This window comes from the organism of the source record quoted next, unplaced genomic scaffold (assembly GCF_019419815.1).
Source record: "Pyrus x bretschneideri cultivar Hongxiangsu unplaced genomic scaffold, Pyrus_bretschneideri_v1 Contig8, whole genome shotgun sequence".
NCBI lineage: Eukaryota > Viridiplantae > Streptophyta > Magnoliopsida > Rosales > Rosaceae > Pyrus > Pyrus x bretschneideri.
This window is the reverse complement of record NW_025999820.1, coordinates 3,188,991-3,333,169: the sequence shown is the minus strand read 5'-3', so window position 1 is coordinate 3,333,169 and position 144,179 is coordinate 3,188,991. Positions and strand designations below refer to the sequence as shown.

Genomic DNA, 144,179 nt, shown 5'->3' with positions numbered 1-144,179 from the left:
CAAACATGTGACCATCTTGTCGATGCAACAACCAACATCATAAAGTATCTAAATGGTCTGCAAGTTTGTTGGATAGGTCCACAAATGTCCTATTGAATCCTCTGAAGAAACTTAAGGGGGTCGTGAATAATCTTTGTATATGAGGGTTGAGTATTCAACTTCCTTAAAGAACATGTTTTGCATGGCGGGAGTCCAACATAGGGATCAACTCATGCCCGTGTGAAGATTTAAGGATACGGCACATCATGTCACGTCCAGGATGTTTGAAACAGTCATGCCAAAGCAACAAAGTGTCCTAGAACTCAGGCATAGGGTCAGCCACATTGTGGGCTTCTATGCTGCGAATGGTTGTGATGTACAACCCACCTCGACAGACGTTCCAACTTCTTGTGAATACGCTTCTGGCCATATTCGTATAAAGTGATACAAAGAAATTCAAAACCATAATCTTCAGTGGTTTCAGTATGATATTGATTATCTCGAATATCTCTAAAACTCAGCCATGTTCTTCCAGAATGTGGAGAATATAGTGGCTCTTTAATGGTCAAGATTGTACCATTAGACAACATGATACGTGCCTTCTCGTATCCTTCAATCAGGTTGGATGAGCTTGAGAGAGTTTTCAAATGAGCTTTCTTATTAAGTTAGTAAAATAATGTCGTTCACGCAAGATGGTGTGCGTGGTTACACTATCTGCCAGACAACTAACTTCCCCACTAGACATACTTAGAAATAAATTGATTGAATTGGTCACATGTATAAATATAATTCCATTCATTTAATTAAGCAATTCAAGCAAATAATATCCATTCAAATAACAATCCATAATTCAAAACAAACCAAAACCAAACAAATTATTCCAAATACTTAGAAAAATTGTGCAAAAGTAAACCATAAACCTAGAAAAATAGGGGGTTAAGGCTGGCCACTCCTAGTGGGTAAACACCCTAAAAACATGTCTAATTTATTCATCCATAGGAGATGACGCCTCCTAAAAATCTGATATCTCCATTAATGTAGTTGCATCTTCCGGATGATCCACATATGCAAAGTTAGACTCACGACGGGAATGATACTTAGCAATAGCCTCAGGGGAAGCTCGGCATACGCGTGACCAATGATCCCTTGATCCACAGTGATAACACATGTCCAGTTTAGTAGAAGCAGGCTGAACGGGAGCTTTACCCTTGTTCTTGAAGTTTAGGGCGTTAGGGGCGAGTGGTGGACGCTACCGGGTCACATTGCTTCCCTTAGGTGTGGCACTCTATTGACCTTAGGCCCATGATGGGGCTTGCCACCCATTGCCACGGCTACGACGATTATTTCGTCGTTTATGGCTGCTAGAATTAATCGCATGTGCTTCAAGTGCAGCGTTCGAGCTAATTGGTCAAGCTTGAAGATTCTTCATCAAAAGTTGGTTCTCTTTTTAGCGAGAAGTAAAACAGATATCAAATCCAAAAACTTGGTGAATTTCTATGCCCTATATTGTTGTTGCATGACAATATTGGTGGCATGGAAGGTCAAATAGGTATTCTCTAGGAAATCTGATTCTGTTACTTCCATTTTGCATAATTTCAACAGTGAATAAATTCTACAAACTTCAGAGTTGTATTCATTCACGGACTTAAAGTCCTGAAAGCGAAGATGCTGTCAATCGTGTCTTATTTCAGACAAGTATATGCCATTCTGGTGATCGAAACAGTTGGCCAGAGCAAGCCAGAAGGTGCGTGGGTCCTCCTCAACGAGATACTCAGTCTGAAGTACATCATGGATGTGTCTTCGAATGAAGATCATTGCAGTAGCCTTCTGACCTTCGTCAATAGGTTTGTTGGCGATAGGTGTCTCGATGGTGGTTCTAATACCTTTTGCAGTCAGATGAAGTTTCACGTCTTGAACCCACTTCAGATAGTTTCTTTCCAGAGACTTCTAGAGCAGAGAAATCGAGCTTGTTCAAGTTCAACATGTCCCTAAAATAGAGGGAAAAATGTGATTAGTCATATGGTAAGCCATAGACATATATTGTAGAACATGCATGTTTTATAGACATGTATCGGTTTAATTTATGCATGTAAACTACAAGTTTCTTGTGGTATGTTTTGAATGAAAACTTTAGGTTTCAAAGACACTAAATTTTAAAAACTACAAGTTCAATTTAGTTTTTATGAACATTTAGTTCATAATGAGAGGTTCCCGTAAGAAACACAGAATACAATATACTAATTTAAATATAGTGTATTTGAGGTTCTTTGGGAACTCAAGTGTGAGAGTTTCGTTACTACGAAAGTATGTCATGGTTCAAAATATAAAAATAAATTATTGAATCGTTAATGTCCAAATGTGATCTTTATGTCAATAATTTTGGATTCATTATCAGATTAATGGATTGCATGTCACTTTTAATTAATTCAATAATTCGGGTCATATGGGGTCAATTGTAGAAGCTAAATAATATTAAAATAATATTATTGGATAAAAAATATAGCCCCAAAAATATTTGGGCTCGGGTTGGGTGCCTTGAGTAAAAGGCAAGGCCCAAAAGGACCACGAGAGTAGGCTGTAGGCCACAAGGGGGGGCAGCGGGAGAAACCCTAGCAGCAGCAGCAGTAGCTGGGTGTCAATTTTGGCCTAGGGGAGGGCACGGCACAAGGCCCAACGAAAGCTGGCCAGTGGGTTTGGCGCGGGAAGCCCAGCTATATGGGCTGGTTGCAGGTGATGCGCGGAGTGGACTGCAAGGACCAAGCCCAACCTTGTGGGCTGGCGTGGAGGACACGGTCCTGACGTGGGCCAGGGTGCAGGCTGCAGGCCTGGGCAACATAAAACCCAGCAACCATAAATGTTGCTGCGTGCAGGGGGAAAAACCCAGCCAATTTGGGCTGGTTGAATGGTGCGGCCATGGTGTAAATGGGCAAAGGGCTTCAGGCCCATCTGCGTGCACAATGATGGTGTGGTGGGTGTGCCGCACCATGTCTAATTTCCCTTTTTTTTCGAAATTCCTTAGGGTTGAGGAAGCCCTAAACATGATTCTAATTTAATTTTATACATTGACTCACATATTCCACATAATAATTTAATTGTACGATGCATGAAACAAATATATATATATATATATATATATTGACAAATATATGAACATATACTATATATATATATATATATCAAAAGGAAAATATAAACATAGAGGGGTTCATGCATCATAGGGAATGTTTTCATGCTTCGTGGACGTTTCAAATATGATTCACCCCATTATGCCTTTATTTATAGTAGTAAGATAGGTAGAAACATTTCCGTTTAGGATTATAACATTTAATAGGTAATCAACTCCTAATATGAATATAAGATACATTCTCATATCTACTAGGATTTACACAATCACATTCGTATTCTAAATATAACTACAACAAAACTAACTTAAAATCCATGAACCATTAGAGAACTCAATTTCTTGTTTTTCTTTATTAATTTGTCAAATTTTTTAAACCTTTAAATATAAACAATTATAATCTTGTGGCCAATATGCATTTGATCCTCATAGTTTCTCAAAGACATAGAAACAGCAGGACTCAATTGATTTGTAATTTTTATCTGAAAATAGTTCCTTCCCTCAATGGGCATGGCAGGATCTTGTTTTATAAGGTTATTTTATCTTTTAAAAAAGTGTGGCGTCATCCCTGTTTTTATAAGGAAAAATGTTAGATGCTTATCTACTTCATCGGTAATTATGTTTGTATATCACTTCGTTACATGGTGACTAATCATTTTTAGGGGTGTCTTTTTTTTTTTTTTCCTTTTTCTTTTCTGGTTTAGTTTTTCACGGAGGACGTCACCTGGATAAGTTGTGGTTATATTGTGAATGAGTCATATATATATATATATATATATATATATATGTATGTATATCATCCAAGCTCCGAATCGTTGAACTTAAACTTAACGCACACTTGTATGCTCTCCAGTATAAATTACCCTTATTAATCAAGTTGAAAGACGAATCAGCACGTAAGAATATATCCAATGCCAGTAAGATGCCACCACCGTCCAAAGTGATGGGATTTTTTGTTCAGATTACGTTATCTCAAGGAGATAATATATCCTATTAAATCGGGGATTCTTATGGCCTCTCAAGTCCAACATTTACGACTAAATGTTAGATGTGAATTTAAAAAAAGTCTCATATTAGTGAAAGGAAAACATTACAAGGGTTTATAAGAAATGGTACTATTCTTCATAGTCAATTGGTTTTATGGTGAAATCTTAATTTCTTCATGTTATCAGAGTAGATTGGCTCATGTGTGAAACCCGACGGCCACACGTGCTCCACGTCTTCCAATTCGTGTTGCCCATGTGTTTAACTTTAAAATTCACTACACGTGAAGGGGCATGTGAAATATGAAGGTAAAAGAGTGAAAGGAGAAGCCTTGCAATGATTTATAAAGTTAGATTATTCCCTATAAACGATTGGTTTATGATGGAACCTCAACTTCTTCACTAAAAAATGTTTACCTTGCTCACAAGAAAAGGGGTTTCTGAATAATGCTTCCATTCTCCTTTTGGAGATGAGCTTGTTCCTCCATTTCCAAATAACATATCTTGCATGTAAAAATTTCATATCAGAACTGTTCAATTTCTTAATCTTCATTTAAAGATCACTCTTACAAAAATTCATATTGAATTGGATATCGTTTAGCCATCCAAATGTATCAAATAAATATTTCATCATTAATAAATTACTTGGTACATACACCTTTGATTTATTGATACATTTAAATGAATAAATGATCTCCGATTCGAATGATTTTTTGCAAGGATGATCTTCAAATGAAAGTTTAAGCAATTGTGTTGTTTCGATTATGAAATTTCTACGGTGAATATACGTTATTTGCAGCTGGAAAAATGAGCTTATCCCAAAAAAAGAAAATGCAACTATTTTCACAATATTATTATTATAAGCTACATTAAATGATAGAAATATAATTTATAAATAAAACGTAATTAGTTGAAAATAAAGGAACTAACCACCTGGCAATTCACCAACCTGCATCCAAACTTTGCTCCACCACATTGGAAGTGCAACGCGTGATTGAATGATGTAGCAATTAGCAATACCTTGATTGGGACCATACGTATCGCGCGTGCGTATACTGCATCACCTTCGTTAGTGGCTTCAACACTACCTGTTATTGTATATTTTCCTTTCTAACTTTATGCTAAAATCCAACAGAAACTAGACTGTATTTAATAAATTTATTTAGAGGGTTTCAAAAAATAAATTTATTTAGAAACCAAATAACTCTGAAGTTAATGGTATTAATTTATTATTTATTTTGACTTCTCACTGTGGTCACTCACTTTTGAATTTTTTTTTAAAAAAAAAAAAACAGAAACCCACAATAAAATGTTACGGCGCCAAGTGACCTCTACTATATTAGCAATTAGGAAGCGTCGACAAGATGAAGGAACTTGCTTAAAAATACTAGACTCAAATTGCAAGATAAACTCCCAGCAACAAAACTCTTTTTTCAGTATATACACATGTCAAATTTCATAAGATCACCAAAATTTTAAATTTTAATATCTATTTATTCACCATTTGTGCCACCAAAATTTAAAATTTTAATATCTATTTATTCACCATTTGTGCATTCCTTGATCTTGATCAAGTGACCAATAAAACATTAATTTAATCTCTTCATTTCAACTTTTATTAAAAAAACAAAGATAAATTTTCTTTGGAAATAAGTAAAGACCAACGAAAATAATTGATAACTAAAGAATTGTTAGAACTATCATGCATTTGGTTTTGCAGTCCTCTTCTCATGGATCCAAATGATGAACACATTGACGGTTCCGATACCGATGATGTGACATCCCACATCGTCCAGGGGTGTAATCCTTAAATATATATTCTCATCCCTACCTAGCACGAGGCCTTTTGGGAGCTCACTGGCTTCAGGTTCCGTAGGAACTCCGAAGTTAAGTGAAAAGGGGGCTAGAGCAATCCCATGATGAGACAATTTGGTATCAGAGCCTAACCCTGGCCGTGGTATGCCAACGAGGACGTCAGGCCCCTAAGGGGGGTGGATTGTGACATCCCACATCGCCTAGGGGTGTGATCCTTAAATGTATATTCCCATCCCTACCTAGCACGAGGCCTTTTGGGAGCTCACTGGCTTCAGGTTTCGTAGGAACTTCGAAGTTAAGCGAGAAAGGGGCTAGAGCAATCCCATGATGGGTGACCCACTGGGAAGTTGCTCGTGAGTTCTCAAAAACAAAACCGTGAGGGAATGGTAAGCCCAAAGCAGACAATATTGTGCTATGGTGGTGGAGCGGGCCCGGGAAGTGATCTGTCCCGGGCCGGGATATGAAAGATGAACACATTACGTACCCAATAATATACATCTCTCATTTCACACAGTGTTTTACATAGAAATACTGGTTCAAATCTGCATAACTAAAATCTTATATAACAACCCCCATTCGACAATCAACTAGCTAAAACACTTGAAATTAAAAAGGATATTAAGATCAATATGATACATTTGACTTTGATATAACTTAATAATGCAAGATAATTATAGAAGCCACCCCTTCTAATTTGTTCTCCTAGAAACAGCATAGCTCCTACTTCTCGGATACACATCTCTCTTGACCTGGACTTCTTCTTCAAATTCACACGCCTTGTCTTCGTCAATCCTTCCGATTCCAACACTTCGACTGCGAGGCATGGCGTTGGGCACTCCAGCCACCGGAGGCTGCCTAGGAAGCTGCGCTTTTCGAGCAAGATCGAGTTCAATTTTATTCCTTAAGCTCCTAGCACAAGCGGCCCTCGTAAGCTCTCTGTTATCTTCGTTATCGGCAGTGCTTGAATTGGTAGAGCTTGTGCTGAAGCTTCTAGGCAAAGAACTTGGGACCTGGGCACCGGGGCATCCCATGGCCGTGCCGTAATCGAATTGACCGGAGCACTCGGTCATGCTCATGATGTAGAAATCCCTGGCCTTGATTAAAACCCTTAGGGGGGTCTTCATGAACTTTGTTAGTCTGCTTTCCTTGCTAGGTTTCTTCATGTTTGCCATGATCGAGCATGGAACTGTAGCTAGTCTTGGAAATTTGTATACCGAATAGTTTTGGCTTTTGTGATCTCTCCCCTACGCAAGAAACAAGTGCGTACGAAAATATCAAGGAAAAGTGGGAAAGTGAGCAATAATATATATAGAATTGAATAGATTACATATTAGCTGTTATTGGTACAGCAGTGTCTTAAATCCCAACCACTTTAAGATGAAAATGTGATTTACAAATTTATCCTTATGCAGAATGACTTATAAAGACTTGACCATTAGTACTACGATTTAGTGATATTCCTGAAAATCCTTAAGTTCGATTCTCGACATGTTATTATTGCTGGTCCAGTGTGAGGCTTAGCTCCATTCCCCACTCCCACTCCCACCCCACCCCCTCAGCTAGATTCTATCCTTTGTTTAAAAAAAAAGTCTTAAATCCCAACCACTTTAAGATGAAAATGTGATTTACAAATTTATCCTTATGCAGAATGACTTCTAAAGACCTGACCATTAGTACTACGTTTTAGTGATATTCCTAAAAATCCTTAAGTTCTATTATGCAAAATGACTTCTAAAGACCTGACCATTAGTACTACGTTTTAGTGATATTCTTGAAAATCCTTAAGTTCGATTCTCGACACGTTATTATTGCTAGCCCAGTGTGAGGCTTAGCCCCCTTCCCTACTCCCACCCCACCCCCTCAGCTAGATTCTATCCTTTGTTAAAAAAAAAAAAGTCTTAAATCCCAACCACTTTAAGATGAAAATGTGATTTACAAATTTATCCTTATGCAGAATGACTTCTTAAGTCTTGACTATTAGTACTACGGTTTAGTAAAATTCCTGAAAATCCTTAAGTTCGATTCTCGACGCGTTATTATTGCTGACCCAGTGTGAGGCTTAGCCTCCTTCCCCACTCCCACCCCACCCCCTCAGCTAGATTCTATCCTTTGTTTAAAAAAAAGTCTTAAATCTCAACCACTTTAAGATGAAAATGTGATTTACAAATTTATCCTTATGCATAATGACTTCTAAAGACCTGACCATTAGTACTACAGTTTAATGATATTCCTGAAAATTCTTAAGTTCGATTCTCGACACATTATTATTGCTAGCCCAATTGTGAGACTTAGCCCCCTTTCCCACTCCCACCCCACCCCCTATAGATTCTATCCTTTGTTTAAAATAAAACCCACTCCCACCCCACCCCCTCAGCTAGATTCTATCCTTTGTTTAAAATAAAAAAATATAAAAAAATCATCCAATCAAGTTTCACCACGTAATATTTGTTATGGTTGACCAACAAAAAATAGAACATTTAGAATCGCAACCCAGCCTTGGTCGTAAAGTGCTATATAGTATTGATCCTCAATTCCTCATGACTTTGGGTTCGAAGGCTTGTAAAGAACAATCAGAATGCCCTCCCCCATGTAAACCCCACCAAGTCCATACCCACCGCACGTTCTCGGTCCTCCCCCACAGCGGTGTCGATGTCAGCTCGCTATGGGTTGCCAATCGCCATGTCCGCCAACGTCTACTCTCTTTCTCGTGGTGGTGCATTTTGGGGGACGGTTTTGAGGCTAGGTTTCTACCGTTTGGGGGGATGTTGGTCCCCAAGAACAAATAATTTGTTAATTGTTTTTACTTATTTATATATTTTATTTTTATATAAGAAGGGAAAGTAAAAAGAATTAAAAAATGTGGAGGTCATTTTGGGAAAAATAGTCGGTAGAAAAATAGTGTTTTCACTTTTTAAATTTTATCAGTGAGTAGAAAAACAAGATAGGTGGGAAAATAAGAAATGCGAGTCAGTCTAGTAGGCCCGTCTTTATATTCTTGGGGTACTTTTTCATTGGAAGGGGTTTATAATGGATATAGTTGTAGCGCAACATATATCGATAGCGATGCTGGAAAAATTATTGTATCATCACATTTAATTATACAAGGCATCGTTTGATACGTAGAATTGATTTGACTTGGACTGGATACAGGTATTGGTTTGGCTTGGCTGGGATTGATTCTACTTAGGCCCCTCACTATAAATGGTGTAAACCTAGTAGGAAAGGTATAATCTCAACTTAATTATCCAGTGCCCTGATACCGCATATGATCTTTATTGTTATTGTTCCTTGGTAGCTTTTGCCCTGATACATGCCCAAGGAAAAAGCCTAGAGAAGCTGTTTGTCAAGTTGGTGCGGGAGGGACCAAGAGAGAATGGTGGTCGATGGGGGTGGGGTTGGGTTTGTAAGGTGGGTTTTTTTCCTATCTTTATCCTTTTTAGTTTTTGTGGAGGGTGTTGTGTTAGTAATTAGGGTAAAATTAGAACTTAAGGTGTTAAAAAAAATTTTGGGGTAAACTTGAAAGGGTGTGGAAGTTGAACAAAAAAAAAAAAAAAAAACTCAATTATAAACCGGGACAACTAACATAATAAGGTGGATTGAGATTTTTGATGTCGGGTGTAGTTTCAGCTTGTGCAGTCAAGGATCGTTTGAAGTCGCCATTAGGCTCGTGCGAGCCAGAAGCGTTTGATGTCGTCTGTAGTTTCAGCTTATGCAGGCAAGGAGCACTTGGTGCCTTGTGTAATTTCAGCTCGTGCATGTAGCAAATGTTTGACGTCGCCTTTTAGGCTTGTGCAAGCAGAGAGCATTTGGTGTCGAGAACACTTGGCATGAATCTGCTTTTGAACCACATTATTACTAGCCCTTAAGTCCATCCCATCCTTCTTAGTGAAGATAATATTGTTTTAAAAAAAATAATTAATCAAGCAAATTATCTTTAATATATTTGATTTTACTCAAAGTAATCAAAGAAAAAAACTCCTTAATTATGTTTTCAACCACAATTTAATTTGGTGATTATTTTGCTTCTACCAGATATCGAGACGTGTCGTTCTCAATGACTCGTCAGTGACTCGTCCAACTTTGATGAACCACATACTATGCCGTGTGTACAATTTGAAAGACCCACTATGCGCGCCACATAAGCCTTAGCAAGTCATAATTGGTGAACATTTGTTTCACTAAAATTTTGATGTCTATAGGTCGAACTATGTTCATTATAAAGACACTCATCTCCTTTGAGTACCTTTTTCGCTGCTACCTGATACAGATTCGTGTACTTATACACTTACGAATATAGCTGAAGCGGCCCAAAACCTGTGCACAAGATCCTGAACTTTGCAGTGAATTAAGCAACATTGTCTTCAGGTTGTAGAACCCTAAGCTAAGAGGTGTTCCTTCCTCGACTGTAGTCGTTTAAGTACAAAAGTTAGCAGCTCATTCAACATCACCACCACCCCATCTATTCTACTCGCCCAACATAATTCGATCGTGAGTTGGCACACCTGTATTCACAAGAAGGATATAGGTAGCTTAATTGTTACTTGACCTGCACGTCCATGTAAGTTTTTTAATTTTTAGAATCAACAAATTCACACACAAATCATGTAAGAAATATATAAATATAGGGTGATGCTATTCACACATATTAACATTTTTTCAAGAGAGTAAGTGACGGCAGGGCGGCAGGACTGAACAAATTGGAGGGATCGTGGACTTTCTCAAATTGAAGCCATACACGAAATAGTACTTGATTTGATTAATAGATACCTTAAATAAAATTAAAAACAGAACATTACGAAAAAATAATAATAACTTGAAGCATACCTGGGGAATAAGGTTCGTTGAGTTTTCTATGCCTACAACGACATACCCGCAACAAACTGCGTTACCAATGTTAAAATTCCATTGGGTATTCATAAATAAAAACCCTTATGATTATACTTGCACAATCTATAAAATAAACAATTTGGTATCTCAATTTTTATTAATTGATTTATCAGTCTGTACAAACACTACAAATTTTGAACGGCATGCCACCCCATTTTCTAATCACAAATCTCAAAATTTAAACAACAAAATTTAAATTTGAGATTTGTACAATGAATAAGCACAAACTTCAAAATTTAAATTTATTCAACGATGATTAAGTATTGTGGTAAGCAATACCACCACTTGAGGGTGGTGAGAAAACATGCACTCATTTTACACTTATACCTTCTGAAACTCAATCTTTGTCTCACTTTGCTTTATGAAATTTTAAATATCTCACTTAACCCCCTAAGTGTCTATAGCATATGTCTCACTTAACCCCTAAACCCGGTACTCCACATGTCATACCACAAGTGGAGGAAATGATATATTTATTGTATCCCTACACTGATTTTATAACACATAGAGTAAATATTTAAATACAAAACACTTTGAAAAATTTCTCTATTACTTGATGTTATTTCTTTTAATATCGATGTTGAATTTTGGACGTTTGATTTATGGCATGAATATATTGTTATGTTAATTAATTCATTCAGTAGTGCTAGGTAGACTAATTTTTTTAGATTGCATTTGCAAACAATATAACATTTCACTAATAGGGAAATAAGCAAGTTAGTCAACACTTAAATAATAATCCAAACATCAACAACTACGCCTTTGTTGTAAATTTCTAGTTTAAGTGAGATTGTGTAAATTCTAGATTAGATTTTATTCTAGTTATTCTTTCCTATATGGACTTGTATTCCTTGGAGAAGAAGGATTTCATATCCCTCTATAAAGTCATTGTGTAGGAGGAATAACACACATTTCTCTACACAACCCTACAAATACATCTCTCTCTATATTCTCTCTATGCCGCCGATCCCATTCCCCTGTCAGTTAAATATAGGCGACAAGGAATGTTGCATTCTCCAAGGAACGTTGGTCACACATGTGCTTGTTGTCCACAAGGAACATTGCATTTTCAAAATTGTTGGCCCAACTTATCAAGCTTAAGGCTCACCTCCCTGATTATTCAATCAAATCTATTCAATTGGATAATGTTGGAGAATTCACATCTAAAACTTTTGATGACTATTACATATCGGTTGGGGTTGATGTTGAACATCATGTACCCCATGTTCACACCCAGAACGGCCTGGTAGAGGCATTCATTAAGCATTTTCAAATGATTGCTCGATCATTAGTCATACATACCAAGTTCTTGATCGCTGCTTAGGGCCATGCAATATTGCACTTAGCCATATTGGTTCACTTGAGACCTGTTGCGACCCAACCATATAGCGCCCTTCAGTTGATTACCGGATACGAACTCGACATATCACATCTGCGCATTTTTGGTTGTGTGGTCTATGTGCCGATTTCGCCGCCCTTACGTTAAAAAATGAGGCCTCAGCAAAGGATGAGAATCTATGTCGGATTTGATTCTCTTTCAATTATTCGTTGCTTAGAACCTTTGGCATGTGATTTGTTTACCACTTGTTTCGCGAATTGTCACTTCTATGAGATAGTCATCCCGTCGTTAGGGGAGATAAGAACGTCAATGTTCCTGAAGAACGATGCGAATTATTGTGGATAACCCCAACTTTGTCTCATTTAGATCCTCGCACCGTTCAATTTGAAACTGAAGTGTAGCGCATATTAGATCTTCAGAGCATAGCTTAGAGGATGCCAGATGCTTTCATCGATCTAGCACGAGTGACAAGATCACATATTCCAGTTGTGAATGTTCGTGCAAAGATGGATGTACCAAATATACGATGGACTTTCCTCCTGGAGGCCTGGGATGCCACTTTGGGCAATCAAGGTGCATTAACAGCTAGCCAATCATCTGCCCCTGCACATAAGCATGGCAGACCACTTGGTTCAAAGGATTCACACTTCGAGAAGAGGAAGCCCACGGCATAGGCACTTAAAGAGCTTACCGTGAATTCAACTGTCACCTACTCATTTTATCCAACTCATGAGGAAATTCTAGATTACAGAAGCATCCTTAAAGAGACGAATCCACCTCTCGAGAATTGTGAAATTTCATTCTATGATGCTAGCTTAGATGATGTTTGGTGTAGAAATAAGATGATCGTCGACGATGCATTAATATATGCATTAGCTACTGAGATCATGTTGAGCGATGACATTGACCCTTGTTCCATTGATGAATGTTGACGTAGAACTGATTGGTTAAACTAGAAACAAGCAATCCAAGTTGAACTCAATTCACTTGCAAAACATAAGGTGTTTGGACCTGTAGCTCATACTTCTCCACATGTGAAGCATGTTGGCTATAAGTGGGTTTTCATTTGGAAGCGGGATGAGAAGAACGAAATTGTGCGTTACAAAGCTCGTCTTGTTACAAAAGGCTTCTCACAACGCCCCGGGATTGACTATGATGAAACTTATTCACCCATTATGGATATGATTACTTTTCGTTACCTTATTAGTTTGGTAGTTTTCAAAAAACTAAGTATAAAGCTGTGGACGTAGTAACTACGTATCTCTGTGGGGATCTTGATACGGAAATTTACATGAAAGTTCTCGAAAACTTACATTGACTGGATCAATAATATCCAAACCCCGAAACACTTTCTCAATTCAGCTGAGGTGTTCACTCTACAGTTTAAAGCAATCCAAAAGAATGTGGTATAACCATCTGAGTAAGTATTTGACTAGTCAGGAATATACGAACAACGAACTATGCCCTTATGTGTTCATTAAGAAGTCACATTCTGGTTTTACGATTGTTGCAATATATGTAGATGACATAAACCTCATTAGAACTCTTGAAGAGCTCACGAGAACTATCGCACACCTGAAGTCGGAATTTGAGATGAAAGATCTAGGAAAGACTCGATATTATCTCAGTCTCAAGATAGAGCACTGTTTGGATGGAATCTTAGTACATCAAACAAACTACACCTAGAAGGTGTTACGCCACTTTAACGAGGATAAAGCGAAGCCTTCAAGTACTCCTATGGTCGTTCGATAGCTAGATGCAAAATGAGATCCCTTCCGTCCAAATGAGGATGATGAAGAGATTTTGGAGCTCGAAGTTCCTTATCTAAGTGCGATAGACGCTTTATTGTACTTAGCTCAATACACTAGACCCGACATTTCCTTTGCTATTAATCTTTTGGCTAGATACAGTAATGCACCAACACTCAGACACTGAACTGGTGTTAAGGAAATCTTCTGCTACCTTAAGGGTACTATGGATCTAGGCTTGTTCTATCCCTACGGATCCTCAAGTGATGCCGCACCCTCTTAGCTCGAGTCGATTCTCACCTTGTTGGTTATGTCGACGCAACATACTTATTTAACCCGTTGGAGGCACCGCAATCTCTTGGAGTTCAACTAAACAGACCTTAGTTGCCACTTTGTCTAACCATGAAATTCTCACCTTACTTGAAGCAATTCGGGAATGCTTTTGGTTGAGAGCAGTTGTGGGCCATTTTCGAAGCTCATGCAATCTTTACCTAGTCCTTGATGTCCCGATGATGATTTATGAAGACAACGCAACATGCGTTGAACAACTCAAGAAGGGTTACATCAAAGTAAACAACACCAAGCACATTGCGCCAAAGTTCTTCTTCTCACATCAACAACAAGAGCATTAGAAGATTGAAGTCACGCAAATCTGTTCACAAGACAATCTGGCCAACCTCTTCACCAAATCACTACCGAAGACAACATTTCAGAAGCTTGTTCAAGGAATTGGTATGCGTAAACTTTTTGAGTTGTAACATTACTAAGTTCTCTTTGGAATTGTGTCAAACTCAAGGGAAACATCCTGAAGTATACTTGATTGATCTTAATGTACTCTTTTGCCTACGATTAGGAGCATTTTTCCCACTGGGTTTTTCTACCTAACTAGGTTTTGACGAGGCACCCACCTTGTGTTGATCATATCCCTGATGACGTCTCGTGGACGTTTCATTTGACTTTGCATTACTCATGTATTTTTCCTTAGACTATGAGTTTTGTCCCTTCTTGGGTTTTTATGAAAGCCATAGGGGTTTTTTGTGAGACTTACTTTCTTATGCAAGTTCCTACCTTATTGAGAATAGCGTGTTCCTATAATCAATGCCGACGAGTCGACTTCCTCAACCTCTACATGATGCCGAATCTACTTGAGTATTTACACACTCAAAGGGGAGTGTTGTAAACTTCTAGTTTAAATGTGATTGTGTAAATCTTAGATTTATATTTGATTCTAGTTTTTCTTTCCTATATGGAGTTGTATTCCTTGGAGTAGAAGGATTTCTTCTCCCTCTTATTCCTATAAATAAAGGCATTGCACAGAGGGAATAACACACATTCCTTTACACAATCCTACAAACATATCTCTCTCTATGTTCTTTATGTGCCGCCAGGCCCCCATCCCCAGTCATTTAAATATAGGCCACAACAACCTTATAATTTATAAAATATTATTTAAATCATGGTCTCTCTAACGTTAGGGAAATCATCTTAAAGACCTCAACTTAGTTTTGATACAACCCTCAAAATCTCAGCCGACAGTGACACTACTTAAATGGATATGATATGTGGCATACCTTAGATTTATATTTCTTGGGATGGCTCGGCCGAGGCCGGGAGGATATGATTCAAAAGAGTAGTGTGTTTTTTAAATCAATTGGTTTGAATAAAAGTCTGCAATTGCAAAGATAGACAATTGTTATAAAATCTTAACCAAAACCCGAAAAAAATAAAATAAAATTAGAAAAAAAAAAAACGCAAGAAAGAAGCCTGAGTCGCTATGTATCCATCTCTAACAAATGGATCAGCATGGATCAGCAGGTCATGATAGTGCATGCCAAGTTTGTTTTCAACTTTAAAAATGGAAAATTGACAAAAAGTTGTTTCTATTAAGAATTTTTTATCATGAATGATCGATGAAATTGATCAATTCGTTATTTTAATCCATTTAAAATTTGAATCAATTTATGTCGTCTTTAAAATTGACTATTGTACATTAATTTAATCTTCCGTTAGATCTAGATCATTTTAAGCGCCCCCTTTTATACGACGTGAATTATAACACCTGAATCTAGTATTAGCTCTACAAAGACGCCCCCATCTTATGTCTTTAACTCACACAACAAACGAACAAAATGGTTTAGGCACTTCTAAGTGCACCCTACACTTTGATCACTGCACTGATCAGCATTCAAACAATTTTCACAACTTTCCACTGTTACCCAGTATGTACTGACTAAAAATTTGAAAAACTTAAAAACTAGCTATCGGGGACAACCCTTACTCGTGAAGATCTCATGTAACCAATTCATTACGTTGTAATTGTTTCTTCAGTAGTGGACCTATAGTTAGGCTAAGGTGGGCTGGTCTAGGCCGAAGTTTGAAATATTAAGAAAGTAATACTAATTTCGAGACCTTCCAAACAATTTTACATAAATTAGCTCAGCCTACTAAGAAGAAATTAGTCACCCCACTACTCAAGATTCTCCCCAAATTGAAGTCACTCCGCCACCCCTCCATGACTAACGCATTTGAAGCTTTTAGTTAATAAGGAAATAAGGAAATTTTCTTAGAGCTTTGTAGGTAATAATGAAATAGTAGCCCACCTGTATAAATATTTATAGTTTCGTCCTTGCGTTTATTGCACGAGTGCTGTTGGCCTTTTCGAACATTTGAAAAACATTTTTTGGACAATAACGTCATTGTTGATGAGGATTTTTTTTGTTGGAAAAATATGACGATGTGGATATTACTTCTCCTACAAGAATTTATACATGATAAATATTAGTAAATGGCAATTTCCATTGACATGGTAAATCATATAAAATACTAAAACAACAACAAAATATTTATATTTTGTAGGGTAGAAACAGTTCTTCATTGATGCTCGATTAGAGCGAGGTTTTAGGTTGAGGCATGTAATTAAGTTCATTGACGTCAAGAGTATATTTCACCTCTTGTAGACAATGTCTCAGGGTAGTAGATTATGGCACCCTACCCTTCAAGATACCACCTATAATCCTTGTAAGCTCACACTCGCAATACTTGGATTGGATAAACAACCTCATTCTTTCCCTTGATATGAAATATGTGAACAATATAATATAACTTTCAAGAATGATGATTTTATAGGAGATAGAAAAGAGCAGAAAGCATTGTCATCTTTTCACTAGAGAGATTACCAAGTTTATAATAGAACTATTACAAAGAGATGTTGGCCAATAATGAGATTTATTCAAAAAGCATGTATTATTATACAATAAAAGTCTAACATTATTACCTCCAACGTTAGGATATAATGAAAATATCAGTTTTTGCTTTAGAAAGAAAACTGATATCATGACATGTTAAGCTGCACAAGATCAATTGGCTAATTAACAATATGAGTCATTTAGTATTACGGTTTAGTGATATTTTTTTTCACGTGTAAGTGAGAGGTCTTAAATTTGGTTCTCGCCAAAGGCGAATTTGAGTCACGTTATTGCTAGTTTATTGTGAGGCTAAACATACCCCTTCCCCTTAGTGTAGAATACCAATGTTATAAACTAGTTTTTTTATTTTTTTAACAAACAATATTATCTACATTAATTAGTGGAAAATAAGTTAAACCTCACAATAAGCTAGCATAATGTGGTTATAAACTAATTAATGCATCAGTTTTGATTTCAAAGAAAAATTGAAATTAGGATTAAGGTGACCAATAAAGAGTTGTATTTTGAAATCCCCCACATATTCACATATTTCAAAACACAAGTCAATTCACAAGAAGATAATTCGAGAAATATAAGGATAGTGAGAACAGAGGAACTGCCGAGGGAAAGTGAGAAACCAATGCATTAGAATTGGTGTCTTCCAAAACTATAAACTAGTCATATGAGTTAGCCGTAACTCACAGAAATTTGGTAAAAAATAATTTTTTTTATGAACTAAGATTTTTTATGTGAATCATAAGACTAACCCTTACATTGAATCCTCAAAATCAAAGCATATTCCAGCGGGTTGACGTGAATATATAGGTCATGTGCCCACCTAGATATCTATGAATGCTTTAGAGAACTTGCCTAAGCTCTCATTAGAAACAGCCCCACTTCCATACTCATAGGTGAATCCATTAATACACTACAGTCAGTCACATCATCCATATATGAGGGCTATGGAATTAATCATTAAAAAAAAATAAGTTCAGCCTTGCATGCTGCAGCAGTAATATCAAGCACAATAGTACTTTGTTTTTATTTGTGAACTATACGACACACGAAAAACGATAGACGTTGTTACTAAAATAAAAAGATACTCTTATTGTATAATTTCTCTCTTATGTTAGGGCACTTCAGTATTTTACGTATTAAGATTTTTCAGAATGACAAGAATTAAGATTTTTTATGTGATCTTTCCTATAATCTTCTGGGCTGTAAGATTACTTCCTGTTTGTTTATTGCTGTCCTATTTGCTTCATATGTAGGTCTTTACAAATATATCAATCCACGTTCCTTATTTAGTACGAACATAAACTTAAGCTGAAACAATAAACTTTGACTATCAATAACAAAGATAAATTAACCATGCATGTGTAGTGTAGTGGAGATGGAATGAACCAACCCTATATGAATTCAACCAACCGTCGTAAGTTCTCTCTTGCTTGTATTACGTCAACACGAGTTTCCATCTTTAACCGTTTTCTGCCCCTACTTCTTAAATCGAACCTTCTTTTTTTAGCTTTTCTTCCTAACAAAATACCTCCTTAACTTCTTGTCCTTAGTTATATAACTTGTAAAGATAGAATGGAAGAAGAAAAAATTAAAATGTGATTTTAGTAATTGAAACTTAATTTCTTTGTATAAAATTCGATATAACTTTTGACTTGAATAAAACTCAGTGACTAGACACCACATAAGTAAATTCATTAATTATGTTTGACTTTACACATTATACATCTTTTGGATGCCTAAAATACCCCTATTTGAATGTTTGATGTACATAATTAATTTCATGTGGATTGTAGGATTAATGATTTTACAAAATAATAATAATAAAAATAATTAATATTATAAATTTAGGGGTGTGATATCCACACACCCTATTTTACTTCTCATACACATTTTTAATTTTTGGCTGGATCGGATGAATGGAAGAAGATCAACGGACAGAAAATATCAATGGATGTGTGAGAAGTAAAATGGGGTGTGTGGATAATATATCCCATAAATTTATCGCCTAATACATATAAAATAAAGGGTGCTTTAGATTTTGGCCCTTACAATTCATTGTTCCTAGATAAAAACTCATCTATGTATAAAGGTACGATAAAAGCCCAAATTTAAAATATGCAACCACATAGGAACACTATTGACCTACTAATACAATTTATTTACACCCATGCCACTTTTCCAAATCCCTAAATTTATTCCAAATTAAAAGTTGTAGAAAAAGTGAAATAAAATATGTAAACTGTTCTATTGCCTTAATTGTATCCATATCATACCAAAAATTTACCCTTTTTGTGATATATATATATATATATATATATTGCATTAATTGGGAAGTAAATTAATTTGTTTCAATTATTAAAAAAAAAATAATACTAAATCCGGATTATATATTTTGAATCAAATAACATTTCTCTAACGTGTAGGTAAATTATTTTTCATGTATTGTTACATATATTAGGCACATTTTATTGTTGTATAAATATAGGTATGACATAATAATTCTCAATATAATACATGAAATTATATTTCTTCTTGTTATGGGTAAATTATTCTCCATGTATTAGTGAAAAAAATTATATTACACACGGGGTATAATTTTTTGTAGGTAAATTATTGGAAATTAATTTGTAGGTAGGTAAATTAATTTGTTCCAATTATATAAATATATATATACACACACACACTACACCTAGATTATATATATATATATATATATATATATATTTTTTTTTTTTTTTTTTGAGAAAACCTAGATTATATATTTTTAATCAAATAACATTTTTGTATACATGGTTGGTAAATTATTTTTCATGTATTATTACATATATTAGCCTATTATGGACCTTTTTTGTTAAAAATAGATAAAGTAACATGTATATGATTGTTTCTAGGTTAAAGATAAAATCAAAAGCATGATCCAATTCCTAAGTTTATGCAATATTTTGATGTTGGTATACAATATTTTGCATAATTGGAAATGAACATTTCAAACAGTAGGTAGGTAAATTGACACACCCCGACCGAGATCAGAGTGTGTTGGCCGTCATGTGGAAGTGACGTAGCCATGTGCACAGTGCGGAAGCTAGAAAGATAGTAATATAAAAGTACGAATAATTAAAAAAACTAGCATACAAAAGTCAAAGTAATAAGTGCTAGTGTGAAACGACACAAGTTCAGAGCATAACGCCTAAGCAGTCCAAATTAACATAATACAATAACAGTGCACCCGAAGTGACCCTACATTGGTGCGTGTCTGTTAAAAGCGCCGGAAAGCCCTCTGGGAAACCACCGAACCTGCTAGCTAGCTAAAACCTGGAGGGGCGCAAAACAAAAGCGTGAGTGGGCAAAAATAAAGGTCTTTGAAAACCATTTAGTAAAATACATTCTAACCCCTCACCGTAAAACTTGTATACTTCCCAGAAAATAAACATATATACGTATGTATAAATATGCCAGTCATGCTCAAGGGTATGCCATGTCAAATGCTCATAATGATATGCAAGTGCTTAGGTATAAACCGTATCAATAACCCATCACTGGCAGCCGGAGTCCCCTAAGTGACCTGTACGGCTGAATCTAGAGCTCAAATCTCAAACTCAACACTAAACCTGCCCACGAGTCGGAACCACCTATAGTGGTCTGTACGACAGGCCTGGGGGTAATACATATAACGCTCTAGTGCTACGATCACGTGAAGGCTGTGCGAGTAATTGCGGGTCACCTACGAGTCGGAACCACATATAGTGGTCTGTACGACAAGACTGTGCACCTAACTTGGATCCAAGTTGAGCGTGTGGTGCGGGAGGTGAACATCACGTGAAGGACTGTGCCCTACTCTGGGCGGGAGCACTAACACCGGGGGTGCAGGTTATGAGCTCTCTAAACACCTCTAACCACTATTTAATGCGAATATTAAATAACGCTTACCTGGCGCTTACCTGTGCCTCCACAGCACCAACATATATATATAACCGTATAAATGAATATATATAATAACCATATATGTAACTAACCATGCATAATAACCAATAATAATAAAGGAATGGCATAAACTAATAAACATATACATAAATTTCTGGGAATTATAAGTATATAGGTATATACGGAAAACAAAAGCCCACTCACTGGTACGTGGAAGGGTCGTAGCCCCCCTACCTCGCGTGAGCACGCTCGTCCTTGGGATACGTGTCACATATATGCGAAAATACTATAAAAACGTTAATTTTAAAGCACATAACCCTCCGTTCAAAATAACTTCTCATACATTGCTCAAAATGGACAATTGAATATACCAACGTGCTCTACACAACCTCAGGATCACAACCATATTTTTAGAAAAAATTTCCACCGCCGCACGCGCCGGCCACGCGCAGGCACGTGCCTGGCACGCTGACGGCGTCAACTGACGCTGTTAGGAATATTCCGTCAAAACTGACAGATTCCGTTAACGGCGTCAGGAATATTCCGTCACCTTCTCCGTTCAATCTCCGGCGACGTCGCCGACGCCGAAAACTGGGAAAACCTGCAACTTGGGTTTTCTCGCTCATTTTTCCACCGTTTTTCACGTTTCTTGCACCAAATTAAACCTTAGAACTAGTAGAACACGTCCAAACAAGTTTTAAAGTCTAAAACTACAAGATTATACCTGTCCAAAAACTCCATAACCGGCCAAGCTCGAACCAGGCTATTCTGACGTCCACTTCTGTCCAACGATACACTCCGAAGTTCCTTGGGACCTCACAAACACAACTACAAGCTTCAAAATCCCAAAAACGTGGTGAAATAAGTTTACATGAATAGTGCTCAAATCGGAGCTTGTGAAAACGACTGGTTTCTCACCTGAAAATGATATGATCGTGCTCCCCTCGACCTCACGATCACGACTGTGCCCTTGGTTTCCTCGATCTGTGATGATTTAGTGTAGTTGTGTGTGTGTCCGTACGAGTTTGAAGGAAGAAGAAGAAGGATAGAGGACTCGGGAGAGAGAGAGAGAGACAGGGAAAGGGACAGTGAGAGGTGGAGTGTGTGGCTGTGTGTGTGTGATTCCAAACATGCCAACAAGGCACACAAACAACCAATAACGTAAACGAACTAGCTAGGGGGCAAAGTGGTCATTTCACATGTACGTTTCGGGACGGGATATCACATAAATTAATATGGTCTAATTATATAAATACACACACACACACACACACATATATTTATACACATTTTGAATCAAAAAACATTTGTGTACATGATAGGTAAATTACTTTTTCTTTTATTTTTTTATGTATTATTACTTATATTAGGTTTTATTTTTTTTTATTTTTTTGTAAATATATATATGAACTTATAATGCTAGATACATAGAATTAAGCCAACAATTCTCATATTTGATATTAATATGCAATGAATTTTTTAACATTAATGTCTTATTTTTCTTTTTGCAAAGTCATTAACTCTCTCCTTATAATCTGCATAGAATTAATTGTGCACATCAAATATGCAATAGGGGTATTTTGGGCATCTAAAAATGTAAAATGTGTAAAATAATATGTAATTAGTGAATTCACTTTGGTGGATCCCAGTCATTGGGGTTTTTTTTAGTAAAAAAATTATGTCGGGTTTTATATGGAAAAAATTGAATTTAAGGGGTTAAAGTCATATTTTCAGTAAAATAAATTATGCCCAATATATGTAATAATCCATGCAAAATTAGTTTACCTACAAAATAAACTAATGTTAAAAAAATGCTTACCCTATAAAATAATACATGCATAGTTAATTTTACAAAAATTATATGTTACATATAAATGTGGGTAAATTATGCTAAACACATACACGTATGTTAAGAAAAATATAAAAGATGCCTAATGGATGTAAAAATTCATGAAAAAATAATTTACCTACAAAATAAAGAAATTTTATTTGATTTAAATTTAATTTACCTATTGCTCGCCCATTGTGAGGCTTAGTCCATTACCACCAGTGGCGAAACTAGAAATTGTCAATGTGAGGGAAAACTTAAAGGAGTGCAAGGTTAAAAATAGTAAACCAACAAGTGATAAAACATCGATTGTCTCTAACTTCCTTGGCATCGTGTGGGATTTAGGTTGGCAAGGTTCATTTTGGAGCTAGTGTGTATGAATTGCTTCAGGATAATTGGATGGATAATCAAGCATTCGACGTCTATTTACAGGGTCTTAGACTCTTAATCCTAGAGTAGATATACTAATATTAATAATATATAACTAATCAAACTAACAATTCAATTAATCAATACCAAAAATCATACAAATTATTCAATAAACAAAAATTCAATTCTACTAATCAATATGAATGATCATATACATTATTTAATAATTCAATTAGTCAATCAATAATCAAGAATTCAATTTTCACTCTAAACAACAATTATATTCATCAATCATTATAGAATTCATATCAATTATCAATTATCAATAACCATATTAGTGTATTATCCTATAACTCTATATCAATTAAATAAAAATAATCAATCACGTTTGGCATAATAAAAATTCAAAAGATAAAAAATTTACCTCAAAATTGGAAAGGGGTTGCCGGCATGGCTGCTGGAATGGAAGGCCAACGGAATGGGGTTGGGTAGCTACCATGGCCTTTTGGTGCTTCGCTGGGGTTGGGGCACACTTTTGAAAAGTGAAAGGGATTTGTCATTTGGGAAGAGAAAGAGGGGATGAATGGAAACTGAATGGGTTGGATACGAATGGCGACCAGTGGTCCCCCCCCCCCCTTTTTTTTTTTCGAAGAACAAATAAAACGTTGCCATTTAACTTTACAAATTAATTTCTTTTTACAACCCATGCGCGCAGCGCAGCACAATAGTATGGACGAACAGAAACAACATGTGACATCCCACATCGTCCAGGAAAGTGATTCTTAAATGTATATTCCCATCTCTACCTAGCACGAGGCTTTTTGGGAGCTCGCTGGCTTCGGGTTCTATGGGAACTCCGAAGTTAAGCGAGTAGCGTACGAGAGCACTCCCAGGATGGGTGACCCATCGGGAAGTTCTCGTGTGAGTTCCCAGAAACAAAACCGTGAGGGTGTGGTCGGGGCCCAAAGCGGACAATATCGTGCTACGGTGGTGGAGCGGGCCCGGAAAGTGGTCCCACCCGGACCGGGATGTGACACCAAAAGGGGTTGTTGGCTTTATATAAAAAAATGATATGCGCATAATTTACCTATATTTTTATGTGAAGTTTAGGTAAATCAGTTTTGAATCAAATAACATATCTATATTTTTGTACCAATTAAGTTACCTATATATTATGATTAGCACATTATTTATTGGGTAAAGTACAAAAAACTACCTCAACTATTGGTGTCACAACACTTTCATACCTCATCTTTTAAAATTGACAATGTCATACCTTATCTTACGAATTTGTGCCAATATTATACCTTCCGTTAGTTTGGCGTGAAATTTCAATTAAATGCTTACGTGGGTTGATTTGGGACCCACTTTTTATTAAAAAATTAATAAAATATTATTAAAAACTAAAAAAAATAATTATTTAATAATTTTTAAATATTAAAATAATAAAAAAAATTAAAAATTTTAAAAAAAATTAAAAAAACCCCTCAATTCATCCCTTTTCTCCCTTCTCTCTCTTCTTCCCCATCTTCATCTTCTTTCCCCTTCTCCCCACCACCCCCCTAATACCCCCTCTTCTTCCCCACTTGAGCCCAACCAGCAACCCAGAAAAACAAAAAATAAATTTAAAAAATGGTGTTGTGATTTCCCCGAGCGCCCTTCCTTTCTTCCCCTTTCCCGTCTTCCCTAAACCCGCACCCACTACCTGCAACCCAAAAAAATAAAATAAAAAAATAAAAAAATAAAAAAAAACAAGGAAAAAACCCATCAGGAAACCTTTGTGACAGGGTGAGAGTGGTGAATTTGGGGTTGGCAAGGGGGGAGGAACTGGGTTTGGTTTTTTTTTTTTTTTTTTTTTCTGGGTTGCGGGTTGAGGGATGGATTTTTTGGGGGGTAGAACTGGTTTGTTTTTTTTTTTTATTTATTTATTTTTCTACTTCTTCTTCTTCTAGGTTGAGGGGACGAACGACGAACTGGACTGGTTTTTTTTTTTAATTTTTTTTTGACCGCTTCTTCTTCTTTTTCCTTTTTCTTATTCCTTCTTCTTCTTCTTCTGGGTTGTGGGGATGAACTGGATAGTTTTTTTTTTTTTCTTTTCTGTTTCTTCTTTTACTTCTTCTTCTTCTAGGTTGCAGTTTTTTTTTTTTTTTTTTTTGTTGAAGATTAAGAAGGGAAGAAGATGAAGATGGGGGAAAAGACAGACAGAGAGAGAGAAAGAGAGAGAGAGAGAGAGAGAGGGAAGGGACAAACTTAGGAGTTTTTTTTGTTTTTTTTGTTTTTTTTTTAACTTTTCTTTTAATATTTAAATAATTATTTTTTTTTACTTTTTAATAATTTTTTAATAGAAAGTGGGCCCTGAATCAAGCCACGTCAACATTTAATTGAAAAATTCACGGCCAAGTAACGGAAAGTATGACATTGAACCAAATTCTAAAGATTAGGTATGACATTGTCAATTTTAAAAGATGAGGTATGAAAGTGTCATGACACCAATTGACACACCCCGACAGAGATAGGAGCGTGCTGGCCGTCACACAAAGGCGACGTAGCCATGTGCACGTGCGGAAGCTAATAGAGTAGTAATATAAAAGTACGAATAATTAAAAACTAGCATTCTAGTACTAGAATAAGTGCTAGTTAGTGCGATACAAATTCAGAGCAGGTCTATAGCAGTCCCAATTAAAACAACAACAGTAGTACGCCCGAAGGCGACCCTACAATGTGGAGTGTCTGTCAGAACGCCGAAAAGCTCGCAAGGGAAACCACCGCAACGGCTAAGCAACTAGAACCTGGAGGGGCGCAAAACAAAAGCGTGAGTGGGCAAAAACAAAGCTCTTTGAAAACCATTTAGCAAAACACAAACTAACCCCTCGCCGTAAAACCTGTATACTTCCCAGAAAAATAACATATGTACGTATGTATAGATATGCCCAAACATGCTCAAGGGTATGCCAATCATGCTCAATATATGCTATGTCAAAATCTCCTAATGATATACAAGTGCTCAGGTGTGAGTCGTATCAATCACCCAATCCTCTGGCAGCCGGAGTCACCTAACGTGACCTGTACGGTTGTATATAGAGCTCAAATATCAATCTCACAAATAAACCTACCCACGAGCCGGAACCACCTAAAGGGGTCTGTACGGCAGGCCTGGGTGTAACATGTATATACGCTCTAGTGCTACGATCACGTGAAGGCTGTACGAATAATCGCGGGTCACCTACGAGTCGGAACCACCTACTGTGGTCTGTACGACAGGCCTATGCACCTAACTTGGATCCAAGCTGAGCGTATGGTGCGGGAGGTGAACAACACGTGAAGGACTGTGCCCTACTCTGGGCGGGAGCACTAACACCGGGGGTGCAGGTTATGAGCTCTCTAAGCATCTCTAAACACTATGTAATGCAATCGTTAATTAACGCTTACCTGGCACTTACCTATGCTTCCACAGCACCCACACATAAATATATATGACATATGCATATGTATATGTATGCCACAAATAATGCATGGAACGATGCATAAACGATAAATAATAAAGTACATGGCATAAGGCAAATAACCCTTTTTAAATCAATTTCTGGGAACATAAATGTATATAGGTATATACGGAAAACAAAAGCCCACTCACTGGTATGTAGAAGGGTCGTAGCCCCCCTGTCTCGCATGTGCACGCTCGTCCTCTGGGTACGTGTCACCTAGATGCGAAACAACTATAAAAACGTTAACTTTAAAGCACATAATCCGTTTCTCGTAATAACTTCTCATACATTGCTCAAAATGGACAAATGAATATACCAACATGCTCTACACAACCTCAGGATCACAACCATATTTTTAAAATAATTTTTGGACACTTCACGCGCCCCCACGCGCCAGCACAGGCACGGGTCCACGCGCCCCCACGCGCGGCCACGTGACCTGCACACTGACGGCGTCAGGTGACGCCGTCAGGAATATTCCCTGGAATATTCCATTAACCTTGACTGACGCCGTTAGCTTCTGTTAGGAATATTCCGTTAAACCCTAACGGAATATTCCCCTATCTTCTCCGATCAACCCTCGCCGGACTCCGGCCACCGGAAAACTGGGAAAAATTAAAACTTACTATTCTCCGTCATTTCTCAACCATTTTTCACGCATTTTACACCAAAATGAAGCCCTAAACCTCATCTACCACGATGGACTAGTTTTAGGGCCTAAAAACAAAGAAATTCAAACTTTCTAAAATACGAAAATCCGGCCAATCTTACCGTTCGTGATTCCGGCGTCCAAAACCGTCCAACGAAGTACTCCGAGGTTCCTCGTGACACCACCAAGCTGCCTACGAGCTTAGAAATCCCAAAAACTCAATGAATAACCTTTGCATGAATAGTACTCAATTCGGCCAATTTCAAAACCACGTGAAAACCAAGGACTTCTCACCTGCAAAGGGTATGGCTGTGCTCGCCTCGACCTCACGAGTTCAATGGTGCAGCTGGTTTCCACGATCTGTGAGGGTTTGGTGGGTTGTGGGTTTGTCCGTACATTTTCAAAGGGAAGGAGGAGGAATGGAGCTCGGGGGAGAGAGAGACAGTGAGGAGACAGAGGGAGAGAGTGTGACAGTGTCTCAGAGTGTATGTGTGTGTGTGTGTGTGTGTGTGGCCCAGCACATGCCACACCACTCAAACAATCCACAACATGACAAAAAAACGAACTAGGGGTAAAGTCGTAATTTCACATGTGCGGTTCGATATTCCCGGGACGGGACGTCACAACCTACCCACCTAAAAAAAATTTCGTCCCGAAATTCAAAACGACCAAATAATGCCCCTAGTAGCCAAAGAACAATCTAGGATACAAATCCCTCATCCGATCTTCTGTCTCCCACGTCGCTTCCTCAACGGAATGGTTCCTCCACAAAACCTTCACTAACTTCACCGTCTTGTTCCGCAGAACCTTCTCTTTCCAATCGATGATCGTCACCGGTTCCTCGTCATACGTCAAGTCCGGGTTAATTTCTAACGGTTGAGGAGGTATCACGTGGGATGGATCAGCAACATAATGTCGGAGCATAGACACGTGGAAAACGTTATGCACTCTGGCTAGCTCCGGAGGTAACTCCAACCTGTAAGCTACCTCACCAACTCGCTCCACGACCATGTATGGTCCGATGTACCGTGGACTTAATTTGCCCTTCTTCCCAAATCTCACTACACCTCTCCACGGCGAAAGCTTCAAAAATACCCAATCTCCGACCTCGTACACCCTGTCTGTAGCATGCCGATCCGCTAAACTCTTTTGTCTGTCCTGTGCCGCTTTCAAATTAGTCTTGATTACCTGGACGTTCTGGGTAGTCTCCTCGACAATCTCTGGACCTACTAAGACCCTTTCTCCGACTTCTGACCAACACAACGGCGTGCGACAAGCTCTACCATACAAAGCCTCAAATGGTGCCATGCCAATACTTGAATGAAAACTATTATTATAGGCAAATTCCATCAAATCCAACCGCTGGTGCCAAGCATCACCAAATTGCAACACCGAAGCTCGCAACATATCCTCCAAAGTCTGTATAGTCCTCTCAGACTGCCCGTCTGTCTGCGGATGATACGCCGTACTGTAGAGTAGTCTCGTACCCAAAGCTTCTTGGAAAGCCACCCAAAACTTAGATGTGAACCGTGGATCACGATCTGAGACAATACTCACCGGAACTCCATGGTACTTCACTACTTTCGAGATGAACAACTCCGCTAATCGACTCAAAGAATACTTCTCTCTCACTGGAATGAAATGTGCGGACTTAGTGAGTCGATCAACGATCACCCAAATGCCGTCAAAACCGTTATGTGTACGCGGAAGCTTGTACACAAAGTCCATGGTGATATTTTCCCATTTCCACTCGGGAACGAGAAGCGGCTGCAACAATCCAAACGGCTTTTTCCTTTCCGCCTTAACCTGCTGACAAATGGCACACCTACTCACATACTCGGCTATCTCCCTCTTCATACCCGGCCAATAATAAAATGGTCGAATGGTATGATACATTTTAGTAGCTCCTGGATGCATGGCGTAAGCCGAGATATGTGCTTCATCCAGAATTTCTTTCTTTAAATCCACAACATTCGGCACGAACATTCTTCCTTCTTGCATCAACATGCCATCCGATTCACGTACCCTGAGGTCTCTCCTCCTACCTTGTTCTCGAGCTTGGATTAATTCTTGAGTCTGCTCATCAGTTACTTGAGCCGCGAGCACCTGATCAACTAAGATGGGCCTAACCTGAAAATTAGCAAGTAAAGCCACATCTCGATCTTCAGCTTCTAACCTCACTCCTGTAGCACGCAAGTCCGCCAAAAGAGGAATACGGCTTGCATACAACGCATTAATGCGGCCTTGAGACTTCCGACTAAGTGCATCAGCAACTACATTCGCACGACCAGGGTGATAATCAATCGTGCAGTCGTAATCGCTGAGCAACTCCACCCACCTCCGCTGACGAAGATTAAGTTCTTTCTGGGTAAAAAGGTACTGGAGACTCTTATGATCAGTAAAGATCCTACACTTTTCACCATAAAGATAGTGTCTCCACAACTTCAACGCAAAAATGATAGCGGCCAACTCCAAATCATGAGTGGGGTAATTCAGCTCATGGGGTTTTAACTGACGTGAAGCATAAGCAATCACCCTACCATGCTGCATCAACACACATCCCAGACCATTCAAGGACGCATCACTATAAACCTCGAAGTCACCACTATCGTCCGGGAGTGCCAGAACAGGTGCTTGAGTGAGACAACGCTTCAACTGTTGGAAACTCTGTTCACACCTATCGTCCCACTCGAATTTAACATCTTTCCTCGTTAGTCTCGTCAATGGTAAGGCAATCACCGAGAAATCTTTAACAAACCTCCGATAATACCCCGCCAATCCAAGGAAACTTCTCACCTCGGTGACGGTTCGCGGTTGTTCCCAATTCTCCACCGCCGCAACCTTCTGAGGGTCAACCAGAATACCCTGAGCAGAAATAACATGCCCCAAAAACGCTACTTGATTTAGCCAAAACTGGCACTTGCTAAACTTAGCATATAATTGATGTTCCCTCAACCTTTTCAACACCAAGGTAAGATGTCGAACATGCTCCGCCTTCGACTTAGAATACACCAGAATATCATCGATAAAAACAATCACAAACCTATCCAAGTAAGGCTGGAAAACCCGGTTCATTAAATCCATAAAAGCTGCCGGTGCATTCGTCAACCCAAACGGCATAACCAGAAACTCGTAATGACCATAACGAGTCCTGAACGCCGTCTTAGGAATGTCATCCCTATTAATCTTCAGCTGATAGTACCCAGACCTCAAGTCAATCTTAGAGAACACACAAGCACCTCTAAGCTGATCGAATAAATCATCGATACGAGGCAACGGATAACGGTTTTTAATCGTCACCCGGTTCAATTGCCTGTAATCGATACACAGCCTTAAAGTTCCGTCTTTCTTCCTCACAAACAATACTGGAGCGCCCCAAGGTGAAGTACTAGGCTGAATAAAACCCTTATCCACTAATTCCTGCAGCTGCACCTTTAATTCCCTTAATTCCGCAGGTGCCATACGGTAAGGAGTCAACGAAATAGGATTAGTACCTGGAAGTAACTCGATAGTGAACTCCAAATCTCGATCTGGTGGTAATCCAGGCAAATCCTCGGGGAAAACATCTGGAAAGTGTCGGACGACCCTCACGTCCTCAACATTACAAGGAGGAGCCTCATCCAACACTACATGGGCTAAGTACCCCTGACAACCTTTAGTCAACAACTTTTTCGCTCGTAGCGCCGAAATAACACCATGTCTCACCCCACTCTGCTCACCAACAAAGGTAACCACGGGTAGTCCAGGACGACGGAATGTAACTATCTTCCCGTAACAATCAATGTTGGCACGATTGGGGTGCAACCAATCCGCGCCCAAAATCACATCAAAATCAACAATATCTAACGGAATAAGATCAGCGGGCATAACCACGCCTTCAACTATCACTGGACAACCTGGATACACACGATCCACAATACATCTCTCCCCTCTAGGCATAGCGAACTCTAAATCATACCCTAGGGGTGTGGGGCGAGGTTGCGTCACTTGAGCAAATGTATGAGAAATCACAGAATGTGTAGCTCCACAATCAATTAAGACTCTAGCAAAATAACCAAGAATATTTAACGTACCCATAATCAGATCCGGGTTGTTCTGAGCATCTTGCAGAGAAATGTTGTGTATACGCCCCTGACCCTGCTGCCGTCCACCACGACCTCGGTTCGCCTGAGCACCACGACTCTGCGTACCACGCCCCTGACTGGGCTGTCCGGTCTGTCTCGAAGACCCTGCACTACTGGTAGCAATCTCTCCTGTCTGAAACTGTCCTCCTTGATACCATTGAGAACCGCCGGCTGAAGCTGGAGGATACGGCATATAGCCGCCCGAATACTGGGGATAGCCACCCTGGGAATAGGGATCCTGGGGATACTGATACTGCCCCGGAGCATAAGGGACAGCATCGCCCTGATAGTGGTAAGCACCACCTCGACCCGTCTGGCCGTAGCTACTAGGACCCTGGATCTGCTGGAGTGGTGCAGGTGGTGGCATAAAGGTCTGCTGTGGTTTCTGCTGCTGCTGGCCCTGGGGACAATGTGCCGCTCTATGTCCCACCTGTCCACATGTGAAGCAACCGTTGCTACCACGTCTACACTCACCGAAATGCCGGTTGTTACACCTACGACAAACTGGGGCTCTGCCTCGCCCACCATCGCCCTGCCTCTGGCCTCTAGCGCCACCAGAAAATCTACCTCCACGACCCTGCCCAGTGGCACTGAAGCCACCACTCGAAGAACTAGAACTAGCTCCACCTCTCTTGAAGTTCTGAGTCTGACGGGGGCCGAGCGATACCTGACCTTTACCTTTGTCATCTTTCTTCTGGTTGCTGTCCTTCTCTTCATCAGTATCGCTTGACATATTCTCCGAATCCTCGATCCTCAGCAGTATCTCATAGAAGTCCCGGTAAGTCTCGCTGTGGACTGTAGACGCCATAGAATGCCACTTCTTCCTAGTGCCCAAACGGAAAAGACGGAGCATCTCCGCCGGATTACCAGCGACATCAGGGTGATAACGGGACAAGTCCGTAAACTTACGGTAGTACTCATTTGCTGACATCTTCCGCTGTTTCAGTTCGGAAAACTCCTGTTTCTTACGGTCAATATACTCAGGGGGCACATACCTTCTCCTAAACAACCTCGTAAAAACACTCCAATCGATCCTCTGATCCGGGGTCAACCTACGAAGCTCCTGCTCCCACCAAGCTGCCGACTCCGTATCAAGAAACCAAGCGGTCGTCTCAACCCATCTCTCCATAGGCAAGTTCCCCTGATTATGTAGCACCCGAAAAGTCTTCTCTATGTGTTCTAGCCAGCGCTCTGCGTTCTCGGGTCCCTCACTGCCCTTAAACTTATCCAACTTCAGATTGTACATAGTTTCCAGAGGAGTCCTCTGGGGAGGGCGCATCACTGCCTGAAGGGCTGTAGCAAAAGCTTCCCCCAACTGAGTAATATCGGGGAACGTAGGCTCAGAAGAGCGACGGGGTTCCCGACGAGGCGGCATAGTTCTGACAGAAGACACCAAAATTATTAGAATACTCACAAGGACACAGGACTGCCAAACCTAGGCTCTGATACCAAACTGACACACCCCGACAGAGATAGGAGCGTGCTGGCCGTCACACAAAGGCGACGTAGCCATGTGCACGTGCGGAAGCTAATAGAGTAGTAATATAAAAGTACGAATAATTAAAAACTAGCATTCTAGTACTAGAATAAGTGCTAGTTAGTGCGATACAAATTCAGAGCAGGTCTATAGCAGTCCCAATTAAAACAACAACAGTAGTACGCCCGAAGGCGACCCTACAATGTGGAGTGTCTGTCAGAACGCCGAAAAGCTCGCAAGGGAAACCACCGCAACGGCTAAGCAACTAGAACCTGGAGGGGCGCAAAACAAAAGCGTGAGTGGGCAAAAACAAAGCTCTTTGAAAACCATTTAGCAAAACACAAACTAACCCCTCGCCGTAAAACCTGTATACTTCCCAGAAAAATAACATATGTACGTATGTATAGATATGCCCAAACATGCTCAAGGGTATGCCAATCATGCTCAATATATGCTATGTCAAAATCTCCTAATGATATACAAGTGCTCAGGTGTGAGTCGTATCAATCACCCAATCCTCTGGCAGCCGGAGTCACCTAACGTGACCTGTACGGCTGTATATAGAGCTCAAATATCAATCTCACAAATAAACCTACCCACGAGCCGGAACCACCTAAATGGGTCTGTACGGCAGGCCTGGGTGTAACATGTATATACGCTCTAGTGCTACGATCACGTGAAGGCTGTGCGAATAATCGCGGGTCACCTACGAGTCGGAACCACCTACTGTGGTCTGTACGACAGGCCTATGCACCTAACTTGGATCCAAGCTGAGCGTATGGTGCGGGAGGTGAACAACACGTGAAGGACTGTGCCCTACTCTGGGCGGGAGCACTAACACCGGGGGTGCAGGTTATGAGCTCTCTAAGCATCTCTAAACACTATGTAATGCAATCGTTAATTAACGCTTACCTGGCACTTACCTATGCTTCCACAGCACCCACACATAAATATATATGACATATGCATATGTATATGTATGCCACAAATAATGCATGGAACGATGCATAAACGATAAATAATAAAGTACATGGCATAAGGCAAATAACCCTTTTTAAATCAATTTCTGGGAACATAAATGTATATAGGTATATACGGAAAACAAAAGCCCACTCACTGGTATGTAGAAGGGTCGTAGCCCCCCTGTCTCGCATGTGCACGCTCGTCCTCTGGGTACGTGTCACCTAGATGCGAAACAACTATAAAAACGTTAACTTTAAAGCACATAATCCGTTTCTCGTAATAACTTCTCATACATTGCTCAAAATGGACAAATGAATATACCAACGTGCTCTACACAACCTCAGGATCACAACCATATTTTTAAAATAATTTTTGGACACTTCACGCGCCCCCACGAGCCAGCACAGGCACGGGTCCACGCGCCCCCACGCGCGGCCACGTGACCTGCACACTGACAGCGTCAGGTGACGCCGTCAGGAATATTCCCTGGAATATTCCGTTAACCTTGACTGACGCCGTTAGCTTCTGTTAGGAATATTCCGTTAAACCCTAACGGAATATTCCCCTATCTTCTCCGATCAACCCTCGCCGGACTCCGGCCACCGGAAAACTGGGAAAAATTAAAACTTACTATTCTCCGTCATTTCTCAACCATTTTTCACGCATTTTACACCAAAATGAAGCCCTAAACCTCATCTACCACGATGGACTAGTTTTAGGGCCTAAAAACAAAGAAATTCAAACTTTCTAAAATACGAAAATCCGGCCAATCTTACCGTTCGTGATTCCGGCGTCCAAAACCGTCCAACGAAGTACTCCGAGGTTCCTCGTGACACCACCAAGCTGCCTACGAGCTTAGAAATCCCAAAAACTCAATGAATAACCTTTGCATGAATAGTACTCAATTCGGCCAATTTCAAAACCACGTGAAAACCAAGGACTTCTCACCTGCAAAGGGTATGGCTGTGCTCGCCTCGACCTCACGAGTTCAATGGTGCAGCTGGTTTCCACGATCTGTGAGGGTTTGGTGGGTTGTGGGTTTGTCCGTACATTTTCAAAGGGAAGGAGGAGGAATGGAGCTCGGGGGAGAGAGAGACAGTGAGGAGACAGAGGGAGAGAGTGTGACAGTGTCTCAGAGTGTATGTGTGTGTGTGTGTGTGTGTGGCCCAGCACATGCCACACCACTCAAACAATCCACAACATGACAAAAAAACGAACTAGGGGTAAAGTCGTAATTTCACATGTGCGGTTCGATATTCCCGGGACGGGACGTCACACCAATAGTTGAGGTAGTTTTTTGTACTTTACCCTTATTTACTTTTGGGATTTTTAGCCAAAATGGTCCATGAGATTTACATAACTCCTTACTTTGGTCCCTGAGATTTGAAATCGATAGAATTGGTCCCTTAGTTTGTTCACAATCAATCATTTTGGTCATTCTGTGAAAAATCTCCATAAAAAAAGGGTAAAATGACAAAATACCCTCAATTTTTGTCAAATCATTTTGGCCTATTGTTTATTATATTGAGGGTAGTTTTGTTATTTGGATCCTTATTTACCATAATTTTTTACTGAATGACCAAAATGATTGATGGTGGACAATTTTAGGGACCACTTAAAGTGAGGAGTTATACAAATCTCAAGGACCATTTTGGCTAAAAAGCCTTTATTTTTGTAAGTAAATTATTTTGCATGTGTTTTATTATTTTATGTGCAAATAGTTAAGCTATATTTTTATGTAAAATATAGGTAAATTAAATTTATTTTGAGCAAACGATAGTATCTCTACTAAGACTTTCTCCAATCCTTGGAGTAAAACTCAAATTTTAGGTTCTAAACCTACCCCAACTTGCTTCAACCCTTGGGCCAAATATGAGTTTTAACCCAAAACTCATTTCTGGGACAAATATTTATGAATTCATTGAATCCAACGGTTAAGATCTTATATGATAAAATACGACGGTTAAAAAAAAGAGTGTTTCATACTTTTTTTTATAGTGTTCCACGAGTTTCATGGTGTCAGTTTAGTGATTTTTCAATTTTTATTGGAATCTAATTATTTTTAGGTTAAAATGTTCATAAAATTAAATTAGGATAGTCTACATAATTTTTTTTTCTTCAAAAAAGTTACTTTAAGAAAAAAATCATCTTGAATTCATTCTTTAATAATTTTAGGCTAAAAATTTAACCCAGAAGGGTTGGAGTGGAAAAATTGTTTATGGGTTAAAACCTAAATTTTCTAGATTAAAAATTTTAAATTTAAACCCAATGGTTAGAGATAGTCTTAAGCCACTCTGGTTCGGCTGGAAACTGGAAAACACACTGGTTGTGTGACATCCCACATCGCCTAGGGAAGTGATCCTTAAATGTATATTTTCATCCCTACCTAGCACGAGGCCTTTTGGGAGCTCACTGGCTTTGGGTTCTATGGGAACTCTGAAGTTAAGCGAGTAGCGCACGAGAGCACTCCCAGGATGGGTGACCCATCAGGAAGTTCTCGTGTGAGTTCCCCAAAACAAAACCGTGAGGGCGTGGTCGGGGCCCAAAGCGGACAATATCGTGCTACGGTGGTGGAGCGGGCCCGGGAAGTGGTCCCACCCGGGCCGGGATGTGACATTTGGGGTCACAAGTTTCACCAAAAAATTTTGAACAAAAATGCCTCCAAAAAAAGAAAAATTCAAAAGCAACCCAAAATAATGCACCATATAATGTAGGGGTATTTTCGTCATTTTAATAGTGTTTTTTAATAATTAATTTTTTGTACACTTTTTTTTATTTTTTTTAATTAGTACCTCACAATAGGCTAGTAATAATGTGATTCAATCAGTTGTTCATTAAATATTATTTTCTATATTTTAAACATGTTCAAAACATCTTAAGAGGCATGTAATGTCGGTTATAAAAAGGTCTTTCGCACGCGCATAATAATGTCATTAAATTAGTTGTCAAATGATTGTTTTTTTTTTTTTTGAACAAATGATATTATCTACACTAAGGAGGAGGGGGTGGGCTTAGCCTCACAATGTGCTAGCAATAATGTGATTCAATCAGTTGTTTATTAAATATTATTCTCTATTCTTAATGTAAATTCAATAGAATGTAGATGGAAATTGAAAGACCGATTTTATTATGTGAATTTAGCTGCTTTGATTGGTTTCTAGCATGACCTAAAATTATTCATTTACTTCAAATATTTAACGTTCTTTTTGTCAATTCACACATATAAATGCATTTAAAACGTGTAAGTCGTGTAGTACGTCGTGATTCAAACAATGTGCATGAAGGCTAGTAAGTTTATAATTATCTTAGTCAACTTTTGAATGAAGCTACAGTCTTATTATTATTATTTTTTTTAACAAACAATATTTTTACACTAAGAGGGTGTGAGTGTGGGTGTGGTTCAAATTCACCTTTGGTAAGAATCGAACTCAAGACCTCTCACTTACAAGTGAAGAAGAATCCCACTAAACCATGGTATTAAGTGGCACAAAGCCAATCTTTCATTCTCATAAACAGTGCACCTACTATTTGAATTTCAAAATGTTAGATTGCTTAAACAAAAGCTAGATGGAAATAAGGATTTCACGGGAGAATAAAAAAAAAACCTTGAAATCATGCCTATTAAAACTCAACGAAATTCATCATTATTGTATGTAATAATATGATTCATTAGCATAATAATTAGGGTATTGTAGTTGTAAATAAGGTGTAACAATAGTTTACTTCCTTGCCGATATGTCAATAAATTTGAATTTTGGGTTTTGTTTGGATGTTTAAAATAGGGGTGGGCACTTAGAAAGAAAATCAAAATTGAAACACGAACCAAACCAAACCGCATCAAATGGTTCAATTTTTGTAGTTTTGATATGGTTCGATTTGAAACTGAACCGCAATGTGGAAAAATGGTTTAGTTTCAATTTTGAACATCTAAAACTACACCGAAACCAAACCGCATTGCAAAAGTTAAACAAAAAAAATTTATGCAATACCAATATATTAGGTAATTTATAATGTAGGCTTTCTTTGTTTTGTTTTTCAATGTGTTTTGTTACTTTTGTAGGCTTTTTAAAGTTTATAACAACTAATGTAATATATATTGTTCAGTGGCTTCTCATCCATCGATTTCACTTTCACAATAGGTCAAGGTCTTTCCAAGTATCGCCTTCTCAAGTCCGTTCACAAACTCAAGGGCCTCATCAACCTTCGAAGAGTAAGTGTCCAAAAGAAAACGGAAAGAGAAAGGGTTGAACAATGCAAAGTAGTGGCTTGAAAGTTAAAACACCAAAACCTTTTTGTTGAATTGCATGAACAAGTTATTTTTTCAGGTTGGGCATTTTGATGTTCAAGTTTTTTTGAACTTTAGTTTTAGTATGGTAAACTTAACTTTTTCGTTTGAATGTACTAAAGTAATGTCATAAGGCATTTTAATGTTGAATTTTAGTGTGGTGACCATGAATTTGTTTTATTATTTTTTTTCAATTGGGTTGTACTAATGGCATAAAGCATTTATTTTGCAAATGGTTTGAAATCAAAAGCAAAACCGTTTGAAACTGAACCTAACCACAATCAAATGGTTTAGTTCTATTTTAGTTCAAGCTTCAAAACCACACTGAATGGCATTGCAAAAAAAATTCGGTTTTGATTTTGACTTCACCCAAAACCACACCAAATCAAACCGTACCAACTCCTAATTTAAAGATAGACGGATTTAGGTTTAAAAAATAAAAGTTACAAGAGTATTTCTAGAGAACTAAAGTCAAAGTATGGGTTGGATATCCACCATTGCATTTTGCGCGCGCACGTGTGTGTATATACATATGTGGGAGAAGTTAATTTTATATATAGAAGATGCGATTGCAAATTTGGCATGAGATTTAAGATAATAGAACTTAATTGATAGAACGTACTGTTTTTCGTTCTTTAACAACCATTCTAGATCCCTGTGTCGGATATGGCAGGTTCCAGGTTGTGTCCCGTGAGTTGGCTTACTCGTTTCTTCACATATTTTAGTTATAGAATATAAAAACGAGATACATGAGTTTGTAACGTGAGAGAAGCAAGGGGGTCAACTTCTTTCAAAAATATAACATGAATTTTAGTAATGCATTGTAGCTGGACTTTATATCGATTCTAATGAATTATCCTTTTTACGAAAGTAAATATTTGCCTGCTAGGTAAGAGAATAACAAGTTACAAGCTCTGTCTCAATAGAACATGTATTTTTATTACTATGAAATTCATAAATGAAGTAATTAACGGTAAGGTTACCACTATCCTTTTTGTAGTGACTAATCTTGTATATGCTCCTAAGAAAAGGAAGTCGTCCATTTTTTAAGATCGCTAGTACATTATGCTTGGGTTTTGAATGAATCACATGTTTTTTTTAGACATTTCATTATTCCAACTGTTGCACAAAATTGACAGAGTCAACTTCATTTCCTTATTCATTGAAGGATATAAAATAATGCTCCCTTCATTTTGGAGTACTCGATACAGCACGATTATGACCAAAGAAAATGCAGAAAAGCAAGAGTATATGACAAGAAATTACCAATTATTTAAGATTAATTATTACAATGTTACTCCTATCGTCAGTGCTTACAGAAACTAAATAACTTTATTTTAGGAAATTATTATTAGAACTCCTAAAATCACATTTGGCACTTCAAACTTTCTTTAATTAAAAAGAAAAATACACTTGTGAAGAGTGTAAAATGAGATTTTTGGAATGTTAATAACAATTCCCTTTATTTTATAATAAGATCCATAAAAGATTTTCTAAAATCCATAGAAAATTTGGGTGGTTGCAATTGGGTGGATGGGACCTGTTTGATGCATAAATAATGAGTTGGAAGCTTTTTCTAGCTTTGCGTACATGAAAAAGTTAGTAGTGGTGGTGATGTCCACCATTGAGCAGCCTCAAAATAATTGATAATCAAGTAACAATGTTCCATAGTACTATGATATAGTAATATTCATACTATTACATCTTAACACCAATACACAAGATAGATAGACGGGAGTTTGAATTAGAGTTATCGAAAATGTAATTGAGATTGTTTCGCAGGCAACTTGGAGGCACATAATTATGTCAAAAATAAGAGTACTACCCTTTACTAACGTTTATTTGACGGAATTGATGAAAATAGAGTAAACTGAGACTTGATGAAACAAAAATGACCGTTTAATTGGGAAAGTGAGACAAAACCAGCTTTAGAGAGAAACATGAGACTAAATGAAACTTTCAGGAGGCAAATCAATTATTGAGCCTGTTTAAAAGGTGTTTTTATGCATTTCCAAATTCCATTTGCAGTTCTACAGTAAAACTCAAACAGTCTGCGTAAAAAAAATCCAACGCAGCCATCTGCTCGATTCATTCCATCTCTTGCATTTCTCTTTGGCCCCGTTCTCATTGTCTCTAACTAGACTAGATTTAGAGACTGAGATGAACTACCTTCACATGAATTAAGCAGGATAAAATAATAAAGTATTTGGGGCAATGATAGGCGTTGACTAAAATATTTTTGGAACCCAGATTATTTTTGCCCTTTTTAAATTCAGTTTTTCCATTTTATAATCTCCTAAACTTCAAATATTTACTTGCCTATTGTAAAAAAACTTTTGAAATTATCTCCACTGTATTTATCTATTTAATTATTGAATAACTTCAATATGGAACAGAATCTAACTTTTATTTTTTGAAAAACTTGTTACAACTTGTTGGAAAGTTTGGAATGAACAGAATAAAATATATAAAAAAATAGGTTTTTTTTATATGAATCTCCTAATTTGATTGAAGCCATCATTCATATTAAATAGTTTTGAAAAATTTTTAGCAAGACTAATTAAATCTTATGGATTGAGTCCTCAAAAAATTATTATGTTAATTTTGATGGATTGGTCTATTCCAATGGTGACACACCTATTGATTTGTAATTAGGCAATCTAATTGTTCGGAATGAAGAGATCTTGCATGAGCTTATAAGTAAATTGGGCTAATCTCTATATTGCTATTTGGTTTTATGGTTAAATCTCAACTTCCTTCATGGTATCAAAGGTTGTCCCACATGTGAAGTCCAAAGGAGACCATGTCACCCGATTTGTATTCTCCATGTTTTAGGCTTGAAAATTCGCCACATATGAGTGAACATGCTGAGAATGAACCCTACATTATAGGAGGAGGAACCTTGAATGGTCTTATAAGTAAATTGTGCTACTTTGCATATTACCAATTGGTTTTATAATGAAGCCTCAACTTTCTTGACTTATTTCCTATAAATTTTCATCATCACTCTCAATCTGACATATCTTTCGGGAAGGAAATATATATGGTTTTTGATGGCTTACCTTCCCTAGCGCTTTTATATGATGTATTTGATTTTGGGTTAATGATTTTCCTTCTGTAATATGGTATAGGTTAAAATTTGACCTTTATGAAAATAGTAACGTAATTAGTTTTTGGGTTAATGATACCTCGAGAATACTCATAATTAGTATCAATGTTAAAAAAATAGTAGCATAATTACATGATTATGTTCTAATATATGACGTACATCAAAACAATGAATAGTTAAATGTTTAATTAATGATCTACTAAATAGAAAGTCAACAGCTAAAAATTCTGATATACAATAAAAAATAAAGTAAAACAAAAACTTACGCATGATATGCATAGAAGCAATATTTCTCCTATTGAAAAAGGACGAGATGATATGTTTTTAGGTAGAACTAATAAAAAGTCCCTAACAGAATATTTTTAATTGAAAAATACTTAAACAACCAAAAAGTAGTCACACTTATGAATTTTAAAAAAAAAAAAAAGCATGTCCTTAATAATACAGAAAGTGTCCTTAATAATAAAAAAAATTGCAATTAATAATATAAAAAAATATGCCCTTAATAATAAAGAATGTTGTCTCAGAGTTTTCTAATAAAAAAAAAATTTGTGAGGGACTTTCCCTTAATTTTCTAATCTTTTTTTTCAGAGTAATGTTAGGTAGACTAATTTGTTAAATGACATTTGCAAATCATGTAATGTATTACTAATAGGAAATAAGTTCATTAATCAACATTTAATTAATAATCCAATCATCAACAACCATGTTATATGATTTACAAAATATGATTTAAATTAATAATCTTCCTACATAATTTTTTTTATGAACATTATGTTAGATTGTATTATCACAATAATAGTAATCCCCCCCTGCTCCCTTAATAATAGTAATTTTTATTTTAAAAAAAGGTTACGTTAGATTGTTTATCTATTATACACAAATGAAAATCATAATAAATGCAATATTAAGACCACTGTTCTAAAAATTCCCGTCTAGCACCGCTGGTCACTACTTTGATTAACTCTTAGGCATTTGAAAATTAAGAAAGACCGCCTAAACCTGCTTTGCCCACGTAGCCTATCTAGGAGCCCACCTAGTTCACCTAGGCACCTTCTTAGATCGTGACTCTCACTTAGATAGAAAATACATAACTTTCATTTACATTTTTTCTAATAAATTGAACTATACTTGTTAAATATTTGGATGAACACTCATTATATTATGATTTTCCATATTTTCAATATGTTCTAACACGTTTTAATTTGTATGTCACTCTATTTTTCATTTTTTGTATTTTAATACAATTATGTATTTTTTAAGTATAAACATGTACTTATTTATAAAATATTAATAAGTTTACTTATATCCTTCTAGTCCGCCAAAGCCTTGTCCAGCTGTTTTGCGTTTAACGTCTTTTAGAACCTTAATTAAAACTAAGTCAAATCGAATGTTTTGCGATCGCAATCATGGATGCATAATTGTCCATTACTTTTAGGGTTTCCCATTGGTCAAAGGTAGAACAAACTTATATCTGCACGTGTATTAAATAAAGGGGCCCTTATGTATAGTATATTGGCGGCTTGGCCCACATATCACCACCGTCACCTGCAGATTACCATCCCAAAAAATTTATTAAAACCCTGAAAGAGATCGAAGAGACAATAATGGAGGAGCACAATTAAAATTGCTTATATATATATATTGGTCAAACATATTGGTTTGACCACATTTCAATTTTGTACATTATGAATGCATACAATCGTCACCGCCGACGGTTCAAGACAAGCAGCGTTGAAATTCTTTGCTTCTTCTTTCTTCATCTTCCGTTCCCCAATAGCTGCACTTCCAGGTCGTTGCCTTTCTTTGCTTATTTCCAATCTATATATAATGCTTCTAATATTTTCATCACACACAATAACCAAATCCGAAAAATAATCTCACTCTTTTAAGTCCTCAAGAACCCTAGAAGTTCAAAGTTTCACTCGCAATGGAATCTCACGCCTCTTCCTCTTCAGCCTCCTCCACCACCACATACTTGTCCCAAACCAAACAACCAAAAAAGGGTTCAATTTCAACCTCAAAGCAGCTTCCCAATCACCAGTCAGCACTCCACTCGGCTCGAAAATCTTCGTCGAAGCCATGGAAGAAACCTGCTGTTGCACCACTTCCACCAACCCCACCAAGAATCTACAAAGTTGACCCCATTAACTTCAGGGAGCTTGTCCAGAGCCTAACCAGCGAGCCAGAGTTTATGGAGACTCGGTCTCTCCAGAGCGTAGCTCCTCCACCGATCGATATCCGTGTGTCTTCTGTACCAAACCATGCCCCTTCTTCTTCACCAAAAATTAGCTCACCATTTTCGGTTATGTACAAGGAATTGTCGGATACATTGGAGCTGAGTCCGATGCCTCGCCAACAGAAGGTGCATGATAGCACGGTGGACTCGAGTTACCTGAGACTGAATTTGCAGTCCCCGTCTTCCCATCATTGGTTTTCTTTCCCTATGCACAGCCCAGGGACTTTGTCCAGTATCGAACGACCCGAAGTTCTTTAGGACTACTTCAATCACAAATGCTATATTTATGTGAGCCCAATTTCTTAAAATTGTGGTTTTTTTTTTTTTTTTTTTTTTATAACTTATAAATCCTAATTTTGTTTTAAATTTTAGCATTCTAGTTTATTAAGAACACATCTATAGGTTGTATGTAATAATGTAAGCAGCAATGCATAGAATCATGTACACAAGTTTGACTGCAATGCTAGCTAGCTAGCTAGTTCAGAAGTCTTTTAATGTGAACGTGTAGTTATGAATCAATGGAATAATGGCAGATAAAGTGATATTTTAATAACTCTAAATATTACAATATTGGCTGATCGGGTCCTCACCGAATTTTACCACTGCAGATTGATAATAACAATGGCCAGAGATTTACCATCAAAATCAGGTGGCTGAAAACGAGATTGACGTCGGTATAAGTAATTATGTACAAAAATTGGGCGTATCATTCTCGACTGGCATTTTTGCGATGAGGATTAGAAAGTTTCAGAGAGGGGGCGGCCGAATAATGGGTCTAAGCACCGATACTATCATAACTTAACCACATACAAGCTCAACAGAAGATGTGACGTTAAGGTCTGGATGCTTATTTGGAAATTGAATGTGATATTTCGCCTTAACTTTGTCTTACCATGATAAAATGGGGAAGAAAAATTTTAGGTGTGTTCATACCTTGCAAGCTTTTTACCCATGATAGATTTCACTTGTTCTTGTCAAGATTTGTTGTTTTGCAGGATCCATTCCTTTGTTCATCTCTTGAGTATTGGTAAGTAAAATTTGGTTTTAGGCTTGGGGTATTTTGTTAAGGAAAGCCAAAGGGAGAGATTGTGAAGTCTAGAGTTTTAGGTTTGGGTTTCCTTGTCAATAATGTAATATGTACCCCACATGCTCAAGTTAGTATTAGAACATGCTCTGCACTAAGGGCCGCCATTGTTGGAAATATTCATTCAAGGGTTTGACTTCTCACATCAAAGATTTATTCATGCATATGCATTCCATGCTTATATTTCCAGTTCTGTCTTATCAAAACTTCTCGCTGCTTTCCAGTTTACTGGGCACACACTTTAAGATAACCCACATAGGCTGATTGACATCTTTTTCTCGAGTGTGGTTTTCTCACCCTTGATCTAAACACAATTGCTTTGGCTTTGACACATGTCTCCTTGCTCCCTTTATCTGAAATATCCATGCCTCTCTTTAAAAGGGCAACTAGGGTTCGTTTGGTTTTTGGGGGCTAAGATTGGAAAAGTTTTTTAGAGCTTTATTTTTCATCTCCATCTCAGATCTCCTAGGAGCATCAAACATATTTTATGGTTAATGTTCTTCATCGAATATTTCTAAATCTATCTTTGAAATTGCTTACTTAGATTTGTTTTATATGCTCATTTGTTTTGGCTAGGAGTTTTACATTTTTAGAAAAGAGTTGTTTTAGTTTTGAGTTGCCTCTTTGAGTTCCTCATCAGAAACACGAGCCACAAAATCACACTCATGCACTAAACACCTAAATCGTTGCATATTAGGGTAGCATTGTCATTATGATTTTGTTTTAAGTTTGTGGTCAAGTTTTTCAAGTTTTAAACTGACCTCTTTTTGGATTTGCGTCAGTTACATCTTTCAAGTGTTCGACTGGTGAAACTGACTAGACATTTGAATCCAGATCTGCATAACATTTTCATATCATCATATGCATAATTTGTGTGTTGGTCTCGATGCCACAAGGTGAAAAGTTCAGGAGGAGTTGCCATCTTGTGAAGACTGGAGATGACATCATTTCGGTGCCACAAAGTGAAGAGCTCAGGAGAAGCTATCACTTCATGAAGACCGAAATCTGTCTCATGTAAGGCAAGGTTGCACAAAGGTAAAGCTACTCAGTAGACTAGGTCTAGCAGTTGAGCTATGTTGGTACTTTGTAAGAATCTTGTTTACATTAGTGAATTGGACTCAGTGGAGAGTCCCCAGTTTTTAACCCAGATGTGGATTTTTTCGGCCAAAAACTTCTTGCATTCTTTGTCCCTTAAGTAACTTCACATGTCTTATTTACTTTCATATGTTTCATGCATTCTATGAATTGTTATTTGATATGTGTTAGAGATTAAGTTTACACTGCATAGTATGAGCAATGAACTGAATTGTTGTTGACTAGGATAACTTGTAGTGAACTAGGCTTAATTCGTAGATTTGCGTTGATTAACTGACGAATATGTACTTAGTTGACTGGTGAGCTTGACTAGTTAATCCAGCATACTTTAATTCATAATTGCTTTGTCATTGCTGTTTGCATAATGCATTGGTATGTAAATGTGTTCAAGCTTAGGAAGTATTGTTGTGAAACTAATCTGGCAACTCTGATTAGTTAAACGTATTGGTCAATTAGGTTTTGTTCTTACAACTGCACTTTATATCATTAACCAACTTGTAATTAGTTGATTAGCTCATTTGACTAGTTTACCATGCAAAGTTAATTTTTCTTTACAGGATATTCCACCTAGTACCCAATTTCACATCTTTTACACTTAAATTAGTATAACTTGAATTAGGACCACGAATGGAAAACCCCAAAGTCAAATCATGAGTTAAGGACAACCGCAACCCCAAAGTTCGAAGTCCTAAGTTGTGTCCCCGAAATATTTAAAGGTTACATGATATGGTGTTGCCTTCGTATGTGGCTCACTAATTAAAAAGTGATCTCAGGTAAGGGGCGCATTGAAGCATATGTTACATGTAGAAAACCTCATGAAGTTAAATCCCCCTTATATTGAATGATTCCCCTACTGAGGCCACTAAGGCCTTTATATAAAACCTCACACTATAGTAAAGTTTGGGGCATTATCGATATTGATTAATAATGGTTCATTCAACCATCTTTGAAACTTCAAAGAATTGCTACTTTAATTATTTATGTTTGTGATATGGTGGTTACATGGGGTCATCACGGTCACGAGATATTAAAAGGTTTTCAATAATACCTTACAACTAAGTTTGATATGAAAGAGTTGGGAAGTATTTTCTTGGAATATAAGGGTTCGTTTGGATATGCTTTTAAAATGACTGAAAGCGCTTTTAGAGAAAATATTTTTGGGTTTCAAAAGCACTTAAAGTGCCTTCTGCAAGAAGCAGTAGTTATGTGCTTCTTTCAAGAAGCACTTTAAGTGCTTTTCCAAGATTTACTTGCATCTTTACTAATGATTGGTTCTAAAAACATTTTCACCAAAAATGCGTTCAGTCATTTTAAAAGCAGATCCAAACAAGGTCTAAGTTGCTAGATTAAAGCATGCCTTCTTTCTATCTCAAAAAGGGAAAAAAAAAAAAAATTGGGTATCATGACTGAATAATATATGCTATGTACGTTGGATTGTATTCTATTGAGTATTGACACTCTCATATGGCAAGTTCCACTTGTATCCAAATCGAGTCTGCCAATACGGAGAGATCCTAGGCTTGTGGAATGATTGATGTATTTGTCTCATATGCAACACCACAGTTTATGGAGTTAATGCAGTGCGTCGGTTTATGCATGCTTTGAATGTGTTGAGGTAGTTGAAGGTCTGGTCCTGGTAAAAGATTGATGTTTTCTAATCATTTATATGGGAACGGATACACGTGATGCAATATGAATTATTGACATAGTTTGTATTGTCATATATCGGATTTGAAGCTTAAAAAGCCAGTTTGTATGGTGACAATAAGGTTATAATTGATAGTGCAATGAATCTGATTTAACATGATTGCAAGCTGAATTGGCTTTTCTTTTTTGAAGACTTGAGAGCAAATGGATGATGTGCTTACTAACACAGCCTCAAGTAGAGTGTTTTACATCTCGCTTGATAAGTTGGATATGCGTGATAATTTTACACCAAGTAGAAGATGATTGTTGGTCGTGCAAGTTTCCTTCATATTTAAAATTGTACTTATATCCTAAAGTTTGATTAAGATTAAAGTATATATAATTACCTCTCTCAATGTAAGATTGTATATATACCACTACTTTAGGGACATATCATATTAGATCTATTGAGCATTGCCTTTACCATTCTCTTCAGTTCTTTTCATTGTTATGTTAATCTCTTAATAGTCTTTCCCACCCATTATCATCAATTAAATAGAAACAATAGCAGAAATAGAATTTCGAGAGAGAGAGAGAGAGAGAAGACAAACAAATTTACTCGAACCCAAAGCTATGGAGATCGGTCTCATAAAGCCGGACTAGAAGGGTGCAGTGGTGGTTGGGGGGATCGAATCCGAGTTTCAAGAGGGAGAGATCTTCTGGGTTTTAGAGGGATATGGAGAGAATGGGGCAGGAGGAGAAAAAGAGAGATGAAGATGTTTCTAAACAAAGTAAAAAAGAAAATTAATAATAAAATGATGTTGTTTTTTTTTTATTCTTTATTCATTTATCTAGAAAAAAATTAATACCAATTGATCGGGCAATTTATTTAACAGGATACACTCAGACAATTACTATTGACTAAGCTAGTAATTGTCTATTGCCCAATTGTTTGGGCAATTATTATCCGAATGAGTAGAACTGCTCTTATGTGCAGTGTTTAAAATTTCGTCGACATGGTCGATATTTTTTATGGAAATATCCAAAAAAACCAGATAAAGATATGAAACTAAGGGTGAAGTCTAAACTTATACTTCACCTCATATCGGAGAAACAAGTTTAGGGTAAAATCGACATAGACACATATGCTAAATATCAGAGAAGCTCTTATATTTCATTCAAATCAATGTTGGATAATCCCTAAAGCTTCATTTTAAATTTTCATCATTTCTAGAGCCAACCTTGGCCCAGTGTAGGTTGGGCCACCATCCAGGCAAAAAATTGGGTGCATCAAAATTATGAGAGTGATATATTTACATATGTTTTCATAAGAGTATAAATTTATAAAATTTGGCTAAATGATTAAAATGTTTAACTAGACGGGTTCTGATTGTTTCCATTGAAAGTACCCTAACTTCAAACTCAATAATTACAAACACGGAAATCTCAAAAATCTCAAAACGGGTTCTGATCATTTCCATTGAAAGCGGTCAATATCAATATTTGATATATTCGTCATTATTTTTACAAATTTATATATCGATATTTTCATTGATTTCGATTTCTTAAACACAGTTCATGGGTAAGCATCCAACCTAATATGTTGGAAAACAAGCCAACAGAAGGCTAAGGCCAATGTTCAGGCGATGACCCCCAGCAATGCAGCGCATATGGCTTGGTGATGACCAGCAGCAATGCGGCGCATATGGCTTGGTGATTGGACCACCCAACCATCATATTTTATTTATTAATTCACACCACTCACCATCTTACATACATACAATGGAAAGAAATCATCTATAGATTCCTTCTTCCTAATCCACCAAATCAGGGTCATTGAAATTTGATTCAACGGTTAAAATTATTATGATTTTAAAGTGACCCCTATTTATAACAATTTGATCAAATTTTAATGACACAGATTTCCTAATTTGATGGATTAGGAGAAAGGGATCCACAGCGTATATCGCTTGGTGATTGGACCACCCAACCATCATATTTTATTTATTAATTCACACCACTCACCATCTTACATACATACAATGGAAAGGAATCCTCTACAGATTCCTTCCTTCTAATCCACCATATCAGAGAATCCATGTCATTAAAATTTGATCCAACGGTTGAAATTATTATAACGTTAAAGTGACCCCTATTTATAACCATTTGATTAAATTTTAATGGCATAGATTTCCTGATTTGATGGATTAGGAAACAGAGATGGGAGAGGATCCCTTTCCACATACATTTACCAAAACATATATAAAAAGAATCACAGAACAGAGACAAACACCAATAATGGAGAATAATAAAATATAGTACACTTACATATCATTTGAATTGTTACTCTAGTTCAAATTGATTCTTAACTTCTTTTTTAGTAAATTAATACTTTGAATTATTTGAAATTGGTTAATTAACCCATCATTGTAAGATTCAATAAAATTTCATCTATTTGACATCAAATATTGACACGTGATCAGCACATAATTCAATTTTAAGGATAAACTCGTGTCATTATTTAATGGTACGTAAAATGGATAAAATTTCATCAAATCAGACGATGAAAGGTTAACTAGCTGATTTCAAATAGTTCATGCGAGTTAATTTACTAGAAACATAATTTAGAGGGTTAATTTCAACTGAGTAGTTATTCATGGGGGCAGTTTAATAATTGTAACATAATTTTTTTGACCACGATAGTTTACTAAAAACATAATTTAAAAAAATATAATTTAAGGGGTCAATTTCATTCGATCGTCACGGCCGACGGCTCAAAGACAAATAATTCTTCTTCTTCTTCTCAAACGGCTTCACTTCTAGGTCGTTTCCCTTTTTTACTCACTTCGCAATCCTAAATATAACCAAACCACCACTTCCATTCCATTCACTTTCCAAATCCCACATAACAATCCCATTCTCCAGTTCCTCCAAACCTCACACTTCCAATTCCAAGTCCCATGGAATCCTATTCCTCTTCCTCCACAACCTCCTCCACCACCACATACTTGTCCCAAACCACGCAACGCACAAAGGATCCACTCCACTCTGTCCGAAAATCTTCATCGAAGCCATGGAAGAAGCCTGCAGTTGCACCACTTCCACCAACCCTACCAAGTGTCTACAAAGTCGACCCCATTAACTTCAGGGAGCTTGTCCACAGCCTCACCACCGCGCCAGAGTTTTTAGAGCCTCGGTCTCTCCAAAGCGTTGCGCCTCCACCTATCGATACCAACGTGTCCTCTCTACCAAATAACGTCCCTTCTTCGCAGATCGAAAACGTGTCCACTGCACCAAACCATGTTTCTTCTTCTTCTTGTTCTTCAGCTGCACCTGAAATCAGTTCATCATTTTCCGTGATATACAAGGAACTATCGGATACATTGGAGCTGAGTCCGATGCCTCGTCATGAGAAGGTGCAAGATAGCACGGTGGACTCGAGTTGTCTGAGACTGAATTTGCGGTCGCCGTCTTCCAATCATTGGGTTTCTTGGGAATCGTCCAGTCTGGAAGATAGCACTGTGCTCTAAGACTAGTTTAAAATCCCAAACTGTATTATTATACGAGCCCAATTTCTCAAAATTGTAGCATTTTTAATTAATTTTTGTTTTGGTTTTTAGCATCCTAGCCTCCTATTATAATAAGAACATAGCTATAGGCTGTATGTGATAATGTGAGTGGCTTTGCATTATTGCAGACAAGCTTGGCCAAATTCCTGTTATTGTTAATGTAAAATTAATTATGAAATCAAGGAAATTATTAATTGAGCGTACATTTCTGAATTCTTTATGCAGAATTTGATGAACTTCCACGCAAATGCTTAACTCACATTTCACTTAAACAAGATCTGTTCATGTGTTAAGTGTGTTAAGAGTGCATCACATGATACCATTTTAGTTGAGAAATTAATATGTGTAAATTCTTATGTTGTCCTAACTTTTATACAATATTTAGATGACGAACTTTAGATCCAACTGTTGAAAATGCACTATACGATCACTGCTGATGAATTACTCAAGCATTTATTTATTTATTTATTATTATTTTTTTTTTGGTAACAAAAGTTTAGGAGAGGATTGGTTATTCTTACCACTAGCGCCAAGGCATACGGACAATCTCGAGCTGAAAGGGTTTCACGTGTCACCTAAGGTACCGTTTGGTACGCAGAAGGGACGGGACGGGACAGGATGGGACGGAATAGAGGTTTTGTGTTATGTTTGGTACAAGCAGGACGTAATAGGACAGTTGTTCCATTTTGTGTTTAGTACGCGTTGGACGAAACAAAACCAAAAGATTGAATGACTAACTTACCCATGTTATGTCTGTTGTTTGGTACAATGTTTATGTGTGGGATGGGATGAGACATTTTTTTTTTTTTTTAACTTGTTCATATTACCAGTAGCTATCATTGATACGAATTTTCATGAGAATTTACAGATTGTGCACCAACGAAGATTGCTGGCAACGGAAATCAAACCTTGGTGGAGTGACATATAAGACAAAGGCCTTACCAATGGAGCCAACCCTAATTGGTAATTACTCAAGCACTTAAAAGCTAGTACTAAAACAATTATAAATGCATAAAACTAATGTCTCGTTTGGTGTCTAAAATTGAATTGAAATTAGACAACCCACTATATTTAAGAAATACTGAAAGGAGAAGGAGAAATGAAAAAATAGATCTAACTTGAAGGTAGAAGATGGGTTTCCCATTAAAGAAAGTTATTATCCAAATCCCTGCCACAGTAGGGTTATAAGGGATAAACTTTGAATTTTATAAGTTACTGAATTCATTCAAATCCTATCTAATTTCCTCAAAAAAAAAAAAAAAAATCACATCTACTTTCAATAAACCTTGAATTTTGTGAGTTATTGAATTCATTCAAATCTTAGACGTCAAATGAGTTCTAAGCAAAGGACTTTCAAATGACAGCTTTTCAATTTGTTGTTTGAAAGTTCTCCTAAATTTCGTACTTCTAGTCATTTTCGAGTCTCTCTATTCAACTTTTTGTAATGCATCCCTAACAAATTAATCCTTCTAAATTCTAACTTAACTAAACCCTTAACTTTTATAAAGCTTTAAAGTTTCTCGTTCACATGTCTATGTGAACCTTTTGAAATTCTTTTAGGTTTCTACCTGAGGTTATCATCTTCCTCCTTTAAGACTCATAATCACCGACCACGTGTATTTTTTTATTATTGGTGAAAATTTATTTATCATGAGCCCACTATTACAAAATCTTGACTCCATTATTTATTAAAACGCGGTATTATGGTCACCATTCACCTTGATATTACCACCTTGGCCGGAGGGGTACAGATGTACAATACAGTCGCTATCTTGCAGATCAGTAACCATGACTGCCACTAATGTAACAATGATTGAAATTTGCCGCCACAAAAGTTTTTCAAAGGACCGGCCGCTGCAAACAAGTGGATGTGAGTCTGTCCTACAAGCTCACTGAAAAGTCTTTTGGTTTTTCTGTGTTTTGTGTGTATTTTTGTTACGAAGATGCAAAATGTTCGGACATTTTACACTGGTAGGCCGGAAAATTTTCCAATGAGAAAAATGTAAACAACCTATCTTGGCTGAAAGATGTAAAAAGAAAAAAATGTAGATTACATATTTTTTACATCTTTTGAAGGTGGACTGCACCATTCAAAAAGAGAAAAATCAGTAGTATCCCAACTTACATCTCTCACTTGAGATGCTATCAGGGTATTAAGCCATCTCCAACCGAAAGGTTCAGAGGGTCAGATGGCCGAAAATAGTCCGAAAATCGTCTCCAACCGAGAGCTAGGCCAGAGCGCTCGTGGAATCTGAGAGGGCCCCACAAAATTTGAAAGGGCTAGCCAGAAAAATCATTATTCCTGTCAGTTATAACCGATAGGAATCCTTAAGCTAAAATTCAAATGCAATGGCTAGCTGATTGCATTTGATTTGATTTTTTTTTTTTTTTTTACAGTTTTATTATTATTTTTTATTTACAAAATTTTTCCTATAACTTCTATTTCACAAAATTTGTTTCATTTTATATTAAATTCTATTTTTTTCCTATAACTTCTATTTCACAAAATTTGTTTCATATTTTTTTTAAATTATAGTTTTTTCCTATAACTCCTAAGCCATTATACAACATTAAATTAAATTAAGTACCATGAAACAACATTAAACAATATGAAACAACATTAAATAACATTAACCAACATACAAATTATACAACATAAAAAAAAAAACATTTAACAACATGAAACTTAAACAATATTTTTAAAAACATTTAACAACATAAACGCCTACTTCATGCTTCTTTTGGCCCAAAGAAGTGTAACAAGATCCTATGGCCCGACGGTTTTTGGTGACAGGGCTAAAATAAGTCCTATGGCTCCTTGGCCCTCGGTTGGAGACAGAGGCAAATATGGCCCTGTACTGTTCATTAAAATATTAATCTCTTAGAAAGCTAGAGGGTTAAAACGAGTCATCTAGCCAGCTCTCGGTTGGAGATGGCCTTAGATGATGAATTCAAAAACACTTTTGACAAGAAACTCAAAACTTTCAGCAACTCAACCTCATTGGGAAGGACAAAAAGCCTGAATTTGATTAGATAAATCGGAATTGAATTTCACACTCATCTTTTATTTCTAATCGTCAAATTAAATAAATCAAACAAAAATAACTGATAAAATTAAACAGATGTGTATAAGATGCTTATCAATTCCATATAGATAAGAGCACATATGAAAATGAATATGTTCTGCATAATCTAAAAACATCATTCATCTATATATACACAAAGAATAGTACATCTTTTCATAGCCAAAATTACAAATCTGAATTACTTTTAGCCGAGGAATTCTTCCCGAAAGTTTACGGTAACGAGTAACAGCAACTGTTAGCACAAAAAAGTGAAACTATCGCAGACGAGTAGAAGTTCCTTGTTCTTCGTGTCCCTCCTGAAGTTGAGGAGAAATCAGCCAGTGTTATGGTCATGCAGAGCTATTGATCCCAGTAGTCTCTAAGTTGTGACATATGGAGCAAAAGTTCATCCCTGCCGAAGCCAGTTATGTTAGAACCAATCAAATGTTAAGGATATATTATACAACAATTTGCACAGTTTTATTTCGAACGGTAAAACTCAACAACAAATACAATATATTAAAACATAAACACTTAGTGTAATTATATATAAAATCACAAATCACTGACTTGTTCTTTGACGATAGAGGCTTGTAGAAGCAATCTCCTAAGACAGAAATTCGTCCCTACACCAGTGCAGCAGTTCGATGGACGTCTATCTTGCAGGATACAACTATCTAATCCAAGTTCTTGCACTCGAACTTGGATTCTTGGCGAATTGGTTGTGTGGTTCTCAGCGAAATATGGAGGAATGAATTTGGAAAAACTTGATTGTAGTTTCTGATTTTATTGCCATATATATAATGGCATAATGTGAACTTATCCAACCATTCATGCTTATCAGTTTTTTAAAAAGAAAACCGAATGCAACTGTTAAAAACTGAACGTAACTGTTCAGTCAGTTTTATCCTTTCGGAAAAAACTGAATCCAAAAAAAAATCAAAAACGTAACTTGTGTTTTTCGTCCATCCGAGCCCAAGGCCCATCTTTGACATTTAATATATATATCCAAACTCTCCAAGTCTAAGGCCCAAGGTCCATGATTTTGGCTCAATTCATTTCAAACTATAAGTGAGTGAAATTACTTATAAAGACTTAGTATGAAAAGGGTTTGGGCGATGTGGGACTGCCAGTCCCACATAACTTAAGTTTCCAACAAGTTACACTGCTAGTCATGATCCACGGGGAGGTGCGTACGCGGTAGTTTTCTTTGATAAACTGCTGAAAATCCCTGGGGTTCTTATCTGCCTTTTTACCTTTGCCGGCCCTTATTTTGTCACACTTGGTGAAGACAAAAGTCATTTGTATCTAAAAGCAGAAAGAGCACACGAATTATGAGCAATTTATGATGAGGGCTAACAGAAAGGTATTTCATATCGGAGAGCAGTGTACATTGTTACGTCCAAGCAAATTAGCGTAATCTAGGACGGTTTTCTGAGGCGGAACACTAGCATCAACAAGGAGCAGGACGGTAACAAGAGTATGTCTGTTCCAAAAGAAACCTTTGGTGAATGCAGACCAATCCATTCGAGCAGCTTCTGGAGCTTTAGCAACCCTACAAACAAAGAAAATCACTGGACATGAGGAAAAAAAAAGAAAAAAAAGAAAAAAAAGAGGAGATGGCAAAGGTATTTTATTCAATTACTGTATATTGTTATTGAAATTACTTGTAAGTGAGAGGTTTTAGGTTCGATTCTCGCAAAAACAAATTTGAACCACATTATTACTAATCCATTGTAAGGCTAACCCCACCCTCTCTCCATTTAGATAATATTGTTTGTTCATAAAAAAATAAAAATTAAAAAAAAGGTTTTTTTAGTTTTGTAAGGTTATAGAAAAGGCAATCTGTCTAATAAGGCCATTTGGTTACAAAGGTGGATATTTGCTGAGTTTGAGCTTAAGGATCTTTAATTAATTTTCTCTTTCAAAGATTGAGCTTAATTATTAGTATCATTATTACACATATAATTTTGTTTGTTTTTCTATTAGTTTAATATTTTAATAATCCAATTTGAACTACAAAGATGGAGATTGAGCTGAATTATTAAGGGAAGTTATGACATTGGTCACAAAATTAGCCTCCCTAAATGCTTGACTTTTGTATGGAAAGAGAGAGAGAAACCAACAAGATAAAGAGGGTCAACTTCTTATGTTCCTAGGAGTTGTAATCAAATTGCTCATGAGCTAGCTGAATTTGCAATGTTGTGCGATGATGTTGTAGTTTGGGATGACAGAGTATTTGAATTCGAAACACAATGAGTTAAAAAAGAAAGTTTTAGCCACCACAACAATCCACTACTTGCAAAGATATCCATCACTCAATTTCATCTTTTACAAAGTTCAGTTTTATGCTTGATGAAGATTAATTTTGTAGTTGATTCGTTTGCTTATTTAGAAGATTCTAAAGCTAAAGTTGGTGATCTTGATTCATTTAATTCTTTTTTTGTAGTTGATGTGTTTGCTTATTTAGAATATTCTAAAGCTAAAATCAATGATCTTGAATCATTTTATTCCTTTAGTAGAATTCATGATTTTTTGTGACAATATAATTGGGTCAGGTTACGTTGAAAGTTTGTTAATGTAATTTTATTTTTCAACACAATAAAATAAATTCAAGACGTTTAACTTATATGTAGAAAAAACTAAATTTAAAATTTAAGAGACGAACTACAATAATTAAAATATACCCTAAAATAAATAAAAACAACGATTACTTATTCAGATGAATTAAAACGACGACGTAAGAGGGACTTCATATCCCAGGTATAGAAGGCCGACTCTGCAAGTCAGAAGGAACACCGTCATTAGCCTTTGGGCTCACACAACTTCCGAATCGCCGATCATCTCTTCCGTCCACAATGTCATGGCTGGCAAAATCCATCGCCAACTCGCTCAAGCTGGACGACGACGACGGCGATTACCACGTCCCAAACCCTAGCTCCAACAATGACACAGACCCAAATTCAACCCGACCCGAATCAGGTTCACCATCAGCTCCCACCGTCAAAGGTGACATTTCCGAGCTCACCAATACCCTAACCCGCCAGTTCTGGGGCGTCGCGTCCTTCCTTGCCCCGCCTCCTGATCCCACCACCCCTCCTGCTCCCAACCCGTCCTACCCGGCCCATCCCTCCGATCTGGAACCCTCCGACGAGGACGTGATCGCCGGAATCCGCAGCGACTTCGCGGAGATCGGCGGGAAGTTCAAGACCGGGATCTCGAAGCTGTCGAGTAACATAGGGGTTTCGGAGTTCACTAAGATCGCGTCGAATTTGCTGCAGTTTGGATCCGAAGAGGAAGCGAAGGCAGCTGGTGCTGCTCTTGGTGTGACCCAGGAAGTTCTTGCGTTCGTCAGGAATATCTCTTTGCATCCGGAGACTTGGCTCGATTTCCCCCTCTCCGATGACGACGAAGATTCAGATGGTATGTTCTGCTTCGATTTTACCTTTTTTTGGGTAATTCAATTCAATGTGCTTTGTTTTCATGTATCATTTAGCTATCTTGTTGTAAACTAGTGTTAATTTGTGGTCAATGGAGTGTTCGTAAATGTTCAATTTGAGGTATTTGTGTTGCCCATGTGGAGTTTCCAATTCGTATTTGTTTCAATTGCAGCTTTGAATTTAATGCATTTCATAGTGAGGTAAATCTCAGTTCAGGTTATGATTTAAGGGCTTAAAACTATAATTTTTTGGGTGAATATCGAAAATCCAAGTGCGTCTTTTTGTTGATGTGTTTGATCAATAATTGAGAACTTGTATGGAGCCGAGATAAGAACATTGTGGGTTTTGGTTTTCCAGATTTTGAATTGTCTGATGTTCAACAAGAGCATGCGCTGGCTGTTGAACGGCTTGCGCCATCATTGGCTGCTCTCAGAATTGAACTGTGCCCTGAGCATATGAGTGAGGCTCACTTTTGGATGATTTACTTCGTGCTCTTGCATCCTAGACTCAGTAAACATGATGCTGAGCTTTTGTCTACACCCAAGGTGAGTTGATTCTTTGCAGTATTGACCAAACACTCCTGTTTCGTTGTTCTTTTTCATTGCCATTGTTTGCTTAGTTATTTTTTGTTTGAGCACCTATGGTTTGCTTGACTTGATTATATGTCTGCAGATAGTGGAAGCTAGAGGCATGTTGTCTCATCAGCTGAAGAAGGGAACTAGTGATAAGCCAGAGACATACATTTCAGGAAGTGACGCTATTTATGCGAAAGGAGTTTCTGATTCCCCAAAAGAACACCATCTTTCTGTGCCACCTAGTGCTGAATCTGACTTAGCACCTCCCAATACATCTACCACCAGATCAGCTCCTCTCCCACAGGCAGTTGATGTCGAGACAGACAAGCACCCAGTCCAGAGTAGTGAAATCCAAATTATTGACAAGCCTGTTATTGAGGAAGGACCTGTGAAGAAGACCAAATATCAGCTGCCACTCTCTAATTCTTCCTCTAAAGTCGTGGATGAGAAATATGAGGATGATGGTGATGATTGGTTGAAAGAGGAAACCTCAGAGATGGATGGTGTTGGTGGAATCTCCATCCATATAGAGAATGATGAGGATGTATCATTCAGTGATCTTGAGGATGATGATGGAGATGCGCCATCAAGTTACAAGAAGGTTACATCTGGCTCTGATTCTTCGGCAAAAGACTCAAGAGATTGGGTTCAGCTTAGCAGAGCCTCTGCCGATTTGAATAGGGACAGCAACTCTGTTGAGATTAGACATTCTGGGTCTGGCCAGGTAAGTGCTCGTAAATCGGAGACCAAAGAATCTAATGACTGGCTTGACATTGAAGACATTGATGTTATATGATGACTTCATAACAACCCTTTTTAGGTCAATATGGCCTGTTCTTTCCATTCATCCCTAATTATTGTGAATAGATGATGAAATTGTGTTGGCTATGGAAACTGTATTATTGTACATAAAGCCTGATACTGCATTACTGTTTCTGGTGAAGAATGTGTCTATAAATGTAGTGAGATACAACAACGTGCAATAATCTTGATTTATTTCATTTGAAATTATATTTTGTTAAGCTCATTCTGGTCAATGCTGGAACCCTTAATTGCCGAGGTTTGACTTCTAATCCTTGATAGTTCCCTCGAGGACGTTAGATTTTTTGAGAATTCGTTGATGGCCAAAGTTGAAGGTTTTTATAAGACTAAGATAGATATGAATGTTTCCTCATTTGTTGAAAGAAACTTAGAGATGCATGTGCCTTTAATTGCTTGATGAAGTTTGGTTATCAGAATTGCTGGATCCTGAGAGATGTTAAGTATATCGACTAAGAGTGATCACATATATTCATATGAAATTAGCTCACTGTTTAATTGTTTAAAGCAGTTCGTTATCATAATAGCTTGTGACCTGACATATGCTAAGCATACCGAGAAAGGACTAATCTCTCATGTTTGGTCGAATGTTATTTTCATTTCCAAGATTTATGTGGTGTGTTCTGATATTGTCTTAGTTTTGCATTAGTTTCGCATGAATAAACCTCCATTAATCATTCTGATAATATGGTAAAATGTTAATGAGTAGATGTTTTAATCGGGGCATAATGCCAGGGCCCTCACTGAGCGAATTTGTATTCCAGAATAACGATTTCCTTGCACCTTATAGGGTGAGGTTCAAATCCGTTTAATGTACAGTCGTGAGTTTTATTCCTTTTTGGTGCTCGAGTTCTCTGAAGCTTTTACTGTGATTTGCTCATGTTTTTCTTCTGTTATGGAGGTTTACTGTTATTGAGCGCATCTCCGTGTTTATAACTTTTCATTCAGAGAGGCGCATAAATTCGTGCGTTTGGCTACAACTCACTTCACAACATGTTGCGATTTGCAGTCAGAGAAATGGCTGTTTTAGTGTAAGGAGCTAAAGCAATGCTCTTTCGTATTTGTTTCATATCTTAGATTATGTCCACAGGGAAAAGAAAACGTTAAGGACAAAGTACAATGGTTCGGCAGGTTTTCGTTATGTCCAGTTGGTACCCGTACTGATGGTGGTGGCTGCGGTGGTGATGATGGTAGCTACCCATACGTGGATGTTAAAAAAACCTGTGGAGAAGATCCGATTACGAAAACTTATCTGTACAATAAATGCCCCATGGGTGGAGATTGGGGTTCATTTTTTCCTAGTAAATACACAAAAAAGAATAAGACAAAGCTTTACAATGAAACATCAACTAAGCTCAAGCTACGAAGAGGGGAGTGGCGATGCAGACCCTGATTACAGACTTATTTACAGGCACAACCACACATACAACACATTAAAGTACCACGAAATTAACAGCAACTTATGACCTTATGGGTCCAAAACTGCTGGAAAGACGCTCCAGATGAGACCAAACCAAGCTTCCAAGTGAAAATCTTGGTCTTTCTTCTTCTTCTTCTTCTCTTCTTTCGGCTGCCTTCTGGCTCGTCCTCGATGAGGAACCCTGAAGAGCCCACTTCTGTGATTTGTGAACTGCGATTACGGATTCTCCAATCTCTTTTGTCACTATCTCCACCGTGCTCTGACTTATATCATGTCCTGAAGCATCTGTGACATAGATTGATCCTACAGCTTTCTCACCGTGTATTCCAAGTGAGATTCTTGATATTGATAACCCGTACTCTCTCAGAACCCTAGTGATGTCAGATAACAGCCCCATTCGGTTTTTGGCACAGAGGTCCAGCCTCAATCCCTGCAAAATGTTTTATTCACAATTTAATCCAGTAATGCTAGAAAGATTAAATTTTTTAATCGTAAGATTCATAAGATCCAACGGTTGGATAAATTGACATACCTGTGAGATCCTCCTCTCTATAGCAGCAATCAAGCATAGGGCAAGCTTGTGTCTTTCACTCTCTGTGTTCAAAGTGTATCCGTCCTTGTGCCGTACAAAATATTCCTGTGACGCGACATTCCAGCATTCGTACGTATTTAAACATCAAACACTATACAACGTGACAGATTTCAGTTGCCATGTACAAGGTCAATGAAAAGTGTGTACCTGATCAGCCATGGTGCCCCTGGAGGAAACCACCGCATGGAACACCGCGTACTGCAAGTCGGTTAGGGCGCACACCGTGTCAAACAGTAGCTTAGGACGGTCTCGGCTTCTCACGTTCACAACCCAATACCCTTTCTCCTTACAACTCTCGATGTTCACATGTGTCCGATCGCAACCCCTCTTGTGTACACTACTACCACCTCCGTCGCAACCACGACAGCTTTCGTAGTCGTCATCAGCATACATCAACTGGTGTAGCCGCCGCTCCGTGTGGGTGTGGCCGCCTGCCGGGGTGGTCAGCTTTACGCTCCTCTTCTCACCCTCCTCATGATGGGCCTCAATCACATTCTCCAGCTGCTCCTCTACATGCGCAAGTCTTACTGGGTCCGTAATTGGCCCTCCTTTCAGCCCGTCTTCGATGTAGAAAATGACGGCTGCCCGGGCACTGTGGGTCCAAGCCATGGCAGCAGTAATGTGGCAGCCCAACTCCACAAGGACCGCTGATATTTCGGACATGAGTCCCGGTCGGTCCTTGCTGGTCATCTCTATGGCCAAGTCCTTCAGTTCCGGTGTCACTTCTCTTCGTAGGCATACTCTCGCCTGTTTTGAAATCTCACCTCTCCTTGCACACAGTGCCTGAAGAATTTTGTTAATTATAATTAACACCAAGGGAAAGAACAGAACGAAGAGTATGAGGTCGAGATGTGAAATGATAAAATTTGTTAGAACAGTAAATGTTAGGGAGTATGGGTTTTGTTTGGCACTTGCTGCCTGGCTTTATATACTGTGCATCGTTACAATTTTGTTGGATGTCTCCCAAGGAAACAAACCTGATTCTATCTAGACCTAGTCTTGTTGGATAAATTTTCAGTATATCAAGAACAAGGTCTGGTACATCAACTGTTTATCCAAGTGGACACTTGAACAAGAAAAATATTGACACTTGTTGTGTACCTGACCATGTTTCCAATACACTGAAAAATCTTTCGACTTGTTAGGCTCAATTTAAATAGATAGATTAAGAAACCAAAATGAATCACTACACTCTAAAACTCAGTACATAACAGATATAGTAAAAGTTGTATTATACTTTACCATGTGATTATCAACGTGGTGTTACGAAACTACTACAACCCATTGAGTTTTATGCATATAATTTAGATGAATATGTATGGCACACGCCGCGTTGTGCTAACGTCACATACAAAAATTTCTCTGATTGGGAGAGAGGGAGAGAGAGGGAGGGATGAAACCTGCTGAATATAGAGTATGAGGCTTTCGTCAGTGATTTTGTTTCCGAGTTGGTCCGTCACGTGGAACACTGCAACAACCATGCAATCAAAACAGACCCACATGAAAATCCGGCATATAGTACTCGTTGATGACACACATATCTCAGAAAGTTATCAGAATTATATACAAAATTCTCCGATCCTCAATAGAAATATTCAGAAACATAGTTTTTTATATAATAAAATCCGATGATGTTATTAGAATATAACACAAGGACTGCGTATATGATTTTGAAGAACGATAAAGGGGATTAGGAAGTGTAATTACCGTCCATAAACCATCCACCATCGGATGATATGTACGACTTAGAAATAAGAAGATCAAGATCAGTCAAAACTTGGACCATTTCCAGTAAAATCCCATGCTTGTTTGCACTGTCAACCTGTAAAATATCAGTTAAAAACAACATTATGCATAAAACTTTAATTTCATCTCTTCCTGCATGCGTCTGTCATTTTCTCAGATTTAAAGTTCACTGAACCTGTGAATTTCAAGGGTTTCTAACTTTCTATACATGGTTTGTATACAACTGGATGACGTCATCTGGTTAGGGTTCTGCCAGTGCATGCCAGGAACTTAGTTGCATATGGATAGACAAAGTTATAACAAAGATCATATCGTGCATGGAACTGTTAACTCTGACGTGGAAACTGAAACGCAAAACGGCAAATGAATGACGACGACAACAAAAGCTTACCACCTCCTTTCTCTAGAAACAACTAATATTTGATACTTACTTTTCTAGTGGCCCTCCACTCAGTGGACATCACAGAACAGCCTCCCGTATACTTTATAGGGAATTTTAACGAAACACTTAAGGTGTTGTTCATTTTTAATGAAAAAAATATTTTTACTCTAAAAAGTCACTTCTGATATTATTCACTTACAACACATTTTTGTCATTTTGATTAAAACTTAAAGTTTTCAAACATTTTTCATTAGTTTTCCTTACTTTATATTCTGTAGCTCTCCTCCTTCTTTATTATATGCAGGTCAAGTTGGGATTAGAGGAGTGGGATTGTGGGTTGCTAATTACTTTGAATTAGATTAGTTGCTAATTACTTTGAATTAGATTAAATTGTTTAATTAGTCTTTAGTTTCTAATGATCATCATTGATCATGACATGTATCTATAAGTATTTATTTGTCGATAACTTCGGCCTATCAAGTATTGCAAATTCGTATTCAATACTAGCAACGACCTTTGTTTTTAAATCTATGGGTGTCAAACTTTGCCACTAGAAAACCCAACAAACAAAATAAATGGACAAAGAAGTTCCATAAACCATGTCCATCACCCACCAACAAGATAAAAGATAGACTAATTAATTGGCTAAAAAAATGATTGAATTTATTAAATAATATGAACAATGATCTAACCTTCACAAGCGTGCAATCTTTGTATGAGTCATTATCGATACAAACCCTGCGGATTCCAAACCAACCCAATTATATGATTCTCTCCAGCAATTTCCAACACAAAATTAATAAACTTATGTTCATATACGTACCATGGAGGATAGATTCTTTCAATGAGGTATTCGAACTCCGGATCAAAATAGGGCTGGTAAATTATTTCCATATCTTCTTCTTCCTCTTCTGCTCAGAAGATGTATGAACAATTTGCAGCAGCTTTGTTACAATAAGGAGATAGCAGCATTTGCTGGAGGTTATTAATTCCTATCTGTACAGATATGCATGTCTATATAAGAAGGTGTTTGAGACCATTCAAAACACATGCTGGAAACAACGCGTAGACTCAAAATAACTTGTAGAGGTGATAAAAGAGCGGCGTCGTCTGTAGCCATTAGCTTGTTTGTTAAGTCAACTAATAAACATATAGAGATGAATTACGGCACCTAATGATTATCTTATACGATTAAAATATTATATCCAGTGTTCGAAGTTACATCACAAATCCTTGAGATACATAGCTTTGTTCTAGGGAAAGACTAAGATTTTCCTAAGGGTGGAGGAAATCTACTCGAAAAGGATTGGTTGACCCGGAAAAACTGTGGAAATTAAGAAATCAAGGAAGAACGAAGAATGGAGGAAATCAAGAAAAGAAGAAGAAGGAATAAAACAAAACCAGGCGGATCTTTTATTCAACCAAGAAAGACATAAAAAATTCCTTGCACCGGAGGCCCTGAGTTTGGATCCCCTTCCCAATATCGTATAAAAAAAAAAAAAAAAAAAAAAAAACGTAAAAATTACCTAATTTTAAGAAATTGTATGGTAAAGAGAATTAAATTCTGTTGTAAAGAGAGTATTTAATTGTGGAGAACTAGAAAACCAAGAATAAATCCCAGATCAAATCTTTGAATAAACACTAGAAATTCATCGACATTGATCAAAATATACTTTCTAGGTCGGAGAAAGATAACGGAAAAATTAACAATATGAATCAACAAGATAAACACTCACATATACAGACACTGCTGCTTGATTGTACAGAAGCGAAATTCACAGAGAGCTGAAGAGAGAGAGAGAGAGAGAGAGAGAGAGAGAGAGAGAGAGGCAGCTGTTCTTGTATATATTCTAAGTTTAGAAAGTTTTTGTTGGTCACAAAACACAGAACCGAACAGATGGGCTATGAAAACAACAATTGTATAACCCACCCAACTCTCAGCTTCTTTTTGGGAATTTTAACGAAAAACTCTCGGTACTATTTACTTAAACAAAAATCATATTTTTACTTAAAAAGTCAATCCTAGTACTATTCATTTTACCATTCATTTTATTGTTATAGTTGAAACTCAAAGTTTTTACGACATTTTCATTAATTTTCTTTTTTTTTTTCTTTTTTTTTCTTTTTTTTTTCTTTTTCTGTTTTCAATTTCTCTTAATTTTAGTTTTCATATTCGCAATACTATCTTAGTGTATTTGTTGGGGTTTTACTTTAACAAACGTGTTGTTCACGGGCTCATAGGTGTGATTGGGGTTTTCTAGGACGACTCAGAGTTTGGCTGCCAATGAGCCACGTATGAACCGTGCCGCCACGTGGCAGGGCACCGACTCCTCAATTTTACATGATCGATGTTTTCTGCAAGTGCGGCGGCTCGTTGTATCAATGTTTGTGAAAGTCCACATTCAAATTTCCAGACTGTGGTTTAGAATCTGTTTCGGGATTACAGCTATTATTAGAGAGACAAACATATTTTCTGTCGACGACTGGTTTGGTCATCTTAGGGTTTTACTTGGTCAGCCAAGACTCCTCAGCCTTTGTACGTGGCTCTTTCTCTCCAATTAGAGTAACCATCAAGCCAGTCAAATGGACACCGGATGATGATGTGGCAAGATCATGGTACAATGGACCTGGTTGAGTCTTTTCGATTCTTCGATCTAATGCCACTTGCAGTGCAGCAGTCGACACCTCCCCCCGTTTATGTGTTTATACTTTCAAAAAAATTTCTTGCGGAGAGATGTTTTCAAGTGGAGGGTATTTAAGCTGTACTCTACATGTTATAATATAAGTAGAGAAAATAATATACTTTTACATTTTTCTTCATTTGTATTAGTTATAATAAATGAAGTACCCACTTAAATACTAGCACTTTAAAAAATTTCTCGTGCTTAAATGACATATGTTATATTACGTTACGTATAATTATGCAGATGACGATTTAGATTCAAAGATATAACATTAGTAAATGAACACTTACAAATGAACTCACATCACGGTGTTTCAATCACATTAAAAAAATCGATCAATTGATACAAAATACATGTGGCGAGTTTTGAGGTTAACACGTAAACAACACATATTAGACAACCTGTCCTGATACTATGGAAAAAGTTGAGGTTTCATAATAAAGCTAATTGGCAATAGTAGCCCTGCAACAACTTATAATCACATAAAAATTCCTTCTTTGTCCGATGTGAGATTTATACTCACAACATTGAGAAGCTAACATGGAAGCATATGATGTTCCCATCACCGTAAAACAAGTATATAATTGTAAACACGAGAAATTCCTGAAACAAGCGACAAGAATACGTGTACAAAATAATATTTTGTATTAATGATTTTGGGGTTACAATCTCTTTGTAATTTGGTCCTCTGATTCTATCTTCGTAGGGTGTGGGTTTGTGGATGAGTTGTTGATCCAAAGGGCCGTCGGGGCTTGATCTAAGGATGCACAGCTGATGAATGGATCTTCAAGGGGCGTTGGGCTTGATCTTGAAGGTTGATGGATGAACGGATCTTCAAGGGCTTTTGGGCTTAATCTTGAAGGATGAACGGATGTGTGGATTTGTTGAGGTTGTTGATCCAAAGGGGCCGTTGGGGCTTGATCTTAGGATGAACGGATGATGAGCGATGAACACTTTCTTCAAGGGCCGTCGGGGCTTGATCTTGAGTTGGTGGAAGTTCTTCAAGGGCCGTCGGGGCTTGATCTTGAAGGTGGATTTGACGAAGAACGAAGATTGCTTTCTTGATCCTTCGGGATTTGCTTGAGAGCTTTAGAGTTTCAAGGCTTCTTTCTTTCTTCCTTCCTTCCTTCCTTCCTTCCTTCTCCCCCCAAATGAATGCCTTTGGCCTCATATTTATAGAATTCCAAAACTTGATTTTTGGATTTAAATAATCAGATGAAATAAATCGTTTCTGCCAGGTATTGACACGTGTCATATTTGATGACTTTTCCAATTTATTTCGATTTTTTGTTGAATCACACGCTACATGTAAAATTTATGTGACACGTGAACGTTGAAATTTTAATTATTGATCAACATTCATTTCACCGAAATTTTGATGTCTACAAATGCCCCCACTTCAAGGCGCGTCGTAGGCATGTGCTTGTCACGTGTAGAAGATGCGTTTTGAAGTCCCTTAATGTAGATGTCAACCCAAGGGCCGTTGGGGCTTGATCTTGAGTTGGTCTGAAAATTTCTTCAAGGGCCATCGAGGCTTGATCTAAGGATGTGGGGGAAGATTTTCTGGTTTCCTCCAATCGTTGATTTTCCACAGGCTTAATCTTGAACTGGGCTGGAGGATTCTTTTGGTCTCCTCCGTAGGTCTGAACTTACTCCTTTTATCTGGAGTTGAATTTGATTCAAGGGTGGTGAACACTTGATTTTGAATCGGACTTGTGATTTCTTCAAGGGCCATCGAGGCTTGATCTTGAACTGGGCTGGAGGATTCTTTTGGTCTCCCCCTACCGTTGATTTTCCTTTGTGCTACTCTTGAATTGGGTAGCAGGATTCAGACACATGGCAGGCAAGCACGAGGTGGAAGTGATGACCTGTTTCTTTGTTCAATCTTTCCCCAATTCGTATTGAAGAGGGTAGATCGGAAAACTGACTCCAAGTGCCGTCTGATTGCTCTTTTCACTTTGCCATGCGAGTAATAACAAGGACAAAGGAAAGGACATGGAGAAAGCATGATATAAGATACCTTTGCTTTTGAAGAAGCAGCGAATGAATCAGCACATATATTTGTTGTGCTTGTCTCCACATGCTTTGATGTATCATTTTCACTTGTCTTACTTGCTCCCTTTGCAGAAGTGGTATTTCCTTATGCAGGTTTGGCATCTTCTCGTGTAGTATTCGTCCTCTGATGCAGGAGTTGAATGCAACCTTTGCATTTAAATGGTGCTTCAAAACATTACTTCTCAGCGACGATGAGTACTCGAGAGCAATGCAAGGTAAGCAACCAGGCAAAGGTTCCAGGCAATCAGTTCCAGGTCGGAAGTTTGATTTCAGGTTCCGACTGATAACTCTATTTCCCCTTTTCCTGCATGTAAGAGCAAGGACAAAGAAAAGGACAGGGAAAAAGCATGATATGAGATACCTTTGCTTTCGCCCTTGATGATATGAGATACTTTTGCCTTGGTGTCATTTGTTTGCAAGGGTATTCCCGGAGAGAAAGAAAACTGAGCATTTTGAGATGTTTTGCTGGGAGTGTACTCTCGGAGGTGAGGAAGAGTTGGGCATTTTTTTTTTTTCTTGTTTGCAGGTTTGCCTTGCCATAAAAGATGAAGGTCGACATATATAGGGATTTCCCAATAGCAAGTGGTGGTACTGTTCTTTTACCCTTGTCGACAAATGTTTTGATCCCGCAAATTCGGCTTTTTGAAATAGTGACGACTCTTCGATCTTTGAATACGCCTCTTTGGTTTCTGAACGACGCCTCTTCGATTTCTGAACGAGCGTCTCTTTTGACAAAGTGGCACGCGTTTTCTGAAAAGCAGAGAAAGCGTCGCCGAACTTTGCGCTCGTCAGCTAAAGATGTGTAGCTGCGATGATGATCTCCACGTGATCTTTTGACAAAGTGGCACCCGTGCTCTGAAAAGCCGCGAAAGCGTCGCCAGCCTCCACGTGTTTTCAACTTTGTCGGAGATCTTTTGACAAAGTTGAACGCGTTTTCTGGAAAGCCGAGAAAGCGTCGCCTAACTTATGCCGGAAAATCCAGCTTTTGAGATTTGCAGAGCGATGTCTCTTCACTTTTGAACAAGCGGCCCTTCGATTGCTGAACCAACGCCTCTTTGATTTCTGAGCAAGCGCCTCTTCGATTTCTGAGCAAGCGCCTCTTCGATTTCTGAGCAAGCGCCTCTTCGATTTCTGAGCAAGCGCCTCTTCTTTCTTTATAGAGGTATTGACCATCTCTAACATGCACACTTTGAAGGTTGCTCATTCCTTAGCTTAGAATTGAGTCTCAGCAGTGATCCGGTTGCGCCGCTTCAAGGTAATGTATGGTGTCCTTCTTTCTTATCTTCTAACGGTCCTCTTACAGGTGAAGACTCAGTGATGCAGGACGCCACAACAGCTACAATAGTAGCTAGGAACCTCCTTACTCCAAAAGATAGTAGGCTGCTGTCAGGACGGTCCGATGAGTTGGCCGTTCAAGAGTCCCTCGCTCTTAGTGTTCAATGTGCGGGCTCTGTGTCCAACATGGGCCAACGCCTGCTTGCTCGGTCCCGTCAGGTGGAATCATTGATGGCAGAGGTGGAAGATCTTAAGCAGGAGATTAAACAGCTTAAGTACGAGAATAGAAGTTTGCATGTGCTTGCAAATAACTATTCGTCGGGCATGAAGAGAAAGCTTGAGGAGCTTGATGATCGTCAACGGTTTGCAGCTTTCTTCCAAAGGCACCTCTTTCCTGGGTCATCCAGCGTTCCGCCAAGTATTGAGGCCTCGAATGCTCTATCTCCGATGCCTCTTACTCCAATGCCTTCTGCTCCGAGAGTGTTGCCACGTAGTGGGGCTTCACGTACACATCCTTTGTGAAAGCTTCAACTTTTTTTTTTTTTTTTTTTTTTTTTTTTTTGTACACATTTGTAATTTCTCGAAAATCAATGAACATGCTTTGTTTTATTTAGTGTATTATGCTAAATACAGATAAAACATATACATCACTGTCCATCATCAATTTTTTTTTTTTTTATTCATTTGTTTGCTTTCGGTGGCACTGATCCACCGTTCACTTATATATATATTTCAGATGGTGCCAGAAGCACCACCATCGTTTTTTTTCTTTCTTTTTATTATATATATATATATTTTTCTTTTTTTTCTTTTTTTTTTTCACATGATTCCAGAAACATCATCATTTGCTATTTTTTTTTTATTATTATTCTTTTTGAAAGATGTTTCCCAACATCATCATTGCCACTTTTTTTTTTTTTTTTTTTTTTTTTTTTTTTTTTGCCTTCACGCCTGAAGCCTTTATAATTATATATATATATATATATATATATATTTCAGATGGTGCCAGAAGCATCATCATTGTTTTTTTTTTTTTTTTTTTTTTTTTTTTTTTTATCATTCTTTTGAAAGATGCTTCCCAGCATCATCATTTTTTTTTTCTTTATATAGCCATCTGCAAGATTGAGTTCGTGGGTGAAAACCCAGGCGAGTCCCAGAGAAGACGGAGAAGATCTTTGGGTGTGAGTTGACAAACTTTGATTTTGTCAATCACATTCAAAGGCAGCAGCAGAGGGAAGCAGACGGATGAGATCTTTGGGTGTGAGTTGACAAACTTTGTTTTTGTCGATCACATTCAAAGGCAGCAGCCATGGCGGAAGTGCAGAAGCAGCCAGAGCTTGATGCAGAGTGTAAGGCGTCGAGTTTGAAGACCGGCTAGTCGTTTGACAGCGGTCAATAAAGCTCTTCGTTGGCGTCGAGCTTGAAGTGGAGGAATTGCAGCGACGCTAGGTGATAAGCAGAGGGCAGATCACAGCCACTGAGCACAGCCAATAGACTCCTATTGCACTACCTGCCGTTGTGGACGAAGCGGACTTATTTTCTTCACCTGTGGATACACCTGTTAAGCTTTGCAGAGACTGATCAAGCTCTCAACATGCCATCACTGCTTCCATTGCGTCAACTCGAACATGTTGCCGCAATTGTTTTTTTTTATTTTTTATTTTTTATTTTTTTATTTGAAGGAGTGAAGCAAATCAAGGTCTTTCTCATCCATGACTCCAACATCCTCATCGACTCCAACATCTGTGTTGCCGTGACCACAGGTTTTCCTTGGATGTTGCACTTGCAGATCATCACTTTCTGTGCAAGGAAGATCTTTTCAATTGGAATTTCCCTTCCAAGATCACCTCGTGCCACCATGAATGCATCTGATTGTACGAGGATGTCATCAAACCCAACCGAGCTCTTTTCTCCAGCCAAGCCCAGATATTGCGGTGCTCTTGTCCTATTCCCAAAAGCTCTCTCCTGAGAACCCAGAAAATTTGGGTTCAATTCTGCATACTCATTTGCCTTGTAAAACACCCCAACAATCTTTTTGCTTCCACCAGATGTATGGAGGTGCCTGGTGAAAGTTGTTGATGATGCTGAGCTTCCTGATGAAGCAAGAGCTCGAACTGCATAAGCAATCACACCCTTACTCGCCATGGATTCTTAAGCTTTCCTGGTTAAATAGACCGCGGAGGAGTTTTCGCTGTTTTTTTTTTTTTTTTTTTTTTTTTTTTTTTTGCAGAAGTTCATCTAATCCGATCGGAAGAGGAAAAAGGTGAGCACGTGATGATCTGGGAAACCGACAGTGGTGATGGAGTCGTTGACGGTGGGCTTGCAGTGGTGCACGTGGATGTTGTGGATGATGATGTTGGAGACGTACAGGAGGGTTATGCATCCACCGCCAGTGACGTGGACGTTGACGCCGCGGCCGTCGATGGTTTTAAAGTTGTTGACAATGAGCTTGATGGTCATGTCGGCGGAGAAGATGATCCAGAGGGGCTCGGTTTAGATGACGGCGTGGCGGAGCGTGCCCGGAGTTGGGTTCGCCGGGTTGGAATCGGAGGAGTCGGTGATTATGTAGATCAGACCTTGACATTTTTTTTTTTTTTATGAACTTGTATTCCAGTCCTGCAAGGCCTCGAGTTCGGATGGACCAAGACCAGAGATATCCCCAGTCAGATCTTTGTCTTCAAACAACATTTTTTAAGAGCTCTGCTAGCATTTTTCCCTGCGAACAGTACATAAGGCCCACCAGGTCCATAACATCCTACTCTGGAACATGTCATAGATCTGACCTTTGTAGTCCCATTTGATCCGATCCGGCGAGGGTGTCGCTGAGGACTGCATCGAAGCTGCTGGCGTTCGAATCGACGGCAAAGTCTCGAACATCAGCGTTGTCGTCGTTGACAGCGAGAGGTTGAGAATCGCGGTGATGCCGTACTCCTGGAGCTGCTGATCAGACGACGATAGGAGCGAAAGCAACGGCTTAATCGCACCGTTTCGGGCGATTTTGAGCCGATTTTCGGATTTGTTCTTGGCGAGGAGCCTGATTTCCATGGCCGCCTGCTTCTGCTCCTCAGTCGAACCGGCCTCGAGCACGGCGACGTGCTGTTGAATCATATCATCGGAGTTGTCGGAAGCGCAGGCAATCAGAAGCTGCCGGCTCTGGGACGATGTCGTCGGGAACTCACCGGATCTATCGCTGTTATACTCACTGAAAGCAGAGGAGTTATCACCGATGCTCAGATCGCTGCAGTTCCTCCCCATGTAACTGAAATTCGATGGATTTTCCATCTCCATATCTGAAATTCCGAAATTTCTCAGATTTCAACGAATAAAACCGTCACCGAAACCTAATCGAATCGGCGAAGTCTGGGGTCCTCGTGGAGGAGGAGGGAGGACTGCGGCGCGGTTTGGGAAAACCGAAAAACCTGAATCCCGGATGGGGTCTGAGAAAGAAGGAGAGAAGAGATTAAAGCTTAAGGCTTTTTCAGTGCATATAGGAAAAGCACAGTTTGGGCTTTGAGAGCCGGGCCTGGATTTGGGCTAGTGGAGAGGTTGCTGGGCATGGGTGCGAGGAAGAAGAGGAACACCATTGGGCTGATGCCAATAGGGTCATGGTTTTGGACTTTCATCGTCAACAATCCAGCCCACTCACGGTTTTGGACTTTATCTTCAACAATCCGGCCCTTATTATTATTTGTAATACATTATAACATCTGTATTTTTTTTTTTTTTTTTTTTTTTTTTTGATAATACATTATAACATATGTTTTTGTACAAAGAACGCAATAATATTGACTTTCAATAGTCACTTTTACTACAACCTCATTTTGATGTGACTGAACTCAAAATTAAACGTTCGAGCTACCTACGTACCCTTCCAACGAAGAGATCAAGTCGAAACATAGTTCAAACGTTTTTTTTTTTTTTTTTTTTTTTTTTTTTTTTTTTTTAATGAAACATTTATTTATTTATTTTGATGTGACTGTACTTGAAGTTTTGAAGTTTCAAGTTGCCTACGTACTCTTCCAAAGAAGAGATCAAGTCATAACGTAGTTCAAATGAGTGATGATTTTGATGATGATTTTGATGATGATTTTGATGATGATTTTGCCGTACACAGTTTATGCTCTTGCGGGCCAGGAGCATCTTGGTGCCGTTTGCATTTTCAGCTCATGCAGGCAAGGAGCGTTTGTTGTCGCCTTTTATGCTCGTGCGGACAAGGAGCTTTGGTTGTCGCCTTTTAGGCTCGTGCGAACGAGGAGCTTTGGTTGTTGTTGTGGATTTGTCAAGCGATCTGGGAGAGGCGTTCCTCGCAATCTTCATAGGAAGGAGCCTTGACCGAGTAATTGAAGAAGTCTTCTGGGAAGAGGTCGCACATTGTGATGGGGATGGACGATCTTTGTGTCGAAATTTCATTATCTCCAACACTTTCACATTGTTCTGGAGGTTGACAAGAGCTGTTTTGCCCCCTTTTCGATTGATAAACTTGTGGACAAGATGGTTGCTGCTTGTCCAATTTCTTCGCAGCGATCTTCGAAAGACATTCCTCACAATCTTCATAGCAAGGAGTCTTGATCGAGAAATTGAATAAGTCTTCGAGGAAGAAAAGATCCCGCATGAACGATCTTTGTGTTGAAATTTTCTTATCTTCAACATTTTCACATTGCTTTGGAGGTTGGCGAAAGCTGCTTTCCCCCCTTTCTGATTGGTGCACTTGTGGAGAAGACATATGTTTCTCGTGCAGTTTCTTCGAAGCGACATGAGTCCATCCTTCAATTTCACTTGACTTGGAGCATGCCCCCAACAGTCGAGGTGAAGACTTTGAGTCGAAAGAGCCAGAAGTGACATCTTTCTTAGGGATTTCATCTTCAGTGCCGTCCTCTTGGGTTTGTTGGCATGAAGATTTGCCAGTGTGGACGACGATGCGCCTCCTTACCTTCAGTGGTCCTTTTGTGTCGACCTCTAGGATTGCTTGGCGCTTCATCCTTGAAGGAATCAAGCTTTGAACGTCGCCTTTTTCTGCTAACCCATCGAACTTTTCTTCCTTTGGTGTTGTCTTCCTCTTTCCAAAAGGCTTCTCATTATCTTCAAATCTTTCCGAAGCTGATGGTCGCAGAGGAGAGATAGCTGTGTTGCTTTGTTTCTTAGGCTTTAACAACCTTTCAAAAACAGAGCTTTGGGATGTTGGCATGCTAAGCCTCTTGAAGACAGAGGTTCGGCCTTGACTACCAATGCGATTAAGCGCTGAAATTCTGGAGCTTGAATGGCTCATCCTATCGAAGACCGACGGCCGAGGGGCGGGTTTAGGCTCCTTTTGGTCTTGTTCAATGCTCACGCTGATGTGTTGAGCGCTAGCTTTCTTCACTTTGCTTGAAATCTTCACGGGTGCATTTGGTGTGAAGCCAAGTCCGGCTTTGTTGTTGTCAACTCCGTAACCATGCTCCTTCAACTTCTTTTGAGTTTTGGTGAGGTTAAGTTCTTTGTCATCGACGGTGTTTGAAACCTTCTTTCCAAGATTTGAAGAGGAAGCAAAGTCATGCCTAGCCTTTGACATGGGTTCGTAGGCATTTGGGTTAAAGCCTTCTTCGGTCTTCTTAGTTGGAAGAGAGCTTGGTTTCATTTTGACGCCATGCTGTGCCTCCAGACGGTTGATGAGTCCGGCGGTTTGCAAGTTTTTCTCCTCTGCAGTCCGTGTGAGCTTTGTGATTGCTTCATTCATCTGAGCTAGTTGCTCCTCGATTGAAGTTGCTCCAGTGGTCATGACTTGCATGGTTGTACTGCCGCTCGAATCAGCGCCGGAGGGTAGGGACTCTGAGTATTTCCTCAGGCTTTCCCCTCTTGATGCCCTTAGCGAGGCTAGGGTGATCACAGGATCGTGCCTCAGGTGCTCTTGTTCCTTTGACAGAGTTAATGCAGGGGCGGAAGCCGCGGCAAAAAGAGCTCTTGCTTCACTTCGGGTTGTGATGCCCAAAATATCACCAGTTGCGGCGATAATGTTCTTGTTCTTCGCTTTGACTGCAGGAACAGCTTGATCCTTTCTTGATGCCATTTGCGTTTTTTGATGATTTGAGGATAGAGATGAGAGGTAGAGATGGTCCCACTGGGCGTGCCAAATTTGTAAACACGAGAAATTCCTGAAACAAGCGACAAGAATACGTGTACAAAATAATATTTTGTATTAATGATTTTGGGGTTACAATCTCTTTGTAATTTGGTCCTCTGATTCTATCTTCGTAGGGTGTGGGTTTGTGGATGAGTTGTTGATCCAAAGGGCCGTCGGGGCTTGATCTAAGGATGCACAGCTGATGAATGGATCTTCAAGGGGCGTTGGGCTTGATCTTGAAGGTTGATGGATGAACGGATCTTCAAGGGCTTTTGGGCTTAATCTTGAAGGATGAACGGATGTGTGGATTTGTTGAGGTTGTTGATCCAAAGGGGCCGTTGGGGCTCGATCTTAGGATGAACGGATGATGAGCGATGAACACTTTCTTCAAGGGCCGTCGGGGCTTGATCTTGAGTTGGTGGAAGTTCTTCAAGGGCCGTCGGGGCTTGATCTTGAATTGAACGGATGATGAACGATGAACACTTTCCTCAAGGGCCGTCGGGGCTTGATCTTGAGTTGGTGGAAGTTCTTCAAGGGCCGTCGGGGCTTGATCTTGAAGGTGGATTTGACGAAGAACGAAGATTGCTTTCTTGATCCTTCGGGATTTGCTTGAGAGCTTTAGAGTTTCAAGGCTTCTTTCTTTCTTCCTTCCTTCCTTCCTTCCTTCCTTCTCCCCCCAAATGAATGCCTTTGGCCTCATATTTATAGAATTCCAAAACTTGATTTTTGGATTTAAATAATCAGATGAAATAAATCGTTTCTGCCAGGTATTGACACGTGTCATATTTGATGACTTTTCCAATTTATTTCGATTTTTTGTTGAATCACACGCTACATGTAAAATTTATGTGACACGTGAACGTTGAAATTTTAATTATTGATCAACATTCATTTCACCGAAATTTTGATGTCTACAATAATTTTTGAAAATATTATAATAATAGCATGTAATAAGTACCCTGTAACACAAGTGAGTCTAAGGATGTAGGGTACTACAATAAGGTATTTCAACATCAAATATCAATTCGTTATCACAAGAAATCAATGCTCATTAATTTATGTAGGCACACAAGTCCATTGTAGAGATATTCATACAATGGAACAAGTTGTGTGTAGGTTTTACATTTTGGTACTACATCACGTGACCTGTGTTAGTCCCAGGGCTGGCCCTGAGAATTTGGGGGCCCTAGGCTAGCCTTCGAAGTGGGGCCCTAGAGTTCTCTGACTCCCGACCCTTTGTACATTGACATGTGTAAAAAAAAATTCATCAAAGACATGAAATGTTTAGTACATCAAATATCATTAAAAATTAATATAAAAAAATAAAAAAGATATACAAACATTACTCAAATATTACCTGTCTCGCATTTTAGATGCAAATGCACTTATTAAGTTTACATAATCTAATTTTTCAACCAATTCAAACCGAAAGAGAAGTCCATACCTAGTATGCCAAATTCCAATCATTTTTCTATTGTTACAATGTTACTTATTACATTCAATAAATGAATGAATGGTTAGATTACAGAGACAACATCTTACACCTAGGAAAAATACTAGAGTGAAGAGGATAGTTATTTTCGTATACAAACCTAGGCGGATGAGGTGGATTTGAATAATTTATTATATATTATATGAACTAATTAATTTGAATATTAAATAATGTCATTTTTCAGAAAGGTGAGAGTTTTAACCTTTTAGGTACATAATAAAGATATATGTGGTGTGATCTTAAAATAGGGTAATAAAACCTCATAAAAGTAAACATAAAGGTGATATTTAAGAGAGAAGAAAAAAAGTAAAACGAAGATGGTGGAGATTATTTAAAAGAGAGAAGACATACAGCTATAAAAAAAGATGGTGGACCATCTTAAGTAAAATCGTGCAATTAAAATGATGTTGGGAATATGATTATCTTCTTCCTTTCGCGAGGCCAGCCCTGCAACAAAAGATTTCCAGATTCTGGCGTTTACATATAAGCCCGCATAGCTCTCGCCTATCTCTGTCTAGACCTGCCTAATTTCGCCTAAAAATTGGGGCCTTTCCGAAGTGGGGGCCTTAGGCGGTCGCCTACTCCGACTACCCTCAGGGCCGACTCTGGCTAGTCCCATCATACACAAGAATAGGCTGGCACCCAACTCTAGATCCAAAGCAAATATTTTTTTTCTTCTCATTTTGGGCCAATTGCTACTTTAGGACACAACGTGCATTTGGTTTAATTTTCCTGCAATAATTTTAAATTGAACTTTGATAAATTTAGTAATAGGATACGACAAGATCGTCATTAAGTGAAATTTGGAGCCCTACTCAAACTTTGGTTCAATTAGAGCTTTTACTCCTAAACTAAAATTTCGTTTATATTAGTCCTAAACTTGTTAACATGTGGATAAATGGTCAATGTAATACCATTTTAGAACTTTTATCCAATCTAATGAGCTTAGAGGGGCAAGTATGGGGCATAAGTTTTAATGTAGTTACTCAAAAAGATCATTGTTTACCATTGTGACAAATTTAGGGACCCATACTGACAATTTTGTTTTTTTTTTTTTTGAATATTAATCCTTTAGTTTCGGGAATAAAGTTCCACTTCAAGTAAGTTTTGTAGTCCCTCATTTTCAAGTGTTTATAATAGTTGGTGGAGCTAAAATGCATTACAAATCAAAAGGAGAATATAAAAAAAAAATACATTACTAATAATTAAGCTTGACCAGAAGTAATTAAGTAGCTTCTCACTCACGCAGGTGTTAATAAGGTTTTTTTTTTCATTATCTATGAACAATTTTTTGTGAACGTAAATTTTGTTTTCCAAGAATTTGTATTTTAATAGATTAAAAGGTGTGTTAGTTTCGAAAAGGAGAGAGGGATGAAAAAAAATGAAAGAAAAGTAGGGAGGTTTGATGAGAACTTGTAGTCCGTGAGGAAACCACCCAAATCTTGTACCCAGTGGTGGAACTAGAAATTCATGTTAAGAGGGGCACACTTTAAATCAAAATGGACATAATATATAAACTATCTCGTTCTTTTGGTCGCCTTGGTATCAAATTCTAAGGTGAGAATAACCATGCATTTATTTTTCATTATACACGGTCAACTATATCAAGAGTTGAAAATAAAACATTATTAAAAGTACATCCATTTATTCTTCATTCTTGATATCAAATTCAAAGGTAACTAATCATGCATTCATTTTCTCTTAGTGACCGAGAGAACATTTTTCTAAAAACATTAAGGCATGAGACCATTTGAAGGGTTTCTTGAGCTAATTTGGAAAAAGGAAAAAATTTTGGGAAAACTAATGAAAATGACTTTAAAACTTTGAGTTTTAACGATAAGGACAAAATAAAGGGTAAAGTGAATAGTACCAGGATTAACTTTTTAGTGTAAAAATGTGGTTTTTTGTTAAAGTGAACATTACCAAGAGTTTTTTGTTAAGTTCCCAAAAATTTTCTCTTCTTGATTTCATAGATAATTGGGTAAATTACATTTTACACCCTCAGGTTTGGGGTCGATTTCAATTCCTTACAACATCTTTAAAACATTTCAATTTCATACATTTAGTTATCATTTTATTTCAATTTCATACATCAGTTAGAAAATCTATTAAGTAAACCATTAAGTGATGACGTGACAAATATGTGACTACCAAATTTGTGTCACGTGGCAAATATGTGACTACCAAATTTGTGTCACGTGGCAAGTAAGTTTTGTAGTCCCTCATTTTCAAGTGTTTAAAACATTTTGTACTAACGTGACTACCAAATTTGTGTCACGTGGCAAAAAAATAATTTTTTATGCTTTTTAAATGTTATAATATTTATCCTAAAAAAAAAAAAAAAAAAAAAAAAAAAAAAATCAAACCTAGAAACCATCTCCCCCCCCCCCAAAGACCCACTCCCTCTTCTCCACCCCCCACCCCAACCTCCCCCGCAACCCCCCATCCCACCTTCTCCCTCTCCTCCACTTTCTTCTTCTCCCTCTCCCCCACCCTCATACTCTTCCACGAGGTAAGATTTTTGTGAAATCTTCCTTTGCCTTTTCAATTGGACGGCGGGTTCTGAAAAATTAGGCGCGGGGTTTTGAAAAATTATGGTTTTTTGGTTTTGGACGGTTGATGTAGATGGACGAAGCTGTGAGATCTGTTGGCCCTTTCTGGGGTTTTGGTGAAGAAAAATTCTTTACGTTGCTTAATTGGAGGAATCTTTGGACGCCAACATTGACATGGTGGTGTTTTTTGCGGTTTATGGCGGTGGTGGCTGGATGAATGGGAGGAAATGGGAGGGGAGGTATGGATTTTGTGTTGATATGATTTTGGGTCAGTGGTTGGGTTGGGGTGAATTGGCCATGGGAGAGAGGTGGAGATAGAGGAAGAAAGAGTAGGAGTTGCAGAGAGGTCGGGGGAAATGGGTTTCTAGGTTCTGTTTTTTATTTTTTTAATTAATTATTTTAAACTTTTTTATTAAGTGTTTAGCCACGTGGCACAAATGTAGTAGTCATGTGGCATAAATGTGACAGCCATGTTAGCTCTTAACGGATCAATGGATGGAAGATCTAACGAAAGTATTATTTTGAAATAAAATAGTACATGAAGTATGAAAGTGAAATGTTTTGAAGATGTTGTATGAGGTTGCAATAGACCTCAAACCTGAGGTGGTAAACTGTAATTTACCCTAGATAAAATAATAGACAGAAATGAGAAATTAACCAAAATAATAGTTTGCAAGCAAATGGAAAAATTGTATATAGGCAAGAAATAAAAAATATGATCAACTAATATTAGTAGAGAACTGTAGTTTCAAACCTTTAATGTAAAAAATTTACGGCTTTGTATTTGTTGGATTGAAGTTAATTGCACTAACCAATACAATTACAAATTCAAGTTGATAGTGGTAAAATTAATTAATGATAGTAGAGGTTGTTAGGAAAATACAATCCGAGGATAGGCCCGAGCCTACCCTAGTCTTAGGGTGGCTCTACCACTGCTCGTACACATGAAGAAGGCTTGTATGAAGCAGCGGAAGAGATCTAACGCTTACAGCAATGGGGGTTCAATCCTAGGACTGCAAAAAGATGAGGAGCTTAGCGCCATTTAATAACCATTTCATTTTCAGTTCTTGTTTTCACTGTTTTGAAAATTGAAAACTACTTTCTTGAGTTTTTACTTTTTTGATTTTCAGTTTTCATTTAAAAAAAAAAAAAAAAAAAACTGAAGGTAGTTGTAAAAAAATGATTTCACTTTTTAGTTTTCAAAATAATGAAAAGTAAAAACCAAAAATAGAAAATGAAATGGTTATCAAACTGTCCCTTAATAAGGGAATTGCTAGCATTGTTCGTGAGGCATTAGCTTTCTAGCATGAAGCACGACAATCCTAAGAGTGTGCGAGCACATTATGGACAGGAGGGGACATTGAAGCTCAACTTATCCTTAGAGATTGACACATGCGAAGGGAAAGGCCAAGAAAGGCAATGGTGTTTCTTAAGTACACAAGGAAGGAAAAATACCGATAAGTGCAAATGCATGTTCTACAATAAGGAGGGAGACATGACGAAAGATTGTCTCAACTATAAGAAATGCTTGAAAGAAAGGTACTCCAATTGGATATGTGTGTCATGAATCTTATTGTTTTGAGGCTCCTAGTAATACATAGTAGATTGGTTCAGCTGCTACATTCACGTTTTCAATGTCATGTAGGGTTTTCTACTCTCATTCTGAAAAACAACTTATATAGAATTAGCTTATATGAATTTTTTTTTCTTCTTTTGGTAATTAGTGAAACAACTTATATGGAATCAATGTTTCTACTCCAATTTCAGAAAATTTCAATAAACAACTCTAATGGAAATTCATATTTTGATTCTCATCAACTCAATTTCTTCTAAATCAAATTTTCGGTTAAGAATTAATAAACAAGTCAAGAAAGGTTCTTGGATCCCCCCCCCCCCCTTTTAATTTCTTCTTTGTTTATTGCGTAATTTCATAAAATTTTCAACCCTAACCCAAAAAAATGATACCTAGCTAATTGTTCGATAAAAAAAAAAAAAAAAACAGTGGTGTTAGCTAGGATTTTTAAATAATGGGGTCATAATATAAACAAAAGAAGTTTCAATAGGTTGAGCAGCTAGTAGGCATGTGCCAGTTCCTGTCAACATATGCCGAAAGTTTATGCAACATATGTTAAGAACTAATATTATTTGTGGAGACTTGTCGAGGGTAGATGCAGGATACTGTAAAGTAATGTTGATGTCTGCCAAGGCTTTTCAACTAGAGTATTTTACCGAGCACATGATGCACAAAATAAAGTCGCAAACAAGAAGAGAGAAAAGAAATACAAATATAATATAAGAAAACAGAAGAAGTAGAAGGATGAGGTTGTAATTGAGATTGTCTTAACTGTTTATAGGGGTAAATACAATACACTAACAAATATACATGAGATTTTTGAAGTTGTTGGGGTCCAGGACAACCAATGACCCCATGCTGGCTCCGCCACTGACAAAAGGTTTAGGGGGGAGGGAAGGTTACCCCATCATAAGGCCAGACACAAGCCTCTTTGAGGACTTACAGATAGGGTCTTAGCCCCTTTTTTAGTTTTTACAGATCCCCCACCAAAAGGAATTGCATGCATTAGGACTCTAACCTAGACCTTTAAAAAACATGAGTTGGTTTTATAGTCACAAAGGAGGAAGCCTTTAAGGAAGGGATTCCCATTTATTTAATTTTTTTTTTTAAAAGGAGATTAGTTGTGGCCCACATCACATTGAACTTGAACAATCCGAACCGTTCATTTTTTAAGTTGAACTTCATAGATTATCCTTACAAAATATTAGCGAAATTGAAAATATTTGAGGCATTTAATTGAGTTCAAATAAATTGACGAACACTTTGTTCTAAGAAAAACATTAAAATTTCATCGTGATAATTGAATAGGCAAATGGTTGTAGATTGAATGGAATTTTTGTAAGGATGATCCATGAATTGAGACTTAAAAAATAGACATTTGAATCGTTGAAGTTCGATGTTGAGTGCGTCCCACAACTAATGCCCCTTTTTTTAATAAAATGATGACCTATTCCCTTAAAAGGCCTGCACAAAGGAAATCTATTTTCTTTTTGGTCAAATAGTCACATAAAACTTGCATACACAAAATTCTCGTCATTCCGTTATAGGTAGCCATGTTAAGAAATGTGTCGATGTCCCATTCATCATAAAGTGTGCATAGCACCCCTTCTGAGCGAGAGAAATTCTCTTAGATAATCGTAATGACATTAGTCATCCAATAAATATTTGTTATGTGCTCAAAAAGTACTTCACCTATCCAATAAATGTTTAACACAAATTATCTCTTCTTACATGAGAGTTTCTCTCCATTTGAAGGAGAAAAACGAATTGACCTTTTTAATTTTTTTATTAAAAAATGTAATAATCCTTGGCAATAATGTAAAGTTTAGGTGTGAAAATAAAGGGGCCAATAAATAAATTGCTTATGGTGGTGGTTGAAGAAAGAAAATGACGCTGAAGATTGTTTGCGTTCTCACCTCTAACCCTTTCAGAAATCAGAACCAGAGAAACTAGTACACGCATACTCTCTCTCTCTCTCTCTCTCTGTGCAACGTAGTCTTCAAATTTGGGATAAAAGACCCCCAACTGTTTGTTGAAAAAGCCAATGACCCTTTGTATTTGGTATCCAGAAAATAATAGAAATTTTCTGAGGTAAGTACTTCATCTTTATCTCTTTAAATCCAACACCGTGAGACGCAAGCCTTGCACACTTTTAGCAGGAACCAAATAGCTGGTGAAAGTTTGAAGCAAATATCAAAACTGGGTCCTCGAGATTTTGAATTCTTGATGGACCTGCAATTGGCGATAAAGGGTGTCGATTTTGCCCGGAAAAGGAAGAAGTGGCTCGTTGTAGCGGCCGCTTTAGGTTTCTCCGGTTATGGTGTGCATAGGATATATCACTTGCCTTCAGTAGCTCAGAAGAGAAAGAGAATTTTAAAGCTTTTAGGGGCATTAGTTTCTGTAGCTGAAGTAGTTTCTGACTCTGCAGAGTCAATTGGAGTTGTGTCTAAGGATTTGAAGGACTTTCTGAAGTCTGATTCTGATAAAATTCCAAACAGTTTAAAGCAATTATCGAAAATCGCTAGGTGTGATGAGTTTTCGGAGTCTGTTGTTACGGTCACACAGGCTGTAACTTTGGGGGTATTGCGGGGTTATGGATTAAAAACAACGAGTGATGGCGATGGTGGAGATTCAAGCTTTACAGACCAAGTTATGGATAAGCTTTTTACCAAGGCCGGGTCGGGTTTTGCTTCTGTCGTTGTTGGAAGCTTTGCTAGGAATTTGGTATTAGCTTTCTTTTCAGATGGGAAGTCTGGTGGAGGATCTAACTCAAACAATTCGTCGAGTATGGACGATTATGTGTCGGAAATGAATGATGTTCCGAGATGGGTGGATGTGGTTTCGAGCCAGAAGTTCAGAGATTTGATTGGTGATTGTATCCAGTTATTTGTAAGCACAGCTGTTGCGGTTTATCTTGACAAGACTATGAGTATCAACACCTATGATGACATATTTTCTGGGTTAACCAACCCGAAGCATGAAACAAAAGTGAGAGACATGTTGTCGTCTGTCTGCAATGGCGCGGTGGAAGCTCTTATCAGAACATCTCACCAAGTATTAACAGATTCAACTTCAAATGCGAACCCTTCGAAATCAAATTCGAGTTCCTATTTGGCAATCGATGAAGGCTCAACTCCAGCTAGACACGAGGTCTTGAGGCAACAGGCATTATCGATGCGTTCAAAGGCAAGAAATGTGGACGATGAGAGGAACAATAGCGGTTGGGTTGGTAAAGTGTCCAATACTTTGGCCGTGCCAAGCAACCGGAGGTTTGTTCTTGATGTCACCGGGAGGGTTACATCTGAAACAATCAGATCATTCTTGGAGTTTTTGTTGGACAGACTAAACAATGGGATGAAAAAATGCGTTAATTCTGTTCGTGAGGAAACCGTGGAAAGGGGTCTTGAGGTAGTGAGATATGCTGCTGCAAAATCCTCTGTTATTGCTACTATATCTCTGTCTTTGTGTTTGCACATACTTGACAGTCCATGGGCATTGGTTCCATCTTAGCTTGTTATGAATGTTCTCATTTGGAAACTGCTTGCATATATTCCGTGTAAGGCCGTAAATTTCATTTGGATTGATTCGATTGAAGAACTGATTAGAATCTGCTGCTTACGACGGAGGAGAATTTATGTTTGGGTGGATTCAAATTTGATGGCATGCTGCGCTGCACCGGTCAATGTTAGTGAGATCAAAAGTTTCAGAATTTGCAAAAGAAAGAAACTTCATTGTTGTTTAGATGAATTATAAACAGTATACTTACTTATAGAACATAATAATTTTATGTTATATGATTGCTGCTATGTATTACCATAATAAACAGTATACTTACTTATAAACAGTATACTTACTTATAGAACATAATAAGTTTGTGCATCTCATTTGTTCCGACTGTTTGCAAATATATTCAACCATTTAATTCTTGTAGATTAGTACTGTTGTTGATTTATTGTACATTTGTTTGGTGCTTGGAATTAAAGTGGATAGGATAACTTGATATATTTTAGGTACGTTGAAGGCAGAAATGAAAATTTTTTGTCTAACTTAAGGTAGACGATAGATTACTTTTGAAGGAAACTTACCCCTTTCAATCCCGGAAAATGGGAAGATAAGAAGGGATGAGTTTCCTTCGATGTCTAATCCCTAATCCTCTCAATAGAAAAATCACTCAACTCTAATGACTCTTGCTCTTGAACTTGGTTCTTAGCCTGAATGTCTGATGCAAGGGAACTTGCTTGCCTTGTTGGTAAGAAGAAACAACAGAAAAGAAATCGAATTCGGTTGAGAGGTTAGAATACATGCAGGTCAACAAAACTTATTTTATTTCCAATCCTAATCCATAAATGTCATCTTTTCTCAGAGTGATGTCATTACATTACGTGTTATGGATAGTTTTGCCTTGGCATTTTGGATCATCATCCCGGATTTAATCGATAGATTTCCAAGAAATTGTCCAACTAAATACGTAGTCAAGGTATGCAAGAGTTGTAGTCGTCGATCACTTGCTTCGTCACAATTCACAACAAGAATTCAACTTTGGCCTCCCTCTGTTTGAATTAAAAGATTTTGAGCACCCTCACTATGACAGTCTCAACATGATGGAAAATGGATAATAATTTCAGCATATTGGAAACATGATACTCCATTGTGACATAAGTGGTTGAATTCTTTTTTTTCTCAAGTATCCAATCACTTGTATTATGGCACTTAGTGTACTGACACTGAAAAATCTCGTTGAAAAACGGATACAAACAGGATCAGAAACCGATGTTGAATTATCGATCATAATGGTGTGTGTGAATGTCTTAAAGAAGGGATGGAATGGTTAAGCGTTAGAATGAATTTTCTCTGACAATGGCATCAGTTTTATATAGACATCTTCATGCCTCTTCAGTACAAGTCTATATAAGACTGATGGCATTGTCAGAGGAAATTCATTCCAACGCTTAATCATTCCATCCCTTCTCTGAGACATATCCACACACACGATTGTGATCGATAGTCCAACATCGGCTTCTGGTCATGTTAGTATCCCGTTTTCCATCCCAACAAACGTACGGGATCCCACGCATAACATGTTCAAAAAAACTAGCTGTTTGCCATGATCCTACTGTTTAAGTGCAAACAAATGAATTAACAATTCCCATCCCATCGCTTTACTCTATGAAACGACCAAACATGAGAAGTTTCAGTATACATTGGTTAACTTGAGTTTGCATCAGTCTCCTTTGCCGCTGCATCTTCCTGCTGCTTCTTTTTCCAGTACTCATCAAGTGGGGGTCCAAATATTGCCTTGCCTGAAACAACTCCAATCCTGCAAATTTCATGACAATCATCGGGTTAGCTTGAATGTCACTCAAAATCAGATCACAAATATGCATACAAGTTTCTATAGCTGACTGAAAAATGGAGGGGAAAATATTAAGGTACACGAACAGGATACCAAGTACCATGGCTTTCGGGGCGCTATATTAAATGAAAAAGGGTAAATCTTAAAACTTTGTTAGGCCATTCATAGCTGAAATTCAGGCAAGAAAATAAACTATGCTCAAATTGCTATCTGATACGAAATGCAATTCTTTTAATGATTCTCTCATTAACAATCAACTAGATGATTGAAGGTCTCCTAGCCTTAATGTCAGATCATTTTCTCTACACACAACGGACAGATAACACAGTAACAAGATCAACAAATTACACAAAAAGAACCGATGGGATGTAATGCAAATATTGGGTTGTTAAGGAATCTCAACACAAAATACAGATTCTTCATTCGTATATATCTGCAGTCAAACGAACAATATACACAATCTGGAAATAAGTGTAAATAAGATGCAGTTGTTTTTGGTAATTCAATTGCTTCTATGAAAGTCACTGCACTTTTTGTGTACCTGAATGCTTCAAGATCTCCCTATCCCTATCTCAAGGATTCAGTAACCTCACCAATCCAGTGAAGAGATAGGAGAACGAAAACAGGCTACAAGACTATGCTTGCAGTTAAGAACCTAAAAAACCCCAGCACAATCACAATCTCAAACACAGAGATTGAAGTACTTCTGTCACGAGAGAGTAGCCTCACCAATCCAGTAAATAGATGCCAGAATGAAAGAAAGGCTACAGACTATCATTACTTTGTTGTGGACCTAGTGGTTCCATAATATCAAATACTTTATATGCCTCATGAATGGAAATAAGACAGTGGAACCTGCAAGAAGTTGCTAATGGCCAGAATTTTTCCATAGGAATAAACAGACAGTTGCACGTTCGAATACATCAATTCATGCAGGGTTTAAAAATAACTCATTGTGTTACCCTGTTAGGATCTCGGCTATCAATTTCATGCAGGGATTACCGTTACAAAATGTAAAGGAGAGGCAAATGACGAAACAAACTAAAACTTATAAATAAATAAAGCAAAACAATCTACACATGAGAAAAAAATGTTCCTGCAAACAATCATTGTCATTGAAGAAACTACTCATGAACTGCACATAGCTGTCCTACGAGCGCAGCATTGAAAGCCACTCTATGTATTGCCTACGAAGCGCTTCATAGAAGGAACTACTCATGTCTAGGCTCTCTAAATACAAATGTCTCATCTTATACCAATACATAGCCCATGATAAACAATAACAAACACCACATAAAGATTTGTTTTCCCTTTTTATCGATTTATCTGCAACTACTGCACATTCCAAATTTCCACATTGCCGTTTCCTACCACTTTACATATCGAGTTGGCTATGTCAATCGATCACAAAATTAACAATATCAGAACTTCAGGCAGGTAATATAGAGACCCAAGTAAGTACTTAACTTCTTCACCAAATCACACCCAAACGCTTTTAAACAAAAACAGCACAAACTGCCATGGATCCTTCAGCAATGAATCAACAAAAAAATCATGTATGCATCTGCAAATCAATCTGGGCCAAGACCCAAACACCAAATGGAGCGTTCTGAGAGATAAATAAAGTACAGGACCGCCGATGAACACAGTATGACATAAAGGGTATTACTCCATATTGTTAATCAACAAACTCGACTTGAATTGTAAAGAAAGGGACTTACACGGCTGCTCCAATTACCAAAGGAAACGAGAGGAATCGTCTTCGAAACATTTTCTGTACAAAACACTCTGGTTCTTGTTGCAATTTGTATGCTTGCCAAAATTCAGGGGTTTTCAGCTCCTTGCTTTTGAGGGTTTAATTTAGACCGGTTTGCTGCAACTTTTGGGAAGAAATCGGCTTTCCCCCGGTTTGCCGCATGTTTCATTCAATGACAACTTTACCCCTTTTAGAGAAGAGGTATTCATCAATTTTCCCCTTGAACTTATGATCATTGGCCAATTTTCCCCCTCAACTTTAATTTTGGCCAATTTCCCCCCTCAACTCTCATAATTAGTCAATTTCCCCCTTCAACTTTAATTTGGCCAATTTCCCTCCTCAACTCTCAAAATTAGTCAATTTGCACCTTATTGTTAATTTTTTTTGTTTTTAATTTTCCATCTATTTTTTTTCTTAATTTTCAATCTTTCTAATAACTTCCACCAAAGTACTAAAATTAACATAAACTCGCATGCATAATATAGGGTAAAATGTACAAAAACATAATACAATTAGTATGTGATATGGGTTGATTATAAGAAAAAGTTATGAATCAGGTTTAAAGCATGTAGAAGAAGAAATAATAACAAAAAGAAATAACAATCCTAAACTCATGGATTATACCTATTTCAATAAAATGGGTTATTCTTAATAAGGAGTCAAAAATTATGAATAGACTAGCCATTTTTTCACTAAAGCTCGATTCTCTGCAATTTACTTGAACCTAGCTATCACTTTTATAAAGAAAATTGTATTCACATACAAAAATTTACACATCAATAATTTTCGTTATCAATTTTGTATAGTCAAAAATCAAATAAAATTACTTCATACTGATTTATCATGACTAATAATACTATCTATGATAAATTGTAAAATTCTAAATTTTAATCTATTTGTAATAGGATAAAGATATAGGAACATGATTAACATACATCTTATTTAGTTTCTTACACACACTGGTTTAATTATGATCAAATTAAAAATTAACAGTAGGGTGCAAATTGACTAATTATAAGAGTTGATTTGGGGGGGGGAATTGGCTAAATTAAAGTTGAGGGGGAAAATTGACTAATTACGAGAGTTGAGAGGGGAAATTGGCCAAAATTAAAGTTGAGGGGGAAAATTGACTAATGGTCACAAGTTCAGGGGGGAAATTAATGAATACCTCTTTAGAGAAAGGAAAGGATTTCTTTGGATCTCTTCCACTAATTCACCTATTCACCTAATTCGGACCCTTGAAATTTGAGTCAACGGCTGTAAATAGAGGACCCCTTTAAAAGTTAGGGGGCACCTTTAGGATTGATTGATTGGGTGGATTTGGCGAAAGGGATCCGGCCCTTTCCTTGGAGAAAACTAGGGTGCATACGTGAGTTTAGTCGAGTTGATTTTTGTGTTATGTCCTCTGCACTCAATTTTGAATTTTTATTATCGTAACTTGGTGAATTTAAAATACAAAACGAGTAAAATAATGTGTAACTTCATTGGCATGAAACTTCTCACCACTGACATGACAAAATATGAGTAACCAGTGACATGTAATAGAAAAAAATTCATCTTTGACATAGTCAATGCTAGTAATGTTTGAATTCAAATCTTTAAAGCCGAAAGGATTAGTTTGGTACTGCTGTGTTTTGAAATAAAAAAATGTTTCTGCTGTGCTGTAAGAATAAGCAGCTGTGAAATAAAGCAGCAGAGTGTTTGGTAAACTTTTTTGTAAAAGTGTTTTTGAAAAAAAAAAAAACAATATTATAGTGTTTGGTAAACTTTTATGTTAAATAGTTGTGACTGTGTGAAATAACCAAAAAAAGTATAAAACTAGATGTGACATTAATTCAATTTTCTTAACAAATAAAGGTGAATTACTAAATATACTTTATTGTTAAAAGAAAAATATTTATAAACTTTATCTTAAACATATAATCCAACATTTAACAAGAAATCATAATCCAACATTCAACATATAATCCAACATTTATAATATCTATTTACTATACAACTATTACTCTTTATCGTAAGCATCTCCAACACTAATGGTTATTTTATAAAAAATTAAACTAGTTTATTATTTAAATCCCTATCTTTTTATGTGTTATTACCATAATTAAAATCAGTCCACATTTTTCTAGAAGCTCCTCTCAAACCCTCTTTCTCTCATGTGGCTCTCTTTTCTTTCACATTCTCGTCCTTTCCGCCGCTCCAACCCATTTCACATTTTCATTCTTAATCTTCCTCTCTCCGTGAGATATCTTTCTTTCTCAATTGAAATCCTAAAAAAAATTTCCTCAATGCTGGATGGTTCGTTGGTGGGTTAGATCGCAGGTTCAAAAACCAGGTCGATAATGGAGGAGGGGCCTGGAATAGCTTTGCTTGGTCCAAAAGCTCAAGGTCCGCCACTCCAAGGTCTTGAAGTACGGCCTCACGATCTTGAACGACCTCAAAAAAATATCTAGTCTCGGCATGGAAGGTGAGTGTTCGAGGTTTGGAGTGTTGGTAATTCCATATGGGATTTTGTTAGTTTAATTGGGTTGTGGGGGTATTACCATCAGAGGTAGACTGGATATCACCATCGAGAGAGGCATCTAGCGTCGTCGTGGACAGAGAGGGTTGGTGCAATCTTGCCCGTTGCATCACCGCGTCGACTCTGACGGATTCCGAAACAGCTCACCGAAAATGGAAGATGATAAAAGCATCTTGTGTAATTGTAAATTATTTAATTGCTTAAGGTCATTTTGGGTGCATGAAAGTTTCATTAAAGCTCTCAACACCTCTTAGAAAAGAGGTTTGCGCAGAAGTTGAAAAGTCGGTTTTTCAAAGCTGCCTTTTTGCTGCTTTTGTTTATTGTTTTTGTTTTTTACTCAAAACTGTGAAAAAAAAACTGAAGTTAAAAGTTTACTAAACATAAAAAAGCTCCCAACTTTTTTTTTTGTACCCACTTTTTAAAAAAAAATCACCTTAATACCAAACCAAGATTAGGAGTGATTCACTATGAAAAATTTTTAAGGCCCCTTGTACAACGCCAAAGTTCTCCCTTGCAACTAATTTCTGACGAGCTGGGATAAAAAACATTATTAAAACATGCTAAACCATCGAACAAAGCTTTCAATAGAGTCACGAACAACGACTCCTACACACTCAACCTCTTCGTCCTCCCAAGCACCATTTACATTGAATTTTTAAGAATCTTCTGAATGCTTGGACCTTATAGTCTTGTGTACTTTTATATTCACGACAATGTTACGTACTTGATTTTGGGGCGTGACGTTTAGGCCAGACATGTTACCATAGAGAGCCGATCTTTAGTCACGATTAAACCCGAACTGGGACCGCAAATTGAAAAATCCTACACCCTATTAGTTTGCTCTTCTAAGCTGCCCAACCCAGTCTAAAAGAGGGAAACATGTGGTTAAGTTTATGATATATGGTCGTTGATTAGTAGTTAGATTAAATCTCAAACTCTAGACTTAAGATAATATCAATGTTAATTAGTAGTAGGTCATGATATGAAAGGATATTGAAGATCATAGCCGTCGACCCCCACCCATGCATCTACGTTATGTCCAATTTATCTTATTGCACCTTTCCATTTTTAACTACATCATTTAGATTCTTCCTGGCCTCTATTTCTAACCGACTAAAAATTGGAGGACCATCCATACCTACGTAATGTATAGAGCATGGGATGGTCGTACGCGCATTGGCAAGTTGCAAATCTAGTATGTACTATCTTGAGGCAGTTGAATACAAGGAAGGTCAAAGGTGAATGAGCTTCCACATTCTATTAGTTTTAATATTATATCACCTCAACGTAGCAGGAACAACCTCATATGAGTTTTCTATAATCATATGGACTTTACCACCAAAATCTTGCAAACCATCCAAGTGCGTCCCGCCAACACGAAAAACATCCTTGTCTAGAACAATGTAATAATCTGTCTGAGATCAAAATTCTGTTTACTTCATTGTTTTATCATTGATCAATTTTTGTAGACTTTGTACGCGTTTAGACTTGGGAGCCTTGCGACTTGCAGATAAAGTTCAAACTCATGCAATGCAAAGGACCATAAATCCGAGCGTACAGTGTGAATAGTCACAGTCAAAAAAGCAATATAGAGTGGTGGTAGTGGAAAGTGGGAGAGCAGGGCCATCATGTTTATGTAGTTACAATCCAACTAACTTCATTCGTCTCTGATTTAATTTTAGTTTAGTGCTGTAAAAAAGCCAAACTCCACTAGCAAAGGTCAGAACTATTTTTTCAGATTTTGGAATATTGAAACCCCAAACAACACGCATGCTTAAAAACTATCTCCAGGCTTCTTATTGGTTATATATGAGCCTACCTACAACACCATCTAAGCATTTTTTGAGAAAAAATTACCAACATGATTATATATATGACTCTTTTATAAAAGTATATGTGTACATTGTAACCATCGGTATGGAAACAAATTTAGATTTGTCTCAGCTTTGGAGTTCAACTGGAGAGTAAAAAGAAAAAAAAATATTTAATTTGGTTAATTTATACCTTGCCTAAATGGTTTGTACTTGTAGTGGTGTGAGTTTGTAAGCACTAAAGTGATTGGTTGTGTGGAAAATAAGTTAGAGGAGAGAGATTTACTATCATTCATATTAAAGTCACATTAAACATGTCTTAAGCCCCTCAGATTTGTACGGCACATTCAAGCCTCAATAGGTGGGTAGTAAATCACAACTTCTCATTTTTCATGTTTAATCAACAAAAACAAAAGAAGAAAGAAATCTAAGGGTTCTCTAATCTTGTTCAAAGATTTATTGTACAACACAAAAATATATCATCCATGAGTTCTAGTATAGATAGCTTATGTTAGAAACCAGAAATTGCGTAGATAAGAACAGATAGAATGATCTATGTAATGTACTATGAATGACATAAATACTTTCACCTAATAACTTATAACTTTTGAGTTTGTTGATTTTCATCTTTGGAGAAAATTAAATGAACCCCAACTGAAATTACTTTAAGCGGTTGCAGACATTCATGAATTTCTTACTGGTGTAGAGATGAGGAAGGGGAAAGCATTCAATTCACACGCAGTTCAACCACACTCACTTCTATTGGTTACTTCCAGGGGATTTAAATCCTCTCTAGATTCCCTCACTGGAGATCAATGCATAGTAACTGTTCATCAAAGATCATACGGTTATAATTGAATATTTTTTATATGTTTAAAAGTAAAACAACATTGTTTTACGTAAAAATATAAAAAAAGAAAAAATTTTGTTCACACGATTTTTGATAAGTGGTTACTATGCATTGATCCCTGGAATCCCAATGAGAGGATCCGGAGAGGATCTACACCCCTTCCCAGGTAACTCTTAATTAAGCTTTTTTTTTTTGTTTTTTCGGTAAAACTCTTAATTAAGCGTTGATAAAAGCAAAAGTAGGCAGTTTGAAAGCAGCAGCTAGCTTCTGAGAAGAATAAACAGATGGTTGGTTTTAACCAGACCATGTACTGTTTCATTTAAAAAGAAAATGTTAATTTTATATTGGCAATTGTTATTGGCCCTTCAAAAATCTCATTCTATACTTCAAACTTTCTATATTTGGAAAAAAAAATACAATTATGATAAGTGTAAAATGAGATTTTTGAAGTGCCAATAACACTTCCCTTTTATATATGATGATGTAATTATAACAGTCTGTAAAAGGCTGCATGCGGAAAAGTTCAAGATACATTCTGGAAGATAAAGTTTCTACATTGCATGGTCTGGGGCCTCATGCTGACGGACTATCAAGATTACCAGAAAAGCAACATATAAATCTCGATTACTGAAGGTTAATAGTAAATGGTCGTATAAGCAGGGATTCATGACCTATGGTTGGCTTATTTTTTTTACATCATTCTTTACTGGGCAATAATAACAGAACATCATTCTTTACTACTTTGGCAATGAATTAAATATAGGGGTTTTTTGAAATGGGTCCAAAGTAACTAAAAATTGGACCAATTTCAAAAGTCAAAAGTCACTAAAAATTGAACCTATTTCAAAAGGTAGTCTATAAAATTAGACCTATTTCAAATTTTCCCTTAAAATATAAGTTTCACGTTTATGTGTTCTTTTCCAGGACTAATTTTGTAACATTCTCTTACTAAACATATGTCGCCAGATACATATTTTGTCAAAATATAAATTTTGGATGATTCATTTGAGCCAGAACCAAACCGATCAATAGTTCAAATTTACTGTATGCATTACTAGAGAGTATGATGGAGAAAGAAAAAGCACGGGAAACTTTAATTAGGCTAAACTGCTCTGAATATTTCTTGTTATTCCAAACAAGTATTTCATACATATTCAGTACATAATCACAATACATGTAGTTAACAAAGAAACTTCAGGGATTATGCTTCTGTGTATAGATGTAATCGACATGAGCAGCCAGAGTCCTTCTAATCAAGCACTCCTCCTCTGCAACTCCTTCACAGCTCTCACCCATCACCTCATCAACCTGTTCTGTTTCAACACCCTAATTAACACACACACACACACACAAAAAACTATATATCAAACTCATAATCCCAGTACTAAAACACTATAAAGAAATCACTGTGTAATACTAGAACACATTAAAAACGTTAAAAATTAACAAACCTCGAGTCGGGTTTTCGCATAATTGACTGCTGAAAAAGCTGGTTCTGGTCTTGCTGCATAGACTAATAAAGTAGAGCACAGGACGAGAGCTAAGAAGAAGAGGACTTTAACTGATCCGGCCATTTCTCTGTGTTATTGTACTACTGCTATATGAAAGGGGTAGGGGTATATATAGAGCTTGGTATACACCGAGTGAGAGATTTAATAAATTTATGGAAATGGGATAACATGATGACCATTTTAGGCTTTATGATTGTGTGAACTAAGGGCGATAGAAGGACGACTTTATGTAGCAGAATTTTATGGACCCAAACGTCTTGTACGTAATAGACCACATTGTATTGGATATAACATAATAAATTAAAGGCAGAATATTTCTGTTTCCTTCAAATTTGATTATTATTTTCATGCAATTCGAGCTTATGACCAAATTAATTAATTGGTAGGTTAAAAAAAAAAAAAAAAAAAAAGAAGCGACCGCTGAAAGAAGTATTAATCAAACATAAAAAGGAGTGAAAACTCGTCTTGCTGATATCGCCGGGGATTTGTTTCATTGCATTTCGTTGGTAGATTAATGGCTTAGCCGACCTACACTTGAACAACTTGAAGAGGTTTTTCGTTCATTAAACAAGAAAGAGGCCAACGAATCCAAAAATGATTCCTTGTCGGTTAGAATAAACTGAAGAAGAAAAAGATATTTAGCTAATGGTGTCATACTTCAAGTAAAATAAAGTATAATTCAGTTTGATGTTAGATTTTGAAAATAATTTGCATGCATAAGAAAAATTGCGTGCATCTATTGCACGCTGCATCTGTTTTATAATTACAATACTTAGTGATTAACACATGATTTTGTATGCGAAACACATGTTCCTTGCAATGAGTGTTTGAAAAACGTTTTTTACAATGTGTTATAAGGTAATTAAGTTTGGAGAAGCTTATATCAATCCTCACTTGTTATGGCATATACCCTATGGTACTATTGTTTCCCGTATTCTCTATTCTGGAATTAGAATGTTCTTTTGAGTCGGTGTTGAAATTTTCAAATTGACGGGTCCAGGGGGCCACTCTAATTGTTACATGCCTAATCCATCAGTTTTAAGGATTTGACATAAAAAACTTCGGTATTAATTAGAATGAGATAATCCTATTTAAAGTCACTATTTTTTAGTTACCCCACTGATGTGGGATAGCCAAAGGTCGGCCCCGTTTTCCTCTCCCGCGGCAATACTTCTATATCACTAGCTTGAAGGATTTGACTTTTACTTAATACATTAACCATTTAACAGTCAAAGAAGAGATCTTTAAGGATTATATCGAAATTGAGTTCAAATCTTCTACACCTAAAATTCTTTGCAGTTTCTCTATGACCTATATACTTAAATGACACATGTCATTGGACTTAATTTATCTTTAATTTTTATTTTTTATTGAAAAGATAAGTAAAAAAGTTAACAATATATTAAGTGAAGTTCAAATAAATGATAAGGTGTCAACAAACAAAATGGGTTCCAGGAATGTCACAAAAAAATTTTAGATGGATTTAATCTCACCGAAAGTAGTGGTCGACGACACTGGAATGTTCTTTAGCTTTTTACTCGGGTTGATTATTCAAAAGAATCAAAACCATTAGACAGTCATATTCTACAACGTTATTCATTCTTTCGTATTGCAGTCATGTTGTAAGTCACCATGACATGTGCATGCATGGTTTTCCATTTTTTTTGTTTTTTTTTTTTTGTGCAGCACCAAGTATTTATGCCGTTCGACTTCAGTGTCTTGGATCTTGAGATTAATTACGCGTAATGATACCTGTGTTGACTCAATTCATGAAAAAAGGGTTCCTCCTCTAACAGTTTTTCTTACAATACCAGCCTTTTGTCTATTATACATCAAGTATCACTATAATTAAGTAATTAAACAGAGCCGACTTCAAACTAAGGAGTGATATAATATATATTTGATACATGAGGAAAAACTATTGCATCACGAAACAAAGTAAGAATAATACGATATGTAGTAATATATTTTCTTCCATCCACACACTCGCAGTCTAGCAACAATCAATTAACATAATCAATTGCGCCACTTGTGCCGTACTACTTTGACAGAAGAAATAATTTAGGTTAATGAAAGTACAAGTTGATCTTAATTTACACAGATTTTTTTTAGAATCAATAATCATGTTTGTGTTAATGAAGCAAGAGAACAGAAAAAAATTTACCTTTCTTTACTGAATTTGACCAAAGACAGTTACAAATTCCAGCAAAATGAAGTAAATAAAGAGAATAATGCAGAGTTTAAGGCATGCATATATGTTTAGGGTTTTGTGCAGCCGAAAGGCAGTACTTGAATGAGTCAAAAGATTTCGAAGTTGAAATTCCTTTTGTTTTTTTTACTAGCAACGATCAAATAATTTTATTAATACGAACCAAATAAATACACGAATGTGTTATATGAGTACATTTTTCCAATCATCAATTTTTTAATCTAGAGGTTAATTTGTGCAACTGACAAATAAGTTAAACCCCTACATGCTATCACAAAACTACCACAAGAACTATGTGTAAATAGTACAATTTTGTAACAAAGACAATAGACACGACAAATCTAGCACCGAAAGCACACACAATACCACCACTAAAGTCGAGTATTGGACCAAATTCGTGCACCACCGTGTGGAGGAGAGGAACAAACTCGACAACATGTAAAAGAAAAAACACATGTAAGACAACTTTGGCACTAGTGTACCAGCCAAGTCTCTCTAACTATCAAGTTAGTAAGAAATATATGAGACTCAGGCAATGGGCAAGAGAACAGAGTATGCGATTGCGTTACTAGAGAATACTAAAAGTGTATATTTATACTAGTTAAGAGAGATACCTTTTAGGATATGGAATCCATATTATACTGGGATAATCCAAAAGGATATTATTAACACATGGCCCTTTCCAACTCCTAAAATAGTACATGCCCTAAGGAAGGAAGAAAGACCAAGGCCCAACAAAACTACAAGACAACTACTTGGTGGTCTTGCTTGCCTAGCAATGAAGCTGACTGCTTCCGCATAAAGTACTTTTTTGGTCATGATGGCAAGTTGACATACTAACAACTTTATAGCACGAAGTCCCAAGAGCAGGCCTACTCGGACACCAATCCCAGGCCACATGGTAGCTATCAACAAGAGTAAGAGCCTATGAAGGGACATAAAGGCTGACTGATGAAGTGCTGGGCATGAGTTCCCACAAATCCTAGAGCCGAGCAAGGCGCTCGGTATGCATTGTCCTAAGATAACAAGCAAGTGGACCTTAACAAAAGTCATTTCGTCAGCATGTGTCGACTAAAGAGCAGGTGGGGCAGCTAGTAGGTCACTTCTACATACTTGGTGCATTAAATGCAAAGGTATTGGAAGACTTGAGCCCAGAAACTTAGGGCTCATTAAGGACTTATATAAGGAGTCCTCCTTACGAATTATCGAACAAAAAGAGAGAGAAAAGAGACCAGATTATTTTGACCGATATTTGTAACCTTTATTCAGTATATTCGAGTACCATAGTGGACATAGTCAAGTTTTCAAGGATGAACCACTTAAATCTTGTTATTCAATTCTTATCAGTTCAACCCTAAGCCCACCAAGGGCCGACCACACTGGTCATTGTTAACCTCCCAAATTTGAGCCCTAATGGATATCTTGGAATGTAGGAATCTCCAAGAATATAGGATACTTATTTAATCCTCAATCGGATTAGGTTTTCGTGTCATGTGAAACAAAAGTGGTCGATCTCAACAAAGTTGATGAAGGAAAATATTTGATAAACTAAGTTCATTAAGCAACATACTACATGCATTTAACATTTAAATGGCGGAGCATGCTTGTATGCACTTACAAATAATAATAATAATAATAATAATAATAATAATAATAATAATAATAGAATTAAAATAAAAACTTAAACCATGAAATTCATAGCCTAGTGGTGTGATGAACCAAGACTCAACTCAAAGAACAAAGTGACTTGAGAAACATTATACCTTTAAAGCGCCTAGCAAATGTTTATCATCCATGAAATGGCCTTCTTTCTTTTGCCTCCTTACTCCTTGGCTCCATGGATATGGAAGGATGAACTTTGTTTCTTGGCTCCATGACTTTTTGGATATGGATGGAGGAATGGGTTCTCCAAAAGGCTCCAAAGTTGAAAGCCTCTAAGTTCCTACACTAAGGATGGTTGAGGAAGAAGATGAGTGACCATGGAAGAACAAAATGCTAGCAATGTTCTCCATGGTGGCTAGCCTCTCTAAGGAAAGAGAGAGTTTTTATTTCTCCTTCTTTGCCTCATAGAAAACCCTAATGAAGGATGAAGCTATAATGTTACCTTTATACCTCATTCTAAGTGAGTGGCAAACTTGTAATAAGTGAACCATCACTCATTCCTCTCTTTGGCCGGTTTTGCTAAGTGTGTTTGGGTTAATTCCCATTTTGTTTTGGTTGTCATACAACTTAAACTCAATGGGTCTTGTGGACCAAAACCTATTTGGGTCCTGAAACATGAAACTTACTTAAAGCTCGATATGAACCTTGTTGGAAATGTGCCCTAAAACCAATCATATGATGATACTTTACGGACATTTCAAACTAATGTAGTTTAAAGGGCAAAGATTATTGTTTGAGCCGTCTAATATAAATGTTATATGCTTAAACGATAAGTCCAAGGAATATGTGATTGGAAGAATGCGATCTAAAGAAGTTAGATTCATGAGACCATTCTTTCGTTGACACATCCTAAACGTTCCTGATCATAGGATTGTCAATTGGGCATTGACAGTCCGTTAAGATCAGTACGTGCTATGTCTTCTCTCAGGGAGAGTGACTAGTCTCGAGTCATTGGTGTGTGTGACATCAAGACAAGTACGTAGGTGCTCAATAGAGAATGAGTTCACTGAACACGATCAACGAAGAGTTCTCATATTCATGTCACATGAGAACTCATGGTTGGGATAATGCAAATTAGTCTTTTAACCTGAGGCATCACAGTTGTCTTGTGGTTAGGTCCTTAATCTTTGATTATGTCAAAGTCACTCTATCAGGGTGTCCACGGCATCATTGGGGTTAAGCCACTTAGCCATGGAGGCAAGTGAATGCGCAACAAGGGATCTCTAACCTTCAAACTGTTTGAGGGAGAATACTCTATGATATGATTTAGAATCTCTGGCCAGAGTATGAATGAGATGTTGGAATGCGTTCCAGATCATATTCAAGGTAATCATATAAGTACAAGATTCACATTGGATAGTAGACATGAATAAACTATCAAACCAAACAATGTGGTCAAGAGTATTGTATTAGAGAAAGACCGTATTGCATTTGTAATCCTAAACTGAATAGGTTCTCCACCTCTTCTGATTAGCTTGGGTAACCATGATATGCTGCTAGGTGTCACTCATGGTTTGTGGAAGCCCTAAAAGTGTATTATCACTAACGGGAGAATTGAAAGTAAGTTTCAATTCACAATCGATTTGAAAGAGTTTGAATCGCCCACTGCCTCGCTAAAAGGAACCTAATGGATCGTACACCGTGTAAGGTAGAGATTGAAGATTCAACGGAGATGAGTAAGAATAATTAAATGGTTTAATTATTTATCTAAGGCTAGGATTAATTAATATGTTAATTAATCAAACGAATAAGTTCGTTAAAGACCTCGGGTTAGTTTTGGGCCGCAAGGCCCAATGGGATTTGAATGTCAAGCCCATTAACTCAAGTTGTATGACAACTTGAATAAAACAAAGGGCTTGAAAGCCCAATAAACCTATAGGCTAGCCATGTGTAAAAGAATAGGGCTTTTGGTCCATTATGTCACTTATTTGAAGGGACTATATAAAGGACTTTATAGCCTAAAATTTACTAAGGGTTATTTTTTGGGGAAAGGATGAGAACACAAGCTCTCCTTTCTCTCAAAAATTTTGGCCAATCTAGAGGGGAATAGCTAGCAATCTTACTTCCTCTAGGTCACTCATTTCTTCTACAATATACCTTGGTGTGGAGACTTAGAGGTTCTCAATTTTGGGAACTTGGAGAAACCTTTTCATCCATCCAAATCCATGGATCCAAGATGCAAGGAATGAAGGCCCTCTCTTTGGGTGATTAGCCTTTGCTTATGCAAAGAGGAATCTACAAAGGTATTGATTTCTCAACTCACTTTGTTTTGAGTTGAGTCTTGGTTCACCTATCTACTAGGCTTTGAATTTCATGGGTAAATGTTTTGTTTTAAGTGCATACAAGCATGATTCCGCCTTTAATTGTTAATTGCATGCTATTGATGTTGCTTAAATGAACATGTTTTTCACAAATCTTCCTTCAAACCTTTCGTATGATTAGTTAACAGATTAATTAATCATTGCCATATACAATTAAATTGTCCTTTCATGTCTTCATTATATCCTGCAATCATTACCTTACATAGTGTGTGATCCATTAGGTTCCTTTTGGCGAGTTAGTGAGCGATTATAACTTTTACTAATCGATTATGAATTGAAAATTACTTTCAATTTTCCTTTTAGTGATTATACATCTTTAGGCTTTCACAAACTATGAGTGGTACTTAGCAGCTTGTCATGGCTACCCACACTAATCAAAAGAGGTTAAAGAACCTATTCAGTTTAGGATTACAATGCAATACAGTCTTTCTTTAATTCAATACTCTTGATCACATTGTTTGGTTTGATAGTTTATTCATATCTACTACCCAATATGATTCTCTAACTTGTATGATTACCTTGAATATGATTTGGAACGACTTCTCTGGCTAGCAATTCATAATTATATCATAGGGTATTTTCCCTCAACGGTTTGAAGGTAGATCCTTTTGTTGCACATTCACATATCCCCATGATTAAGTAGCTTAGCCCTAACTATGCCATGGACACTTTCTAATGGAATACCTTTAACACAGTCAAAGATTAAGGACCTAACCACATGACAACTATGATGTCTCAAGTCAAAGGGTTACTCTACATTATCCCAACTATGAGTTCTCATATGACATAAGTATAAGAACTCCTTGTTGAACGTGCTCAATGGACTCATGCTCTATTGAGCACCTACATACTTGTCTTGGTGTCATTCACACCAATGAGAGACCAGTCACTCTCCTGGGGAGAAGACATAGCATGTACTGATTTATAGAAACGTCAATGCCTAATTAGCAATTCCATGATCATGAACGCTTAGAATATGTGTACAAAAGAGAATGGTCTCATAAATCTAACTTTTGGATAACATTCTCCTAATTACATATTCCTTGGACTTATCGCTTAAGTGTATAACATTTAATGAGAATGCTTTAAACAATATCATTGCCCTTACATTAAACTAGTTTAATTTAACATGTGAAATGTACATAGTATCATCTTATGATTGAGTTTAGAGCACATTTTCAACAGTCGGTGAACTTCCCTTATTTTTTCGAAACATAAAATGATGGTGGCATCATTTATCCGTTTATGCAGCTTGATAAGTCCAGAACTGTTGAGTCCATGACTGGACTTCTGAGATATTCATGTTCTAATCCGTCTTACTCCAGGCTTGAAAAGTCATGATACCACAATGATGCCACGTCAACACAGATGTAACAGCAAGGTCACAACAACTTACCAGAGGTAAAACTAAAACTAAAAGCTAAAACTAAAAAAATTGTCTAACCAAGAAAGGACTACCAATCAACTCGTCTCCATCACGAGGATAACACTGTTAAAAGAAAGATTCACAACGTCCACAAAGGGTCCACCACAAGTTTGTCTAGGTAAGGCGGGACAACCACGGGTTGGCTGATGAGCACTTAAACACCATGGAAGATGGATCATTGGAGGTGGATTGTAATACCCTGTTAAGAAAAAAATGGTTATATATATATATATATATATATATATATATATATATATATGTCTGTGTGTGTGTGTGTGTGTAACTCTTTTTACCTCAAATCGCAATATTTTTTTTTGAATTCTTGATTGCACTATGTTTATACAAGGACTCATATTTTTGTACAAGTACTCGTATTTTTGGTATATAAACTAGTCTCAATGTAAGACTATTTTGCTACAAAATTATTTCAACACTGGCTAGTATATATTATTTCATATTTAATTAGAGAGGTCTTTCACTTGAATTGGAGAGCTAAGATTAAGTTAAGATTATATGAGTTTGGCTTGATCTTTCTCCAAAGGGTGAGGTGGAAGTTGGTAATTAATAGAAGATAATAATTAGGGGTGTGGAGGTGGGAAGTCTATAGCTTATACGTATGGCTAAGTGTTGAGTTTGAGTGAGTTGGCAAGCTGAGTTAATGTAGTGAGGTTATTCACCCGTAAACATTGGAGAGGTGTGAGTCTATTTAAGGCCATAGACTAGGTACATGTGTTTAAGTGCATGAGTTGGCAATATTATGTGGTTTTAGAGTGTTGATTCACAAGGCTAAGAGGAATCTTAATCATTTGGTTACAATATTCTCTATTCAATGTTGTTCCAAATCTTCCAATGAGGTGAGAACAGGTGGGATTCATATCCCTTAGAGATGAATGTGGCTTTTGAGTATTTGTCCACATGCATGATAATGATTATAACATGATTGCTTCCATATTACAAGATGTCCAAGTGTAGCAAAAGGATTTGAGACATGTCATTGAAGGCTTAATTGTGGATTCCATTTCTTCATCCATAAAAGCAAAGGGAGGAGAGAAACGAGGGGAGAACAACACACGGGGAAACAAGAATAAAAACCTCATCTCCTTCCCAAATCACTTTTCTCATTTTTCCATTTACTTTACAGTATGTAAAGGCTTTAAGCCATCTTTCATTGTATTTGTAAGTTTCTCATATATAGTGAAATACAATGAAAGCAAACCCCAGTGGCTCGATTTGGCAAACCACTTAAATCTTTGTGTATTTTCAAGCTTTCATCCTAATCTCAAAGACAATTCTTCATTTCAAATTCCAAACCAAAATTTAGAAAAAGAGGAGGAGGGGGGGTTGATTTGTAGAAAAGAAAAGAGATAGAAATTGGGAAGAAAAGGATTAAGCAGTGGTTTTTTAGGGAATAAAAATGAGAAGCAAAAAGATGATAAAAAGACATTAAAGGGTAAAGTGTTGTGTGGGAGGAAGAGGAGAGTCGGGTGATCAAGTTTGTGGGTGAGAAAATAGAAGAAATGAAACAAGAAGAAGTAGAAGTTGTGGGTTGAAATAAAAATAAAAGATGAGGTTGGAAGGGGAAAGCTAGAAGTATAGTTTCATGCCTTGTTGCTTCTGAGAAATTTATTTCACTTTCAATTTTCTTCACTAACATGGAAGTCTAATTCTTGTCTAAATAATAACAGGTACTAGCAAGACGAAGGTGAACAAGATGATGGTAATTCTATAGAGTGGTAAATGATCAATATTTTAAATGATGGCATCAAATATTATTACATTGTTTACTAGTTAGTTTAATTTATGCTCATATTTATATATTGTGAGTAAGTGATTATTAATTTGTATGTGCACTATTGCAGTACATATGCATATGCATTGCAAAGTAAGAAAAAGAGTTAAGTTGTGTTTAAGTTGTGAGGATATATGTCACATCCCGGCCCGGGGTGGATCACTTCTCGGGCCCGCTCCATCACTGTAGCACGATATTGTCCGCTTTGGGCCCCGACCACACCCTCACGGTTTTGTTTCTGGGAACTCACATGAGAACTTCCCGATGGGTCACCTATCCTGGGAATGCTCTCGTGCGCTACTCGCTTAACTTCGGAGTTCCCATGGAACCCGAAGCCAGTGAGCTCCCAAAAGGCCTCGTGCTAGGTAAGGATGGGAATATACATATAAGGATCACTCCCCTAGGCGATGTGGGATGTTACAATATACAAGGGCTGACGTTTGCCTTGAATATAAAATAATGAACCTTGTATATGTCTAGCATAGGGTGCAAGGCTTAAGTATACAAATTGGTTGATTATAAAATAATGAAATCTTGTATATGTTAGGTGTCGGGGGAAGGGCTTGAACATACAATTGGGTGTCGGGGGAAGTGCATGTATAATAATGTGAAAACTGAGAGTTTAATTACAAAAATTGGGGTTAAGGGATGAACGGGAGTTAACTCATATTCTAAGGTATTCGGAGCCAAGTGGTATAAGCATGGTATGGGACATGCAGACTTAGGTGCCTTAGGTATATGTTGACAGGATTAGAAGGGAGTGAGTACATTCATGCATCTCATTGTATACATTTTATGTATTTGCAAGAGCTACTCATTTCAATTTAGTTGGTACTTTTGTTATGAATTAATTTATGTACTATTCTATTTCCATTGCGTATTCAATAAATTTTAATAATTTAATTTAATTTTTCCACCATATCTTGGTTGTAGAATTTATTTCTATGGCCAAGATATGGCTCACACCCTAACTCGTGAATAGTCTTTATTCGCAAGTCGGGGCTTGACATGGATCCAATCCACCACCACCGCAAATCTTACCTACAAAAGCAATCTAATCATAAGGCATAGCTCGTATTTGAGAAAATTACTTCGTTGAATTTCGAAGGGTTGTTTGCAAACTAGTGGGGAAGAGAATGGAAAAGGGGAGACGCAGGTTACGATTAAAGAATGATGAAGTACAACCTTGGAAAACGGAGGAGGAATAGAGGTAAGGTGCAGATGGGGTAAGTAATGGAAAGGCGTTGTGCATGAGTGGGAAGGGACAGAATCAGGAGGAAGAAGAACTAGGAAATGGGCTACCACTGGCCCCAAGCCAAAGCAAAGGGCCAATGACTGATAAGCTTCAAATTTAGGTTTTTTGGGGAGGGTGAGTAGTTCAGAGAATAAGTTTATCAACCCAAAATGAAGTCGTAATTCTCTCGGTATAAGTAAACTAAGCATTGGGTTGGACTACATATATACATTTTTTTTTTTAATCTATTGATTGAGAACAAGCTTTAGAAATTCATAAGTGAACTCATGCTAGTATATTAGAGGAATGAATGGTTAGCTAAAAATGTATATGGTGTGAATGATAAAATAAATCTCACCTTGATGAGAAAAGGGACCTTGTGTGAATGTATAAGTAAATTGGGCTACTGCTCATGTTGCCAATTGGTTTTATGATTCAACCTCAATATTCTTCATGGTATCATAGCAGGCTGTCTGACAGCTAAACGTGCTCCACATCATGTCGTTTGTGTTGTCTACGTGTTTAGCTTGAAAATTCACCACATATGAGGGGACGTGTTGAAAATGAATCCCATGTTTATGGAAGAAAAGACATTGCCTAGGCTATAAGTAAGTTGGGCTACTTTCCATATTGCCAATTACTTTTATGGTGGAACCTTAGTTGTCTTTATGATATGCTTTAGAAAACTAGGGTTTACAAGAAAATTATGATGCATATTTTGTTGTGTGCGCATTGCTAATGTGTAAACAAAATTGTTAAATTTTAGAAATGAGAGAAATCAAGTACAAGGTAAGTGGATTATTCTGGTAGTTAGAGTAATAATCTTCAACTCATTACGTTTTGTGTTCGAATCATTTCATATCCCTTTTAATACAGATTAGTGTAGAATATCATTTCTAATAAAAATAAGTAAAAAATCGATTACCAAGCACTTAAATATCAATGTTTCATATGGCCGATGAACCATAGAAAGTCGAAGTTAATTTATATCACATTCTAATACCACTTCTAACTTGACTACTCTTTTGTGCACGATGACGAGCAACAAACTGGCGAATAGTACTTCACCCAATTGTTGTAACCCTACCTAGAGCCCCGCGTCTTTTCTCACCCAAAAAACCCAAAATCTGAAACCTCCTAGCCGCCACCCCTTGCTCTGGTTTGAGGTCGGCGGCAGCCCCTCCCATCGTCTTCTAGTCCTCCCTTTTCTTCCCCTTCCATTTTCACCCTCTGAATCTTTTCTATTCACCCACCTTCCCTACGTTTCCTCCCTCATTTCACTTTATTTCCAGCTACTCCTCTCCCTCATTCTCCCACATCTTTCTCCTTATCCACCACTTCTCTCCCATTTTTCCCTTCCCTTTCCCATTTTCTCTTCCTTTTATTTTTCATTCTCTCCCCCTTTTATTTTCCCTCTTTGCTTGTTGTATTTCAATACAATTTGGTCAAGATGGTAGCTTGCCTCATCTCCCTAATGATGGTGGCCTGCCCCATCTCCCCAATGATTGCCCCATCTATTCTCAGATAGTGGTGTGTTCCAATCTCTGAGTGTCAGCCTTTGTGGGCTTAAGAAAATTTTCAATTCAAAAACTTGATTTGCCATATTTTGGTTATCCTTTAATTTCTCCCCATTATGTAATGGATTTTCATTAGCCCCAAATAAACCTCAAATCCTTAATCCATACTACATATCCAACCCTCGAGACTATCTTTTGCTATCAATTTGCCCACTTTCAATTGAGGAGTACGATTGTGCTCCTGTGTCCGATGCCCACCTCAAGAGTGAATCGTCGCTCATGCAGGTGAAGGTGTGCAAAACAAAGACCTTGGTTTCAATGCGGAGCGTTGCCTCGCCTCCTTCTATGGTTATGAATTCATGTCTTAATTTGCCGGCATTGGAACTATGTTCTTGCTGGTCCCCGTACGGTGGATATAATTGTGCAGTTTGGCTACTTCTTTCTGTTTGTATATTAATTGGTGACAAATTTCAATTTTTTTTTAAATTTTTTATAGGGTATTTGGGGCTATTGAAGGTCTTTGTCTGGAAGGATGGAAGATCAACAAATGTTATTTTGTGGTGCAAAATTGGTGGTGTGAGTTGTCGGCCATTTCTGGTTTTCGGGTAGCTGCAGCAGGTCATCTAGCACTTGGGCTTTTAGGGTTTTCTTTACTAGCCACCTTTAGGTCGATGACTAATCTTCTTATGTTAAAACGCATTTATGTTTTTTCATTTATGTACTATTTTGTAATTGTTGCAATGAAGAACCATTACTCCTTCAATGTTTGCATAAATAGCGTCTTCTTTCTGTATGTCGATTCCTTCTGAACCATGTAAGATGTTCGTTTAGACTTCGTTTAATGATAATTACCTACCTTTGACAGGAAAAAAAAAAAAAAAAATTGTTGCAACATTCAATCCATGTGAGTTTGTATCAATCAAACAAAGGTGATCTCACGACCAAAAAATAAAAAAAAACATAGGTAATCTCCTAGTTAACTAACGATAATCCACGTTTCATTACTTAAATACACGTTATATTTTGCTTTTATCTTCAATTATTATCAGGTCGCCTTCAATGTATATCCTAGAGGCCGTGCACAAGAATATAGTAATCTCTAGCACTAACTTGTATGTGTGTGTGTACTAGAAATATTAGGGAGATTATATTTTTGTATCACATTAATGTGGTAAGTGATGTTTATATGTCATGTTAATTAATGAATTTATCTCATTCTATATTGGTTGTATGTATTACTTGCCACATTAGATGGTACACCAATGTGATATAAATATATTGTCTTCCTAGCATTACTTGTACATATATGTGTGTGTGTGTGTGTGTGTGTGTGTAGCAAGAGCGAGCTAACCAGTTAGTATTTTAATATGAAACTAACCATTCTTTTGGACTCAAGAACAATATTTTCTCATAATCTAAACATATCATTTTTTAGGTTTATTGAAAAATTATCCTAGCAAAAATTCATTGAACCAAAAGCCGTGTAGTTATTTAATTGTGACATGACAAATAGACCAAGTCAGAATTGTTGATAAATAATAATAAAATGTTTACAATAATAATTAAAAGTTAAATGATTTTCGTTTCAAATGAAATTTTGCTAAGATGACCTGATACTGATATTTGAAATTTTTTAATGGTTTTGATTATAGGATTATATTGTAAGTAAACTCAAACAAGTAATTAGCGCGGTATTAAGATAATAATTAATTAGCTCTTAGAACTAATATATATATATATATATATATATATATATAGTCATGAATTTACAGAGAACACATAAAATATAAGGACTTGGATTGTCTGCCCTCCTCATCTCATACCCTTTCCATGCCCTCTTATTTTTATGGTTGCGGTTAAGCCGCATTAACATTTTATATTGATTTTTTTTATAGAAATAATAAAACAAAAGGCAATAGAAATATAAAATATTAACGTGGCTTAACCGTGATCACAAAATATAAGAAGGGATAAGAAGAGTATGGTATAGGGAGGGTAGACAATCTAAGTCCAAAATATAAAGGGTTTTCCACAATGATGTATAATTGCATTGCATGGGATGGCCGTGGGCTCCATTACAGAAAACACCCAAGGTTCCTTTCCCACCTCTGCTGAATTCTCACATATGAAACCAAAACGGGCTTTGACTACAGCAAAGACAACAACAAATCTTGGCTCGGTGTCTGCATTACATGCTGAGATTTTGTTCAAAAAAAATATGTGGTTTCATGTCCTTTACCCAGTTGCTCTTTTTCAGTGGTTTGCCTTGTTGAGTTTCATCTTTCACATTTGCAGGATTTTGTTATATAAGATGGAGATTCTTTGTCCTTCTACTTTTCGTGCTCTTCCATGCCCTTTTATTTATGTGGTCATGGTTAAGTCACGTCAACATTTTATATTACTATTCATTTTTGTCTTATTATCTCTATAAAAAAAAAATAACCATGATCACACAAAACAGAAAGGCACGAAAGAGCACGATAAATAGGAGGGCAGAGAATCTACCTTCTGTTATATAATTATATTTCAGCTTCAAGGACATGTCTTTCAAACTTTTGCAATTGTCGGTGACAATTAGCAAGCCTCAGTGTTGTCCCATCGTCGCATTGTGACACACTGCCGAGCCTAAAGTTTGGACTTGGAGAAAAAATGGTTCCGTCATTTGCATCGAAAAGAGGGGAATCTCTGAAAGTGATGTGAGGAAGTTTTAGTGCAATCAGTATACAATAATTTAGCAGTGGAGGTATTGATCAATGATTGCAAACATTATTGTGGGAAGGTAATACCATATGGTGTTAAGCCCAAACCATAACAAGTACAGTTACTACAAGAGATGAGTTTAAACGTTTAGCTAGGGTTTACTTTTGGATAAAAGAATATTTTTAATCTAAACTACGTAAGAGTAGAGGGAAGTTTAACTTCAAATGAAGTGAGTTGAAATTCAACATTCTAACCACCGAAACAATCCATCATTTGCAAAAAAAGGAAGTATGCAACACGAGGGTTTAACTAATGCTCCTATATTGATAACTTGACATTTATTATAACTGTGAATTTGTAACACCAATACCCCCTTAATGATATTGTCGTACAAAAGTCTCTGAAATAATTGGAGAATAGATCGACGAAAGGTTGATCAATGAATGATCTCCATGTATACGTTTAGTGCAAAAGAGAGTCAAAAGAGTGGAAATGGGTTTCTGGTTTTTAGTGTAAACACAAAGTATCAAATCAGACCAGAATAAAAAAAAAACTATGATTCTCAACTTATGTTACACATCTTTAATATAAAGTGCGCCCAGAGGACAATGATGGCGAAAGGGATCTAATTTATGAAGACAAAAGAGGGTTCATCAGTTGTGTCCCACACTCTTACTGCACCAATCAACAAAGCTTAAAGGGATGCAATTCAGACGAAGAATTTCAACAAAAAGATAAGTTTAACCAGCAGTAATGAGACTAACGACATGATTTTCAAAACTGATTTACTCCATAATAAGCTTTGAGCTCCATATGACAAATAGTGGATTGGAGAGTTTTGAAGAAATTTGAAATTTTTTTTCTTCTTCTTATCCAGTGAACAATCATCGTTATAGATTTGAAGGTTGTTCGACCAAGAAAAAACAGTTACAGTGAGAAGTTTGATTAGCGGGGTTTTATCTATATAATAAGGGATTTAATTCTTTTTCTGTGAGTGGATTTTGAAAAGGGATAGTCATGTCTGCTTTTATCCATATAAAACCAAGACCAAGGGTTGAAATAAGAAGACAGTTTACACCAATATATAGAGTGCAAACGATCTCTGTAACTGATAGTTCATGTCTAGTGGGATTACGTCTAGGATGACTCAATGTCAGCAAGCACCTTGGAAATGGAGCTTCATTTGATCGTACGTATAGACCAATTGTGCATACAAGGCCCTGGTGGGGGAAATTGTTTTCTTAAGACAACGACATTCTTGACATACCCCTGAAGCTTTAGTTTCTTCTTCATTAGCCACCAATAATTTTCACTAACATTAAATGTCTTGAAATTTTTTCTACTCCGATAAACTTGAATATGATTAACTACATTGAAATATTCGAGAAATGTAGAGAAAATAAAAGAGAAAAGGAATAATAGTTGTTGTGTAATTGTATGAATGAATTGACTAATGTACAACACAGAGAGAGCTAGCAATTTATAGGACAACTAATCACCTTGCTTTGCTCTCAAGACACATACTTAACAGACTAACAAACACTAACTACCTCTAAACTGATCAGCTGAGTTGGACCATTAACCTCTGTTTATATCCCAGCCACTCATCTTTCGACACTTATCAATGCTCCCGTCTATCTCAATTGGAGTTATCCCAGTTTGAGATTGCAGCAAAAGTCTCAATTGAAGTGGACTCATTGCAGTGTTCATTTTCCATCGGATGCTTGTCTCATTGCAACAATTCTCAAACAATTAATAGTTGTAGACTTTATGAAGCTAGAAGACATTGACCAGACCCGTTTCTTCTACTTACAAATATGGTGACTAACAGCTTGAATCGCAATCTAAGTTTGATGAAAAGACTGAAACTTCCCATGTGAATGGTGCTCGTGACTTTTCAAAATTACAATTGGAATTCCGACACCTGTCATGTTGTGCATGTGGTAAGATGGATGTGAAGAAAGTTGAGGTTCTACTAACTCAACTTACTTATAAGCCCATGCAAAGTTCCTCCTCTCATCAATTTGAGATTCTCAACACATTCCCTCACGTGTGGCGAATTTTTAAGCCTAACATGTGGACAACACAATAGGATGACATGGAGCGCATGTGGCTATTTAGCTTCACGTGGGACAACCTGCTCTAATACCATGAAGAAAGTTGATATTCCACCATAAAACCAATTAACAATATGAAGAGTAGCCCAACTTACTTATAAGCTCATGTAAGGTCCCTCATCTCATAAATGTGGGATTCATTCTCAACAAAAAGTTCAGGAAACCAAGAAAGTATTGGGGTGGATAGTAGTATTGGTTGCACATGTGGCTCATTATTTAATGGTTACGTGTGAAGGGACATGTTAGAGAACATAAGAATCCTACAATGAAGAATTGATAAAATTAAATATGACTTATATTGATCATAGTTCCACTTCCAAATAAATTGAGGTTTTTTTTTTCTAATGAAACCCCACAACCGCCACATGTTATGCAGGTGTCAAGATGCAAGTCGAGCAAGTTAAGACTGATTGGTAAAATGGTCAACCCAAAATCAATCTAGCATTCTAACATAATTCAAGTTAAGGCTTAAGTTCAACTTAAGTGGGTTAAAAAACAAACCGTCAAAGAAAACTTATAGAGATGATTCTCCACGGATCTACATTATCGAGCTATTTCCTATGTGTTTATTGTGTGTCCATTGATTTGGGCTTGTCGCATAAAAAGGCATAGAAGTAACTGGACCATCTCTAGAGTGGACTCTGAAAATTCAAGTTTATCTCATTGTTGGAGCATAAAACTTTAGGTCACAAATATCTTCAATCTATGTTTGAGAAGCACGTCACTGTTTTCTCTTGCCAATCAATGACGGAGGACTACAGAACGATTCATTTGTGCAACCTTGCGCTTCGATTTGCCAACAAGTGCTGGACAAAGAATGTTTTGCAATTTAGGGTTTGATAACTTCTATGTAGTTTGGCAGACTACGAATTTTTATTAGCGTAGTCACCGTAACTATGCTTACTTGATACGACTGCTTTGATCCTTAAGCTAATTTGTAGGCAAAGTATGACTTCTAAACTCCCTAGTTGCAAAGTTTCGAATCTAGTGTAAATTCTTTAAGTTACTCCAATATAAAGCCATTCCTTTTCCTGATTCTCGTCTGCTATTTTATACTCAATTCATAGCCACGTTTTAGTGTAGCTAGGTCCACTTGCTTGTGATTGAGGCATGAATGTTCTATCCCAACAACTATTTACGTTTCAATTAAATTATAAATTTTCCCATTATAGCATTTCGCAATCTCATTAATCTGATTTGTTGTAAGGATTTCGCACAATAAAAATTTGAAAATTAAACGAATCATTAACCTTAACGTGAAATAAACTTTGACAAAAGAAAAACTTGAAATAAACACCACAATAAAAGTCATAGCTTTCCCTGCACCTAACATTCCATGTGTTAACTTAAAATTACCACAACCGTAGCTTCTTTTATGGATTCCTCATTTTTATATCGTTAAGGCATATATCAAGAAACTTCTTGATTTAAACACATCACAAAAACCCGTTAAATTGTTTCGCACCCTCAAGTCCCTCTATAGCTATTAGCCTATGGCTTGGTTACCATCCTACTCATTTTCTTCTAAACAATGGATTCAACAACCAATTCCAAGAGCTGCAACTTGTGCTATGTCAAAGCCTGTCAAGACCCCAACGTGGAGGACGACCCCAAAACCCTAACAACATCAACCAACACAAGCTCTTGTTGCATTCCTGTCTACAAAAAGCTCGACGGATTGGCTGGCTGGCTGCTTAACAACATGGCAGCAGCCTTTTTTGCGTCTCTGCAGCACTTTTCGTGCATTCATATTGACACCAAGGACGACCCTGCTGGTGATTATATTTATCTTCCTCTTAATGGCAATGGATGCCAGGAGGAAGTAAGTGCCATTGAAATCCCAATAGCGTCTGAGATATGTGAGAAATATTAATTCTGATATATTTGTACTGTATAATTAATTTGTAAAAAAATGTAATAATTTACAATAAAAATGGTTAACTAGTATGTATAGGGGAAAATATATACTTGTGCATGTAATTATATGGGGCTTTATCGCCATGCAGGGTCGTCCTTGCAGTGTACAAATTAATATTTGTGGTTCTAAAGTGCAAATAAATATACACGTTATGTTGTAGAAGAGATTGAATTTAGCACCAAACTCTAAAAAAGTTGAATTCGGGAGGATCGAGCAAAGTTTGCGTGACTCATTTCCTCTCGGCCAATTTGTAATTTTCTCCAGGTTGTTTATTTCATTTCTCAAATCGCATGTGCAGTTCAAACATTCTGACGATGAAGAAAGTTTTGTGCTTAATTTGTCCATCATATTCTTGGGATCCTTAACAGACCATAAATCCGTTGTAGGTTTTACTTGTTTCTTTTGACTTCACATAGTTATAATAGAATAGCGCACTCAGTTGCCTCTTTTGTCTCTAGATATGAAGCATACATCGGCAGAATTTGATTGCACCTCGCTAGTTGTCATTCCAATATCCTTGTGGCATCCATTTTCAAGATCTTGATTGTTGCATATAATTCAGTTCATTTTTAAAGAATTTCAATCATTTTGGCCTTATTAAAAAGACCTCCATATTCAATTGGAAGGTTTTTCATGGTCCATGAATTGGGAAATACACTACGATTGCTTTCTTGTGTGGGCTGTGCCCTTTTAAACAAAAATTGCCCGATCCTTGTGCGGGATTCATCACCAAATATGTCAAGTATTAATTGGGCACCTGATGGAGGATACAAGAGCTTTGGCATTCTAGATTACTGGAGTTTGTTTTACCCATATTTGTCGGCGCGTTACGGACTTTGTAGTGGTGTGGTTAGCTCTTGGTTCGGAGAGCCCCTGATTTAATTACTGATGCTATTTCAAAAATTGTAATTGTTGATTTTGTTTGGAAGATGTTGAAAGGAAGGGGTGCATCTCTATATCAGGAGGTTGGTTCTTTCTAATCCTTTTGAGCAGGAAGAAAGTAGCCAACAATAGTAGTTGATACCCAAATTCCGGGGTTTTGGTTCTTTCTAAACGCTTTGTGGGGATTGGTTCTTTCTAATCCTTTTGAGCAGGAAGAAAGTAGCCAACAATAGTAGGTTGGTTCTTTCTAATCCTTTTGAACGGGAAGAAAGTAGCCAACAATAGTAGTTGATACCCAAATTCTGGGGTTTTGGTTCTTTTTGAACGCTTTCTGGGGAATGAGAGTAAGGTTGCGGTAGTAGTTCGATGACTAAACCTTATGTGCAGTTACACTCGCATAATCCGTCATCTCTTACCTAATAAAATTTAATTCCAATTTTACTCTTTTGTACTGGAAAACTCATCAATAATATTATATCATTTTTTCATTAAAAATAAACACGATTCAAGATTAATTCCAAATTAAATGGGTTGTAACCATTTCATGGTCACGCAACAATCTTATTATCTAAAAACAACTGGTAGGGCAGAATACGTATACCTACATGTAAAAAGGAAAAGTAAAAATAAAGCAAAAGATGATTAAAAAGATGGTGTGAACACGAAGCTCTAAGCCTCTAATATTTTCCATGTGATACCAGTCGTGTACCCGGCCATTAGGGTTCTCCATACACAAAAGAAAAAGCAATCAAATCAAATCTCCTTTTTCTTCACCAACCATGTTTCTTACGGAGCCCTAATAAAAAAGGTTTCATCCAACTTTTTCTTAATCAAAAGCATTTAACAAGTTTTATTACCGATAAGATCAAAAATTAAACGATAAAGTGAAAAAAAATGCTCAATGATGCGTGAAAGTGTTGCCCGTTGAAGTTTTGTGTATGACACCTTGCCGTGACACCCACGCCTCTCTCTCCTGTCACTATTCTCTCACTGGTCATCACCTTTCTCTATTCGCTCTCCTCCCCATCCTTATCCGTGCCCACTGCTCTCTCTCACGTCACTCATTCCTTTTTATTTTTTTCGGTAAATTACATTTTACCTCCTTAGGTTTGGAACCGATTTCAATTCCTTACAATATCTTTAAAATATTTCAATTTCATACATTTACTTATCATTTTATTTCAATTTCATATATCCGTTAGAAAATCTGTTAAGTAAACCGTTAAGTGATGGCGTGGCAAATAAGACATGGCTGCCACAGTTATGCCACGTGGTTAAACACTTAACAAAAAAATTAAATATTAAAATAATTAATTAAAAAAAAGCAAAAGAAAAAAGGCAAAACCCAGTTCGTCTTCCCCACCTGCAACCCCCAAACAACATTCTCTCTCCACGGCCAACACCCCTGCAACCCCCCACACCATCATGAACCCAGCCGACGAGATATGGGTGATCGTCTTGCGGTTTGACGAGATCTGGGTCTCCTTGTGGACTCGTGGAGTGCCCAAGATCTTCTTGGAGAATGTGATCCATGACGCCTTGACCTACACTAAGCACACTAAGAGAAAGACCATGATGCAATGGACCATCACAGAGATGGACAAGGAAGATGGGTGGGGATATCAGAAGAGGAAGGTGAACGAAGAAGATGGTTTCGACGGAGAAGGAAGAAAGGGTGATGGGTGTGTATGAGGGGGAGGGGAAGGAGTGCCATAGGAGGGAGGTGGAGATGGAGGAAGAGAGGGAGAAGTTGCAGAGAGGTGAGGGGGAAGGAATGGGATTTTTTTTTTTTTTTTAATAGGGTAAATTATTATAATATTTTAAACGCATAAAAAAAAATTTGCCATGTGGCACAAATTTGGGAAGCATGTCAACACAAATGTGGTAGTCACGTTGTAGACATCGAAATTTCAGTGAAATAAATATTAACCAATACAACACTTATTTCACCTATATCATTCCCTCACTTCACCAACAACCTCAACTCATTTCACCTACATCATCCATTTACCTTACCTACAACCTCCACTCATTTCACCTACATCATCCACTTACTTCACCTACAACCTCCACTCACTTCACCTACAACCTCCATTCACTTCACCTACATCATCCACTCACTTCACCAAAAAAATGAATGTTGGTGATTTACTCTCAAAGCCTATAAATAGGCTTCTCCATCAAGAGGAAGACACACCAAAACCAATTCACAAATACATTTCTCTACTCCCAAAATGGAAGAGAATACTCCCCACACATCCAAAATCCTTGAAGCTTTGAAACTCTAAAGCTCAAGCATCCAACCCCCAAATTCCCAAGAATCCCGAAGAATGGAGATAACACTCTTCATTCTTCGTCAAATCCTCCTTCAAGATCAAGCCCCGATGGCCCTTGAAGAACTTCCACTAACTCAAGATCAAGCCCCGACGGCCCTTGAAGAAAGTGTTCATTGTTCATCCTAGGATCAAGCCCTAACGGCCCTTTGGATCAACAGCACAAACAAATCCACACATCTATTCTTCAAGATCAAGCCCACAAAAGCCCTTGAAGATCCTTGAAGATCCATTCATCAACTGTTCATCCTTAGATCAAGCCCCGACGGCCCTTTTGATCAACAACTCATCCACAACACACCAAAACCTTGAAGCCTTAAAGTTCTAAAGCTCTCAAGAAAATCCCGAAGGATCAAGAAAGCACTATTCGTTCTTCGTCAAATCCTCCTTCAAGATCAAGCCCCAACGGCCCTTGAAGAACTTCCACCAACTCAAGATCAAGCCCCGACGGCCCTTGAAGAAAGTGTTCATTGTTCATCATCCGTTCATCCTAAGATCAAGCCCCAACGGCCTTTTGGATCAACAACCTCAACAAACTCATACACCCATTCTTCAAGATCAAGCCCAAAAGCCCTTGAAGAAAACCAACTGTTCATTCAAGATCAAGCCTCGACGGCCCTTGAAGAAAACCAACCGTTCTTCAAGATCAAGCCCAAAAGCCCTTGAAGATCCGCTCATCCATCAACATTCAAGATCAAGTACAAAAGCCCTTGAAGAAACTTCCAACAACCTTCAAGATCAAAGCCACGAAGGCCCTTGAAGAAAGTGTTCATCATTCATCATCCGTTCATCCTAAGATCAAGCCCCAACGGCCCTTTGGATCAACAACCTCAACAAACCCATATACCCATTCTTCAAGATTAAGCCCAACGCCCCTTGAAGATCCATTCATCAACTGTTCATCCTTAGATCAAGCCCCGACGGCCCCTTGGATCAACAAACAAATCCACACATATGTTCTTCAAGATCAAGCCCAAAAGCCCTTGAAGAAAACCAACTGTTAATTCAAGATCAAGCCTTGACGGCCCTTGAAGAAAATCAACCGTTCTTCAAGATCAAGCCCAAAAGCCCTTGAAGATCCGCTCATCCATCAACATTCAAGATCAAGCCCCGAAGGCCCTTGAAGAAACTTCCATCAACCTTCAAGATCAAAGCCATGAAGGCCCTTGAAGAAACTTACAACTGTTCATCCAAGATCAAGCCTCGACGGCCCTTGGATCAACAAATCTACATCTTATGGAGATTGAATCAAAGGACCAAATTTAAGAGATCGTAACCCCAAAATCATTAAACACAAAAAATATTATTTTTGTACACGTATTCTTGTTTCTTGTTTTCAGGAATTTTTCGTGTTCACACACGTCAGCTATTAACAGACCAATTGATGGAAAATATAACAGATATATTATATTGAAATAAAATAGTACTTGAGGTATGAAAGTGAAGTGTTTTGAAGATGTTGTATGATGTTGCAATAGACCTCAAACTTGAGGTGGTAAAGTTTAATTTACTCTTTAGTTGGTTTTGTGTTTTTTTTGTTTTTTTTATTGAACCTACTCTTTGGTTGGTTTTTTGTTTTTGTTTTTGGTTTTTTTTTTTCTTTGTTTGTGTGTGTGTATAAAACTTTGATATTAGTGCTACGAGCCCAAGAGATTTGAACCCACAGTATTCAAACTTAAAATGAGATCTCTTATAAATGTCACTCATCCACTTTTTATTATTAACTTTTGCATTCTACTAAGCATTTCATTTTGAGTATTATCACGTTGTTTTTTTTTTTTTCAAAATATAATGACAATGATGTTCACCTAAGGACCTAAAAATGGGGACCTGTGATCGGCTCTTTATTATGAGAACCCTCCTATTAATTTAACAGTAGATTAACTTATGAACTTAAAACAATATCACTTATACCTAATCAAAATCCCAACCTTGAAATTAATCAAAGAAAAAAAAACGGAAATTCAAATTCGTCTCGCACTATCCCTTCCAACGGCAGACCCAATCAATCGCGAAATCAAAATTCGTCTCCCACCTCCGCACTGCCTTCCTCTCTCCATAGCTTAACCATAAAAAGCTCTAATGCATGTATTTGATACTTGATCGGATATGATACTTGCCCGATAGTCTCGAATACTCGTCCGACAAGTATCCTGATTGATGGACACAAATTTGACATGATGGATACGCGTATCTTACATTTAAGATACATATATCCGGCTTTTAGAATACATTTACACTTTCAAAAAAAAGGTAGTGAAGGAGGAGAAAATTAATAGGAGATATTTATAATTGAATTATGATGAATACAAAGAGTTTCCCTCTAATTAAAACCATGAACACGACTCTCACACTTCTTCTACTATATAAAGAGGATTAGATTTTGAACTTTTCTTCTCTAACAACTCAAATGTACTTGAATTTGAATGCTTTAAAATGTATAGTTTTGTTGTTATTGTAGACATTGAAATTTCAGTGAAATAAATGTTAACCAATACAACAATTATTTCACCTATATCATTCCCTCACTTCACCAACAACCTCCACTCATTTCACCTACATCATCCATTTACCTCACCTACAACCTCCACTCACTTCACCTACATCATCCACTCACTTCACCAAAAAAATGAATGGTGGTGATTCACTCTCAAAGCCTATAAATAGGCTTCTCCATCCAGAGGAAGAGACACCAATTCACAAATACATTTCTCTACTCCCAAAATGGAAGAGAATACTCCCTACACACACCAAAACCTTGAAGCCTTAAAGTTCTAAAGCTCTCAAGAAAATCCCGAAGGATCAAGAAAGCACTCTTCGTTCTTCGTCAAATCCTCCTTCAAGATCAAGCCCTAACGGCCCTTGAAGAACTCCCACCAACTCAAGATCAAGCCCCGACGGCCCCTTGAAGAAAGTGTTCATCATTCATCATCCGTTCATCCTAAGATCAAGCCTCAACGGCCCTTTGGATCAACAACCTCAACAAACCCATACACCCATTCTTCAAGATCAAGCCCAATGCCCCTTGAAGATCCGTTCATCAACTGTTCATCCTTAGATCAAGCCCCGACGGCCCTTTGGATCAACAACTCATCCACAAACCTACACCCTATGAAGATAGAATCAGAGGATCAAATTACAAAGAGGTTGTAACCCCAAAATCATTAAACACAAAAATATTATTTTGTACACGTATTCTTGTTTCTTGTTTCAGGAATTTTTCGTGTTTACAAATTTGGCACGCCTGGTGGGACATCTCTACCTCTCATCTCTATCCTCAAATCATCGAAAAACGCAAATGGCATCAAGAAAGGATCAAGATGTTCCTGCAATCAAAGCAAAGAACAAGAACATCATCGCCGCAAGTGGTGATATTTCGGGCATCATAACCCGAAGTAAGGCAAGAGCTCTTTTTGCCGCTGCTTCCGCCCCTGCATTAACTTTGTCAAAGGAACAAGAGCACCTAAGGCACGAGCCTGTGATCACCCTAGCCTCGCTAAGGGCATCAAGAGGGGAAAGCTCGAGAAAATACTCAGAGTCTCTACTCTCCGACGCTGATTCGAGCGGCAGTACAACCATACAAGTCATGACCACTGGAGCAACTTCAATCGAGGAGCAGCTAGCTTAGATGAATGAAGCAATCGCAAAGCTCACACGGACTGTGGAAAAGAAGGACTTGCAGATTGCCGCACTCGTCAACCAACTAGATGCGCGGCCTGACGTGAAAGTCGACCCAAATGATAGCCTAGTAAAGAAAGAAGTCGACGAAGAAGAGGAGCCTCCAGCAGAGAAAGTCGAAGAGAAGCTGAAGCTAGACCAAGCAACGGCGTTCATGGGATCTCTCTCTATCCAGCAACTACAGGAGATGATTGCAAGCACTATCAAGACACAGTACGAAAGAAGTTCACATGACTCTATACTGTACTCAAAGCCCTACTCCAAGAAGATTGATGCTTTGAAGATGCCAAGGGGTTATCAGCCCCCAAAATTCATGCAGTTCGATGAAAAAGGCAACCCGAAGCAACATGTCGCCCATTTCATTGAAACTTGCAACAATGCTGGGACAGAGGGAGACTACCTCGTCAAACAGTTCGTGCGTTCACTGAAAAGTAACGCTTTTGATTGGTACACCGACCTCGAACCCGAGTCTATCAACAGTTGGGACCAGCTAGAAAGGGAATTCCTCAACCGCTTCTACAGCACTCGTCGTACTATAAGCATGCTAGAGTTGACCAATACGAAACAGTGGAAAGATGAACCTGTCATCGACTACATAAATAGATGGCGTTCTTTAAGTCTGGATTGCAAAGATCGGCTTTCTGAAACCTCTGCCATTGAGATGTGCGTTTAAGGCATGCACTGGGTTTACATTACATCCTCCAAGGCATAAAACCAAAAACATTCGAAGAGCTGGCAACTCATTCCTACGACATGGAGCTGAGTATCGCTAATCACGGGAAAAATGAGCCGATTACTAACTTCAAGAAGGACAAAGTATTCGCCCCAAATGTAGACAAGATTGGGAAGAAGCCCGCTAAGGAAGCTTTCACCATCAACACTACCCCCATCAAGATCACCTCAGCGCCCATCAAGATCTCCTCCAAGAAGAAAGCGAAGGAGATAAAGACAAATGAGCCTTCTCGCACGCAAGACAGATACAAGAGCACTTTGAGAGAGTTGGAACAGAAAACGTACCCTTTTCCTGACTCTGATATGGCTGCCATGTTAGATGACTTGCTGGAAAAAAAGGTGATTGAGCTACCCAAATGCAAGGACCGAAGAAGGTTTCGACCCAAACGCCTACAAACTCATGTCAAAGGCCGGGTACGACTTCGCTTCTTCTGAGGCGGCTGGAAAGAATGTTTCAAACACTGTCAATGACAAAGAACGTAACCTCACCAAAACTCAAAAGAAGTTGAAGGAGCATGGTTACGGAGTTGACAACAACAAAGCCGGACTTGGCTTCACACCAAATGCACCTGTGATGATTTCAAACAAAGCGAAAAACACTAGCACTCAATACGTCAGCGTGATCATTGAACAAGACCAAGAAGAGCCTAAACCCGCCCCTCGAACGTCGGTCTTCGATAGGATGAGCCATTCAAGCTCCAAAATTTCAGTGCTTAATCGCATTGGTAGTCAAGACCGAACCTCTGTCTTCAAGAGGCTTAACACGCCAACATCCCAAAGCTCTGTTTTTGAAAGGTTGTTAAAGCCTAAGAAACAAAGCAACACAGCTATCTCTCCTCTGCGACGATCAGCTTTGGAAAGATTTGAAGATAATGAAAAGCCTTTTGGAAAGAGGAAGACAACACCAAAGGAAGAAAAGTTCGATGGGTTAGCAGAAAAAGGCGACGTTCGAAGCTTGATTCCTTCAAGTATGAAACGCCAAACAATCCTAGAGGTCGACACAAAGGGACCACTGAAAGTAAGAAGGCGTACTATCATCCACACCAGACAATCCTTATGCCAACAAGCTCGAGAAGACAACACTAAAAAGGAAGTCCAAGATGTTTTCCACATCACGGTTCAAGAAGGTAAAGAAGACGAAATCCCCGACGAGGATGTCACTGCTGCATGATAGGAGCATATTTAGGCGACTTACTTAGCTTGTTTTCGTGCATCTATGTTGGTAATTCATAGTTATTTTAGTCCTTTATGCTTCTTTTGTGTGTTTTCAGGTTCTAAGGGCTTAGGGAGCAAGAAAGTGCATTTTGAGGCTATTTGGGGCACTTTTGGGCATGGATTGGATAGCTTAATCATGGAGCAAAGAGGATGGACGAAATTAAAGCCTTGTATGCTCTTTGGGGACATCAAACAAAGGGCCTAGCCCAATCAAACAAATCCTTTGAGCCATGGAAAACCTCTAGCCCAATCAAACATATTATGCCATGCAAACCAACCTATTTTAGGCCCATTCTATGTACTTAAACCCTAGCCCTTTAAACTAGTCCATTTATCACTTATCACTTCCATTCACTTATCACTCACCACATATCATTCATTTATCACCACATATCATTCATTTATCACTTATCAAACCTTTCACTTATCACTTCCATTCACTTATCACTTATCATTTCCATTCACTTATCACTCACCACATATCATTCATTTATCACTTATCATACTCATAATCATCTACACATTTCAAACATATGCATTTCATCTCACATGCACACCCACCTCTTTCCAAACTAATTCACATGCATACCTATTCTTTAAATCAACACATGCATTCACACACATGCACATCATTCACTCACATTTCCACCATTCATTCTTTATTCCACAAACAAGTCACATGCATTTCCACCTTCCTACTTCATCATTTCACCACATTCTCCCTCTTTAACTCATTTCATTATTCATTCACTTTGCATTCATTCAATTCCACCCCACATGCACCCTTTATTCTTCATCATTGCAACCATGGCACATTTACACCAACAAAACAACTCCCATGCCATGGCCTACTCATATTCCCATTTCCTTTCCAACATCTCACATGCATTTCCACCTTCCTACTTCATCATTTCACCACATTTTCCCTTTTATTTCCACATGCAATTCTTCATCATTGCAACCACAAACACCTTAAACAAATAGCCATATACATCTCCACTCCTCCTATAAATACCTTTGCATTCATTCATTCAAAAATCATCTCATTCACAACACAACAACACACCACAAACACATTCCTTTCTCCCTTAGAATCCAAAAATCATCTTCCATTTCCACCAATCCTCATCCATTTCCATAATTCCCCAACAATTCCATCCCCCCAACCAACCTATCCTTAAACCTTGTGCTACAACAACGAGGAAGAGAAGAGTGCCTAAACGTTCATACAATTCAAGTTTTGAGTTGTTGGAATGTTTAGGTGTTTCTTTGATTTCAAAGTTTCATTTTAATTCTCTTTGTTTTGTACGTATGAGAAATGGAAGAAAAGAGTGCTTAAACGTTCATACAATTCAAAGTTTTGAGTTGTTGGAATGTTTAGGTGTTTCTTTGATTTCAAAGTTATGAGGAACTAAACCCCCTTTAGCTAGGGGGTAATTCGAAACTATGTTTATGTTTGTAATATGATTTGATTACTTTTAATTACGTTTCATAAGTTGTGAATTCAATTTGTTTAACTGTTTGATTGATAACCTATTTATGTATGTTTATTAAGAATGAACGCTTAATTTTCATGCATGAATTTGACGCTAGAATATAAGTGAGTTTCACGTAATAGTTATGAACTTATATTCACAAGTAGTGGAGGTTGCTTATAAACAATCGTGTTAAACATATTCTTGGCATAAGTTTCATGCAATCATAGTAACGAATGCCTCGTCAACACTTATAGTTTTCATGATGCTTAATGATTCTTGCTTGTATCTCTATTATGCAATTCATGTAGGGAACTTGTGAGGAATGCTTTGGATTGTCGTATGCAATCATCCAATTCATTAACTTAAGGAAAACTTGACGGTTAATTTAAGCGCACCTAATTAACCCGGGGCGTTGAGAATTCATGGTTTATTGAAAAGCAATTAGACATCGTTTTGTATGCAAGTATAACATATGTGGAGATGAACCCCTTAGCTAGCTTCCCATCCATTCATTTCCGTCAAATCCATATTTACAATTTGTTTTATTTCCAAGTTTCCATTTTTAGTTTAAATTCGTCCAAATCCAATCCCCCTTTACTTAATTGTTCAATTTAGTTAGAAATCAATTTAGTTTGTATTTTTAAAGCATTTTGAGTCTTTTGGTTTGTCTTAGTGTTTTAACGTTTAGTTTCACATTCTTTGAGTCTAGTTTAGTGTTTTATCTTGTTTTTACGTTTTTGAGTCAGTTTCCAAGAGATTAACAATCCCTCCTAATCCCCGGTCCAGAACGATCCCTACTTACATACTTACTACAATTGATGAAAAGAGGGTTTAATTTGTGCGCGTATAATTCTCGCACCACTGCACCACCACAGCTCGAAGATGGGGGGCAAGCCACGGTCGATGATCTCAAGAAACTCAACTTAGGTACAAGTAAGGAACCAAAGTCTATCTTCGTAAGTGCATTATTAAGTACAGATGAGATAGAGGAGTATTATCAGCTGTTGTTAGAGTACAAAGACATCTTTGCTTGGACCTACAAAGAAATGCCCGGCTTGGACCCTATCATCGTTGTTCATCATCTTGCGGTCAGTCCTGGAACACGACTGATAAAGCAAACTCAAAGACGCTATCGATCTGAGCTTATCCCACAAATCGAGGTCGAGATCGACAAGCTAATCGAAGCAGGCTTTATTCAAGAAGTGCAATACCCCAAGTGGATCTCCAACATCGTCATTGTCCTTAAGAAATCAGGACAAATACGTGTTTGCGTAGACTTCCGAGACCTCAACGATGCTTGCCCAAAGGATGACTTCCCCTTGCCAATCATTGAAATCATGGTGGATGCAACCACTGGCCATGAGGCATTATCATTCATGGATGGCTCTTCTGGGTACAATCAAATTCGCATGGCCCTCGAAGACGAGGAACTAACAGCCTTTCGTACTCCAAAAGGTATCTACTGCTACAAGGTGATGCCCTTTGGTCTAAAGAACGCTGGAGCTACGTATCAACGCACAATGCAGAAAATCTTCAATGACATGCTACACAAAAACGTAGAATGTTACATAGATGATGTGGTGGTTAAGACGAAGAAAAGATCAGACCACTAGAAGGATCTGCGAATAGTGTTCGAAAGGCTGCGAAAATACAACCTCAAGATGAACCCGTTAAAGTGTGCATTTGGCGTCACTTCTGGAAAATTCCTCGGCTTCATCGTCAAGCACCATGGTATTGAAGTAGACCAATCAAAGATCAAGGCCATTCAAAGCATGCCCGACCCAAGAAACTTGCACGAGCTGAAAAGTCTACAAGGACGGCTAGCCTTCATCAGACGCTTCATCTTCAACCTTGCAGGGCCTTGTCAACCGTTTAGTCGCCTTATGAAGAAAGATGTTCCATTCGTATGGGACAAGCATGCCATAATGCTTTTGAAAGCATAAAGAAATATTTGTCAAGTCCACCTGTCCTGGGGGCACCTGTGCTCGGGAAACCGCTCATATTGTATATTACTGCTCAGGAAAGTTCAATCGGAGCACTCTTGGCGCAAGAGAATGAATCCCAGAAAGAATGAGCACTTTACTACCTCAGTCGAACTCTCACCGGCGCTGAGTTGAACTATTCCCCAATAGAAAAGATGTGCCTCGCTTTGGTGTTTGCCATTCAGAAGCTCAGACATTACATGCATGCTTACACCATCCAACTCGTTGCTAAAGCCGACCCTGTCAAATACGTCATGTCCAAGCCAGTCTTAACAGGGCGACTCGCCAAATGGGCTTTGCTTCTTAATCAATATGAGATCATCTACGTCCCAGCTAAAGCAGTCAAGGGACAAGCGCTAGTAAACTTCCTTGCCGATCATCCAATCCGGCTAATTGGAAAATCTCAGACGACTTGCCTGACGAGGAGGTGTTCTACATCGACATCTTCCCGACATGGACGATGTTCTTCGACAGATCCGCACGAGCAGACGGAGCGGGGGTAGGAGTAGTATTCATGTCGCCACAAAGGCAAATACTACCTTACTCCTTCCAACTGAGTGAGCTATGCTCCAACAATGTTGCTGAGTACCAAGCATTGATCATCGGGCTCCAAATGGCGATCAACATGGAAATCATAGCTCTTGAGGTATATGGCGATTCTAAGCTCATAATCAATCAGCTCTTAACTGAATATGAGGTGAGGAAAGATGATCTTGTCCCATACTTCCGGCTGGCAACTCAACTGCTACAAAAGTTCGAGGCTGTGACACTAGAACATGTGCCAAGAAAGGAAAATCAAATGGCAGACGCTCTTGCCAATCTAGCCTCGAGTATGACACTAAGAAAAGATGCAGCTGCAGACGTGCCAGTTTGCCAAAGATGGGTGATTCCGCTCGTTAATGAAATGTCACTAGATGATACAAATGTCATCTCAGTACTTCCAGTCGATGCTGAAAAGTGGAGACAACCGCTGATCGACTACTTAGAGCACGGAAAGCTTCCAGATGATCTTAGACACCGTTCCGAAATACGTCGACGAGCACCTCGCTTCCTTTACTACAAAGGGACACTGTACCGACGTTCTTTTGAAGGAGTGCTCCTGAGATGCCTAGGTGAGGAAGAAGCTAATCAAGCCATGGAAGAAGCACATTCAGGTGTGTGTGGGGCACATCAATCTGGACCATAGCTACATTTCCAGCTTAAAAGAATGGGTTACTACTGGCCGAGCATGCTGAAGGATTGCCTGGAACACGCCAAAATGTGCCAAGCCTGCCAATTCCACGCCAACTTCATACATCAACTGCCTGAACCATTACACCCTACAGTTGCTTCATGGTCGTTTGACACATGGGGATTGGACGTTGTAGGACCAATTACGCCAAAGTCATCTGCAGGAGAAGCTTACATCCTAGCTGCAACAGATTACTTCTCCAAGTGGGCTGAAGCTATACCTTTAAGGGAAGTCAAAAAGGAAACTGTTGTTCGTTTCATCAAGGAGCATATCATCCACCGATATGGTGTGCCTCGCTACATTATCACTGACAACGGAAAACAGTTCTCCAACCGACTCGTGGATGAGCTTTGCGACAAATACAAGTTCAAGCAGCACAAGTCTTCCATGTATCATGCTCCGGCCAATGGCCTCGCAGAAGCATTCAATAAGACGTTGTGCAACCTCCTAAAAATGGTAATCGGCCGAACAAAGGGAGACTGGCATGAAAGAATAAGTGAAGCACTTTGGGCATATAGGACTACATACAGAACTCTCACCCAAGCTACGCCTTATTCTCTTGTATATGGCGTGGAAGCTGTGCTACCGGTCGAAAGTCAAATCCCCTCACTAATGATGGTTATACAAGAAGGCTTGACTGATGAAGAAAATGCAAAGTTGCGCCTTCAAGAGTTGGAAGTGCTGGATGAAAGAAGGCTCGAAGCTCAACAACACTTGGAATGCTACCAAGCACGACTATCCAAGGCATTCAACAAGAAAGTCCGCCCAAGGTCTTTCCAAGTCGGAGATCTCGTGCTGGTATTGCGTAGGCCTATCATTACAACCCACAAGACAAAAAGCAAGTTCACATCAAAGTGGGATGGACCCTACGTAACACAAGAGGTCTACACCAATGGCGCCTACTTAATCATGGCAGAAGACGGCTTGAAGATCGGCCCCATCAACAGCGGATTTTTGAAGCGCTACTACCCCTAAAGCAAACGCACCACGCTCCTGGCCCGCAAGAGCATAAACTGTGTACGGCAAAATCATCATAAAAATCACCCAAAAAAAAAAAAAAAAAAAAAAAAAAGGAAATAACACATCTTGGTGATATATATGTTTTATCTATATTTAGCACAATACACTGAATAAAATAAAGCATGTCCATTGATCTTCGAGAAATTACAAGTGCGTACAAAAAAAAAAAAAAAAAAAAAAAAAAAAAAAAAAAGATGGAGCTTTCACAAAAGTTGTTCACGTGAAGCCCCACTACTTGGCAAAACTCCAGGGGCGGGAGGCATCGAAGATAGATCATTCGAGGCCTCAATACTTGGTGGAACGCTAGATGACGAAGGAAAAAGGTGCCTCTGGAAGAAAGCCGCAAGCCTTTGACGGTCACTTTGAATTCGACCTTCAGATTCTTGCAACTGATCAAGCTTCCTCTTCATGCTCGTCGAATAATTATTTGCAAGCACGTGCAAACCTCTATTCTCGCGCTTAAGCTGTTTGATCTCTTGTTTAAGATTTTCCACCTCCGCCATCAATGATTCAACTTGACGGGATCGAGCAAGTAGGCGTTGGCCCATGTTGGACACAGAGCCCGCACACTGAACACTGAGAGCTAGGGACTCTTAAACGGCCAACTCATCGAACCGTTCTGAAAGCAGCCTACTATCTCTAGGAGGAGGAGGTTCCTAGCTACTATCGTAGCTGTTGTTGCATCCTTCATCACGGAGTCTTCACCTGTAAGAGGGCCATTAGAAGATAAGAAAGACGGGCACCATATATTACCCTGACGCGGCGTACCCGTATCACTGCTGAGACTTAAATCTAAGCAAATGTTAGATGGGTTAGCCATTTTCAAAGATGTTAAAAGAGAAGGGTTGGATGGAGTAAAATCTCAAAGGGCCATTAAAACAAAATACACCGGAGACGATTTTCACGAATGGGCAGTCTTCAAAGTGTGCATGTTGGAGGTGATCGATACCTCTATAAAAGGAGAGGCGACACAACCACCGATTCAAAAAAATTGAAGAGACACCAAAAACGCATGATTCTTCTTCTCGGCCGAGAATGTAGCTGCAACCAAACCTCTCAACATGCTCAGTTTTCTTCTTCCCTTGAGAACACTTATTCAACCAAGTCTTCAAGAGCAAACGTATCCCATATCATTAGGGTCGAAAGCAAGAGTATCTCATAGCATGCCTTTCCCTCATCCTTTCCTTTGTTCTTGTTCTTTCCTGAAAGACAAAGAGAGAGAGAGAGAGAGATCAGTCGGCACTTGGAATCAAGCTTTTCGTTTGGAGCCAACTGCTTGGAATCCCTTCCCTGATTGCTTATCCAGCCCTGCTCTCAAGTACTCATCTTCAACCATTGATGTACCCCCAAAGAAGATACCAGATGCCTGGAGTACAGATGAGGCAGGAGGAAACGGTAGATCGAAGCATGTGGAGACGAGCGCAACAAATATATGTGCTGATTCATTCGCTGCTTCTTCAAAAGCAAAAGTATCTCATATCATCAAGAGTGAAAGCAAAGGTATCTCATATCATGCTCTTTCCCTATTTTTTCCTTTTTCCTTGTTCTTACTCGCATGGCAAAGAGAAAGAGAGCAATCAGCCGGCACTTGGAGTCAGTCTTCCGATCTGGAACCGACTACCTGGAATCTATTCCCTGGTTGCTTACCTAGCGTTGCTCTCGAGTAGTCATCTTCAACGGTTGATACACTTCCAGAGAAGGGACCACATCTGCTTGGAGAACAGCTAAGACGAGTGACAATGAAACACCAATCTTGTGGATCGTCAGCAAATGCAACAACTGCATATGCTAAGTCATCCTCTAACCCTCTTCAATATGAATTGGAAAGATTGAACAAAGAAACAGGTCATCACCTCCACCTCGTGCTTGCCTGTCATGTGTCTGAATCCTGAAACCGCTAATGGTCCTATTTTCACTCAAGATCAAGCCTCGATAGCCCTTGAAGAAATCACAAGTCCGATTCAAAATCAAGTGTTCACCACCCTTGAATCAAATTCAACTCCAGATAAAAAGAGCAAGTTCAGACCTTCGGGGGAGACCAAAAGAATCCTCCAGCCCAGTTCAAGATTAAGCCTGTGGAAAATCAACGATTGGAGGAAACCAGAAAATCTTCGAGTCGAACTCAAGATCAATCCTCGATGGCCCTTGAAGAAATCACAAGTCCGATTCAAAATCAAGTGTTCACCACCCTTGAATCAAATTCAACTCCAGATAAAAGGAGTAAGTTCAGACCTTCGGGGGAGACCAAAAGAATCCTCCAGTGCAGTTCAAGATTAAGCCTGTGGAAAATCAACGATTGGAGGAAACCAGAAAATCTTCCAGTCGAACTCAAGATCAAGCCTCGATGCCCCTTGAAGAAATTTCCAGCCCAATTCAAGATCAAGCCTCGACGGCCCTTGGGTTGACATCTACATTAAGGGACTTCAAAACGCAACTTCTACACGTGACAAGCACATGTCTACGACGCGCCTTGAAGTGGGGGCATTTGTAGACATCGAAATTTCAGTGAAATAAATGTTAACCAATACAACACTTATTTCACCTATATCATTCCCTCACTTCACCAACAACCTCTACTCATTTCACATACATCATCCATTTACCTCACCTACAACCTCCACTCACTTCACCTACATCATCCACTCACTTCACCAAAAAAATGAATGGTGGTGATTCACTCTCAAAGCCTATAAATAAGCTTCTCCATCAAGAGGAAGAGATACCAATTCACAAATACATTTCTCTACTCTCAAAATGGAAGAGAATACTCCCTACACACACCAAAACCTTGAAGCCTTAAAGTTCTAAAGCTCTCAAGAAAATCCCGAAGGATCAAGAAAGCACTCTTCGTTCTTCGTCAAATCCTCCTTCAAGATCAAGCCCCAACGGCCCTTGAAGAACTCCCACCAACTCAAGATCAAGCCCCGACGGCCCCTTGAAGAAAGTGTTCATCATTCATCATCCGTTCATCCTAAGATCAAGCCCCAACGGCCCTTTGGATCAACAACCTCAAAAAACCCATGCACCAATTCTTCAAGATCAAGCCCAATGCCCCTTGAAGATCCGTTCATCAACTGCTCATCCTTAGATCAAGCCCCGACGGCCCTTTGGATCAACAACCCATCCACAAACCTACACCCTACTAAGATAGAATCAAAGAATCAAATTACAAAGAGGTTGTAACCCCAAAATCATTAAACACAAAAATATTATTTTGTACACGTATTCTTGTTATTATTTTGTACACGTATTCTTGTTTCTTGTTTCAGGAATTTTTCGTGTTTACAGTTATATACATTTTTATTTGCCATATCCATAGCGTATTGTATCTTAATTTTAAGAGATTTTCCATATCGCCGTGTCGTGTCATATCGGCGTATCCGTATCCGTATCCATGCTTCATAGATAAAAAGGCTTATATCCAACCTATTCCCATTTGGATTGGATACCAAAACCCTAGAAATAGAAGTTGAAATGAATAGAATCAATAAATCCATAATGGGACTACCTTAGGAAAGCTTGAAAGGGAAACCATAATTATCTAAACTGACTTATAATCCTCCATGGAAGAAGAAGCTCAGCTGGAAGGATGACCATAGAAGGATATTTACGACGCGAACTCTTCCGCCTTTTTTCTTCTTCTTTTCTAATTTTTCAGATTAGGATTTTGATTAAGTATAACTGATATGGTTTATGTTCATAAGTTCATATGCCATTAGATTAATCTGATTGTCCTAGTAAAAGAGGACCTCACAGGTCCTTATTTTTATTAGGTTTTTAGGTGAGAAGCTCTCAACATAATTTTATTGATCACATACCAAAATTCAGCAAATTTGTTATCAAAAATTTTTTAATGAAAAACACTAAATAAAATTTTGTTAGTAACTATTTCTTAAAAAAAAAATTTTAATTAGTGACTATTTCTTAAAAAATGAATAAAATTTAGTGATTTTTTCGTAAACAAATAAGAAACAATTAATAAATAGTACTGAATCTCAAAAAATTGGAATGTGTTTCAGTGATATTTAGAATAGGAATGTGGTTGTGTAAATCCTAGGGAATCTGGGAAAGTATTATATGTTCCTATTAGAATTAGATTACCTATTAATGTTGTAATCCTAAAAGGAAAGGTTTTACCCTTTTTACTACTATAAATAAAGGCACAATGGGGTGAATCAAACGCACCTCACAATTAAATCAATCTCTTTTCTCTCTCAATATTGCCGAACCCCTCTCTCTCTCTAAACCCTAGATCATTCAATCAAATAGGCCTACAACACATTATCAGCACGCTCTTGTCGAAAGCTGAGGAATTGACGCATCGTAGGAGGAGGCTATCATCCACCACATTCAAAGGCTTTTTCGTTTTCTACTAATCAGGTATGCTTAAAATAAAGAAAGATATTTGAAACATCCACGAAGCATGAAAACATTCCCCATGATGCATGAACCCCTTATGTTTACATTTTCCTTCCGATATATATATTGTATATGTTCATATATTTTTCAATATATATATTTGTTTCATGCATCGCACAATTAAATTGTTATGTGGAATTTGTGAGTCAAATTATATAAAATAAATTAGAAGCATATTTAGGGTTTCTTAAACCCTAAAGGGATTTTTTTTTTTTTTTTTTGAAAAAAAAAAAAAGGAAAATTGAACATTGGATGGCACCACCCCTGCAGCACAACATTGGTAGCAGCCCTCTATGCTTTGCTGCACCTACTTGGACCCCCAGGCCTTCGGCCTAATTGATTAGAATAAGCCTGCAACCCTAGTTCTATCATTAAGGAGGCTCGCAGCCTTTATGAATCCAAACCAAACCCACGGCAAGCCTTGCTTACTGGTTCTTGTCCCGCACACATCCAGGCCCAAAGACCTACTCTCTCTGGTGTTAGCCAACTCGATTGGGCCTTGTTTCCTTGTGACTTGCAGAATAGGAAACCAGCCTATGCGGCTAGGCTCCCATTCGAACCCACATGCCAACCCATAGGCTGGGTTTTGTTCCCCCGTGCAAGGCTAGCACCTACTAGGCCTTGTCCCATGCACCCCCCTTCAGCCCAAACTAAAACCCAACTACGACTGGGGCTTCTCCCTCACCTATGTGGCATGCAGCCCACCCTCGAGGTTTTTCGGGTCTTGCCTTATACTTAAGGCACCCAAACCCGTGCCACTTAACCCACGGCACCAAGCCCAATATTATTTTAGGGCTATATTTTCGATCCAATAATATTTTTTTTAATATTATTTTGCTTCTACAATTGACTCGGTATGGCCCAATTTATTGAATTAATTAAAAATGACATGCAGTCCATTAATATGATAATGAATCCAAAATTATTGACCTGAATATCACTTTTGGACATTAACGATTCAATAATTTATTTTTATACTTTGAACCATCACATACTTTCGTAGTAACGAAGCTCTCACACTTGAGTTCCCGAAGAAACTCAAATCCACTATACTTAAATCAGCATATTGCATTATGTGTTTCTTGCAAGAACTTCTCTTTATGAACTAATTGTTCATAAAAACTAAATTGAACCTGTAGTTTCAGATTTAGTGCTTTTGAAACCTGAAGTTTTCATTCAAAACATACCACATGAAACCTGTAGTTTTCATGCATAAATTAAACCAGTACATGTCTATAGAATCTGTATGTTCTACAATATATGTATATGGCTTACCATATGACTAATCACGTTTTCTCCCTTCATTTTAAGGACATGTCGAACTTGAACAAGCTCGATTTCTCCACTCTAAAAGTATCTAGAAGAAACTATCTGAAGTGGGTGTAGACATCGAAATTTCAGTAAAACAAATGTTCACCAATGCATTAAAGTTTTGACGTGTCAAGGCATACATGGCATACGCCACGTGTTGTACAAATTATACACGTGGCGTGTGACTCAACAAAATAGGGAGAAATACCCTTGAAGGATTAAACAAGTTTTTCTTCTCATTTTGGGCAATGACAAGGCAAGTACATTTCAATCCATTGAGGATCAAAACAAGTTTTTCTTCTCATGTTGGGCAATGACAAGGCAAGCATACTTCAATCCATTACGGATCAAAGCAAATTTTTCTCATTTGGGCAATGACAAAGCATACACATTTCAAGTTTAAAATGGTATTAAGTGGGAAATTAAGCCATAAGTTACACCACTTCAAGTTTAAAATGGTATTAAGTGGGAAATTAGGCCATAAGTTACACCACTTCAAGTTTAACAAGTTTTAAATGGTATTAAGTGGGAAATTAGGCCATAAGTTACACCACTTCAATTTCAATATTGCATTAAGTGGGAAAATTAGGCAATGGTGCTTGGAAAGGAAAAAAATATTTTGTGGTGGTGATTCATTCTCAAAGCCTATAAATAGGCTTCTCCATCAAGGTATCAAGCATCAAGGAATTCACAAATACATTTCTCTACTCCAAAATTGGGAGAGAATTCCCCAAATCCTTGAAGCTTTGAAACTCCAAAGCTCTCAAGCATCCAAATTCCCAAGAATTCCGAAGGATCAAGAAAGCACTCTTCGTTCTTCGTCAAATCTTCCTTCAAGATCAAGCCCCAACGGCCCTTGAAGAAATCCACACAACCATTATTCAAGATCAAGCCCCGACGGCCCTTGAAGAAAGTGTTCATCATTCATCAACTGTTCATCCTTAGATCAAGCCCCGACGGCCCTTTGGATCAACAACTCATCCACAAACCCATACACCCATTCTTCAAGATCAAGCCCGACGGCCCTTGAAGAAAGTGTTCATCCGTTCATCCTAAGATCAAGCCCCAACGGCCCTTTAGATCAACAACCTCAACAAATCCACACATACAACCGTTCATCCAAGATCAAGCCCCGACGGCCCTTGGATTAACAAACAAATCCACACATCTATTCTTCAAGATCAAGCCCAAAAGCCCCCCTTGAAGAAAACCAACTGTTCATTTTAGATCAAGCCTCAACGGCCCTTGAAGAAAACCAACCGTTCTTCAAGATCAAGCCCAAAAGCCCTTGAAGATCCGCTCATCCATCAACATTCAAGATCAAGCCCTGAAGGCCCTTGAAGAAACTTCCATCAACCTTCAAGATCAAAGCCACGAAAGCCCTTGAAGAAACTTACAACTGTTCATCCAAGATCAAGCCTCGACGGCCCTTGGATCAACAAATCTACATCTTACGAAGATAGAATCAGAGGACCAAATTTGAGAGAGATCGAAACCCCAAAATCATCAAACAAAATATTATTTTGTACACGTTATTCTTGTTTCTTGTTTCAAGGAACTTTCGTGTTCACAAATTTGGCACGCCCGGTGGGACAATCTCTACCTCTCATCTCTATCTCCGTTCAAGATATTCAAGCACACTCCATGGCTTCAAACAAAGAACAAGTCATGACCATCGGCACTACCTCCATTGAAAAACAGCTGGTTCAGATGAAGGAAACAATTGCAAGGCTGATAAAGACTGCAGATGAGAAAAACTTGCAAACTGCCAGACTCATCAACCGTTTGGAGGCGCAACATGGTGTCATAGTGAAACCAAGCTCTCTTCCAACTAAGAGGACTGAAGAAGGCTTCAACCCAAATGCCTACGAACTCATGTCAAAGGCTAGGCATGACTTTACTTCCTCTTCAAATCTTGGAAAGAAGGTTTCAAACACCGTCAATGACAAAGAACGTAACCTCACCAAAACTCAAAAGAAGTTGAAGGAGCATGGTTACGGAGTTGACAACAACAAAGCCGGACTTGGCTTCACACCAAATGCACCCGTGAAGATTTCAAGCAAAGTGAAGAAAGCTAGCGCTCAACACATCAGCGTGAGCATTGAACAAGACCAAAAAGAGCCTAAACCCGCCCCTCGGACGTCGGTCTTCGATAGGATGAGCCATTCAAGCTCCAGAATTTCAGTGCTTAATCCCATTGGTAATCAAGGCCGAACCTCTGTCTTCAAGAGGCTTAGCGCACCAACATCCCAAAGCTCTGTTTTTAAAAGGTTGTTAAAGCCTAAGAAACAAAGCAACACAGCCATCTATCCTCTGCGACGATCAGCTTCGGAAAGATTTGAAAATAATGAGAAGCCTTTTGGGAAGAGGAAGACGACACCAAAGGAAGAAAGGTTCGATGGGTTAGCAGAAAAAGGCGACGTTCGAAGCTTGATTCCTTCAAGGATGAAGCGCCAAGCAATCCTAGAGGTCGATACAAAAGGACCACTGAAGGTAAGGAGGCGCATCATCGTCCACACTGGCAAATCTTCATGCCAACAAACCCAAGAGGACGGCACTGAAGATGAAATCCCTAAGAAAGATGTCACTTCTGGCTCTTTTGACTCAAAGTCTTCACCTCGACTGTTGGGGGCATGCTCCAAGTCAAGTGAAATTGAAGGATGGACTCATGTCGCTTCGAAGAAACTGCACGAGAAACATATGTCTTCTCCACAAGTGCACCAATCAGAAAGGGGGGAAAGCAGCTTTCGCCAACCTCCAAAGCAATGTGAAAATGTTGAAGATAAGAAAATTTCAACACAAAGATCGTTCATGCGGGATCTTTTCTTCCTCGAAGACTTATTCAATTTCTCGACCAAGGCTCCTTGCTATGAAGATTGTGAGGAATGCCTTTCGAAGATCGCTTCGAAGAAATTGGACAAGCAGCAACCATCTTGTCCACAAGTTTATCAGTCGAAAAGGGGGCAAAACAGCTCTTGTCAACCTCCAGAACAATGTGAAAGTGTTGGAGATAATGAAATTTCGACACAAAGATCGTCCATCCCCATCACAATGTGCGACCTCTTCCCAGAAGACTTCTTTAATTACTCGGTCAAGGCTCCTTCCTATGAAGATTGCGAGGAACGCCTCTCCCAGACCGCTTGACAAATCCACAACAACAACCAAACGCTCCTGGTCCGCATGAGCATAAAAGGCGACAACCAAAGCTCCTCGTTCGCACGAGCCTAAAAGGCGACAACCAAAGCTCCTCGTTCGCACGAGCCTAAAAGGTGACAACCAAACGCTCCTTGCCTGCATGAGCTGAAACTGCAAACGGCACCAAACGCTCCTTGCATGCACGAGCTGAAACTGCAAACGGCACTAAACGCTCATTGCCTGCACGAACTGAAACTGCAAACAGCACCAAATGCTCCTTGCCGATCATCCAATCCCAGCTGATTGGAAAATCTCAAACGACTTGCCTGACGAGGAGGTGTTCTACATCGACATCTTCCCAACATGGACGATGTTCTTCGACGGATCCGCACGAGCAGACGGAGCGGGGGCATGAGTAGTATTCATGTCGCCACAAAGGCAAATACTACCTTACTCATTCCAATTGAATGAGCTATGCTCCAACAATGTTGCTGAGTACCAAGCATTGATCATCGGGCTCCAAATGGCGATCAACATGGAAATCACAGCTCTTGAGGTATATGGCGATTCCAAGCTCATAATCAATCAACTCTGAACTGAATATGAGATGAGGAAAGATGATCTCGTCCCATACTTCCGGCTAGCGACCTAACTGCTACAAAAGTTTGAAGCTGTGACACTGGAACATGTGCCAAGAAAGGAAAATCAAATGGCAGACGCTCTCGCCAATCTAGCCTTGAGTATGACACTAGGAAAAGATGAAGTTGCAGACGTGCCAATTTTCCAAAGATGGGTGATTCCGCTCGTTAATGAAATGTCACTAGATGATACAAATGTCATCTCAGTACTTCCAGTCGATGCTGAAGAGTGGAGACAGCCGCTGATCAACTACTTAGAGCACAGAAAGCTTCCAGATGATCTCAGACACCGTTCCAAAATACGTCGACGAGCACCTCGCTTCCTTTACTACAAAGGAACACTCTATCGACGCTCTTTTGAAGGAGTGTTCCTGAGATGCCTAGGTGAGGAAGAAGTTAATCTAGCCATGGAAGAAGCACATTCAGGTGTGTGTGAGGCACATCAGTCTGGACCAAAGCTACATTTCCGGCTTAAAAGAATGGGTTACTACTGGCCGAGCATGGTGAAGGACTGCCTGGAACACGCCAAAAGGTGCCAAGCCTGCCAATTCCACGCCAACTTCATACATCAACCGCCTGAACCATTACACCCTACAGTTGCTTCATGGCCGTTCGACGCATGGGGATTGGACGTTGTAGGACCAATTACGCCAAAGTCATCTGCAGGGAAAGCTTACATCCTAGCTGCAACAGATTACTTCTCCAAGTGGGCTGAAGCCATCCCTTTAAGGGAAGTAAAAAAGGAAACTGTTGTTCGTTTCATCAAGGAGCATATCATCCACCGATATGGGGTGCCTCGCTACATTATCACTGACAACGGAAAGCAGTTCTCCAACCGACTCGTGGACGAGCTTTGCGATAAATACAAGTTCAAGCAGCACAAGTCTTCCATGTATCACGCTCCTGGCCCGCAAGAGCATAAACTGTGTACGGCAAAATCATCATCAAAACCATCATTCATTTGAACTACGTCATGACTTGATCCCTCCTCAACCAAGGGTACGTAGGCAATTTGAAACTTCAAAACTTCAAGTACAGTCACATCATCAAAATTAAAAAAAAAAAAAAAAAAAAAAAAAAAAAAAAAAAGGGAAATAACACATCTTGGTGATGTATATGTTTTATCTGTATTTAGCACAATACACTGATAAAATAAAGCATGTTCATTGATCTCCGAGAAATTACAAGTGCGTACAAAAAAAAAAAAAAAAAAAAAAAAAAAGATGAAGCTTTCACAAAGGTTGTTCACGTGAAGCCCCACTACATGGCAACACTCTCGGAGCAGGAGGCATCGGAGCAGGAGGCATCGGAGCAGAAGGCATCGGAGCAAGAGGCATCGGAGATAGAGCATTCGAGGCCTCAATACTTGGCGGAACGCTGGATGACCCAGGAAAAAGGTGCCTCTGGAAGAAAGACGCAAGCCTTTGACGGTCACTTTGCATTCGACCTTGAGATTCTTGCATCTCATCAAGCTTCCTCTTCATGCCCGACGAATAGTTATTTGCAAGCACATGCAAACTTCTATTCTCGTACTTAAGCTGTTTAATCTCCTGCTTAAGATCTTCCACCTCTGCCATCAATGATTCCACTTGACGAGACCGAGCAAGCAGGCGTTGGCCCATGTTGGACACAGAGCTCGCACACTGAACACTGAGAGCGAGGGACTCTTGAACGGCCAACTCATCGGACCGTCCTGAAAGCAACCTACTATCTGTTGGTGTGAGGAGGTTCCTAGCAACTATTGTAGCTGTTGTTGCATTCTGCATCACTGAGTCTTCACCTGTAAGAGGACCGTTAGATGATAAGAAAGACGGGCACCATACATTACCTTGACGCGGCGCAACCGGATCACTGCTGAGACTCAATTCTAAGCTAAGGTTCGATGGGTTAGCCATTTTTCAAAGGTGTTAAAAGAGATGGGTGGATGGAGTTAAAACTCAAAAGGCCGGAGATGATTTTCAGGAATGAGCAACCTTCAAAGTGTGCATGTTAGAGGTGATCAATACCTCTATAAAAAGGAAGAGGCGCTTGCTCAGAAATCGAAGGGCCGCTTATTCAAAAGTGAAGAGACATCGCTCTGCAAATCTCAAAAGCTGGATTTTCCGGCATAAGTTGGCGACGCTTTCTCTGCTTTTCAGAAAACGCGTGCAGCTTTGTCAAAAGAGGCGCTCGTTCAGAAATCGAAGAGGCGTCGTTCAGAAATCAAAGAGGCGTATTCAAAGATCGAAGAGTCGTCACTATTTCAAAAAAGCCGGATTTGCGGGATCAAAACGTTTGTCGACAAGGGTAAAAGAACAGTACCACCACTTGCTATTGGGAAATCCCTATATATGTCGACCTTCATCTTTTATGGCAAGGCAGACCTGCAAAAAAAAAAAAAAAAAAAAAAAAAAAAAAAATGCCCAACTCTTCCTCACCTCCGAGAGTGCACTCCCAGCCCTGCTCTCAAGTACTCATCTTCAACTATTGATGTACCCCCAAAGAAGATACCAGATGCCTGTAATACAGATGAGGCAGGAGGAAACGGTAAATCGAAGCATGTGGAGACAAGCACAACAAATATATGTGTTGATTCATTCGCTGCTTCTTCAAAAGCAAAAGTATCTCATATCATCAAGGGCGAAAGCAAAGGTATCTCATATCATGCTTTTTCCCTGTCTTTTCCTTTGCCCTTGTTCTCACCTGCCAAGACAAGGACAGAGAGAGCAATATGTCGGAACCTCCACTCAAACTTGCGCTGCCACCAAGAAGTGATGGTCCATTCAAATGCAAGGTTTGCATTCAACTCCTGCATCAGGAACAAATACTACAAGAGAAGATGCTAAACCTGCATAAGGAAATACCACTTCTGCAAAGGGGAGCAAGTAAGGCAAGTGAAAATGATACATTGAAGCATGTGGAGACAAGCTGCAACTGCATATGCTGAGCTATCCTCTAACCCTCTTCAATACGAATTGGAGAGATTGAACAAAGAAACAGAAAAAAAGGAGTAAGCTCAGACCTTCGGAGGAGACCAAAAGAATCATGCTGCCCAGTTCAAGAGTAGCACAAAGGAAAATCAACGAGTGGAGGAGACCAAAATAATCCTGCACCCAGTTCAAGAGTAAGCCTGCGAAAAAATCAACGATTGGAGGAAACCAGAAAATCTTCCAGTCGAACTCAAGATCAAGCCTCAATGGCCCTTGAAGAAATTTCCAGCCCAATTCAAGATCAAGCCTCGACGGCCCTTGGGTTGACATCTACATTAAGGGACTTCAAAACGCATCTTCTACACGTGTCAAGCACATGTCTACGACGCGCCTTGAAGTGGGGGCATTTGTAGACATCGAAATTTCAGTAAAACAAATGTTCACCAATGCATTAAAGTTTTGACGTGTCAAGGCATACATGGCATACGCCACGTGTTGTACAAATTATACACGTGGCGTGTGACTCAACAAAATAGGGAGAAATACCCTTGAAGGATTAAACAAGTTTTTCTTCTCATTTTGGGCAATGACAAGGCAAGTACATTTCAATCCATTGAGGATCAAAACAAGTTTTTCTTCTCATGTTGGGCAATGACAAGGCAAGCATACTTCAATCCATTACGGATCAAAGCAAATTTTTCTCATTTGGGCAATGACAAAGCATACACATTTCAAGTTTAAAATGGTGTTAAGTGGGAAATTAAGCCATAAGTTACACCACTTCAAGTTTAAAATGGTATTAAGTGGGAAATTAGGCCATAAGTTACACCACTTCAAGTTTAAAATGGTATTAAGTGGGAAATTAGGCCATAAATTACACCACTTCAAGTTTTAAATGGTATTAAGTGGGAAATTAGGCCATAAGTTACACCACTTCAATTTCAATATTGCATTAAGTGGGAAAATTAGGCAATGGTGCTTGGAAAGGAAAAAAATATTTTGTGGTGGTGATTCATTCTCAAAGCCTATAAATAGGCTTCTCCATCAAGGTATCAAGCATCAAGGAATTCACAAATACATTTCTCTACTCCAAAATTGGGAGAGAATTCCCCAAATCCTTGAAGCTTTGAAACTCCAAAGCTCTCAAGCATCCAAATTCCCAAGAATTCCGAAGGATCAAGAAAGCACTCTTCGTTCTTCGTCAAATCTTCCTTCAAGATCAAGCCCCAACGGCCCTTGAAGAAATCCACACAACCATTATTCAAGATCAAGCCCCGACGGCCCTTGAAGAAAGTGTTCATCATTCATCAACTGTTCATCCTTAGATCAAGCCCCGACGGCCCTTTGGATCAACAACTCATCCACAAACCCATACACCCATTCTTCAAGATCAAGCCCGACGGCCCTTGAAGAAAGTGTTCATCCGTTCATCCTAAGATCAAGCCCCAACGGCCCTTTAGATCAACAACCTCAACAAATCCACACATACAACCGTTCATCCAAGATCAAGCCCCGACGGCCCTTGGATTAACAAACAAATCCACACATCTATTCTTCAAGATCAAGCCCAAAAGCCCCCCTTGAAGAAAACCAACTGTTCATTTTAGATCAAGCCTCAACGGCCCTTGAAGAAAACCAACCGTTCTTCAAGATCAAGCCCAAAAGCCCTTGAAGATCCGCTCATCCATCAACATTCAAGATCAAGCCCTGAAGGCCCTTGAAGAAACTTCCATCAACCTTCAAGATCAAAGCCACGAAAGCCCTTGAAGAAACTTACAACTGTTCATCCAAGATCAAGCCTCGACGGCCCTTGGATCAACAAATCTACATCTTACGAAGATAGAATCAGAGGACCAAATTTGAGAGAGATCGAAACCCCAAAATCATCAAACAAAATATTATTTTGTACATGTTATTCTTGTTTCTTGTTTCAAGGAACTTTCGTGTTCACAGTGGGTTCAAGACGTGAAGCTCAATCTCACTGCAAAGGGCATTAGAGCCATCATCGAGGCACATATCGTCGACAAACCTGTTGACAAAGCTCAGAAGGCTACTGCAATGATCTTCATTCAAAGACATATCCATGATGCACTGCAAACTGAGTATCTCACTGAGGAGGACCTATGCACCCTCTGGCTTGCTCTAGCCGATCATTTCGATCACCAGAAAGACATATACTTGCCTAAAGCAAGACACAACTGGCAACATCTTCGCTTCCAAGACTTTAAGTTCGTGAATGAATACAACTCTGAAGTTTGTAGAATTCATTCCTTGTTGAAATTCTGCAAAGTGGAACTAACCGAATCAGATCTCCTGGAGAAAACCTATTCGACCTTCCATGTCACCAATATTGTCCTGCAGCAACAATACCGGGCACAAAAATTCACCAAGTTATCAAATTTGATCTCTATTTTACTTCTCGCTGAAAAGTAAAACCAACTTTTAATGAAGAATCATCAAGCTCGACCTACTGGCTCGAATGCCGCGCTTGAAGCACATGCGATCAATTATAGCAGCCATAGACGACGAAAGAACCGTCGTGGCCGTGGCAATGAGCGGCAAGCCCAACCATGGGCCCAAGGTCAACAGAGTGCCGCACTTAAGGGAAGAAATGTGACCCAAAAGCGTCCACCACTCGCCCCTAAGGTCCCAAACTTCAAGAACAAAGGCAAAGTTCTCGTTCAGGTTGCTTCTACTTAATTGGACATGTGTTATCGTTGTGGATCCAAGGATCATTAGCCATGCATATGCCGAGCTTCTCTTGAGGCCATTGCCAAGTATCATTCATGTCGTGAGTCTAACTTTGCACATGTGGATCATCCAGAAGATACAACTAGATCCATAAAGATATTAAACTTTCAGGAGGCATCAACGCCTATAGATGAATAAATTAGACACGTTTTTAGGGTGTTTTACCCCTAGTGGCCAAACCCACTAGGAGTGGCCAGCCCTACCCCCATCTTTTGTTAGGTTTATGGTTTAATTTTGAACAACTTTTCTATGTATTTGGAATAATTTGTTTGGTTTTGGTTTGTTTTGAATTATGGATTATTATTTGAATGGATATTATTCTCTCGAATTGCTTAATTGAATGAATGGACTTATATTTTGCATGTGACCAATTCAATCAATTTATTTCTAGGTATGTCTAGTGGGAAAGTTAGTTGTTTGGCAGATAGTGCAACCATGCACACCATCTTGCGTGAACAACACTATTTTACTAACTTAATACCTAAGAAAGCTCATTTGACAACTTTCTCAGGCCCATCCAACCTGATTGAAGGATATGGACGACACGTATCATGTTGTCTAATGGTATAATCTTGATCATTAAGGAGGCAATCTATTCTCCATGTTCCGGCAGAACGTTACTAAGTTTTAGAGATATTCGAGATAATAAATATCATCTTGAAACCATTGAAGATCATGGTTCTGAATTTCTTTGTATCACTTTATACGAATATGGCTAGAAGCATATTCACAAGAATTTGGAACGTCTGCCAAGTGGGTTGTACATCACAACCATTCGCGGCATAGAAGCCCACAGTTTGGCCGGCCCTATGCTTGAGTTCCAGGACACTTTATTGCATTGGTATGATCGTTTTGGACATCCTGGACGTGACATGATGCGCCGTATCCTCAAATCTTGTCACGGGCATAAGTTACATCCCTATGTTGGATTTCCGTCATGCAAAGTGTGATATTTAGGGAAGTTGAATATTCAACCCTCCTATACAAAGATTATTCACGACCTCCTTAAATTTCTTCAGAGGATTTAAGGGGACATTTGTAGACCTATCCAACCAACCTGTGGACCATTTAAATATTTTATGGTGTTGGTTGATGCATCGACAAG

General features: G+C 38.3%; 8 protein-coding genes and 2 long non-coding RNA genes across 10 annotated transcripts; 5 read left to right on the top strand and 5 right to left on the bottom strand.

The window, feature by feature from the left end:
* Nucleotides 1–6,587: 6,587 nt before the first annotated feature.
* On the bottom strand, nt 6,588–7,070 carry LOC103952699. The gene has a single exon (XM_009364356.1). The coding sequence runs from the start codon at nt 7,068–7,070 to the stop codon at nt 6,588–6,590; it is 483 nt and encodes a 160-aa protein (XP_009362631.1).
* A 36,072-nt stretch (nt 7,071–43,142) lies between these two features.
* Nucleotides 43,143–44,043, top strand: LOC103952666. The gene has a single exon (XM_009364321.3). The coding sequence runs from the start codon at nt 43,216–43,218 to the stop codon at nt 43,780–43,782; it is 567 nt and encodes a 188-aa protein (XP_009362596.2). The 5' UTR covers nt 43,143–43,215; the 3' UTR covers nt 43,783–44,043.
* A 6,103-nt stretch (nt 44,044–50,146) lies between these two features.
* LOC103952700 (flocculation protein FLO11-like) lies at nt 50,147–51,101 on the top strand. The gene has a single exon (XM_009364357.2). The coding sequence runs from the start codon at nt 50,290–50,292 to the stop codon at nt 50,857–50,859; it is 570 nt and encodes a 189-aa protein (XP_009362632.2). The 5' UTR covers nt 50,147–50,289; the 3' UTR covers nt 50,860–51,101.
* Nucleotides 51,102–56,806: 5,705 nt separating this feature from the next.
* LOC103952669 lies at nt 56,807–58,986 on the top strand. Its single transcript, XM_009364324.3, has 3 exons — nt 56,807–57,386; nt 57,761–57,948; nt 58,076–58,986. The coding sequence occupies exons 1-3, from the start codon at nt 56,822–56,824 to the stop codon at nt 58,772–58,774; spliced, it is 1,452 nt and encodes a 483-aa protein (XP_009362599.2). The 5' UTR covers nt 56,807–56,821; the 3' UTR covers nt 58,775–58,986.
* Nucleotides 58,987–60,006: 1,020 nt separating this feature from the next.
* Nucleotides 60,007–64,824, bottom strand: LOC103952667 (ACT domain-containing protein ACR1). Its single transcript, XM_009364322.3, has 8 exons — nt 64,674–64,824; nt 63,761–63,933; nt 63,630–63,675; nt 62,517–62,631; nt 62,210–62,277; nt 60,957–61,592; nt 60,750–60,854; nt 60,007–60,647 (listed from the first exon to the last, which is right to left on the bottom strand). The coding sequence occupies exons 2-8, from the start codon at nt 63,829–63,831 to the stop codon at nt 60,258–60,260; spliced, it is 1,431 nt and encodes a 476-aa protein (XP_009362597.1). The 5' UTR covers nt 63,832–63,933; nt 64,674–64,824; the 3' UTR covers nt 60,007–60,257.
* A 6,830-nt stretch (nt 64,825–71,654) lies between these two features.
* On the bottom strand, nt 71,655–72,239 carry LOC103940299 (protein spotted leaf 11-like). Its single transcript, XM_048575549.1, has one exon. The coding sequence runs from the start codon at nt 72,237–72,239 to the stop codon at nt 71,655–71,657; it is 585 nt and encodes a 194-aa protein (XP_048431506.1).
* A 10,333-nt stretch (nt 72,240–82,572) lies between these two features.
* LOC103952670 (protein PHLOEM PROTEIN 2-LIKE A10-like) lies at nt 82,573–84,471 on the top strand. Its single transcript, XM_009364325.3, has one exon. The coding sequence runs from the start codon at nt 82,892–82,894 to the stop codon at nt 84,173–84,175; it is 1,284 nt and encodes a 427-aa protein (XP_009362600.2). The 5' UTR covers nt 82,573–82,891; the 3' UTR covers nt 84,176–84,471.
* Nucleotides 84,472–85,313: 842 nt separating this feature from the next.
* Nucleotides 85,314–87,941, bottom strand: LOC103952671. The gene is made up of 2 exons (XR_667921.2): nt 87,740–87,941; nt 85,314–85,982 (listed from the first exon to the last, which is right to left on the bottom strand). It is a non-coding gene; the product is annotated as an uncharacterized LOC103952671 (long non-coding RNA).
* Nucleotides 87,942–94,064: 6,123 nt separating this feature from the next.
* Nucleotides 94,065–94,568, bottom strand: LOC103952672 (phytosulfokines 3). The gene is made up of 2 exons (XM_009364326.3): nt 94,408–94,568; nt 94,065–94,282 (listed from the first exon to the last, which is right to left on the bottom strand). The coding sequence occupies exons 1-2, from the start codon at nt 94,528–94,530 to the stop codon at nt 94,151–94,153; spliced, it is 255 nt and encodes an 84-aa protein (XP_009362601.2). The 5' UTR covers nt 94,531–94,568; the 3' UTR covers nt 94,065–94,150.
* A 10,548-nt stretch (nt 94,569–105,116) lies between these two features.
* On the top strand, nt 105,117–107,388 carry LOC125473108. The gene is made up of 2 exons (XR_007255019.1): nt 105,117–106,916; nt 107,122–107,388. It is a non-coding gene; the product is annotated as an uncharacterized LOC125473108 (long non-coding RNA).
* The last annotated feature ends 36,791 nt before the right edge of the window (nt 107,389–144,179 follow it).

What these genes read in the sequence shown, in the direction of transcription:
- LOC103952699 (XM_009364356.1), bottom strand. Translation starts at nt 7,070, where the DNA reads ATGGCAAACATGAAGAAACCTAGCAAGGAAAGCAGACTAACAAAGTTC.
- LOC103952666 (XM_009364321.3), top strand. Translation starts at nt 43,216, where the DNA reads ATGGAATCTCACGCCTCTTCCTCTTCAGCCTCCTCCACCACCACATAC.
- LOC103952700 (XM_009364357.2), top strand. Translation starts at nt 50,290, where the DNA reads ATGGAATCCTATTCCTCTTCCTCCACAACCTCCTCCACCACCACATAC.
- LOC103952669 (XM_009364324.3), top strand. Translation starts at nt 56,822, where the DNA reads ATGTCATGGCTGGCAAAATCCATCGCCAACTCGCTCAAGCTGGACGAC. An exon ending in TGACGACGAAGATTCAGATG is followed by an intron (nt 57,387 to 57,760) that starts GTATGTTCTGCT and finishes TTGGTTTTCCAG; the next exon opens with ATTTTGAATTGTCTGATGTT. An exon ending in AGCTTTTGTCTACACCCAAG is followed by an intron (nt 57,949 to 58,075) that starts GTGAGTTGATTC and finishes ATATGTCTGCAG; the next exon opens with ATAGTGGAAGCTAGAGGCAT.
- LOC103952667 (XM_009364322.3), bottom strand. Translation starts at nt 63,831, where the DNA reads ATGGAAATAATTTACCAGCCCTATTTTGATCCGGAGTTCGAATACCTC. An exon ending in TGGTGGATGGTTTATGGACG is followed by an intron (nt 62,278 to 62,516) that starts GTAATTACACTT and finishes TGGTTGTTGCAG; the next exon opens with TGTTCCACGTGACGGACCAA. An exon ending in TCATACTCTATATTCAGCAG is followed by an intron (nt 61,593 to 62,209) that starts GTTTCATCCCTC and finishes AAAATTCTTCAG; the next exon opens with GCACTGTGTGCAAGGAGAGG.
- LOC103940299 (XM_048575549.1), bottom strand. Translation starts at nt 72,239, where the DNA reads ATGGAGATGGAAAATCCATCGAATTTCAGTTACATGGGGAGGAACTGC.
- LOC103952670 (XM_009364325.3), top strand. Translation starts at nt 82,892, where the DNA reads ATGGACCTGCAATTGGCGATAAAGGGTGTCGATTTTGCCCGGAAAAGG.
- LOC103952672 (XM_009364326.3), bottom strand. Translation starts at nt 94,530, where the DNA reads ATGGCCGGATCAGTTAAAGTCCTCTTCTTCTTAGCTCTCGTCCTGTGC. An exon ending in ATGCGAAAACCCGACTCGAG is followed by an intron (nt 94,283 to 94,407) that starts GTTTGTTAATTT and finishes TGTGTTAATTAG; the next exon opens with GGTGTTGAAACAGAACAGGT.